At 46.4% G+C, this 141,442-nt stretch overlaps 3 protein-coding genes and 1 non-coding gene across 11 annotated transcripts; 2 read left to right on the forward strand and 2 right to left on the reverse strand.

Moving 5' to 3' along the window:
- Nucleotides 1–16,740: 16,740 nt before the first annotated feature.
- KTN1 (kinectin 1) lies at nucleotides 16,741–73,860 on the reverse strand. 8 transcript variants are annotated; one of them, XM_032690821.1, is made up of 45 exons: nucleotides 73,746–73,860; nucleotides 71,138–71,175; nucleotides 69,805–70,269; nucleotides 67,945–68,082; nucleotides 65,422–65,589; nucleotides 63,015–63,145; nucleotides 60,806–60,922; nucleotides 58,121–58,261; nucleotides 56,097–56,203; nucleotides 54,472–54,604; nucleotides 53,434–53,521; nucleotides 52,964–53,130; nucleotides 52,256–52,324; nucleotides 50,454–50,491; nucleotides 49,775–49,865; nucleotides 49,413–49,481; nucleotides 48,637–48,674; nucleotides 48,429–48,519; nucleotides 46,060–46,128; nucleotides 44,986–45,020; nucleotides 44,766–44,856; nucleotides 43,339–43,407; nucleotides 42,459–42,496; nucleotides 41,741–41,831; nucleotides 41,512–41,580; nucleotides 39,902–39,939; nucleotides 39,176–39,266; nucleotides 38,983–39,060; nucleotides 38,073–38,110; nucleotides 37,152–37,242; nucleotides 36,989–37,057; nucleotides 36,542–36,579; nucleotides 35,522–35,612; nucleotides 33,453–33,539; nucleotides 31,521–31,610; nucleotides 30,384–30,464; nucleotides 29,714–29,803; nucleotides 29,537–29,629; nucleotides 28,000–28,071; nucleotides 27,436–27,519; nucleotides 27,126–27,209; nucleotides 24,733–24,816; nucleotides 23,311–23,403; nucleotides 18,503–18,626; nucleotides 16,741–17,247 (listed from the first exon to the last, which is right to left on the reverse strand). In XM_032690821.1, exons 3-44 carry the CDS (start codon nucleotides 70,226–70,228, stop codon nucleotides 18,522–18,524), a joined length of 3,969 nt encoding a protein of 1,322 aa, XP_032546712.1. In that variant the 5' UTR covers nucleotides 70,229–70,269; nucleotides 71,138–71,175; nucleotides 73,746–73,860; the 3' UTR covers nucleotides 16,741–17,247; nucleotides 18,503–18,521. The 8 variants fall into 8 exon arrangements, with proteins under 8 accessions (XP_032546712.1, XP_032546707.1, XP_032546708.1 ...); XM_032690816.1 differs by having other exon boundaries at nucleotides 69,700–70,269; nucleotides 73,746–73,859; XM_032690817.1 differs by lacking the exon at nucleotides 52,256–52,324 and having other exon boundaries at nucleotides 69,700–70,269.
- Nucleotides 73,861–106,973: 33,113 nt separating this feature from the next.
- Nucleotides 106,974–116,040, forward strand: TBPL2 (TATA-box binding protein like 2). The gene is made up of 7 exons (XM_032690825.1): nucleotides 106,974–107,044; nucleotides 110,496–110,899; nucleotides 111,656–111,743; nucleotides 111,994–112,085; nucleotides 112,999–113,166; nucleotides 114,164–114,258; nucleotides 115,961–116,040. The coding sequence occupies exons 1-7, from the start codon at nucleotides 106,994–106,996 to the stop codon at nucleotides 116,038–116,040; spliced, it is 978 nt and encodes a 325-aa protein (XP_032546716.1). The 5' UTR covers nucleotides 106,974–106,993.
- On the reverse strand, nucleotides 107,117–107,188 carry TRNAG-UCC. Its single transcript has one exon. It is a non-coding gene; the product is annotated as a tRNA-Gly (tRNA).
- A 2,737-nt stretch (nucleotides 116,041–118,777) lies between the features above and the next one.
- Nucleotides 118,778–136,397, forward strand: ATG14 (autophagy related 14). The gene is made up of 10 exons (XM_032691955.1): nucleotides 118,778–118,995; nucleotides 124,019–124,081; nucleotides 124,217–124,259; nucleotides 124,679–124,760; nucleotides 128,869–129,106; nucleotides 129,866–130,095; nucleotides 130,746–130,863; nucleotides 132,003–132,093; nucleotides 132,218–132,303; nucleotides 135,322–136,397. Exons 1-10 carry the CDS (start codon nucleotides 118,778–118,780, stop codon nucleotides 135,626–135,628), a joined length of 1,476 nt encoding a protein of 491 aa, XP_032547846.1. The 3' UTR covers nucleotides 135,629–136,397.
- The last annotated feature ends 5,045 nt before the right edge of the window (nucleotides 136,398–141,442 follow it).

The following is a 141,442-nucleotide window of genomic DNA, read 5'->3' on the forward strand; positions in this document are numbered from 1 at the left end:
CTGACCTCATCCAAGGTGGGTTTCTGCACCAGTGTTGGCCACCAAGGCCATGCTTGACCTGCAAGAAAAGGGTGCTGGCAGGACACAGCTCAGCTTGTCCTGAGATAAAGGTGCAAAATGGGTCAGTGAGCCCATCCAGGATTCATCTCTATCAATGGCATGAGCCAAACATGGAGATTTAAATGCAGGTACCCAGGGGAGCTACTCCTCTGGTGGTTGGTGGCCCCACAAGTCCAGAGGCACCTGCAAGAGTGTCTTGGAGAGAAACTGTTTAGAAGAGCATGTAAATAGGACAGGAGAAGGGGGAAAGGCTTCAAACTGAAAGAGAGTAGGTTTAGATGAGATATCAGGAAAAAATTCTTCCCTGTGAGGGTGGTGAGGCCCTGGTACAGGTTGCCCAGAGAAGCTGTGGCTGCCCCATCCCTGGAAGTGTTCAAGGCCAGGTTGGATGGGGCCAAGGTGTTCCCAGAGCACATGGTGAGCCTGTTCACCAGGAAAAAGGCATATCCCTACAAATCAGACGAGCAACCCTTGCTCTTGCGTGGCAGGAGAGGCAGCCCAAGTGGTTATTTTGTAGGTTCAGGAAAGAGGGGTACCTTTGGAAGTGTGTTATTTTTCCATTTGTTATTTTCCTATTTAACAGGGCTGTCGCAGGGACACAAATATCCACTTCCTTTTTCCTTATCAGCTGCAGGAGGGGGGAAAATAACAGGCTGCTGACCCTGGTTAACTCCTTCCCTCAGCCACCAGCAGCAGGGTGCTTCATGGATGTTAGCTGCATCCCCTCCAGGTCACTGGGTTACAGCTCTTCCCAAGGATATCTGTTTCAACCCTAAAAAAAAACAATCCCACACTGCCACAAAACAACAGCTGAAGGAGAAAAAGGGGGTTTGTTTTCAACTGAGCCTGTTAAAACTATTGGGTGCCATGAAAGTAAGAGATCTGTGTTTTCAGGAGCAGCTTTCTGGCCTTAAGAATTCAAAATTGGCTCAGACTGAGGAGGCTAAAGTCTTCCTACAGGTGGTTTCCCAACCAGCACAGAGAACAGGATGGGCAAGGAAAAGTCTTGTTAGTGCCTTGGAAGAGAAAGCTAAGGAAATGTGATTAATCACCCTGAGTCTTCCCACCAGTTTTATCCTGTTATGCTGCCACAGCCCACCCAAAATCCACTCCCTTCCACTAGACACCTTCAAACACCCTGAAAAGTACAGGGGTTGAGTATCTAAAGAATAGAAGGACTAAGGGTGAAGGAGGGCCAGACACAGACCTTCCTTCACTACAGCACTGGTCCAGGTTGTCCAGAGGGTGGTGGGATTACCGTCACTGGTGGCTTATGGTTTTCAAGGCTCTAAAATACTCCATTCCCATTGAATTCATCTTCTCCCCATGGAATAGCTTCATTCACAGGGTTTGTACCTCCCCAACCAGCCCAGATCCACCAGCCAAGCCGAACGGTGCCACGACCCAAGCAGGTCCCACAAGGAATTTCTTGCAGCCAGGGCTAAACCTCCAGCTTATCCAACAGAAAGATCTGGCTGCAGAACACACACACGTGTGGGTGTAACCCTAGAAAGCCAGAGTTAATTAAGCCTCTCAGTGGCAAAAGCCTTTAATTGCATCGCAGCCGCCTGGCCGGAGGCCGGGCTGCCGGAGGCCTCCCGTGCTCCCGCTGCCGTGGCACGCGAGCACATCCATGCTGGAGAGCACATCCATGGTGGAGAGCAGCACGTCCATGCTGGAGAGCACATCCATGCTGGAGAGCAGCACGTCCATGCTGGAGAGCACATCCATGGTGGAGAGCAGCACGTCCATGCTGGAGAGCACATCCATGCTGGAGAGCCCAAGGCAGAAGAGGAGACACTTTCCACATGGAGACAGACCCAGAGAGAAGGGTTTGGCCCCTCTGCCCTCCAAACCATCTCCACCCCCCCCAGTCCTGGAAGGATTTGCAACCCTGCCTTCTCCCACTGGTCTTGAGCATCCTCCCTCCAGCCCCACACATTGCTCTGGGGAGGTGTAAGAGACCACCTCTGACCCTTCTCACCCCAAAATGCTGCTCTGGGGAGCACTCTTGCAGGGTTGTCATCAAACCCATTGCTGTTCCCTCCTTGGGTATTTAGGACTGGACCCACAGAAAGGTTGAAGTTTACCCAAGATGGAAGAGCTGAGTGAGACAAAAGGTCTGTGTGGATACAGACTCAACCTCTGTTGGTGCAGAAGAACTCAGTCCCAAAGGAGAACTGTGGCAGCAGCTTTCCTGACAGTACCATAAATCGCTGCCCCACACTCTGCTGTGCCCAAAATCCCCATCTGCCCCCACCCCAGAGCCAGGAGCTGCTCTTGCTCCACTCCCCAGCCACCACAATACCCCACGTGCAGGTTTGCACAAGCAAGATGCACTGAATCCTCACACTCTTATGCTACCAGGAAACACACAGTCCCTGTTCCTTTGCCCTCTCATTTGCAAGTTCTGGCTTGAAAATTAAGCCATGTTAACCCCCAGCCTTATCCGTCTGCCATGGCTGCTCCAGCTCATTCCCACCATTTCTTCCTAATTGCCTCATGGTGCCTGGACCTGTTCATCTCAGCCCTCGTGAGGGTTGTAGCTGTGAATACCTCTGGCCCTTTTAAATCCCTGCAAGGCTGCAAGGATGGTCCCTACCCAAGGAGAGGAAAGAGGAGCAGCTCCCAGAGCTGCGTCCGGCAAACACGACCTTTGGGTGGCTTAATGAGGATTATTAAGAAATGAGATTCCGGAGCTCATCAGCTGGGAAGAGGGAAGGGGAAATGTTCCAGCGATGGAGTTGAGGGGGAAGTGAGATGCTACTGGGTGAGGTGAGGCTCTCAGAGACACCAGTCAAGGGCTACAGGCTCAGGTACCAGCTGAACCTGTGCCAAAAACTCCGTCCTGTGGCTGCCCCCGGGACACCAACGCTCCTGAAACCCGGATGACAGAGCAAACTCTGCTTTGCAGAGCCCATGCAGAGGAAGAGGAGGAGTTGGCTCATCTGAGTGCTCTCCTCCCCATGAGGAGGGATGGAAGAGACAGAAGCATGAGGATGCATCTCCAGGAGAGAGTGGGAGCATTGGCTGCACACAGGACCCCTCTCTGGGTACCAGCAGGATCATCCCAGGACCACCCCTTTTTCCCAGCCAGGCAAGGGGCACGGAGACCCCAACCTGTTCATCCAAAAGAAGCCACCAGCATCCCATCCCCACATCTTTTGCCACACTGTTTGGAGTCCCTTCCCCCAGCCCTGAGGTTGAAATTCAGTCCGTGCCTTCCTCCGAGCTCCGGGAAGGTTTCCAAGTGGCTCAGTGTCACGCTGGGAGCCAGCTCCAATGTGCAGCTGCCTCTCCCCGAGATGCTGCTCACTGCCCAGCTCCTCCAGGATAACAGGAACAGCCTCCACCCCCAAAACAAATGCAGTTGCATCCAATGCCTGCTGCCCTCTCCACCCTCTAATAACCCATGGGGACAGGGCTGTTCCCCTCGGGATGTCACCACCTCCCTGCAACACCCAGCGACATCACACGTGGGCCAAAAAGGGGCAACACGAATTTAGCATCAGCTTGTAGTATTGAAACCTTCCCAGGGAAAGACTGGGAGAAGATTACATGTTGAGGAAGATGAGAGGTTGCCCAGAGAAGCTGTGGCTGCCCCATCCCTGGAAGTGTTCCAGGCCAAGCTGGACGGGGCTTGGAGTGACCTGGGATAGTGGAAGGTGTCCCTGCCCATGGCAGGGGGGGTTGGACTAACTGGCCTTTAAAGGTGCCTTCCAACCAAACTGTTTTACAATTCTATGATTATTCAGGGAAATCTTGTGGCAGTTTCAGGCAGGGACAGCTGGACAGAGCAGGATGCCCACCCCTAGTGACACACACCCCAGCACTGCCTCCACACAGCCAGCTGAAAAATCATCAGGGTTTCCCCTCTAAAGGCAAAATAAGCCACAAATATTCCTTAATCAAACAATAACATTAACCAAAAACACTATTGGCATGGGATAATGCCACCCCTGACTCCCCATAAATGAGGGGAGGAGCAAGGTATTTATTTCCAAAGGCAGAAGAAATGAATCCTCCAACACTTCCATCACTGTGACATAATTTACATTATACCCTGGAACCAGTGGAGATGTAATCATGTCACTTGATGGATGGCTGTGCATGAGGGTGCAAATTGCATTATTGACCCGCTGAGCCCAGGCTGCTTCACTTGCCTTGGCCAAGGAGGGATGTGAATGGGGGTGTTTTATCCACCCAAGAATATTTTGAAGGTGTAGAGGCTCTTTCAAGACTGTCTCTTTTTGCCCTGCCGGCCAAGCCCCATCTATATTAAACCCCTGGTAAAACTTGCCACTGAAAGGACATGTGGCAGGCACGGAAATTGCAAATGAGGCCGTTGCCACCTGCTCCTGCACGATGCAAATCGTATTAATTCGGGACAAGGGGGCATCTCCATCCCAGCCGGCTGCTTCCCGCCTGCCGGCAGAGCCCGGCGGCCGAGCCAGAGCCACGCTGGTGCTCCCACCAGGACACCAGGGCCGGGGGAAGAGCGCTGCGCCCAGGAACACTGGGTCCTGCTGGGAGCATCCCGCAGGTGGGTCCTGCCGTGGGATGTAACATGACTCCTCTCCTCTCCTGGATGAAAAAACTCATTAGCGAAAAAAACCCAAAAACAAAAAGAAAACAACCAACTAACCAACCAATCAAACCAAACCAAACCAACAACAACAAAAAAACCCCCACAAAACAAAAACGCATCCGGAAAAAAAAACAAAAACAAAAACAAAAACACAAAAAAATAAAATAAAATAAAATAAAATAAATAAATTAAAAAAACCCAAACCCAAACAAAAGAAAGTTATTTCGTTTTCTTATATAATAAATTTATATAACAAATTTATATTTCTCTTATTGATCTCATTGCTCTTCCAGGCATTAAGTAGCACAGTCAGCACCCGGCTGTCCTCCACCAAGCCCTACAATCAGGTAAAATATCAGGATCTACTTTAAAACCCTCGTTCGTGGCTCCCGCGCGGTCGAGGAAACGTGGCCGGGGGGGTTGGGTGTTTCCCGGGAATGAAAAAGTACCACACATTCGAGCAGGGCTCAGCCTCTTCCCCTGCAAACCATCCATCCCTCGGCGCGTGGGGCCGCTGCCCAAATTTTTCGGGGCGGCCAAAATCCGTCACCCACTTCCCTCACCCGCCTCCACCGAGAGGAGAAGGAGCCGCGTCCCGGGATCGCGCCGGTCACGTGCGGGGGCAGAAAAATGCAAAGCACAGTAATTATCTGTTGCAGAGCCCTGTTAATGATTAAGTTTGGGAGACGCCAACAATCAAGCCTATTGAAAAGACTACAAGGGTTTCAAAGTGTTTCCTCCGAACCATGTGACGGCAAATTGTTCCGAGTAGACGGCTCTTAATTCAAATGCTCGTTGTCATGGGGACGGGATAACACCCCTCCCCTATTCAGGGATGCCACACAAGAAGCCTACTATTTGCCACAATAGGCTTTTTAGTTCGAGCTACGCTTCATAAATAGTCCCCCCCCCCCAAAAAAATAATAATCTAGAGATTAATATCGGCACAGTAGAGCCAAAAGGCCAGAGGGTACTGGGGCTGGAGGAAGAGCTGCAAGCACATGGATGGATGGATGGATGGATGGATGGATGGACAGATGGATGGGTGGATGCAGGAAGATCACTGTGGCCCATGCACATGTGGATGGGCGGGAGTTTCTCTTTAATCCCAAACCTCTGGCAAGGTCACATCTTCCTGGAGCTAAAAAGCAGCCTGGATGCTGCCAAGGCATTGGCAGACACTGGCTCCTGTAGGCCTTGAGCCATTGCTGGCACTGGCCAGGAAACCCAGTCGTCATTGAGGACCCTGGATTTGGAGCAACTTTCCAGGAGGGTGTTGGTACCAGCACAGCCCATTCCACACATGGAAGTGGGATTGGTCCTGCTGATAAAACATCTGCTCTCACCAGTGTCCTGCATGGGAGCAGGGGCCTGAAGGTGGGAGAAGGCAGCTCCACATTGCAGGAGGACAAGGAAGAGAAGGAAGGAGAGGAGGAGGAAGACTGGATGTGCCCAGCATCACCCACTTTGATGCACAAAAGCAGACCTCCGCTCTAGACATTGCTCCAGCCCCTCTGGGCACACCACACAGCAGCAGGACCAAGCCCCCCATGCCCAACATAATCCCCTGGCCCCACAAAACTGCCACAGACTCATCAGGTCCTGCCCATCCCAAGCAGAGCCCCAGGAGGCCTCAGCAGCATCTGCAGGACCCCTCTGAAAACAAGGTGGGGAAGGCAAAGTGGGAGGCACCAGCTTGTGTCTTGAATTCTGGGGCTAAACTGAAGGAGAGAGGCCATCACTTGGGGTAGAAATATTATATTCCCATGGAGCTGGGGTCACACCAAAGAAGTTCCTGAAAAAATCAAAGGAAAACAAAAGCCAAGAATACCTCTCACAGTACCCTGAGCGAGAAGGCACTGGGCATCGCCGGAATTGAGCAGGGCTCAAGTTTCCATCAAGCCACCTTGTAGCCTCAGTCCCACCACAGAGACCACCACACCCCTCCTGTCTCACACAGGGCACATCTGCCATGGGTCACAGCCAGGCACCAAGCACAACGTGCTACCAAATTCCAGGATGGGGACAAGGAAAACCACTGCCGGTCAGCATTTGAAGGAAAGACCCCCTTACTCCCCTTCCCTGAGTCCAAACCAGACAATTGCACCACCTGACACTGCCACAAGCCTCCCCTTCTAGCCCTTGCCCTCTCCCACACTCCTCCAAAATCAGAGACACTTCTTTAACCAAAACCTTGTGGGAAAACCACCTGTCCTAAAGATGTGGGGGAACATGAAGAAACAGGCTCAGCTTCTCCCAAAGCCAAGCATCACTGGACCAGCTGTGGCATCACCCATCCCATTGCATCTCTTCCCACACGTGGACCTTTGGAAGGCTCTCAATAGCTTATGAAAAGCATCCAAAGCTGCTTCACCCAGCACCTGTAATCACTGGGACACCTCACTGGAGCAGCACACGTGAGCCCTGAGGAGATGCCAAGGATGATTTCTTGGTGTCTGCAAAAGACAACCTGCTTCCAACTCCCAGGACACATTCCGGTGCCTGAACCCAAGGAAAAATCAAACCCTGCTGCTGGGAGGGATGGTGCAGCTGAAACCTTTGGGCAGGCTCTGCTCATTGGCTTAGAGCTGCCAAATTTGGGGCTAAAATCAGCTGTGACACCAACAGCTGCTGCACGAGCCACTCGCTCGCCTTCTGCTCACAGGGGCCGGGGAAACATTTGTGCAAAATACGAAATCAGTTCCCAGGAGCTGCGGAAACACGCCAGGAATTCCTGGAACAAATCTTGCAGGCTTTAAGGGCTTTGCTCACGTTTGGGGGTTGCAAACACAGGGCCAGCAGGATTTAAAGATGGATCCCTGCGTGTGTGTGTGTGTGTTAAATCAGTGGATCTCTTTGCCTCGGGACACGCCACAGTTAAGTGAGCTCCAGGGGGGACTGGATAAGCCCATGGATGGTTATGAAATACGTGGAAAGCACATGTGGCTCAGGACATCCTGTGCTGCAGATCTCCAGCAGCTGGGAGAGCATCACTACAGCCTGCCCAGCCCCTGGGCTGCTGGAGAGGGGCAAGGGGGTTGCAGGGCACTGTTTCTCACCTTGCCCACAAAACCCTCTTATTTTCCCTCAGGTGAAGCACAAAAGCACAAACCCCCCAGGGCTGGGAGGTGTGTGATGGCACTGAAAGGCCACAGTGCCCCCAGCGAAGGGTTCCAACCTGAAGGCTTCTCTGAAAACAAACAGGGTTTCCTGCTGCCAGAGGGAACAGGCCACGACAGCCTTATTGTTTCCCCTGACGAGGGAGGGAGGAGGAGAACCACCACCTTCCCGCGTGGGAGCAGCGCTGAAGGGGAGAAGGGACCTGCTAGACAGATGAGTCATTTCCATTGCCACCTCCTCCTCCAGTGCTAAGCGTCCCCAGAAAAGAACAGGAGGCAATCCTTCCCCTGCAGGCTCCCTCCTTGACTGTGAGAGGAATGAAAAAAACACCCTAGAGAGCAGCCAAAATCCCACCCCTGCAGCCACAAAGGATTTGTGCTGCCCCCCCAGATGCAGCAGCGATGGAGTGAGAGCTCTCAGAGCATCACCAACACCCAGCAGCATCCCCTTTGGGTGCACACACAGACCACATCAGCAGCCACCCCCAAACATGGTTTTCCAGCCCAAGGTTTCCCCCACAACAGCATCCCAAGCTGAGAGGATGAGGGGGACCACCCTACTCGTGAGTGGCAGCATGTCCCAGCCCCCCAAAATAAGCTCTGTGGAGGCAGGTGCTGTAGCATCCCCTGGGTACAGTGTATCTCCAGCTGATGATGAGGAAAATCTCTACCCTCATCATTAAAACAACTGGAAAAGGCATCACCCACCTCTGGAGAGTGGTGAGGGACAACTCACATCTCCCCAGATTCCCTTCCAGGCTGCTGCAGATCACCAGGCTGATGTTTGTCTCACCTTGCAGCTCCAAGCCACCGAGAGCAGACCTGACCCTGCAGGCAGAAAACTCCTGCAAAGCCACGGCTGCCTTCACCACTTGCTCCCACATCTGGCAGCCAAGGAGCTTAAAGCCAGGTAGGAAGAGATTGGAAGCATCCAAACCCGCATAGAACTGGTGGCACACACACCCCAGACCCTATACCATTGCTCTGTGCAATGTGTAAATATTTCAGGATATTAATTAAGATGCTCTTGGTTAAGTGTCCACGTTCTGGCTCAGGGGAGACAGAGGTAAGAAATTGTGCAGTCGTGGTGCTGATGTGGGATTCATCCAGAGCCACCACAGAAAGGAAAACCACATGCACAGAGTCAGGAATGTTTTATTCCACCGACTACCAACCCGATTTAAAAGTCTTCCTACCTCCAGGATGCCTCGTTCTCCCAAGTCAGCAGTAACAAGAAAAGACTCGGAGGTTTCACATAAAAGTGGGTTTTTTTCACGGGAGAAAAACGATGAAAGCAGGAAAAACATTTAAGTGAGTGGAAAACATGGAGTAAAATCAGGATGCAGTGGTTCAAAGCCTGTGTGGTTGCTGGTCTGTGTAAGCTTAGCTGGTTTAATCTCAGCCTTTCCTGAGATGCCCCTGGCTCGCAGTGTACACAGAGCCGTTGTTATGCGGCCGCTGAGCAAATGGTAACGGAATATTTTAGTCGGATTTTAACAAAACTAAAGTCCATGCGACCCAGGTGGGAGAGAGCAAGGTAAACAGGGTTTAATGTGCCTTTCCATCCCACTAATTCCAGGTTTGCTCCAGTTTAGGATGTGGCCCCATGTCCTCCCTGCTGCACCTGCCCCGACACAGAGCGATGCCCTCGCTGGAAGGGTTTCTGCCAAGGACAAGTCTTTGCTGCCATCACCCCTCTCCCACTGCTGCAGCTTGCCCCCAACACTTAATCCCCATTTCTCTCCCTGTTATTGCACCCTAACGAAAGATGGACAGGGATAAATACCAGTGGAGCCTCCCCTTTCCAGAGGGACTGATTAACAGAAGGTTTTTCTATTATCGGGTTATCGCTCCCCGTTTTCCTTAATTGAGGCGCTGCACCTCCATCCTCTAAACTTCAAGGATGACAATAATTAGCACAGCGAGACTTTATTACCCTCATCATCTCTCCCCTTCAGGAAGTACAAGATCTAACGCAGCAGAGATGAATATGAAACCCAGCTTTGCCAGGCCGGCCTCGCGAGCCGCCCTGCGATCTTGTAATGAGAGGATTAGCCCAGAATACATGTGGCCCTTTAAAGGAGAGTGTTTATTAAAAATACATCAATATCTCACTGCTGGGGCACACAGGCAGCTTATTAACAAGAGACCCCCCTCCTGAGCGAGCTTTTGTCAGCAGCAAACAGGGCTGGGAAGATAAACAGCAGCTCCTGTAATTAAGAGTAGCCCTTGTGCTAATGCTGGTCGCTGTTACAGCACAGTATTGCTGGCTACAGGGCCTGGAGAACCAAGAGAACAGCAAAGGTTAATGCTGAAATGTGGATTTAGTTAATAAAAGATGAGCCTGTAACATGGATTTTGAGCAAAAGGTGAGGGGAAAAAAAAATTGTGCTTGGATTTTGGCATCACCGGGCAAAATTAACTGCAAATTAGGAACTAGCACTCATAGGATCATGGAATGGTTTGGGTTGGAAGGGACCTTAAAGATCATCCAGTTCCAAACCCCTGCCATGGACAGGGACACCTTCTACTAGACCAGGCTGCCCTTCCAACCCAATCCATGTTGTAATTCTATGATATTTAAAAGTTTCTGTTCTCCAAGAGTCCCATTTTCAGGCTTTTTCCCTGCAAACACTTACTAAAGAAAGGAGATGAGTTCCCTCCCCCCAAACCAACAACGGGTTGCTCTTACTGGTTTTCCTCATCAAGTTTCTAAAGCACTTTGAAAGGAGAGAGGGATCAGTTTCTCCTTATTTCAGCTGGGTAAACATGATGCTGAAGGCAAGGAAATGCCTCGCTGGACAGATCCCACTGCTGTCAGTGCAGCCAGCAGGTCGCAGAGCCTCCTTAATCCAAGACTGTCACCCCATCACAGAAGCCCAGAAGCTGGATATTTAGCACAGACATCCTAGAAAGGACAACTGACTGTTTGGGAATCAAACTCCTGCTGTACACAGCTTTATAAAAGCAGGGACTGAGGACACAGAATGAGACATTTGCAAAAACAGCTATTTTTTGCCGTATTTAACACCTGGGTGAAGCCTGGGCACCTCATTTGGACTTGCTGAGGATCCAGCAAAACATCTCAGCAACGTGGGGGCGGGGGGAAGCAGCACTTAAAATTTGGGCTGTTGTGCTTCCTCAGCCAATTCACAACTGCATCCATTGAATTAATAATGACCAGCCAGGACCAGCATTGCTGATACAGACCCACTCCCTCTGTTCCTGAAATATTTATTGATTTTAAAGAATTATATCCCAAGCCTGATGCAGCTCAGGTTGTTTTCAATAGGGTTGGATTAGGACAAGCCTATTTGCTTAAGCAAGAGATCAGGTCTTCAAGGAATGGCCCCAGGCAGCATTAATGTGCTGCAGAAACAGGTTGGCTCTGAATATGAGCTCTGAAATGGGCTCAGGGTCTTTCTTCTCTGTGCTTTGAGGCTGGTTGAGGTGGTGATGGGTGTTTTTACCCAAAGAGGTCCTGTGAGAACACCACAAGGGTAAAAGCCCACGAATTTTCCTGGGCATCCATCCACCTCATGGCTTTCAGTCCCACAGCAGCACAAACAGGACCCGTGGCCACATCTGACAGCGGTTTTGTTAATATGAAGAATTGCTGACGGCCAGGCTGGAGATCCAAAGCCCACTGGGACCCCACTTGGCACATCTGAGTTGGATATTAACCTTAAATCTCTAGAAAGGAATAGGATGAAATTTATTTAGCCCAAGCTGTTTGCCCAGCTCCATCCCTTGTTCATCCAGGGGGGTGTGGCAAGGGGGCCTTGTGATGGTCACAGTGGGGCTGAGGCTGAATTTTGGGGTTTGGGGGGGGCACAGCTGCACAAAAACAGGCATTAATGCCCAAGTTCCTGAGATGTCAGCCTGCCCTTCCCTCAAAGTAAGGGTAAATGTCCAGTCCTTGCCCACAGGGTGTAAGAAGAACGTGGATCACTGAAAAAAGAAAGAGAAAAAAACCCTAAAAACCATTTTCAGCGACACAGAACAAGCCCTGCTCGAGGGCCTGCGTTTCCCCCACTTTAATTAGCTCCTCAGTGATGCAGAGCCAGCTTTCCCAGGAGCCTGAAGATGTATTTTTAGGTGCAACCGCTCCAAAAATAGAAGCGTCCCCGCAGGAAGCTGCGAACAGCCACCAAGGAGCCACGTGCAGGTTGTGCTGGGGATGCACGGGCCGAAAGCACAACCTGCCCCCATCCCAAACACAGGGGAGATCAAAGCAGGGTCACTTCCAGCAGCAGCAACCTCAGCAACCCTCCCAGACACATGCTTGGAGAAACAGAAACCTGGAAATTTAAAACGTAGAAATCGAACCGGTCTTTCGTACAGACCTGTGTCACACCACACTCGATGCACCCTGGGAGGACCATGGTTTCTCCTGGACACCTCCTGAAGCAGAGGTGAAGTGTCCCAGTGCTGCACACCAGCGTGGACACACAGCAGCAGATCATTCCTCCTCTCCATGAAGGATGGAGATGGGCTTAGAAAAGAAAATGTTCATGGCTGCTGAGGAGACAGAGGGGTTTGGGGGAAGGAAAAGAAAAAAAAAAAAAGCAAAACAAACCACTCCATCAGGCTGGCATGATTCTTTTCCCAGCTGCCAAGACCAGGGATGCCTGTGGTACCAAGCCCTCACCAAAGTTTTGTCACTGGTTTGGTGACAGGCACTTGGTTCAGGGAATGAATGAGGAGAAGTGGGTTTTGGAAGAGGCCACACCACAGGCAACCTCCCCCACTGATCACCCAAGCAAGTCTTGGCATGCCCATGGGTTGTCCCTGTACTCTTCTGGCCTCTCACATAAACTTGGGAAACTCCACAAGGCTTTTACTGACTTGTTTGCTTTGAGTCTCACAGAGGACAACATCCAGATGAAGGTCTGACCAGCTAAGTCCTCCTCTCTGACTCTGATCCTGCCCCTGTGACAGGCAAAGCTCTCAGCAAAAACCAGCATCATTTGTGCCTTCAGGAACTAGTCCAGCCTTACTTTCAGCAAGTTTGGGAGAGAAAGTATGCCCCATAAAGACATTTGGTTAAACCTCTTCCCAAGGAGCAACCCTTGCCCATCACTCCCCCACAGCCACTTCCCAGGCAGGGCTGACAGGAGATCCACAGGGATTTGTCAGAGCAAGTTATGTCTCCCAAAAGGAGGTGAAAGAAAATTTGAATGCTGGAAAAGCAGTAGTTTTCTCCATTTTCTTTTAAAACTTTTGAAGACTTCTCATCCCGTAGCATCACCAGAGACTTTCTTCCCAAGACCTTTGCTCTCCAGCCAGGGCACAGGCACAGACTGGCCCCACAGAGTTTGCTTGAAGATGATGTTTAACCTTGAGGTCTGCCAGAAACATGGTGTCTCTCACCTTCAGGATGTTCCATAAGGAACTTCCAGCAGCTGTTCCCATTCTCAGCTTCCACCAAGATCTGCACAAGAGCCCCCCAAGTCCGAGGCAAAAGGCAGAGCCTTGCCAAAATCAGCCTGACAAGATCCTCAGTGACCACCAAGTGATTCAAGGAAACCCACAGCTGACTGCAAACATCGCTGAGAGAGCAAAAAGCCAAGGTCACATGGAACAAAGGGGACATGGGGGGACACGGGGCCCCCCAAGAGCCCTGGGGAGAACACACAGCTCTGTCCTTGCAAAGGGGATTTTTTGGCAAAATCCCTTGAATTAAAGTTGCACGAGCTTTCTTTTTTTAATCACAATAATAAATAGCTGGGTGAGTCACTGCCTGAGAAAACCCAACGGCAGCCACTGGATAAACAACCTGCTGCTCCCGTCTGCTGGATACAGCCGGGAAAGGGTGGGAGGGTTGTGCTGGGGGACGCAGAAGAGGCAGCACAACTTCAGTGAGAGCAGCCAGACAGCTCAGAGCCTTCCCCTGCACTTCTCATTTCCATTTTGAAGGGGTTGGTAACGAACAGAAAGCCAGAGGAGCCAGTTTTGTACAGGAAAAAGGCTCGATCGGTGCCCGGCACCGCATCGCTCGGGTTACGGCGCAGATTCTCCTGGTGCAAGTCACCTCTAAAAAAAATAAATAATAATAATAAAAATCCGTTGCCAGCAGCTGAACATCCCACTTTGGGCTTTTTCCAAGAAAAGCATCCCTGTATCCATTAGCTATTGTCTCCCTCTAGCGCGGGCAGAGACCAACCTGCCTCCTGCCACGGCTCCCGGCCTGGCTGGGAACCAAGGGCTGGAGCTCTGCAGAGAACGGGGAGCTCACGGCGCTGGGAACACACCAAGCACCAGCTCTACCTTTGCACTGATGAATCAGCTCCACACACGTTTTCACTTTTTTTTTTTTCCATTCCATTTTCTCTCAGCAGATGCTGAGAGTAGGAGGGATTTCTTAGTGACCAAACTGGCACGGCAAAGCCTTCCAAATCTGAGAGGCAACTGCCAGCAGCCGCCTTTTATCAAGGGTTGGAGAGGACACAGAGGTGAAACAGCATCCATCCCTCTTCCTGCTGCTCCTGGGGAACCAGCCTAACCCTTCCTCACTCTTCTGAGAGGGGATTGGGGTTTGCTCAGCTGGGCTTTTCAGGGGATCTTTTCACAGCTGCCTTTAACACCTTTGTACATCTCCCAAAGCAAAATAAAACCCCACACTCTAGATTTCAAAACGAAAGGTCTCCCGTCCTCTCCAGGGAGAATTCCTGCCAAGAGAGAAAGGGAATGGCACTGCAAATCTCTCCCCTTTTTAAAGTGAGCACTGCAGCAGCACCTTCAATCCCTGCTCTGCAGCTTAATCCACAGAAAATCAAGAGCCTGGAGATACAGCCAGGTTTCCATCTCCACACTCACACTGTCTTTGCTCCCCCAAAGGCTGCACCCAGAGCACCTCCAGGCACTGCTGTCCCTTCCAGGAGCATTTCTTCCTTGAGCAAAGAATCACCAGCATTTAAACCCCCACCTTTTCAAGGAAAAAAGGACATTGCTTTACAGGCAGATCCCAATTCTCACTGGGACATTACCCATGCCAAGCTCCTGGAGAGGGAGGCACAGGAATAACGCAGCAGCTCCTTAACCTGCTCTGCCTTCACAGCACCACATGGAGGACAGACACAGGTGAATCACAGAATGATTTGGGTTGGAAGGGATCTCATTCCAACCCCCTGTCATGGGCAGGGACACCTTCCACTAGACCAGGTTGCTCCAAGCCCTGTCCAACCTGGCCTTGGACACTTCCAGGGATAGGGCATCCACAATCAACCTGCTCTGTTTGGTACCTGGACAATCTGTGTCTTACCACCAGCTTTCCCAGGGCCTTGGAGAGCAACTGCACACAGGGAAAGAGGGCTCACAATGAAGGGGATTCCCTGGTGCCCATTTCTGCACATTCTCCAACTGGCAATGCCCAAGTCAGGAAGGCTCTGAGCACCCCTAGTTATCCAAATACACTGGGATAATTGTTAACTGGTGAGCCCCAAGGAGGATGGGAAACAGCTCCTTGTGAAGATTCTCAGTGCTCTTATCCATAAGGGGAAGGGAGAGGAGCAAAAAGACACAGCTGAGACCCAGACACACAGAGGTGCCAGAGGAGAGTGTCTGATCCAGGGGAAGGCTGAGCTTCCACCCAAGCACACACCAGGACACAGACACAGGAGCACAGACTCAGGTCTGCTTCCCACAGCCAGACCCTGCCTCCATGGCTGTGCATTTTATCAAGTGACAGCTTCAGAGGAGCTCCCCAGCTGGGACTCTCCAGAGGGGCAGGAATGCAACCAGAGCAACACTACAACACCCCTCACACCCAAACCACCATCACTGAAGCTCCTGGGTTACATTCCTAGACTGTTTTAAAACAGTCAGACCTGCAGGAATCCATTAAACTGCTAATTACCCCCCAAAAATAGGTGTCTGGACACCTGCCAAAGGACCAGACTCTGACCACAACCTGGGCAAGTGCAGAAACTCTCCAGGGTTCAGGTTTTCCTTTGGATCTAGTTGCAGAGGGTGTCCTTGGCACTAGAAATGCTTTCTGCATCAAGCCACCTGTAAAAGTTAGACTAATAGCATTTAATTCCATGAAATAACATCTCCATGACAGCTTAATGGCCACAGCTGGAACCCAAGGGTAGCTGCTTTTGTGAAGAAATCAGGGGTTTCAGTTTTCTCTCCCTTTTCTGAGCTACTTCACAGCTCTCAGCAGGACTTGCATCATCCAGGAAACCACTGGGTCCATGTAAGGAAGAGATTTCTTCATCTCCTGTCTGGTCAAAGGGGGTGGGTGACAAAGGGCCAAAACAGTAACCAAAAAAAAAAACAAAGGGCACAGAGTGTGAACAGGTCAGGGTGAGCAGTTTGAATTGTTTTACCTCTACAATTAACTCATTTTGACCCCTGTTTTATTGCCTTCCCACAGACAATCATGTCCTCAAGTGCTCTCAAGAACCAAGCAACCACCTCTCACCTTGCCCATTGAAGTAAAAATCCCAAAGCAGGAGGGTCCCTGATCTCCCCACACTCCCAGGAGAATCCCTGTCCTATCAAACTCTCTCCCCAGATTTGTTCCCAACAAACAACAAGGTAACAAAGCACCCAATCCCCCCTCCCAAAACTACTTCCACCACAGACTCCCATCCAGGAGGCAGATTCAGGGAAATGGAGATACGCTGCACATGGATTTGCCACAAAATCCAGTGTTTCTGACTATTTCTCTCCTTTGTACTCCCTGATTTTTCCCAAAGATAACACAACAGAACCACACTTTGCATGATGGCTTACTGGGGATTTCTTGCATTTTTTAAAACCTCAGTACCTTCTCTTTAAAGCAAAAACTTGCTCTGCAGTTGGCAAGCTCCCCAGTTTGCCTCTTCTCAAGCTGGTGCCTCCTCCTCTGCCCAAAAACAAAGTACATTGGGTGCAGCCTGATGCTCATTTCGGGGAGGGGAGAGGTGGAAACCTCACCTGAGTCATCCACATTCACTTAAAAGAAGAGAGCAGGAACACCTTGAATAATAGCATCCCTTTATTTGCTGACACCATTACAAAAACTGATTACATTAGCAACCAAAAAAAAAAAAAAAAAAAAAAAGGAGTGTTTACTTGAGGTTGAAGTCAGAGGCAGCTAATCCCAAAAATGTAATTAAGTAAAACAGTGTACAACATCAGTATTAAAATGTCATATCCCACTGGTGACTTTACCACGTTGGAGTTTTCTGAACAAGTTTTATTGAGCAAAATAAGACAAAAGATTATGTGTTTACTGTCTCTCCAGGAATGTAAAGGTCTAATTATCCAAACAGGTTTGTTTTTATTATAAAACTAAACTCTGGAGGTGTCTACAGAGTTGGGTTTTTTTCTTTAAATCAGTAGTCTAACAAGGATTAGAAAAGACAAAACTCTGTTCAGTGTTTCTGACGAAGTAGAAAGGGTGAAAACATAAATAAGGCTTTAATTTGGCAAAATATAATACAATGCCTTCTGCTATCCTCAAATTAACGATTCCCCTGTGACTTCACTCTGCAAGAGAAACAAAAACACCACATCAGAGGAGCAGTTTCCAAACAAATCCACACCTTGACAGCATTTTGTTGGCGTTGGCCAACACCAATCTCAGAGGAACAAGCCAGGATGGTGGAGGCTGAGCAAGAACAGCCTCCCAGAGCAGAGTCAAGGTGCAGGAAGCCCCTTCCTCCCACCTGCACCAAGCCCATCCTACAAGGAGTCCTGTAAGACTGGGCTCATCCCACCCTGAACCCCATCACCCTCAAGACCAGCTCTGCTGTCAGTGCTGTGTCACAGCAGCAGGAGCATAAAAAACACCTAAATCAGGGATAAAACAAGTCCCCATCCTCAGCAGATGAGAGGGAGCTCTGACACTCCTTGTAGCAGCTCATTCAGCACCAAGGCCTTGCTCCCTCTCAACCCAAACACTTCACGTTAAGACCTGGACCACAACCTGCACGAGCTGCCTGAGGAAGCTTAGGGTCGAGTTTATCCAGACTTGACATTTAAGAAGTTTACCAGCATGATGCAGCCAACCACAAAGGCCCACGTTTCCAAACTGGCTGTATTTGAAAATAAAAGCCTTGTCCATGTGCCTGTAATTGGATGAAGAGTTCATGCCAGACTGATGCTTCAGGATACTCATATCCCCCTGACCACTGCGAGCCAGTGCTGGTAGCTCAGTGAAAGCCCAGTGGGTTACTTTAATATCCTCCATCCCAAAGCAATCAGAGCATGGAAGTGTAGACAGTTTGCTGGGATGAAGGAAACAAGGCACAGACTCTGGGAGCACAAAACTTCAGGTGACTTGCTGCAGGAAGCAGCAGGTGGCAAAAGGGAGGGGGATACAAGATTAGTCCCAGCTAACTGATGTGTGGATCCATGGAGGAACAAATCCAGGGCCTACCAGAAGCTTTTCATGATTTGCACATAGAAGAGGAAAAAATTTTTCACTGAAAGTATTGTCAGGGTCAGGCTTTGGAACAGCAGGGCAGTGCTGGAATCACCATTCCTGGAGGGATTTAAAAGATGTGTGGATGTGGCACTTGGTATGATATGGTTTAGTGGTGGCCTTGGCAGTGCTGGTTTAGAGGTTGGACTCGATGGTCTTACAGGGCTTTTCCAACCTCAACAATTCAACGATTCCGTGATATTATTCCGAAAAGCCTCATATTTTGACACCAGACTTGTTAAATTTGAACAAGGTCCCACCACCACAGACCAGTGGCCTTCCCAACAGCCACCCACCAGTTCAGCTGGCTGCACCCACCTGCCCTCTGGTAGTGTTCTCATCCCTTTGACAGCATTTGGCTTATTGACACAAGCAGCTTCTTGAGATGACCTACATCCTGGTTAAGATTCACCGCCACATTTAGTCTTTTATCAGTCAATTCCTGGAAGAAGGGGAAAAAAAAGAAATCATTAAAAACTCATTTACAATCTAATTACCACGAAAGCCTAGAATTAGATCCTCTGTATAAAATTACAAACTCGTTGTGCAGATGGGAACAATTCTTGTAAGTCAGAGGGTTATGGCCACGTTTAATGACAACATGGTTCAAAGTCAAGAAGCCCTTTCCTGTTCCAGGGAATTACCTGCATGCAGAGAATGTCAGTGAGAGCATTGCTGACCTCCAGCTCCCACCCTGCCTGTCCAGGACTTCATTTACTGCTTCCAGGAATTGTGCTTGCATCCACAGCTGACCCAGCCTCGGAGGTTATTACCCCACATCCCCACAAGCCTGGCTGAACCCCCCACAGATGGGAGCACGTGGTTTGTAACACAGGCTGGGGTGCACCCAGGGGGAGGAATGACTTCTGACCCCACAGCTGGAACAACAAGGCTCCTGGACCACCAAGGAGGGGGTCTGATTGAGGATCTGTGGGATGGTGTCCTCAGCAGTATGTAATACCCAAGCACAAGGCAGCTCCAGCTGTGGAACACCATGTGGAGCAGCTGGAGACACACACCCTTCCCCACCCACACAGCTCCTGCTCGGGCTCAGGACACGGGCTGCTGCCCACCAGCTATCCCATGGATTCACCCCCTGCTCTGAGCCCCTGGGAAATGCCCACTTGCCAGTGACCTGGATGAAGGCTTAACAAAGCAGTCTAAGCACCAGTCAAAACAGAAAAGGAAAAAGGAAAGCTACCACGAGCCGAAAAGCTGGTTTCCTGTGCTGAAATGAAAGTGCTGAGCTTGTGTTTTTAAACAAAAATAAATCCCTTTTTTATTTTTCCAGGAGTTCAACACTTTATTAATCAGGAAGTGTCACAACTCAAGATGGACTCTTCCCCTCCTGCCTCCCTGCCTGTCAGCCTTGCTGGAGCCAACAGTGCTGTGTAATCCCTGGTTTATTGCCTTTATTGATTAACTCCTCCAGAGACGCACCGAGCACTCCACATCCAAAACACACCTTGCTTGCTCCTCACTCAGCTCAGAACACAGACATGCAGATAACCTGCAGGAGAGCTTTTTCTGGAAATTTAACAGCTCAAAATAAGCAGCTCTGCCTTGGTGTCAGCAATGCAGAGGGTACCCAGTTCCCAACAGGAGCACAGAGGCGTTTCCAGGCGCCGGCATCGGCCAACCCTGCTCTGACTGAACCAGTGCTACCACCAGAATGAGACTGATGCATTATGTGGTTGCAAATCTCTCCCCAGAGTTCCAAGGAAATTAGAGGGAGTTCAGAGAGAGCCATTTTCCCTGCTCCCATTTGGCTGGAAACGCAGAGTGAACAGTAAATCAAACTCAAGCACCTGCACCGTTACAGAAATGACTCCGGGCTCAGACACAGGAACAAAACAATCCACAGCAAAGCTCTCACTGAGTACAACTGGTGAACATCTCCTACTGTAAAAAATCATTGGGATCTGTGTTAGGGTAGCCTTAGCCTGTTTTACCCTTGTTGAAGATCAGGCCTGCCGAGGCTGAGACTTGGCTTAGTGATCTCATCCAGACTGAGGGGAGCAGAAAGGTAAAGGTAATTAGCAGCCCAGCAGACAAATGAATCCAGCACTGACCAACATTGCCAGGGATGAGGGTGCCTGTGCATTAGCACTGGAACCATGGCTAACAAAGGAGCCTCTCAGTCCACTCTTAGCCCCATCTCTGGGAAGAGCTTTTCCCTCCCTTACTCCCTCTCACTTCTTTTGTGATCTCACTAATCTCAGGCAGTGTTTACTCATATAGACACATCCCCAACCCTCCTGGGGCCAATCCTGAGTAGCTCCCAGTGGATTTGGGCTCACTACAGTCACACTGAAGCTCCTGCTAACACAAGAGTGCATGGCTGCCTTATGCAGCCATTGCTATGCCCCAGGCCTCTGCTTGTCATGACTCAAGGGAAACAGGAGAAATTTAGGTTAAATATATGGAAGAAATCATTCCCTGTGAGGGTAGCGAGACACTGGCACAGGTTGCCCAGAGAAGCATGGATGTTCCTTCCCTGGAAGTGTTCAAAGCCAGTTTGGATGGGGCTTGGAGCAACCTTGGATCGTGGAAGGTGTCCCTGCCCGTGACGGGGTTTGGAACTAGATGAGCTTTATGGTCCCTTCCAACCCAAACCATTCTGGGATTCTATGATTCCATCTTTTTGGGATATGGGGATGAAGAGAGAAAAAGGACAGCAGTGGGGAAGGCCCTGTGATCACAGACTCAGTAGCCAAGACAAGTGCTGAACCGTCTGGACAGATTCCCCTCCACTGTTCCACACATATGGCATTTCCAGTTTCCAATGATGGAATGTTTTACACTGAGATTTGGGGGGTAAAAGCATGTTAGAATCCATATAAGCATCAAAATAAGCTCAGTGCCTAAGCAAGCTGCTGAATTTAAATGACTTCCTTAAAGCACACTAAAAGGCCCCCTTTAGTCATCAGCTGGTCCCATAAGTGACAAAGCAGCTGATTAGAAAACCCAAATGGTCTATTTTTAAATTGAAAGAAAAGGAGTCTAAAGAAAACACTCTGAGTGTGTTTGAGGGTTTATGCAAGTATCATTTCTCAATTTTGTGGGCTGGTTCCAGTACCCAGAAGGAACAAATATGCTCATTTTCGAGCATGTGTTTTCAGGTCCTTCGTAAAAAAAGAGGCACTGTTGCTAGGTGGAAGTGGCTGGAAGACTTTCTTTTTTGATCTCAGAGCTATTTTCAGCTGGGTTTTTAGGCTTCTGGGGAGACAGTTTCCTTTTCCCCCCCCTCAAAAAAAAAAATCAAACCCAAAAAGGCAGCAAAAAAGGCTTGGAGAAAAGATAATGTTCTAATTCCAGCCTCTGCCAATGGCTACCTGTCAAGAGCGCTGCTTAGACAATTAATGTATTTTTACTAATGAAGGCTTAATTATAGGTTTGTTAGGACTGTTTTTCCACACTCCTTTTCAGAATAAAGCCATGGATATTCTGGCAGAAAACCTGGGTTCCACAACGTGCCCACAAGAGCTGAAGAGAAGGAAGAGAAGCAATGCGAGAGCCAGAGGGGTTACCTGAGTTAAGGCTAAAGCAGTGAAGTCAAACGAGCACATCTGGGGCACCACAGGGCACATCTAATGACACCTGGCTCAGGAGGGCTCACCAGAGTCACCAGCCACATGTGCCATGGCTGATGGCATCACTGTTCCCATGTACCACACGGATCAGCCATAAAGTCACTGCAGAGCTGGGACTGGTTTGAGGAGGGATTCTCTCCAGCCTGCTGGACACAGAGCACCTGATTGTCACCAAAATCCCCTCATCTTCTGCTGAAGGGCTCAGCAGACCTATCATCCTCCTGGGAACCAGCTCACAGGGTTGGGACATCCAAGGCCTCACAGGCCCAGCTGCAACCCTGGCTTGAACACGGTGAGGCGACACAAAAGTCCATCAGCATCAACTGATTACTCTGGAAAAGCCATTTCATTCCTGCTAATGACTACAAAGGCTTTCCCACAGTACTCCTCAGAGGACCCAGAGCTTCCTCCTGCAGCTGATGAAGCCACTTACTTTCAGCAGCTAAAAGGAGTCGATATAAATTATTTGTCCTATCAGCAAACGCTCCTCTCCCCCTCAGACGACAGCGTTTCCTTCCACTCTATCCATCAGAAGGAAACGGGTAATGAGTTCCACTGACACCACTTAGCTGTGTAAAACGTGCTGGGAGAGCATCTGCTTTAGCCTTCCCCTTCCCAAGTGCCTCCTGGAAAGCTGCTCCGAAGCTATTTTGAAGCTGGTGTGAAAGCTCTTGTTTCCAAAGACGGAGAACGCCAGTGAAAAAGCCACAGCTCCATCACCTCTACAGGTGGTGCCTTTTTAGGATCAATATACTAATCATCCACACTAACAGCAACCCATAAGCTCAGATGAATTACCTGCAAGCATGAAAACAGGCCACCTCAGAGAGAATCCACCAAATTCCACACCCTAAAACTGCACTGCCTCTGCTGGAGAATATAGGAGCACCAGCAGTCTGGAGAGTCACCCACCCACAGCACGAGGCAGAACTCAGGTCTGTTCCTTCCTGAAGCTCAGGAAAGCAAGACTTTGCTGCTGGACCACATCAAGGCCAACACAAATTCCCAGGAGCCAGGACCAGCTAAAGTTGAATTCTGGCCAGAAGGGACCATGTTCTAGCAAGAGACAACCTCTGTCTTGGTGTTAAGGGTCATGCAGAACTGCCTCTCTCTGGTGTTACAGATGTCAGCAAGGGCCAACCCAGCAGTGAGTATTTTAAGCCATCAGCAGATTTATTTTTAGCTTCTCCTTTCCCTTCTTGGAGGGACAAGTCTGGGGATCTTCCCACTGTTGCCCACACCAAATCAAGAACCCATCAAAAGTCCAGACTTTATGTAGAGTCTCTCCTCTTCCTCCTCGCAGATTTGAGCCACCGGAAAGGGGTCACAATCCAAATGACAGCAGAACTCCCAGTGCATCCCTTGGGATACAGCTCTAGGACACCACCCTGGCAAGGACTGGAAGCTTCATCAAGCCCTAATTTCCCCACCAGCAGCACGCAACCTGTTCCCTCGCTGGACCTCACTTCCCAAAGTTCCCACTTTGCATGGGATTTGTGCTGCCCCTGAGCAGAGGCTCAAAGAAACACTCACCGACTCTGTGCAAACGTCGCTGTTTTCAATAACATTGGCATCCCCGAAAACTTTTCCAATTTCTCTCTCAAGAGCTGCCAAAGACTCCTGGGCCTGCAAAGGAAAAAAAAAAAAAAAAAGTTAAAAAAGAAAAGAAAAAACGGGAAAAAACCAGGGAAGGCACAACAATTAGCAAAGCCTGAAAAGCAACCCCCCCCATCTCCCTGAGAGCACCAGAGACACAGGAAATCACTGTTCAGGAGGAAATCTGTTTTATGCCAGATTTGCTCAAGGGACCAACACATTTGCCAAGACTGACATGTCTCCTTACAATCAGCATGTTGCATGTCAGCCTGCCTGCATCTGAGAGCAATTCTACAGGGAAGCTTTAAGAGTCTCATGTCAAGTTATTAGGTAAAAATTGTGCAGCAAAATTTTTTTTGCAAGAGTAGGAGTGCAGGCAGGTCTCAAAAATCCTAATCATAGATGTGTATTTATGTAGAATATACCATGAACAGCAGCACAGCTCACTTCACATGTCAACACCCAACGTAATTTGTCCCGAGCAAAATTTTAAATTCCTTATTTAAAAAATTTAGGTTTCCTGTAGCTTCTCACCTCCTGGCAATGCTTTTGTGATCACCTATCCCTGCCCCAGGACAAGGCATGCCCCACCAACAGCATTCCCCACTCCAGTCTTGCAAGAACTCATCCCAATTTCCATACTACATGAAGGAAACAAGGTATTCCAGAGTCTGGAGCCAGAGCCCAGTCACTCCACAGGCTGTTCTCGTCTCCATTTATCAACTTTCCATGAGAGCTTTGTTTCTGGGGTGACAGACAGCACTGAGACCTCTCATGCTTAAAGGTTGTCCACTCCAATCCATCTCCTAAGAGCAGTCATTGAGGAAGAGCAGAGGAAACCCACCTGCTCCTCTGATCACACTTGCACACAACTAACTTCTAAGATTTGGAGTCTTCTGGGTTATAGTTGATGTGTAACCACACGTCAATGGGCTGATGGCTTGTAAACCAACTTGTAACCCTCTGCCACTTGAAACTGGATTTAAAAGCCTCAGGCTGTGCTGTGGGTGGAGGGCTGTGGGATGAGCTTTTTGTTAGGCTGGGTTTCTTTTAAATAAAGAATTATTTGTCAGCCTCAAATCACCACTTGTTCCCACTGGCATAAAATTATCATGAACAAGGGAGTCTTTCAGGAAGGATAATTAAAACAGAGCTGTTGGTTGCAGTTTTATCATTTCTACAGACATGCAGGTATCTTGCATGAGCTCTTACACCCACAGTCACAGTGGAGCAAGACACCCCACCAGGCAGGCAGTTCCCTCAAGCTGCTCAAATCACCTTTTCCAGCAAGGGAAAACTACAGGTCTTGAGAGTTTTTGATAAAATTTGTATCTGCAACTATTAAGGGTCTCTGCTTACCTTGGGCAAGTCACCAGCCACCTTCTGTCTCTCGTTTTGATCAACTTTGAGTTTCGATAGTGTTTCGTTTAGCTGCGTTTTCAGCTGCAAAACAGTAACAAAGAAACTCAGTTTCCCCTCGCACACACACACATTTCATCTGTCTGTCCCACGGATTAACCCAGGGCACATGGACTGCAAAGGGAGTAAGATTACTGACAATTACTGCACACACTGGATTAGTGGACATGTATGATGAGGTTTACAAGGACAGTCAAGGAAGAGACTCCATCTGTGAAGGTAAACGGAAAGAACGGAAACTACAGAAGAAAAGACACGGTCGGCATCGGCTTCGTTAGGAGTGGTTTCAACTTTTAAACTACATTGCCAGGAGGAGCATTAGCAACCCTGACAGGGCATAAGCCTCTCTAGCACCCTTATCACAGAAGTCAGCCCAGACTCCAACTTAATTCACAGCAAACATGCAAAAAATGTAGATTGCCATCTTCCTAGTTCAGGCTAAACAGTCTCTTTACTGCTGAATAAACTAAAAAGCTCTACTTGTCATCTTAATAAAGCACCACTTACTACAACTATGTTGACTTAACCAATCTGTTAACGTCACATCAAGGCATGAATCACTGACAGGGGGGATATTAAGTTGTCGATTGTGTTTAGATTCAATCCAAAAAAGTGAAACTATTTCAGTCAAGAAGGATGAATGCTCCGAACTGGCTGCCCTTAAACTGCAGCCTTCCAAAGGATAAACATTTTTTAAAAGGATATTTTGAGTGCACTACAACACAACACACAGAACCAGCCACAGCACTTGAGGCTTGAGCCTCGAACAGGAGTGTTAACAAGGAGCTCGAGTGCCAATTTTGTTGGATTTGTGCCTCTGAAGTGAGCTGTGCTAATGTTCACTATTCCTGCTGTCAATCTTCTTGGGAGCCAGCAGGAGATTAAAGAAGGGAACAAAAGGCTACTCAGAGCCCTGAATTCTCACTAATTCCAAACCTGCACATTATATTTGTCTCACCCTTGGAAGGGTTCCCCCTTTGGAGCACCCCGGACTGGTGAATGCTGGCTTTCTACATTTTGGAGAAGCACTGTTGAGCTCCTCTGCAGTTTGAGCTTATCTCCTTGCTCACCCTATAAGCAGAGGGAAACTGTTCTGAAATCCCATCATTTCTATTCCTCAGCCTCCTGCAAAAACCACTCACACCCACTGGACAGCATTCCTGAGCCATTTGCATGCAGGTAGTTGTTCACCACCTCCTCACAGCCCCATCAGATTGCACTCAAGCTGCCCTAGCAGGGAGCTCAGCTTTTTAAGCTTTTGTTGTGTACAGACATAATAAATTGTTGCCTCTTATATTCAAGAGGTTGGCGTTTACTGATTAACTCCAAGATATGCATTCAATTCCCATTTCCCTTGCTTTCAAAAGGAGAGGCTCTGGTTGCTGAGGCAAGAAGACTGTTCACTTAAGCAGATTGTTGCTGTGGTGGTGGTTTTTTCCTAAATAAACCCTGTTTTAACCCAGTCACATCAATGGCAGCACCCTGGTGGGATCAGCTCCACCTGTGGTGACAGGTTCTCCCAGCACCCACTCTAAAACCCACAGAACATGGCGACAGCGACAACCTTCCCCAATTCTGGCTCAAAAAGCAAGAAAAAACTGTTCAAACACAAGCAGAGGAAGGATCTGACTGCTCCTGCAGCCTTAAAAACCACATCAGTGAAACAAGGGAGAAGGGGAAGGGGCTCAGACTGGAAAACCATGCATCCTTGGGTCTATCCTCGGTTAATCCAAGTCCTTCTTGAGAAAGCTGGTATAGGAGCATTATTGGCTGGAAGCATTTCTAGCCAAACACGCTGTTTCACATGCAAGCACCAAGCCAGCACAGCTATTCAGCCACAGCAGGATGTCAGCAGCTGAATGGCTGGGTACTCTGAATTAATCTAACATTGGTTTTGGCCAATTTCTGTACACACAGAGCAGGATGGAAAAGGCTCTGTGCAGTCAGAACACAGATACCACAGTTGCATCCTCAAAAGCTTGGGGAAAAAAAAAAAATCAGAGAATAATCCTCAAGTTAAGAGAGCACCACTTTTGCTGCTCCAAGGCCATTACATTTGCTGTTGCATATGCCTACACTGTAAATCTTCTCAAGAAGTTTCAGGAACGAAAGTCTTACAGACTTTGGGGAAAAAAGTCTTAAGAACCAGACATGCTATTGTTAGGAGCAGAGAAGAGAGACAAATTGTAAAAAGTCAGACTACATAAATGATTTCAATGGACAAAAATACCAAGCTGAAGAGGTTAGCAGAACAGACAGGATTTGAAATAAGTCTCCGCTTCATACGTATGCTGGGAGCCTGGTTTGTGCCCAACGGAGAACAAGCTTCTTACCAAATTTAACTCTTCATTCTGTCTTACTGCTTCAGAATATGAATCATCAAGTTTTTTCTGCAATTCAGTCAAGAGATCTTTGAGCTGAAATGAAGTTTAGAGTTTTAGGATTTGTCTCCTTAGGATGCCCCCTTCTCTTCTGCTCAGTTGTTAGTGTGCCGCTCTACCCTAAGGTCACAAGCGTACAAACTCCTCAGCCACAGGGGCTAAGCACTGGGTTAGTTTGCCAGCCAACTGGGAACCAAAAGAAATTAAAAAAAAAAAAACAAACAAAACAAAACAAAAGAACAGCTTGGACAATTAAGTTTACCTCTCTGACTTCTGAAACATAAGTAGATCGTTCTATTTCTGCCTTTTCTAGTTCACTTTCCAAATGTTCTCTCTCTTTTTTAAGCTGGAAACAGAAAAACAGAGTTAAAACAGATGTTTCCAATGCTTTCTCGCAGTGTCATTTGCTTGATTTGTAATTAGCTGTAAATTTCTATCAAATATTCCATGACATTTAGAGAGCATTTCAAATGCAGTGATTGCACAGCGCAGATTTAAACTGTTACACTTTGGATAAAAAAAAGATAAAAAGAAAAAGAATCAAGCCCAAGATTGTCAACAAGCAGTAAACTGCTAAGCCTCACAAGAAAGGGCTCCAGTGGGTGAGTACAGAAGTAAAAAACAGCACAATTTCCAGTACCCAGCTTCTCTGGTTTTTAAAAACACTGCCCAAAAGACTCAGATTAAACTGCAGCACGGGCTGTGCTGCTTGCAGGAGAGAAGCCCAGAAAGTTCAGATTTACAGCACAAGCCTAAATCGTGTTTAAATAACATAAATCTTCAAAGACAAGGAAAGAAAACCAAAAAAACAAACACCTGCACGTACAGTTTCAACTTCTTTGATTTCTTCCTTTAACCTCTCCACCTCGTGCTCCAAAGAAGTGACTGAAGTTTTCATCTGCAGTTTTCAGGAAAAATAAAGATAGTTAGTAGGGCTGGTCTAAGACAAACTCTCCCTATACACACGAGATTGCTCCTACTTTCTAAAATACTCAGGATTAAATCAGTGGCTGAATAAAATAAGATGGTCAAATAATACAATATAGCTATGTTGGAACACCTCTTCTACCTTCTCTCAACCTAAGAAGTTCTTTGACATATTTAGAGCCTAAATGACTGAAATATTTGGAATATAAAGACTAATCCAGTTGGCCATTAGCCACAGTAAAGGAAATATCCTTCCTAGGCAGGGAATAGAGTCCATCATATACCCAAACCCAGCATTTTCAGCCTAATTAGGGGCTGTGTAAGTGCAGCAGATGGTAGCACATCTCTAGTTGAAGATCTGACAGCCTCTGTGAGCCCCTCAAACAAGATGTTTATAACTCATCTGTTTGCTCCAGGCTCACACTCTGGTACTCAAATTTACTAAGCAGAAATACTTTAGAAATTATTTTTCAAAAAAAAAAGCAGTTTGACCTACTTTAATTGTAAACTGGGAAAGAGACATAAAAAAGCTTTCTTCTTCCCACTTTTGCTAACAGGAAAGCTTTGCAGGCAATTTCAAGAGTAATTAGTTGACCATTATGGATTGAGCAGTATTTTAACAGCTTCCAAAAAACTGTTATGATCCTATGGTACTTCAATTTTAGCTCAAAGAGTCCATATCTATTCACAAATAGACTTGGAAAAAAATCCAGGTGCTCAATGGAAGTTGTCTGTCCAAGTTATTAGGATCAGAAAAACATATTCCTGGGCACACTAACAGGACACATGCACATTTCTCAACCTTTGGCTTCCCATCTCATCAGTATTAATTTTACTACTTGCCATTTGGCTGCCTCCTGCATCACCTGCAAATGACTCCCCATCCCTGGAAGTGTTCAAGGCCAGGCTGGATGGGGTTTGGAGCAACCTGGTCTAGTGGAAGGTGTCTCTGCCCATAGAAGGGAGTTGGAACAAGGTCTTTAAGGTCCCTTCCAACCCAAACCATTCTGTGATGACAGGACTGTGACACAGACTTGTCATAATGGCCACAGACCTTACACCTGTGCTGTTTATTTGTTCTTGCTTCTCTAAAGATGGCAACAGAAATAGCCACAAATCTGAAGATATCGACATATCCCCCATTTTGCAGGTCCATTTAATGGAAATACATTCCTTTAAAAACTAAAAATCAGTCTTAGCTTCATGTAAAGTATCAGAGCACCAAAATACTACTGATGTGAGGAATCACTCCTATTATACTTGTTGCAGGCTTCACCTTTTTCATTCCCTGGTCACAAGCACATCAGACCAGGCAGCCAGGGCTGTTCTACACCTGCCTTCACAGAGCTCAAACACCCTCTGTGACTTCAAGCAGAACCTGCCTGGCTGCTGTTAAAAAAAAAAAAAAAAAAAGGGAAAAAAATCTTCAGAAATACCTGTTTAAGTTCCTTCTGTGATTCTTCAACTTTTATCTTCCATTTGCTTTCTTCCTCTTCCACACTCCTCTGTAGCCTTTGTAAAATCCCCTCCTAAGAAGAGAGAGGGATTTGAAAGCTCAGAGCAGAAGAAAGGCAGCTTGAAACACCACACAGGTGACCAGGCATCCAACTCACCGTCTCTGCCAGAACAGATTTGTATTTCTCACACTCCAGCTGCAGCAGGATGTGCATTTCCTCAGCCTCCTTCAACTTCTGCTCCATAGCCTGGGCAAAGGAAAAAAAGGGACCACAGGAGTCACATCTCAGTGGATGGATTTCAGTTCTATTCATCTTATTTCCACAAGCTGGTGTCATTCATGGGCAGGTCTGTCTTCCCAACCCATGCAAAGACAAGAGCAAGTGCACTGTTCACCTACAACTCTCAACACTCAAAGCACAAACTTCAGGTGAGTTACCAAAAAAATGCCCATCACTTGAAAAAGTGAAGAGGAATTTTGAATTTCATGAACTCCCAACTCCACGAGGCACTTTTCAAAGGTGCAAATACATTTCTGATTTACAACTTGCAAACACCTACAGGTTGCCCAGGGAAGCTGTGGCTGCCCCATCCCTGGAAGTGTTCAAGGACAGGTTAGATGGGACTCGGAGCAACCTGGTCTGGTGAGTGACATCCCTGTCCAAAGCAGGGGGGATGATCTTTAAGGTTCCTTCCAACCCAAATGATTCTAGGATTCTATAAAGCAATTTTCTCGTGACTTGTTTGAGAATTTGAGCTTGACAATGTGTAAGATTTACACTGGAAAAATACATTATGCCACACACGAGTTGTCCACCTTGTGCCTACCTTGACATCCTCAGATCCTGAAGCCTCTCTCAAGTATTCTTTAGCCATCTTTTCAAACCCACATATCCATTCGCTGTGGCTCTGCTGGGAAATCATTCAGTTAAAGCTGAGAACAATCTCAATAAAAACTATCTTCAGGACATTTTGCCTCCCAACTGCAGGCTCAGGGAGCAGTGTTTCAGTCCTCTGAGTCCCCAGAGCCAACACACAGTTGTTGTTCAGCCAGTGTCACACACAGCAGAAAGGGGCTGGTGGGCAGCAATCCAGGAGAACGAGGTTATGACACACACACACACACACACAGAGTTCACAGGGGCTTGGACATGCTGAAATACAGCTGGGTGACAGAGGACTCCCTGCAAGTGTCAGGGCTCCACAAGAAGTATTTGAAGATTGAAGGGAATCTTTTCCAAAATCCCCGAGCAATTAAAGCAGACACTTGCTGCGTAATTCTAGGAAGGCTGTTTTATAACCTTACAGAAACAGTCTTTTTAAAGACTGGCTCATCAGGAGACTAAGTTTAGCACATTTGGGAACAATTTTAAATATGAATATTCAAAACCTCTAGACGTTATAAATGGAATGCAAACCCCATTTTCCCAGCCTCACTTCACATTACTCACCCCATCTGAACCACACAAACCCAGTGCACCTTCCCTGCAAACAACTGACAGCCACCAAGGATATAAAACTGGAAATCAGTGCTTGGGAACAAAATAAACCCTCCTAAACTGTGTTAGCTGTCACTGAGGCAGCACATCTCCTCCAGAAAGTGGAGGGGGAAGATGGATCCCTGTTGTGCCAGACAGTGAGCAAACACACAGCAGACCTTATTCACCCCTCAAAATTTACTGTCTCAGTTGTAAGATGACACAGACAGGTAAATTGGCTATTGAGTCAATAAGAAAACACAGGATAATGACAATTTCTTTTTGAACACTTGTCTTGAAATAACAATCTGCAGCTTTGCCTCTCTGCTGGTGGGAAGCACAAGGCATCACCAGCAAGACACTCTTGTCCCACTGCAGAAACCTTGGGACAGAGGGGACTGTGAGGAAACACTCCAGACTGCCCAGCACAACAGGACCAGAGCTTCCTGGTTCCCAGTAGAAGGTTAAGAGGAGCCACTTCTCTTACCACATTAGAAGGCAGAGAGACTTTAGGGAACAGCTTCTGGAGGAGTTCACGTGTCTCCATCTCGGCAGCTTCCAAATGCTGCTGCTTCTCCTAAACCAAGAGAAGGGCTCACATGAAATGGGGAAAAAAAACACTCCACAGACCTGGCAATAGCCTCTTCTATGCCTACAGTAACTTACTTAACCCAGAAAGTCCTTTTGTAAGTGAGAAAGGCACTATAGTCTCTAAAATTGCCAGTAAATTGGTTCAAAAATGGACACTAAATTGCTTCAGAATTTGGCCTTCACATTTGTTCTCGCTTAAGCTTTTATTTTCTTATGTTCTCCTCCAATCTAGCCTGGCTGTACAGAAATCACACCATCAGTCACTTGTTCACAACACAAGCTACACTGTGCTGAGTAACTGCATCCATAGATCACACCAACCCTGCCACTCAACCTGAGCAAGCTCAAAAACAAGCATTTTGGTCAATCAACTATTTTTTTTTTTTTTAAAGCCATGCTTTTTAAACAATTTTAGGTGGGGAAAAAAAAAAGAAATCACCTTAAGTTAACGTCATCACATCAAAACCAGAGAATTAAAATCTAAAGGAAACTTTGTGTTAATGCACATTTGAACCAGGCCAAGAAAGTAAGAGTTCTAAACATTAAGTACTCAAGAGGAAGACCCTTACATCCTCCTTTCCCAACCCTGGATGCAATGGGAAATAATTATTAGAGCTGTGTGACAATCTCCAGGTTTTCTTTGTTATTGCTCTGCCAATATAAATACCCAGAGCCAAGGGCAACACAGATCCATCCTTCCATGTATTTAACATTTAAAGCAGAGCAGCCACAGGACATATGCTTGCTGTGCTTGTGGCAGATTGGGTTAATTTAGCCCCATGACGCTCAGGCTCCCATTTAAATTTAAATGTAGAAAGCCTGAAACCCTTCACAGAATGCAGCTTTCAGCCAAAATCCTTCACTGATACTTGTTTTTTTTTTTTTTTCCTTTGACATCACTGCCTTGCTGCTCTGAGTTCCCCTGCTGCAAGAGGTCGGTGGTGTGAGATTCAGAGACAGAAACGAGACATTAGGTTGTGAAGTTGTGCTAAGTGTGTTAGTTGGCAGCAATTTAGGAACCACCAAGAAGTGGCAAGTGGTTGTTTGGTGAGGTCTTCCAACTGCAAGAGAAAGCAGGCAAGCATTAGCACACAGCAAAAGCAGGTACAAACCTCCCTGACCGCGGGGCCAGCGAAGAGCGGAGACGCCTCCGAAACACAGACACACAACCCCAAATCAGAGCTCCTCTGCTTCTAGCTACCTGACTTGTGTTCCTAAAGTTAGTTTGATGCCTTTTTTTTTTTTCTTTTTTTAATTCTGCACAGTGGCAATTAACACTGAATCAGGCTCACAGCAAACACAAGTTCCTTTCAGAGTGAATCACACCCTGTATCGTTTTGAGCATCGGTCCCATGGTCCCTGTCGAGCCTCACATGCCTTCAAGGAGCAAATTCACAGCTGTGGTCACACCGTTTTCCTGAGAAGCTCCCAGGTTTTTAAATAATAATAACAATAATTTAGTCCTGGTTCTTCACAGGTCCAATAGATTTGTTCAAGCACAGCCAAAGCCCAGTAGAAGAAAGCAGGTTGCTCACCAGCACAGCTTTTATTCTGGAGCTCCCCACAAAGCAAAAACAATTCACAACAGCTCTAACAATTATGCAAACGGAAATCAAAAGTCAGCATGCCCACAAACTAACAATTAAAAAAAAAAAAAAATAAACCTAAAGACAACAGGAAGAAGCAGAGGTGAGAGTATATGAATGATCGCTCAGAAGAGATTATACTTAAACTGCAGTAAAAGTTAAATGTCTCCATTTCACTTAAAAAACCAGCTGCAGATCTGCTTCTAGCTTAATGCATCATTTCTAGCAGTCAACATTACAACCTTGGCAGTCTTGTTCACTTTGTCCTGCAGCAATTTTTCAGTTGATGCCAATGCTTCCATTGCTTCCCAGTTTTTCTCCCGAAGGTCCTAATCATTTTTAGAAAGAATGATTTCAGTTCAGCCAATATTCAAACTGTTTTCCTTTTTACTTCAGAGATATATTTCGCATTACATTCCACCATTTGCATTTAAATGCTGGTTACTGCAAGATGATTTTGCTGGGGAATAGGACATACACTAGCAAAAACCAAGTGTGATGTTCAAAGAGTCTGAATGAAAAGGGGGGGTAAAAATGCCAATTTCTGCCCAACCTGCCCCCGTGTCCAAAACTGATCCAAGTGTTACTGCAGAGCTGTATCACTACAGCGACCTCACACTTTGACTGCACTTGTAAGAAGAAAGAGGGAAGTTTTCAAAAGTAGTGAGGAACACAGACACCAAACCACAGATTACACAACAGAGTGTTAGGCATGTTGCAGTGCAGAACCCAGCATGGACCCCAGGAGACATGGAGGTGTGTGCACATTTATGCCCCTCATCCTGCAACCCGACCTCGGGCCTCAGCCCAAACCTACTGCGCCGGGGTCGGTTTTAGAAACGCAAAGCTCAGGGCCTCGTTTGGCAGCGTTTACCCCACGCAGGTCTCTCCACTGCACCCACAGAGAACTGGTTTGCTGCTCACCAGCCCTCCTGGGAGGTTTTTGGGATTTCAGCAGTGGCGAGCACGCCCCAGATCCACATGGAGAGACCACGGTGCCGCGCTCCCGAGTCTTTCTTGGCGAGGTCATCAAACGTGTACTCCACAAGGCGTCAACACGCAAGCTCAGTGAGGAGGCCCAGAGCTCTTCTAAGAGCAGCCTCACAGCTCATATCTAGGAAGGATGGTGGGCCTTGCAGGGAGGATTAAACTTTTTCCAACCCTCAGAGCAATCTCCTTCAGCAAAGGGCTGTTCTGTATTGGTTTTTAATTCACCAAAGTGGCACTCAAACCCCAGCATGTACCTACACCAGCTTCACTTCACCACTTCTATTTGCCTGCTATCCTAAGGGCTGTTCTACAGGATATAAACACAATATTGGATAAAACTGGAGAAAAAACTGGGACCTGCAGGCATGGTCTGCCCTTTAGCAGCAGTCAGATTTCTGCCTGCACCACGAAGGGTACTCAGACCTTGCGATTCCCCAGGAAACACATATGCATATGTTCTACCTTTCCAGCTCATCTGTCTTCAGAGACTACTCAGCCACTTTCCCTCTATTTTATTTCAGCTCTTAGGCAGCAGTCCTTGCTCTACAGCTCAATATTTTCCTTGTGCATCTTCCTTATATTGTCCCTCTATTAAGCAATGAAGTTTATTGCATGGTATCCATCAAGGAGGGATAGGCAAGATAAACCCCCTGCATTTTAACAACTTTCTTCCAAGTAACTCAAAAGATAACACTCTTGCCCTGCACAGGTAATGTATTACAAGGAAGTAACTTCACAGCTCTCTGATGGCAGATACAAGCTTTAATTCCACCCACAAACAACCAGAACTGCACCATCAGCAGCTGCTGTGAAGGAAGGCTCGTGGTCCTTCACCCACTTAGAAAAGTCAGGATTAGTCATTCAGGACTGGGAAGAGCCAGATCTGAGCACCCTGAAGGTAATGCCTCCTCCCATGTCCATGCACAAGGACCATAGCTCAGAGTACAGCACCTTTCATCCTCCCACCCTCCCTCCCCAAACTCCCTCCTCTTCCCTTGGCAAAGGATGTGTTTCTCAACAGGGCTTTTAAGGCTTGAATCCAAATCTAAGAACCTGCTGCGGGATGTGTTCCCTAGCAAGTCTCCTTCCTCTCATCCCATCAGCAAATTGTCAAGGAGGTGACAAACTCTAAACCAGTAAAGTAAGGTATGCCCAGTCACTCCCAAGAGGAAAGGAGTGTCCAGGGGGCACAATACAGCAGATAACTGCCAAACATTCCCTGCAGAATGCCCCAGGCATCAGGGAGTGCTGTGCACACAGGTTTGGTTGTTTTGGGAGTTTGGGAGGGTTTTCTGGGGCGGTGGGGGAAGAACTTCCTTACGTTGTTCTTTTTCCTCTGCTGCTCAAAGGCGTTTCTCTGAGAGGCGAGTTCGTTTTGGAGACTGGCGATTTCCTTCTCTTTGCCTGCAACCCTGAATTGACAAAGAGAACCATGAACAAGTCAGGAGACACTGAAGAAATTTCCAGTGAAGCACTGACACCCTTTCCCATACACTGCCTTGCCTTCCCTTCCAGCAACACACTCTCTTTGAAAAGCTGCTCTCGCTGACTTGGCAGCATCGCTTGCTTCCCACTGCTCTGTGAACCACGGGCTGCCAGAGCAAAGCCCATTGTAAAGCTGTTGTTTGCCTACAAGAGGCATCTGCACACATTTATCAGGGCCACAGAAAGGCAGAGCATTAGCTGAGGATAAGTCAGCCAGCCCACGCTAGTACAGCACCACAGAACAGGCCTGCTGGATAAGAGCATTCCCTCACAAGCACCTAGTCCACAATTTATAAGTCATTTAACTTAAAAGACAAATGATTCTGCCAGCCAAAAATGCATGACAGTGGCAATTTGCTTAGCACAATGTAAGGCAGTATGGCATTAGCTTCCACATGGTTATTTAGTGTGCTTCAGCTTCACGTTAAAACACACTTTTACGCCCAAGATCTTCCCTGGGAAGAGATTTCCACCGGATGACTTTATAATACAAAAACCCCTCTACTGAGCTGAAGTTCCAAGAAAAAAAAAACCTGTCACTTTTGCTTGAAACACCAACATTTAACTTTTCAGCCATACAGCTGAGCTGGCATGCATCCAAAATTAAATCAATCATGGTTCACTTCCGTGGTGGGCACAACACACTGCCAGCACTGTCTGTCTGCAGGAGAGTGCAGGATTGTCACCGTGAGCAGAATCTCCATGTTCAAGTTTTATTAGATAGCAAACTTCTTTGTTTTCTTACTGCCCACTTCTCACACTCTGATATTGTCCATTTGGCATTTATTTCACCTTCTAAATTTCCTGAGCAGTAAGTGAAATGAATCAGTTGCATTCAACTTCTGGCAGTACTCACACTTGGAGAAGCTCCTCGCTCTGGACAGCCAGAGATGCCTACAAAGAGATCAGAAACGTGTTAGGAGCAGACCAGCAGCAGAGACCATGATCTGCCTTGTTAATCAGGCACTGCTGCAACACCACACAGCTGCACTCTGGGCCTTTCAGAGAATCCTATCCAGTTTCCCTTGGCCAGGAGCCTGGCTGGGATACAGCATGGAAAGACCGGGTGGAAAGGTAGATTAGAATGCAGGAGTAAGAAAGAACACAAGGCTGCAAATCCACATGATAAAGGGAAACAGGAACAGATATGCAACAGCCAGAAAAACTGGCTTAAGTGCAACCCAGCCCTGAAGCTGTCCCTGGCTTTCCATGGTCAACACAACCACTGGTTTTTCCATACCATTCTACAAGATAACCATCACTCCCTTCTACTTCATTCAAACAGTGCAATTGGAAGCTGTACCTGTTTGCAGTTCTCCTGCTTTAATTCTTGTATTTGAGCTTTAAAAGATTCATTTTCTTTTTGCACCTCCTGTTGAAAGAAAAAGGGTAATATATACTCATGCATAAATACAGATACAAAGTCACAATACATACATTCCTCAAAGATGTTATAAAAACTTTACCTGCAACTGTTTTTCTTGATTTGCAATTTCTCTCTCTTTTTCTTCCACCACAGCTTTCAACTTCTTCATTTGTTCTTCTTCCCCTTTCAACCTGCAGAGATGGTTTAAAAAGTAAGAAAAAAAAAAAAGATTAAAGTAAGGAAAAAAAAATTATGCTAAAAAGGACAGACGCTAACTGGGACAGTTTTTGCAGCAGAAGATAAATAAATTTTGTATGCTACATATAATAATCAGCCAAAAGGAGAGCACACACACATGGAGAAGAAACCATTGCACTACAGCTCCAACCCAAAGAACTGATCATCTGAGCAATCCCTGCAAGCCAGGTGGCTCTGAAGGTGCCAGGGACAGTCTCCTAAAGGTGAGGCTGCCTCAGGTACCACGTCCTGGCTCTACCAGAGCTCTGCTGGGAGGGCAGCACAAGAGCTGCATTAAAGACAGAGCCCTTTTTGGCACATTCTCACACGACCTTCCTCTGACTTGGAGCAGCCAGACAAAGCAGAGTCAAAACAGAAAGCCTGGCAGCCTTTCTCCATAAAACAGGAGCTGGAGAATTGGCTATTGCATCTCAGCCTGGAAATGGCAGACTGGATCTGTTCACTGCTTCCACCAGCTGAGCCACAGGCACTTCAGTCCACACTCTTAAAAATGCTAAACAGAAGGAGAAATTATCACTAGACACAAGAAGTTTCACTGGTTAATAGAGCCCTGAATGAACATTCCCAGAGAGTGTGAGCAGCACTGCTCAGGCAGGATGGGCAGGGACACCAGACACTGAACAGCCATCAGCACTAAGAGCTTATTTTAGCAAAGCCCATGAAATTCCTGAGACCAATTCATACATTCCAATTTAAGATAAATGCCAGCACCAAATGTATATTCTCAGCAGACACTTGAGGAACTGCTACTATGCATACTCACATGCTCTGCAGGTCCTGGATTTGGGATGCAGCTGGTACCTGTAAAAAGTAATTCCCAATCTCATTTTGATGGCACAGTTTTCAAATTAACAGCAACTCTTTGCATAAGCAGAAGCAACACACAACTTGCAAGACACTTGCCAAAGAAATACCAGGAGTTTTGGATCAGACACTGATCCAAGAATAGCTAAACACATAATGGATTTCAGAAGCAGAGCTTACACCAAGCATCCCAAACTTCACACCAGCCAATTGCTCTGCATTCCATATTTCCCCTGGGATAAAGGCCTGTCTAGACTTCCACCCAAAATAAAAGTGCAACTCGGTTTCTCCCCTTTTACCATCAACAAAAATCCAAACTGAGTTAGAATACCACCTTACTGGGAAAATTCTTCCATCAAGGATGTCCAGTTGCCTGTTCTCAAGTCCAGTGCAGGAAATCAAAAGCCAAGATATTCCAGTCCCAGATAAAGGCAGGAAGGGATCACAGCAAAGCCTGACCACTTTAAGAAGAGCTGCTACATTCAGTCACAGCAACAGAACAGCAGTTCTTCCATGACTAGAGGCCTCCAGACCTGCTTCAGTCTTGCAAGGAGGTGCCCAGGACACAGCTCTGATTCTGTCTGGGAGCTTCAAAGCTTTCAGACCACCAAAGCTCCTCATTATGTGCAGTATCAGCCCAGCTAAAGAAAAGCTCTCAGAACTTGTTATCCATGTAAAACCTGTTTTGGATGAACACAGCTGAACTAGTGGGATCTCTGCACAGCAGACTACCAGCTTAGTCAAGCAGGATTTAAAACAGCTCCGTAGGTTGAAGGCAATGCAAACCCTTTTTGAGAGGTAGAGGAGAGAAACGTTCTCCTGTTCAACCAAGGAGCATTCCCAAACCACATCCACTCTGCAGGCTGTACCTGTTGGAGCTGTTGCAGGTTCTGCTGTTCTAACTCCTGAACTTTAACAGTTAATTGTGCAATTGTATCCTTCTGACCCTTTGGACAAAAAAAAAAAAAAAAAAGCAAGTTTAGAAACATAAATTTATCTTTTTCACAGCCAGAAATGCTGCAATAGAACTTATTTCCCTCCGGAATACCAAAGAAGGCTTACCTGCAGACATTCTCCTTTCTTAACAATCTCTTTCTCCTTCTCTTCCAATAAGGCCTCCATGGTTTTCACCTGCTTTTCCTTCCCCTTCAGCCTGTACCATTAAAAACAGAGACACACAGCATAAACCTTTGCTCTTTTATCCACCTGAAAATAAATCATCCTATGCTTTGCAGCACACAAAGAAAAGCAGCATCTCTGATCAAAGGCACAAACACAATTCAGCTGCTAAAAATCAATGTGTGAACACCTCCACTTCAGAGCCTGGGTTAGCAGGAGATGCCCTTGATCAGTGGTACTGCTCATTTAAGTGAGAGCTGACACATATTTGCAGGGATATCACACACGTGTGCTCTCCTCATCTAAAAATACTTCCTTCCCCTTCCCCAGCTGGGGACACAAGGGACTGACTGATCCCTTACCCACCCAGCTACAGCACAGATATTACCAAAGAAAGTTTTCCACTATGCCTTGCCTACATCCCTCCATCCTGACTTGAATTTAATCCCTTGCAGCTAAACTGGGGCTCACAAAGTCAGGCAGCACTTCCTGTTTGCTGTCTCAGGCAGGACCAGGTATTTCTAATAAGGACACACATCTAAGACCAGTGTTAACAGCCTGGATCACTCCACATGGAGTACAGACAGCAGGAAAGAACATTTTAACTTAAAATAGACCAGAGAAGTCAGGGGTGCACAGGGCAGATCAGACATTAACAACTGTACTTACAGAGTCTGAAGTTCTTTGACTTGTGATGTAATGGACACCTAAAGAAAATAATCAGTACTTCAGTTCAAGGCAGGTGGAAAAGACAAAATAAATGCTAAAAACTGCTCTAGGGAGAAACATGGGGGAAAAAAACAGACATTCATAAAATAGGCACTATTTGTTGCAGTTATATAAGCATAAACACTCCCTCGTTTGTCTTTTTTTTTTTTTAATTATGAGAAGCCAAGTGTCTTCACTATTTACATTCTCCACATCTAAAATGTGGCTTCCAGAGCAGCAAAGGAAACAGTGCAAATGGGAACACAAGCAGGCCCATGTTTCCACCATGGGACACACAGGAAGAAGCAGACACTGATGATGACAACCATCTCGCTGGCAACTGCAGCTCAAACCAGAGGGACCATCCCTGATCACTGAGATCTTTGCACAAGGAATTGATTTTTGGATGCCCTCTGCAATGTCAGCACTCCTTTAAATTCCCATTTAAGGCTGAACATGGGTTGAAGACACAAGATTTAGTGGGAATGTTTCTTTTGAACTCTGTATGAAAGACTGACAGTAGTTATCTGTGTAGATGCTGTTATCTGTGGTAAGATCCTCTACCACAACATGGCAGGAGTTTCAGACATTCCCAAAAATCTCTATTCTGCTTGCAGGAGGTGCACAAATGTATCACCTTTGCAGCTTCCCAGGGACTACAAACTGCCCTTTTTTTCTGAGCTCTGTGCCAGTTCCAGGGAAGGAAACACACAAAAATAACTCCCTCAGTTCCTGGACATTTGCTTTGGAGGAAAAGCCCAAGACGGAAACACATTCTGTGAAGCTTTGCCTAAAAAGGACAAAACTTTAACACTAAGGGAAGAAGAAAAGGGGGGTGACATGTTGGAATGTAGCTAGAAAGACTGAGGGGGAAAAAAAAAAGTGCAGACCAAAAACACAACCCACACAAACAAGCAAACTTCCTGACAGCACGATGGATTAAGCTGCCTGCAGAATGGGCTCCCTAAGGAAACGTGGGCTTCCTTTTTTCTGGATGCTAGACAGCAATCATGCCAAAAAAGCCAAGACCCCTCCATTCCTGCATTCCTGATAGCTGGAGTAAAACTTACTGTGCCAAGACCAACTCTCTCGGGGCACTGGGAAGAAAACATTCTTGGGTTTACCTGGAAACCAGATACTATTTTGGGCCTGTAGTTTTTGTTCCAGCAATACAGAAAGGCCAACAACAGGAGATGCAACTTCAGTACTTAAAATTTCCAAGTTGTCAGCCCCTAGAAATGTCCCAGGTTTTCATGTTTACTACAGGGATATTATGCACTGTGCCCAGCCAGAGCAAATGTTGCAGTGCCTGAAGCTATAGCAATTCTTGCCGAATTCCACACTAACAGTCCAAAAAGCTCAGGCATCCAGAGGTATGTGGTTTCTGAAGGACAGCACTAGTTACACTACACATTTATGGCTTTATATCCAAGAATAGTGTAGCTCTACCACTAAAACATTCCCCTACCCAGTGACATTGAGCAGTGAAACAAAACACACTAGAACAGAAATGAGTGAGCAGCGCATCCAAGGCAAGGCTGGTTCACACTGCTGCCACTAAGGTGTTTTACCTGTTTCTCCATCTCAAGCTGGGAATTTCCTACTTCTTCTTTCAGAGCCTCTATTTCCTGTGTCAAAGCCTTTTCAATGACAAAACAGACAGGGTTGGACAATGGAAACACAAAAAGGCCACAAGAATGGATGCTACAAGTTCATCGCTCTACAGTGCCATGCAGTAACAAAGGAATGGTAGTCAGTGGCATCCACACAGGAACCAAGGCAGGGATTGCAGAGAGATACCTGAACAGTCTTCTCCTTGCTTGCTACTTTTAGGACCTCGGCTTGGAGGAGTTCTTCCACTGATTTTATCTTTCCATCCTTCTCATGGATCCTTAAAGAGAGTAGAGGGACAACATTAGCTGAAAAAAAAAAAGTGCTACTCCAGCAAACACGCAAGCTTTGGTTGTTATCCCATCACATCATCAGCCTCTGGGATCCACAGTGGGACCAGGCAGGAAGAACAAATAGGAAGAATAAGACTGGGAATAATCAGAACAAGCTGGCTTTATATAACCAGTAATTCATATGCTAAATAAATACTATTACAGTCTAAAAATGCAAGTTAAGGTATCAACAGTCCCTGGAACGACATACACTTAAAATCAGCCTTCACTGGACTTTCCAGCAAAGTATTTATCAACTTACAGCACACACAGAGCAAACAAGTTTACTCCTTTTAAAATGCCTACTGAACAAAAATGAGTATCTGACAAATCAGTGCAATTCCTCACCAAGTCCAAGCCAGGCTTATGAAATTAATTGCTTAGCAGAGAAGCAACTGGATTTGCAGAAGGTATTGATCTGACATGATGTGCCTCTAAAGCAAAAATGCTTCCTGCCACACACACACACTTCACCCAGTTAAAAGCAAATAATTTCGGGGAAGTGATTTACTTGTAGTCATGGAATAAAGACAGAGAGAAGTAACAATCAGAAATTAAATCTGTGCAGCACTTACACTTTCTGGAGTTCCTCCACCAGTGACTGGAAGGAAACCTGTTCAAAACAGAGCTTCAACTCAGAAAAACCAGAAGATAGCAAAACAATCTGCAAATGTTGAGGGGTGAGGAGTAGAGAGCTGGAGCACCCTGGCACTGAGTAAACTATGTAGCAGCCTAATGATTTTATATATCTCCTAAGAAAATTAGCTGTCAGTCTCCAGTTTCTGGCAAACCAGTAACACCAAGTCTGCTGCAAGTTCCAGGAAAACAAAAGCAAACCCACCCCATCTTTACCAGGAGAGGGTGAGGTTCAAGACCAGCATTTGATCAGTTAACCTTTAATATTGGCACTACTGTACATCTCTTCATGGTCACTGTGCTTCCCCTTTTCCATAAGTGATTTTTCTAGAAACTAAGTGCCCTCCTGAGCTGTCCAAGCAGAGTTGGATGTCAAGGAAAGGCACCTTCTGATCAGAACACCAAAAATGACAATGCTGTGACAGTGTCACTGATCAGAGACCTAAAGAGAAGGGGGTAAGTCACACCTGCAGAGTGGGGATTAACGTTGGAAAGCTCCAACACACACCAGGAAGCTGGGGCAGCACAAGCTGCCTCCCAGCCACACCTGCTGCTCTGGGCTTCTGGAAAAACCAATCCACAGACACTTCAGTGCGTGGCCAACTCTGGATCCTTTACATCAGCCCCGTTTTTTACACTTCTGCACAGGAAATATCTGACAGAAGCGTGAGCTTCCAGACCAGCGCTGGAAGAAAACAGGATGCTTTGCCAACAGGCTTCAAAGGCATCTCCACCTTTTTCCCTTGACTTTTGCAACCACAGCAAGATTCTTTCAGATTTAGTTTAGGTGTAATAAAAGTTTTAGATGAAAAGTACTACCTGCTCCGATTGCTGAATTTGCAGACTTTGAAGTTCTTTTCTCAAGGATGAATTTTCCGTTCTCAGTGCCTTTGAAAGCAGACACATAGATAATGAAAGACTCATTTGGTGGGGAAAAAGTGTTAAGCTTGACAGAAAAGTAATTTCTTTTAGAATAAGTGAAAGACTTTGAAATTCTGAAAGAGACACCCCCACCCCCCCTCAGCAGCTGCTGGAGCCAAAGTATTCAATGGACTAATTATTCATCATGGATAACCTGGAGTGGTTTTCAATGTATAGGAAACTAGAGCCCAGGTACAGTAAATGTAAGACATCATGTTATAGGCCATTGCCATTCCTCACATCTTTGGGACAGCCTATTACTTTCAATGTATTTATATGATATCAGGATTCAAATAATGAAAACTATAAGATCATAGGCTTTAACAGTCTAGATCCTACTCTGGAGTCACTAATAATGTCCAAAATACACAAGGAGTCAAAGATGCCCCTGTACAGAAACACACTACAAGCTTAAAAATTCACATACTCCTAACATTGCCATTAGCATTGTTAAAAAAAATTATAGAATATTATTTCAAACAAATAATTAAGACATCTTAGATGCATTTGTAAAATACCATTATTCCTGGAGGGACTTAAAAGCCATGGGGATGTGGCACTTGGGGATGTGGTTTAGTGGTGGGCTTGGCAGTGCTGGGGGAATGGCTGGACTTGATCTTAAAAGGTCTTTTCCAACTCAAACTATCCTGTGACGTGCTCACATCTTTGACTGTTCAGTAACCTGACAGTTTTGCAAACCCTCCCCAGCACAGGGGTGTCAGCAATGCACCTGGAATTTAGGGACATTAAGAAAGGGAACATTGCCTTGGCTTTGTCCAGGTAGGCAGGACACAACTTTCCAGCAAAAGCCAGGTGAAAACACACAGAGATTTTTGTTCTGGCTTTCCAGGTTTCTCATCACTACCTTCTTCATAAACAAACAGGAAGGAAATAACTTTATCCTCACCCAAAAAGTGTCACTACTTAATAATCCATTTAACCCTCCAGATTATCAATTAAGAAAAAAGATGCAAGTACCCCTTAATGCCAAGTTTTTACAAAACACCCTTTCCTAAAGGCAGATTTGTTGGAGATTAAGCCAAATGTACAGCTCTGGAGATGTATTCCCATTATTCCAAAGGACACCGGGATTGTATGTTAGCAAAATCTGCTCTAGATTAAGCAGAGAGAAGCACTTACTTCTAGGCCAGCAATGCTAATGCTTAGTCTATCTTACAAAAAACGTTTTAACCTTGTCTCCAAAAGATGCTTTTCCTATTCAAAAGGAATTATCTCAGGCTGCACTATGAGCACTCCAACACACACTTTGCACAAGAGCACTTAATCTCTACTTCTCCATCAAGAGATAATACAAGAGATTTTACCTTCAGCTCCTCCTCTTTATTAGCCACCTGTATGAGTCCTGCCTCAAGCAGCTCTTCAACTGTCTTGATTTTATCATCCCTCTCTCTCATGCTGAGAAAGCAAGAGCGAGTATTAGGAGAAAGAGTTAACCTTTGAAGGCAGTTTAGCTACCGACAGTAATCTTACTGCCAAACAAAATCTTTATTTTAGCCTCTGATTCAAAAGAAAAAAGTTTCTTACCTTTTTTCCATCTGCTCTATCAAGTCTTTGTTTGTCTAAAAGAAATACAATACAATAGGGTCATCATTAATTGGATAAATTATGGTTTGGTATTTAAAAAAAAAAATAACCAGAAGCTTGGTTACGACACTAATACAGAAAGCAAAATAGAGTAGGGGGAGGATGTCCTCATGGCACATGTGTCTCTAATAATGAGGTTGGAAGTAATCAATATATCAGAGAAGGGACAGATCCAGCCCAAATGCCTGGATGATTTTATGGACTTGCAGCATCTAATCCACAGCAGCCAGCTCAGTACCTGAAAAACCTCCCTTTTTTGAGCTTTCACTGGAATCACAAGCTCTACCTGAGGCTCACTCAGCAGAACATTTATGATTTCTCAACACCACCACATTGTGAGAGACCAGATGGGAAATACAAATCAGCTTCCAGGAAAAAAATCAGCCCCAGTCTTCCAGACAGGACACGAGATCAGCCAGACCCAGGGGAACACGGCTGCAAATCTGGTTCTCCACCAGAAAAAAGGGAGCTGCTCCAGACAGGGAGCTCCTGGCCAGCAGACACCAACCCAGAAAAGGAAATAAGTTTCCTGCCCTGCAAGTCTTCTTCCAGTGTTTCAGGAAGTTTTCTCAATGGTACAAAGTCAGAGGTGTTCACAAGGTGTTCCCAGGCAATGCTCCCAAAGGAGATGGAGCTCAGCAACTCCACAGCTTTGACCTGCAGCATCCTGTGAGCACCAGACTGGCTGCAGCCATGGGCAAAAGACATCACAATGTAAAGAGTTTTCCCATTCCATGGGTCTGTTCTTTGCTATTACTGGTTTGAGAATTCAGTCCAGGATGGAAGAAAACAAGCAGGGTAAAAATCTGGCTCTGGTCTCTTTGGATACCCTTGACTAGGTCTAGAAGACAGTCACAACTGCATTACTTGAACCTTCCATGGAAGAGAAAATGCCTAAAAAGCATCAGTTTTGACACCAACCAGTTCAGCCTACAACCAGGCTAAGAAAAAAATACTGAAGAAATTAAAAGACTGGGAGATATTTCATATAATCTCAGCAAACACTGGCTATACCTGCTCAGACAGGAGAGTCTGCAGCTTCTGAACCTCAGCTTGCAGAGTTGTGTTTTGATCCTTGAGAACCTAGAAGAAAATGCAGACATTTTATCACTTCAGAACTGCAAAGCCTAACTACAGCATTTCCATAATGGCAGTGAGGTAATTAAACAGCACAGAAGTCATTACAGAGAGCTCTTTGGAAGCTACAAGACTACAAAGAGTCCTTTCCTCTTCTCTCTTGCTTTTCTGTATTAAGGACAAAAGTATTGTCCTTATGTTCCCATGAGAAATTCAGCTGTTACCATCTTTATTCCCTGGCAGAGAATCAGACAGTAACAAGTGTGAGAAGCTCAGGGGAAAAAAAATGCATTTTCCTCCTCAAGCAGCATCACCATCATGTCAAGATTTGATAGCTGCCTCTTCCAAAACACTCATCTGCTGAAGCAAATGGTCCAAGATTCCCTCTCTAGTTCCCTTCAGCTGCCTTAAAGCACAGCAAGGAATTGTCAATCCAGCAGCAGATGTTTCCACAGCTCCCACACTTGGGTCCCACTGTGGGCTGGGAAGAGGTGAACACAAACAGCCCTACCACACTTGGCCTCTCCTCCAGCATTCCTGCTCCATGCAACAGGCACAGCAGCCCTTAACAGACAGGCTGTCTGTCTGGATTCCTCACACGTATCTTAAAATCCTCCCCTATTATTGCTTTTTGCTTTACAAAGTCTTTTTTTAAAAAGACTTGCTTGGTGCTTTTACAAAAGAAAAACGCAGGGCACGTGCTCTGTGCTTCAGCCTTACTGAGAAAACATGAGCAGGAAGGGACAGCAACAGTGAGGATTAAAAGCATTGCTCTGGTTTTCCCACTTTCATTTGTATGGGAAACAGAAGCACTTCTTTAGGTGGAAGCATTTAGTACACTACTGGTCTCATTTGTGTTTGGGAAGAAAGACATGAGGAAGAAGAGACCAGCAGTGCACATAATAATCGTGCTGAGAGCACACTGTAGCTTTCTGCACTCTCATGATGATGATCTTCTGCATTCAGTTCTCTATTCACTTCCCCAAGAACTGCTAGAATTGCCTCCAGGTGATTTTTGCCACTACTTAGCACTGAATTGATTTCAGCACATATCCATTCACAACACCTCTAAGGCCTTTTTCCTGGGTAACAGTTACTACAGAAACCACCACACTAAAGGATGCTCATGTTATTCCTGCTCTTATACATTTTCACCACTTCGCTTGCTATTTTATAGTGTTCCACCACGCTGAAAGCCCTGAGAGTGTCACTAACTTGAGACATGCCCACTTACTCCAGCCTGCCATCTCTTCCCACTCCCCTTTCCACACTGTTTATGCACCAGTTACTCAGCACACGCTTCCCTGAAGATTCAACAGCTTTATTCCAAAAATCAACTGAAATTGTACTTTGTTTCCTGTTCAATTAATTGAGCAAACTTCTTCCTTCTTATTCTCTGACAGCTTAGAGAAACTACTGAGCCTTGCAAGGGACTCTCATCAAAACCTCTTTGAAAGTGCCACTTTAATACATGAATCAAGTTTACTACCTGCTTCAAAGAGCTCCAGAGGCTTCTCCTACAAAAGCATCCTGCCTCTGCCACTACCCACCTGCTCTGTTCCTCACTCAAAACACCTTACTAACCTGACCTAGTGAGATTCAGAGTGACTGACCTCACACCAGAAACATCAGAAGAGCAGCAGCACCCACCCTGGGCTTTGAAGGACTTAAAAAGACAGAGTCATCACCCTTCTCAGGAAGCAGGGCTGTTTCTAACAGCCCAAGCTCAGAGGAAAAAGGCCAAGGTGGCAGAGGGCAAGGAGGGGTTAAACTGCTCTCTGCACACACCATCTAGAAACAAGCAGCAGCTTTGCTGTGCAGACCCCAGATGTCAGAACAAAAGCTTCAGCAGTTTAGCTGCAGCCTTGTGAGAAACAATCTGGAAAAAGGCAGAAGGAAAATAAGCAATTTTACACCCACCTTGACAGAAAACAGAGACTTGGCATGGTAATCTTAAGCAACAAAAGCTCACACCAAGGCCTTGAAAGTCATATTAGAAGGTGTAATGCTGGAAAAATCACAATAGCTTTTACTGTACAACCTCCTCCTGCAGATTTCAAAGCCCTCACTCCTCACAACTGCAGACACTGCATTTAACATGTGCTACCTCACCTCTTGGTCTGCTGCACAGTCAGCTGCTACTACTGTGACATCCCACATTGCTCTTCCCTTGTAAACACAATATTGTAATTTACCTTAACACACAAAAGTCAGTTTTATTTCACTGTTCTGCAGTCGCTTCACAACCTCCAAAGTCTGGAAAATTTACTGTAAATAAGCACAACATTAACTAATCTTTACCTTACCTTGAATTCTTCTTTTGTGTTTGAAATCTGGGCAAGTTCTTCTCGAAGCTGATCTTCAAGACTTCTTATTTTGTCATCTTTGATGTGAATGCTGAGACACAGCAGAACAGTTAAATATGTTTCCCAATCCAAGTCTTACAAAAAGCACCATTCAGAAGAACATAAAAAGACTGATAAACATTGTTTATCAAATCCCAGAGCTATTTACCTTTTCTGCATCCTTTCCAGCTCATGTGCAGCAGCAGCCTAGATATAAAGAGGATTAACACAGACTTAGGATACATCACATGATTCAATCAACCTTTCATTCCACAATATTAAAAAGCTAGAACAAGTCATTTGGCCTCTCAGCACATGACTGAAATCAAGAGTGAAAGGGGTAAGCTTGTCTTCATGCACTTTTACAACACCAATCTACGCCAGGCAAGATGTAATTATGCAAAGGCAAGAAGACCTCGAAGAGATTCATTTGACGACTGGGATTATCTCTAATTAAACACTTCATTTCCACCTCTGTAATAAACAGGCCAAGTAGCAATAACAGAGGGACAGCATTTTGTTTGGCTCTAATGAGATCTTTATGGTGAGGCAGGGGGGTTGTGTGCTTTTGGGGTTTTTTTGGGGGGATGTTGATGGCCCTTGTATGCAAATGTCAGGACTGCACATTCACGGACAGTTGTGTTCACTCCTGTGGAGTGTCCTGCACTCTGTGAGCCTAAAAAATCTAAACCAACCAAGCAAATTGCTTCAGTGACTTGGATATCCAAGTAAAAGATTTTGCTGGTGAAGGAGGGGTAAGAATTGGCCCTCCCACCAGTTGTAAGAACTCCAGGGAATCAGGTATTAGCCCGATCCGGAAGCCTCACACCATTAATGTGCTTAAGCACAGCTTGCTTAAAGCCAACAGATCTGCATTTGCATTTATGGCAGAATAGGCAGTGGGAAGGCAGTAGAATTAAATATTTAATGAAAAAACTATTTCACCTGTTCATTTGTCAGAGCCTGTAACTTCTGGACCTCTGATTTCAGGGACAGGTTCATGTTCTGTAAGACCTGAAGGAAGGAGAAGAAGAAATATATTTGCAGTTCATATATAGACAGTATTTCAGGTAAGTTCATTCTCCAGAGCAAAGCATTTCAGGTTGTTTTTTGAAGGAAAATCCTCGAGCTTCCATACCAACAGCTTTCCCAGCATCTAGCACTGGCCTAGAGGAGCCAAATGAGCAGACTTGTAGCTGAAGGGGCTGTTTTTAGAGCCAAAGGCAGCAGCCCTGGGGGCTTCCTTTTGTACAGGCAGCCAACACTCCCCCTGTATCAGCTGGCATTTACACATGCTTTTATTATACCTTGAGCTCTTCCTCCTTGCTGGTCAGGTTGGCATGTTCATTGCCTAATGAGTCCTCCATCTGCTTGATCTGTTTGTCCTTCTCTGCAATCCTGCACAAATGAGAAATGATGACAGATCAGTACAAAAAGATCTGGATGAAAATGGTACAGGAAACATCAGGCTAAACACGAAATACATGCTGGCCCTTAAATCCAGCCCCTGCTCTAAATCCTGCTGACTGTACATTTTGGGTCCAAAAACTTTTCCATTTTAAAATGTTGTCCACTTGCCAAAAAAATTTATGAGACGTTCTCTAGCTCTGAAACACAACAACTACCCCATCTCCCAAAGGCAGAAACCCTCCTGGCACAGCCACTTACAGCCCAAATAATAACAATTCTCGTGGTCACGCACATTCCTGCACCCTGCACTGACCCTGCACACAGGCAGAGAGAAAACAAGAGAGATGCTGCACACAGAGCCACCTACAACAGCCTCCAAACCTGAGGCCAGACACGGAAGGGAAATCCGTAGGAAGTGGTTTTCCCAGCTCCCAAGTCAAACTCGTGGTGAGAAGTTAAAAGCACAAGACAGCAACAATTCCTTCCCCGGTCCCTCCTGCACGTGCGTGGAGGGGAAGGTGGCAGGCACTGAAAGCCAGGAACACCTCCCAAATCCCAGAGGAAATGAATGCTCACACTTTGTGGAGTTCTTCTGCCAGGACTGAAGCTGAAGTCTGTAAGAGGAGGGAAAAAAAAAAAAAAAAAAAGAAATAGCTGAATGTAAAGCAAGTCAAAGAATCCTCATCTACAGTGAGCCAGGAATAGCATTTGTCTAGTTATTTTAAACTGGCACAGGATGCTTCCAGCTATTGCCTGGCTAAGGAACATTGAAGGAATACCAGCCCATACTAATGTCCTTTCTTCCCCTTTGGCCTAAGGCAGCATGAAAGGAGAAAGGACCTGCGTTATTTCCCCTTCACCAGATTCAAACAAGGCACGGGGTTCACCAGCACCTGTCTCCCAGGAATTAAGCACTTTATGGGACATTCTGCTGACAAACCACTCAAATTTAAAAAAAGAAAACCCTGCACAGTGTATCAGGACTTGTGTTAGGAACAGCAACAGCAATATAAAATCAATAAGTGGCATTTTTTCTCCCTGGAAAAAGCCTATTCCCTTGCTGTCACACAACAGGGCAGGAGAGACCCATCACACTGCAGACTGTTTCACATCCAGTTTGGGAGCAGCTGTGGCAGAACTTCCATGGATAACTGTGCTTCAGATACATGGTTCTCCTTTTCCAATCTTTCCCTCCCCCAAAACCCTGGATCTCACAGAGCTTGTGCCCATGGGACCCCATAGCAATCCCTGTACTGCCTTATCCATATCATACCATGGAGAACAGCATCAGAAGAAAAAATATATAAAAGGGAACAAGTCCAGTCCCAGAGGTGTCTTTAATGACCAGAAGAGTTTCATCAACCCTGATATCCAGGGCAGGATCCAGTCTAACTTCACCTTTCCATAGGGCTTTTTTTACACCCACTGTCCATGGTGGAAAAACATCTCTGAATTTTCATGGCCAGTGGGGCTACACGAGGAAAGCATACACCTCCTTCCAACAGCTCTCCTCGTGCAACCCAGAGCTAAAAAGTAAAATTTCCTCAAGGATTTATTTCCAAAGCCTCTAAAGAACTAAGGATGAGAGGAGCAGGTCAGGAAGATGCTGTAAATCCGGAGTAGCTCTTCCTTCACTGCTCTCTCTATACCCAAAGGGTTAAAGCACTTCAAGCAAATCCAGATTTTCAGTCTGTCGTGGAATTTAATCAAATTCCATCAAGCACATCCATGATTAAAAGAAGGCAGCACCCAACTGCAGAGGAACAGTCTCCACTTGTGCCCACAAAGCTTTTCTGAGCTGATTTCTGTGACCTACCCTCTACATGGAAGCAACACCAGTGACCCTGAGGCTTTACACAGTGTTAACAACACAATTTCTCAAATAAACTAGTCAAACCAAAATTTTAAAGATTAAAATAACTGAGAAAGGGCATTGTGCAGGTTTGGGGGGGTTTTGGTGGGATTTTTTTTTTCTTCTGCACAGAAACGAACAAACAACTTTATACAGGAGCTACCACAAGACAATGTTTCTCACAAGGGAAAAAGCACAATCAGATGGTTCACAGCACTGCAAAAAGACCAAAAGAACCACAAGACAGAATTTTACACATGCAAAGCTACAGAAAACGAACATTGAAAAAGGTACTACACCCTTTGGTTATAAATGAAAGCCACTATGGGAGAAAATAAGTGGATTTTCCCCAAAAAAGAAAGAAGCTTAAAGTTTTACACCACTTTGAGAAACATTAGAACAGAGGATGCTAACAAGTCCTTGCTTCAGCATTACATCTCATATCAAGCTACAAAAAAAATAATCTTACTTTTAATGAAAGTTCACAATTCATGACTACAAAAGAAAGTCTGAGAACATGCTGTACCTGGGCTGCCATTTGTGAATGAAACTTCTGAAGCTGAGCATTCAAAGCATCATTCTGCTCTATCAGCTCCTTGTAAGAGAGCACAGAAAGAAAAGCAGGCTGAGATCTGCAGCTGGTCAACTTTTGCCAGGATTAGCTTTTAGCCTTGATTGTGTTAGTAGGAACAGGTCAGCATTTACATGTCAGACACTTTTACAAGACGCTGTTTTTTCCTCCCCGCTAAGATCAACCAGTTTGAGTGGAAGCACAAGGACCTGTTGTGTATCAAGAGAGGAACATTCCCTGCCCCACCATAATCCATTTGGTTTTCCTGAATCCCTCAAGAGTTATGTCCACACTGCCTCTCACCACCTGACACCAGGGAGAAGGGAGATCACCCCAGAAGAGCTCACACCAACATCAAAGGTGCAGGGCTGCTCTCCCAGGGTGTTTCCCCACGCCATGGCACCATGTCACAGCTTGGAAAATTGGGTCAGCACATTTTCCTGACTTGCCCAGAGCACTTCTCAGGTGTGAAATAGCCCCAGATCTCCACACAGCACCACACACGAGGTCACACTTCACAAGTGGACTGGCACAGTTTTCTCATCCTTTATTCAGTGGGAAAGCTTTACTAAAAGCAGCATTTCAAGGATATTTCTGTATTTCCATAGTCACAAAGTGAGAGGAAAAAAACCCCAAACCCTTAAAATATTTGAGCAATACTACCTGCACCTGCATTTGCATGGAGTCCTCCTCAGAAGCTCTCTTTTGCTCAGCCTCCAATAACTGCAACATCCTCTGCTCCAGCTGCTGTTTTGACACCATTGTATCAGTAAGTTTACTGTGCAAGCTCTGGATTTCATTGTCTTTGGCCACAAGCTTATTCTGCACATCTGTAGCAGAAATGTCAGGATTTTAATTCAGAAGTCAATATTTAAACTTTGGGGGAAATCATTTTCACTGTAAACAGGGAGGCTGATTAGAAGCCTTGGTCCAGCAAGCCAAGGTTCAGCTCCCTCATCAGCGCTCTGACTAACTGGGATCACAGCACACTATTTCCCCCCGGGGTGCTGAAGCAGTACCAACTTCACCTGAGCTTTATTTAAGCCATTTACTCAATAATGCCCTCTTTTTTTACAAATAGCAACAGCCAGTTCACTGCAGCAAGCATTATTTAGGAATTTTGTGGTACATGCCTTGTTGCGCTGCTTCGTGTTCTGCTGTTCTTTTCCTGAGATAAGCCTGGATTTCTTCCCATCTTCTCTCTGCTTCCTGCTGCTGGACCTTCATATTAAAAAGAGAATCAATGTAAAGGAGTCTAACCTTTAATTTATTTTTGAAGCGTTCAGAGTGCATCCCCTCAGTGCCATTCCCAAAACATATGGCAATGAAGTGAAATTGTTTCTTGTTTCCATTAGGGCACATCAGAGAGACAGAGTGCTCTGTAATCCTCCTCCTAGACTAGTTTAGCCTATTAATTTGAAAGGCAAATTGTGAACAGGATTTCATTACAGGCTCTCAACAGAATGGCTTCTGTAATATGAAAATGCAGCATCTTTGCCCTGATAGTTCAGAATTAGCACCAGAAGCCAGAGCAGCCATACAAAACATAAGTCTGCATCCAGTAATTAAAACACATCTCAACTTTTCATACCAACTCTGCATCAGCCAGGGCAAAAGGCAGGGACAGCTTCTGGCATGTAAGACTTAATTACAAATATTAAAGAAGTTATGAGCTCTGGATTGGCACTGTCACCTGAACACACTAGTTTCTCTTCTGAAAAAAAAAAAATACAAAAGACCTTTGCTTCCAAAGAAAAGGAAAGAGATGCATCCAGAACTGAGTCCATTTACATTTTAAATCTTTAAGAAGTATATTTATTTAAAAATTGAAACATACTGATGGCTTCAAATAAAATCACACAAGGACAATGCCATCGGGATGAATGAGTCTGAAATATCAAATCTTGCCTGAATTGTACAAAGTTCAACATCTCCACTTTAGCTTTTTAAAGATATTTACCTGGAAGGTAAGTTTCACTTCACAGGGAGGTCTGTAATCACTCATAGCCCATTGTACTGAATAAAAACATTAAATAAACCCACAGGCTGGCTCAGCCCATCTGAAACGGGAACAGCTACAGCAATTCCCACAGGCTTCACATCCCACTGATTCAGAACTTGCTTAGTAGAGCCTTGAGCACAATCTGACAGGCAGAGAAAACCCCAGTCACCTTTAGCTGAGCCACTGCCTGCTCTGCATTCTTCTTCTGGAGCTCCTCTTGCTGCAACTTGCTGCTCTTCTCCCCCAGCTCGTTCATCAGCCTCGCGTAGTCCTGGCGCAGCTTGTTCAGCTCGGCCGACTGCCTGAAAACAAACATTTTCATTTTCACAGGTTTGGTTTTGGGGTTTTTTTTCACAAGAAGCACTGGCCACGACAGCAGCTACTAAGATATCAACACCAAGTCCCGTATTTGCAGCCAAAGGGCTGTATTAGGTGGGTTTGGGGTTTTGTTTTTTTCCCCCCTCCCCGGAACTGTTTCATTCTAGGGAAGGGATGAGGGTCAGGTACTCTTGGCCATTGGCACAGCACAGTAGTTACAGGCCAGAGTCAGAAACAAAAGGTCAGCAATAAGCCAGAAGCATCAGTTCCCTCTGAAAGGTTTGCAAGCTGATTGGCACGATTTGGGCAGGCTGATGTAAACTAAAGAGGCTCAGTGTAAGGAAAGGTCTTGCATAGAAATTCACATGCCTTTCCTCTTCCCATAAAGGATTATTGATCTCAGACTTGCTCAAGACTATTCCTCCTGGACCACTAACTGCACACATTCCTTCACACTATTTGTTGCCTCCCGGCCTTGACCTGACTATTAACTGATGAAGGTGTCTGAGGCACTCACTCATGTAGGGAGAGAAGATGCATTTGTACAGCCCAAGGGAAGGATTTTAAAAGGCTCCCTTTTATGTCTAAGCAAATAAAAAGCATTTTATTTTTATCTTAAGTTTGCTTGATTAAGGTTTTTTCAATATAACTGTCTGAGAGAGAGAGATGCTTCATTTAAATGAAAAGGACACCTAAAATCAGGGTACCACACCCTCCTCTGAGCACTCGTGATATCGACCCGCTCAGAACACACCTCTGCTGAGCTGCTCCAGGCAGTGCAGGAGCTGTTAACAGAAAGGAACTTACTGAAACAGCATCACAGCCAGAAAAGGAAGATATGGAGCCCTTTACAAGTCCTGACAGTGGTTTTGACATTCTAGTCTCCAACAGTAACAAATCAAATATCTGAGAGCATATAATGTGTCGGTTTTATTTTCTGTACACCTTGCCAGGGTGCTCAGCTTTTAGCACAATACACACAATCCTCTCTGCCAGCTCAGGGGCATTTTGAGTCATAACTCACAAAAGGCAAAACCTTGAGATGCCTTTTTGTTTCTCCAAACATTTGCACCACCAGCAGATAAATCCAAGTGCCACCCCAGTGGTATCATTAACTGCAGGTCATCAATACTGATTCAGAAGTTCAGTGCTCCTGTTCTCCCAGAATCAGCACCTCTACTAAAGCCCCAGGGGAAAGGACACACACCCCCTGCCAAAAACACCAACTATGCCTCAGCACTGCTGCACTTCTTTCTGTTAAAGCCACATAAAAGCTCAGGCTTCAAGTTGATAAAATAAACTGTTGTGAAAGCCTTGGCTCAATGCAAACACAGCTAGCCCAGCCCAAAATATGCGTTCCCAGCTTAACCACTAATTCAGAGACAGGAGATGGAAACAAAACAAAAGAAGTAGAAGCCAGAACAACTCTTCAGGGAAGGTTCAAACACACAGAGCTCCGAGTAGCTGCTCACATACTTGCTCTCCATTTGGTTGGTGGAAGTACTGACAGCATCTCTCAGGATCCCGTTTTCCTGCTTCAGGTGGCTTATTTCTGCCTCCATCTGCTCACGCAGTTGCTGGAACTGATGGGGAGAGAAAGATCAATTCCATAAAAGATTAGACTGAGGAGCAATAAAAAAAAACACCCCAGCAGCTTGTAGCAGTAGATACCACAATAGTTTCAGTAAATAAAATTAAGGGGATTTTTTGGGAGAAGGGCAGCTTCGTTGCTTCCTCACGCACCAGCTCTTAAATTAAACTGTGCTACTCAGACCTTCCTGCTTAAATAAAAGCACAGGTTTCCTTTTATATCAGTGTAACAACCTATTTATCAAGCCAACCTTTTTATTGTTTAAAAAGACTACATAAGTGATACTTGGAATAATGACTGCTCAACTGTATAACTTTAGGTATTTATACATAACTTTTCCAAAGGGAAATAAACATGCTGTGAATTATCATTAGAAGCTTAGAAAGCCTTTACACAATGCAGAAAAAGTATAAAATAACTAACAATACATGGGTTATAAAATGCAAATCACAAAAGGTTAGTCCTCATCTAATATCCTTAAGTCAAGATTATGAAATAGATCCTTTATTTAGGCAATAATATACACTGATTGAATTTTCAGAATGGTTCCAAACCGAGGCAGAAAGAAGCCCTGATAACCCAAGGTTCAAAACAGTGCCAAAAAAAATCAAAACATGGGATTCAAGGGGAAAAAATGGACTCTGCACATGCAGAGAACAGCAGAGCTGGGCTCTGAAAACCCTCAAGCACATACAGCTACAACACTTTCTTCCTCTACCGGTGCCAGTTTGTACATGTGGCTGACACCATTCCAAGACCCAGTTTCATCAAATATCTGACTCATCAATGAGGGGTTTAGACATAAAAAAATCCAAATAAAAGTTTGTGCAACAGCCACAGCAGTCCCCTGCAGGGCATCCACCTCCAGCTTTGCACCAACAAATATAACAAGCTGGGCCTTGGATGTTCATTGAGGGGTTCTTTTCCCTCCCTATTTTTTTTTAAAGCCAACAAGATCCCAGCACAATCAGGGGCACAAACCCCATGTAACTGGAAGTTCTGACTATCTCCAGGTTCTCTGCCATGCTGCAGCACATCAGCAGAGGGAGCAGGACCGCAGCACTCTGCTCATCCTTTCTCCAGCTCTGCCTGGGACAGCAGCATCTGCAAAGACCTCCCAGTCATGCCAGGATCTCTCTCCTCCTCCCCAGCCAGCAGCAAGACCTTTTCATTATCCAGTTGTCTGTACAGTTTCCAAGGAAGTCGTCTCTGCTCAGGAGAACACAGTTCTGCTCCAAAACTGCAGAGATGCTACTCCTTAAAGTGCTGAGGCAGAAGATACAGCATTAAAGCTGGAAAGTTCATGTGCTGGGCTTCATGTTGTGACATTCACACATGAAAAAAGTACTAGAATGAAATCTAAGCGGGCAAGTTGGTATAAAAAGGGTCATTCTTCTTTGAAAACTCTAAGTTAAACTTTTTAATCTGATGAAACAAACCCTTCATTATAAGGTCACTCCATTATAATGCAACTACAGTAGACAGTAACAAGGGTCTTTAAAAAATTACAAGTGTCTGCTCTTCAAATATTTTCAGCAAAGCACTCCCCCAGGCATTGGTATATTCATGTATATTATGCCATGTTGTCACTCTATAGTATAATTTTAAAGAGATTTATCCGCTGGTAAATGATCATCAGCATTATTGGTTCTCTTAAGCTGAGTATTTCAATTAGATTTTACACTTTAATTGAATAACATTTCAGCAGAGCACCACGAAGGAAAAGTAACTACATCAGACACTGGCTGCCTGGACAGCATTTCACAGACCACCAAAGTCACCCGTGAGAACACCTCGTCTTTGAGTCAGGAAACTGCCACAAAGTTTTGCATCCTGGCTAAGGGAGCAATTTCTCAGCATTGATCTGCTTGTGCTTGGACAACTCCAACTGCTTTGGTAAAGCATTTACCTTGATCTTCATCTGCTGAGATTCTTGGTAGCTCACGTGTATTTTGCTCTGGAAAGTGTTGTGCTCCTTCTCCAGCGTGTTGATGCGCTCTCGCATTTTCGCCGTGAGCAAACCGTTCCTCTCCTTCTCTGCAACCAGCTCCTTGGGTGGGAAGGGACAGGGAAAAGGGAAAGAAGTCACCTACTGCTCCTTTCTAAAGTCTAATAATCAGTGTTTTAAGACAACTAAAAATATAGCAAGCATGCATCAAGCCAAAGTCAGCATCGCTCTTCACTCAGAGAAATTACAGCATTAAACCCAACCAAATTTTCTGCATCTTTATGAATATTTAGGATCAGCATAATCTCACATTTATTAAGAAGTCTGCCAATTTAAACACTGATCTTCTGTTGTCTCAGAAAAGATAGAGTCCTATTTCCATCATTTTGCCAATCACAGAGGTCTAGCAACTAAATTCATGGATTACACAGAGGGCAGAGCTTAGATTTTCATTCCAAATTTAGCAAAATGGAAGAACACAGGTAAAGCATCATGGCCAAATAGAGCAATTCAGAGCAGAATAATTGCTTTGTAGCAGGTTGCAAAGCCAACAGCTCTGTGAGAGATGGGCTATTAGTGCTCTACAAAAGCCAGAGAAGCCCTGAATCCCACCAGCATGACACCATATTATAGCTTTGAAATGAAAATACACATTGCTATTTAATCATTTATTAGTCAGTAACTTAACCCAGACACCTGAGAAATCCATAGAGCTGCTCCTCTGCAGCATAAATGCACTTGTTTTAGTAAGCAAAAACATTAAGTGCAGCTTTCAGCAGCTCCCACTGCACAACAAGGAATTCGTACCATCTGAGCTTCAGGTGCCTTCAGCCCCACAGCCCAGCTCCTTACACAGCTCCTCACTGTGCCAGGGAGCCTTGACACATAATTTAAGTGCTCTAAATTATTAGCCTGAATACCCTCCATCTCTTCAGAGTAATTACAGCTTTTCCCACATTTTAAATTTAAATAAAGGCAATTCTCTCTCTTAGATCCAACTCGCTAACTGTGCCCCCTGAATGAAATAAGCCACACGAGTTCCTAAGCCCATGTTCATGGAGGCATTTAGGAATTTAAATCATATTTAAAAAGTCTTAAGTCACTTATGACAAATCTTTTTTCCATGTTATCTCTTCCTGTGCTACGATGCAACTAAAAGAAGGGCACCAGGGCACACTGCACCTTCCCCTGTCCCTCCACCAATCCTACCATCCAGTTGCAGCCCTCACTAACCCAGCTACATGTCAGGGCAGCACCAGAGATCCTGGGAAGATTAACTTTCACTTACTTTGTGTTTTGCCAAATACCTCCAAGGTCAGGTACCTCTTGCTCCCATTTATCCTCTCCAGTTATCATCTTTATCAACACCCCTGCAGGAACATCCTTGCACCTTAAAGTCTCCCTTTAGCTTTCAACAGCGTTTTCAGAGAAACACATGAATTTAGAAGATAAGAGCTTTCATCAGTCAAGCTGAGCTTTATCCCTTTTTTATCCTGGTACTTCAGCACTGCAGCAACTTTGCTTTCACCCATTTTCTCCCAGCTTCTTCCTTCCCCAGTCCAGATGGGAAAACCTCCTGATGACCCCTACTTCTCTGCAGTTCCCACCTTACCTTCACAAGCATCACGTTACAGATGGTTTTTTCCCCAACCACATCAGCTTTTCCCACACCCAGGCTCCTTCACCCATTCCCTCTGCTTCTTCAACAGCAGATACCTCTCCCCTTTGATTCTGCAGTCCTGAGCCAGGTGTTTTTTTGCCTCCAAACACATCACAAGCTCTCTCTTCCTATGGTTACACACTGAATATCCCAAACCTCTTGATCCCACCGACAAATCCACCCCCCTCCTTGCCAGGAGCTAACACAATACTCACCCCCTTCTTCCCCTCCCATCTCCCAAAGCTCCCAACTCCCACATCCCGTGGCCACTCTGCTCTCACCTTTAGCCACCCAGTTTTCTGTGCCCAAGTTTTGTCCCATAACACGACTTTCCCAAGCCTAAAACCTGCATGCTTCCAAACCATTCAGAACATCAGAATCCTCATCCCAAAACTCTCCAATTCAGTCCATATCTGCCTAATAATTTGTTCTACTGCAACTGCTTTCCCCTGAAACCTTCATAAAAAGGTTACTTTTCATAAACTGGTCTTGACAGTGATGCATCAGCATCCCTGTAAGTCCAAAGCAATCAGAGCTGCACCTCCAGGGGCTAAAGCAGGCAGTCTACACTTTCTGTACCTTCCTTCTTGAAGAAAACTCGTTATTTTGTGCCTAGGAGCACACAAGCATGTGAATGCTAGAGTATGGCCCAAATTAAAACAGCAGTGCAGGAAAGACATTTAATATTTGCATCCACAAAACAGTCTCATACTCGTGAAGGAAGTGTTTTTAAAGGATCCATTTGAAAAGAAAAATAGGCTCAGCTTAAAAGTCTCAGTAAACGAACTCCCTGGAAAAACTACTGGGAAATAATTCAGCATAAATACATTATAACATCATAAAACCAAACGTAGCATCTTGGCAGCTTTCTCAGCATAAAAATTCCACCTTTCAACTTAGGCTAAGCTCAGTAAGCCAGCATTTGCTGGCTGCTTGTCCTACAAGCCCCTGCTCCTCTCTACACACATGAAACTCGTTATATTTACCTGGGAGAGCTGCTTGCACTGCTCCTTTGCAACAGCTGCCTCCTCCTTCATGGCACTGAGCATCTTCTCTTTGTCCTGGAGCTGATGGAGAGCTGCAGCCGACTCAGCCTTGCTGGCCTGCAGCAGGAGGACATAAAAATGACCACACATGCCACAAGTACTGGCAGCAGAGCAAACTTGAGAGGAGGAAACACACCCTCCTGCTCTCAAATCCTCCATCTGCACAGAGTAGGTGGTACCACCAGTACCCAGTCCTGCCGCTAATGGATCCTGGGATCCTGCAGCACCCACTCCATCAGACAGGGAAATGCATTTTCAAGCACACAGAAACCAATTAAGAGAATAAATGGACTCTTAAGGCCATTGGAAGAGAGCTGCTGTGTGGTAATGGGGAAAACAAAGAACAGCCATTAAGAGAAATAATGGGAAAAGACACAGAGATGCTCAATCATTCAATAACTGAAGTTGGAAGGAACTTCCAAGATCACCTGGTCCAGCCCACACTCAAAGCAGGTATAATCCAACAAGTCTAATCTCTTGAAACATCTCACCACAAAGGAAAAAGGAAACACTGATCTGGTGTCTCCTTCCACTTCCCAGGAGAGGCTCGCGCTAATTACACTTCTGTTGGCACACTGACACAGATACAACAGGGAATGGACTCAGAGGAACAATTCCCAAGGTCCCGCCGCTTGTATAACGGTCCTAAAAACTGAAATAGCTGCAGTGATGGGCACAATTTCTACATGTTTGTGCTCAGACTTCACTCAGTGAAGCCTGATGGTTGCCCAGAGGGGGTTGTGCAGTCTCAGTCCTTGAAGGTTTCAAGCCTGGATAAAGCCCTGAGGAGCCTGGGCTGACCTCAGAGCAGGTCATACTTCAAGGAGGAAGTTGAACTACTCAGACTTCACTCAATGAAGTCTGAGCACTGAAGAAGCAAAGAAGTGTCAGTCCCATAAATGCACTCTGAATTTGGAAGGTCTCCTTTAGTGGTATTGTGTATGTATGTATGCAGTACAGAACACCCTGTCTGTGACTTGCATGAGTTACAGAGAGAAAACTATTTACATTTCCGTCTACAGGGACCCACATTTTTTGGTTGTACACAAACCCAGGAACTCATTTTGATCCTAAAGTTTCAGCTTTAACAGCAAACCTTCCTTTAAGAGAAAAAACACAGCAAACAGATTGGCTGCTAGAACAGGCAACACCATTCCAAGTGTACCTCTATTGGGTTTTGTCCTTGGAGGTTTTTAAGACCCAGCTGGACAAATCCCTGAGCAACCTGCTCCAAATTCAATGTTGGACCTGTTCTGAGCAGACTGCATGACCTCTTGAAGTCCCTCCCAACCTGAATTGCTTTAACTTAATTGACACATATCTAGTTCTGCATTTCTCTTTTGGTACATCTGCAGAAAAATTGAGGATTGCAAGATTTCAAGTGCGACAATCAGGGCGTTACGAGCACAGCGTCATGCTGAGTCATGGGAAGGAGGAGTAGGTATTTGTAAGATACTGGTGGGTCACCATTCTCTTCTGTCTGGAAAACAAGAATTAAAAATAACTACTGAGCTGGCACAGAGGGATTTTGCAGTCTCAGCCTCTGAAGGCTTCAACCAGACTGGATCAAGCCCTGAGCAGGCTGACCTCAGAGCTGGTCCTCCTTGGAGAAGGAGGTCGGGCTACAAACCCCTCAGGTCCCTTCCAAATCTGAATTGCCCTACAACCTTGTGAAAAACATCCAAAGAAGTCACACTACAATGTGTAAACTTGAGATGAAGAGACCTGCAAAACACAGAATCAGCTGATCAGCCACACCAGCTTTCTCCTAATTTCTGCTATAGCTTATCCTACTTACACAGTTGGGAAAGATCAGCTCCTGGAAGCCACTAGATAGCCTTTCCCTGTGTCAGCAGCAGCAACATTCCTGCTGTATTCCTTATTCTCCATGGCCATGTCTGCTCTTTACAAGGATCAGAGCCCTCAGCCTGCTTTGCCAGCCCCTGGGATGGCAGATGGCAGCACACAGGCATCTGACAACTGCTTTCTGCATACAAAGCAAGCACAGACCAGCTGGAAAGAGTCTTCCAAAGGCAGAACGCACAAATCACGACAGAACACGGACAACAGCTAATCTGACAGCACCTCTTCCAATTTCTGTATTTAGTAAAGTTTTGTCTCCCCCCACACCCCACTCCCAGCCATTCACCTTTTGCAAGAAGTCATGGATTGCACCAGATTTTTCCTTCAGCACCTCCACCACACAACGGGCCTCGTCCTCGGTGAAGATCATATTCTTCATGGATGTTACAAAGTCTTTAAATTTTACCTCAGCATTCTCTGCAACACAGAAGGGAGGGTTTATTTACTTTGGACTCCACACAGAATTATTTATTTTGCCTCGAAACAGCATGTGATGGGGTATCATTATGCATTACATTTAATTCCAGCCTGAAATGCCAAGAAGCAGGAGGTCACAAGCATTCAGCAAAAACAACATCTCTCCCATTTAAATCTGATAACAATCTGCCAGCTGATAGTTTTGGGAAAAAAGAAAATCCCACCACTTTGTTTGGACAGTTGGTAACATTTATAGTGTTGCTAGCAAGAAGACAAAGCAAAACACAGATTTTTGGAGGAAAAAAATAGCACGAACGTGAAAAATTGAAGAGTCCCTTCCAGGGTATTTTGACAGTAATTCAAGCTGAGCTCTCAATTTAAAGGACAGCCTGGCTGAACGAGCACACGACAAGTTAATTAATTTAAAAGCTGGCCCTTTTTTTGATTACATTATATGAAAGACAAAAATATTAACTTCCAAACTTAGACTGAGGGAACTGCTGCAGAAGCAATTCAGCAGTAGGAAGATAAATCAGTAAGATCCCTCTTAATGGCTAAGTGTTTAAAAGAGACAAACAAAGAACAATTCAACTGAACTATGCTCTAACAAACAAAAAACACCACTCAAAAAACAGGCTGCACGTAGGTAGGTCATTAGGTGGCCCCCTGACTCCAGGAAACGGAAGCACAAGACCAAGGCATCCCATATCCCTGTGAAATATTCACCAGTGCACAAAAGTATGTGAAAGGATGGGAGGAACAAAAACAACACAAGCTTAGAAATGATGCTTGGCTCAGAAACTGTCCCAAGGATCATGGAGAAGGGTCCAGGTTTCTCACCACAGGTGCTAAACATGCCACTGAAACCGAGCTACACATCGAACCTCAACATCTCTAGAGTCTGAAATATAAATGAAGAACAAAAAAGCACTAGTGATACTAAGAAATCAAGTATAAAACCAAATCACTGAATAACACAGCACAGGGAGGGAAACACTGAGAAATTGTAGTACACTCTCCTCTAGCCCTAAATCCAACTTAGTCTTGGCCATAGACTGCAGCTCCCATCCCTGCTGCATTGACATCAGCAGTGATGCTGTTACCAGGAATATGCCAAGATCCTGAGACCACAGCCCAGCTAGTTGGGAGTCTGCAGTAGCCTGCAGGACCAGCCTGAGCCCTGTGCTCCCTGAAGACAGGAAGACCTTGCCCTTGCATCCAAGGAGCTTACAATTAGAACAGGGGAAGATTTCTATATCGGGATGGCAAATCCCAGCTGACACAGGAGAATTAGGAGTTCACAGAGAAGGTTACAGCCTGCAAAGGAAATGAGAAGGGACGGGTGCACATGAGAGGCTTTGATGCTGCAGGACAGTAACACGCAGACATCGAGGCAGAAGCACAAGAGGAGCCTCAGGCATGCTGGAATCCAACCTAGATATCACAAAGGGTCACCAGGAAGCTTTCAAGGGAGCATTTTGGAAGACAAGTCAAAAAAGAGAGGTTCCAAAGAGTGTGGTGAGTGACCAGACAGGAACATTGGAGAACCAGCCTCCTACGCAAACACGAGCAGGGAATCATCCCTTGGCCACTTGGCTTCTCTCTGGCTGCCCACAAATTTGAGGGTCTCACCTCATGGCTCAGTAAGTTTGGCAGGCTTTGAGCAGGTCAGTGGCCTGTTTAAAGCTTCAGGGTGGGACACAATGCTCATTAATCACTCCAGGCATCTGTGGGAGAATGAGGGAAGTTCCCCTGTCCCAACCAATTCCAACTGCACTGAAGGGAAAATTCTGAGTCTTGTTGGAAACCACCAGACTATCTCCACTGGCAATCTGTTTCACATAACTGTGTTGCATTGGGTCAGTCCCAGATAGGTCTGTGAACATCCCCAGAGAACACAGGCTGCACTGCCAGCCTCACACAGACTCCAACAGCCTGTGCTGAAAGCTCTGGGTTAGAGTCCATCCCCGTTAGCAATGCCTGAACTAACCACTGTAAAACTCTCTCCCGTGCATCTGTGTGGTCTGTGATCACCCATTTGCTCACTGTGGGGACACAAAAGCCCAGTCAGAGCTCAAAGGATTCAGATGGCACGAAGCCCTTTCCACAGTGCCAAAGACAAGGCAGAAACGAGCACACACAAGAAGAGCATCCTGCAGCCACAAAGGTTTTCCTCAAATCCCTTCTTCCCAGCACATAAGACAGGATGCCCCTCCCCACACATTTTCCCTGTTCAGGTTTGCAAGCAGGCTATGCCTGAATTATCAGTTTCTTACCTTTATCTGTTTCATTCTTCAGTTTCTTGCCACTGCTCTTCTGGATCCCCTCATTCACGTTGTGTTTTACTACTTCAACTGCTTCTCGCTTTTCCAAAGTGCCAGAGTCGGAATTATCCATCAAAGGAATATAAGTAGTTGGTTGAATAAGAGGTTCATCCACCAAAACTGTAATCAAAAGTCCACAGGGTGGGTTAAAGCTTTGTAATAATTAACATCAACATTTTTAGAAAAGGTGCATAACATATTAGAATTGGATTAAAGCATCTCTAACCTCAATAGTTATACTCTCCATTTCTGTTATCCTTCACAGCTTAACTCATTAAATCTCTTCAGGTAAGTCCATTAAATAGAGGTCTCTAATGCATAGTAATTTAATAGCTTAATTTCTACTTCCAAAGCTGCCTTTTAGCATTTTAACAAGTAACAGAGAAGAATCTTTACATTTTGACTTTCATTTCACTTTAATGAGAAAGTTGCACAAAGCCTCAATGAGACTGGTTTACTTGTGGCTGTGTATGAAATCATTCAGCATCCCTAAAGTATGAGTAAAGTCTTTTGTTCCTATTCTGTTAAAAGCTGGTACTTCACTGCCAGCATTTTCACATGGATTACATCACCTGTGAACTCAACCACTTAGGCAGGACATAGAGTAGGGACAGCAATCAGGCTTATTTTGCATGCAGACTCAACTGCTCCTAATGAAGAGATCTCAGCTGTCAGAGCAGGCTTCAGGCATCATTAACATGCAGAGAGGTTCCCAGAGGTACTGCCTGACCCTGGGTCTCCATTCACACAGCACTGGATAAGGAGCAGTCTCTGTCCAAAGAACTCAAAAAGGAGAGGAAGAGCGACAGACCAGGGACAACAGACACAGCCAGAGCTGGATCTGCTGTTTGCTCAGTCCTGAGCTACACTGCCTGGAGTATCCAAGAGGTTGTGAACAGAGCCATATCCCAGCAGGAAAGCTCACTGACCCAGCCAGCCCAGGCTGCAGGGCTGATGGGCAACAGATGCCACACAGCAGCGCAGGGAGAGGAGGAAATGGGTGGGATGCAGGGCTTGGGGCATCAGTGCAAAACAAATATGCATTCCTGGCTGCCAGACAGCCAGTTATAAAACACTTCTGAACCCTGGCTGCTGTTAAGGAGCAGAATAGGCCAGATGGACCTTTTTGTGCCACCTGCTAGTCTTTGCACTTAAGCAACCAGCAAACACCTGCAGGTACACTGCAAGCTCAGAAGTGAGGAGAGCTCTCCTCTAGCAGAAATATCCACCATCTAATCAGGTTACTACCCTCACATTTTCCCTTCCTCTCCTTACTAACTTCCCCTCCTTTCAAAACCTCTTTAATGAGACATTTTGCAGGGTCAGTAACACCTGAAATCCCCACAGTACTGCCTTGGCCGATCCTGATGCCCACCACAGCTCAGTTTTGCTCTGTCATTTTGGAGAGGTGGCTTTAAAAGGAAACAGCTTGTGTTCAAATAATGCATGAGCTGTTCCCCTGTAGCACTGACAGCTCAGCTTTCCTGCCTGAGCTGGTACTGACACTTCTTTGCCATGTACAGACAAGTTTGTGGCCCCTCAAACAAAATAGAATGCACCCATTTCCGTCGGGAAAAGCACAAGAACATCCATAAAAGACAGTCACATCCCAGGTTCCCCATCAGTAGGCTTCTTCCAGGAATCTTTTGGAAGTTTTTCAGTTTTACAGGAACCCTACACTGCTTGGTCTGACCAAAACTGATCTGGACCCCTGATGACCTGAGCAAAGTATGAAGGGAACAGGGAACACCAACAGTGTCTACTCCAGGAGCAGCCCACCAGCCTCCAACTTCATAGCTGTCCCAGTAGAGAAGAGTTTTGAAGCTAACAAGGTGGCCTCACAGATCTTCATAGTCACACTCTGTCCAAAAGCCACAGACACAACAGCACTCATTGTAAAAACTTAAAAAAAGAAAAAAAAAAAAAAACACAAACACAAGAGACACACTGAGCCAAGAGGAGACAAGAAACAGCATCTTGGCAGAGAACGAGGGATGACGAACAGTGAAGGCCTTGACAGCAAAGACGAACAGTTTGTGTTGGAGCACCAGCCAGCCAACAAAAGGACAATAAGAGAGGAATGTGGTCAAAGCAACCAGCGAAAAAAACTGCAGTCTTGTTCAGGGCAGATGATTGCAGGAGTTCCAGACATGCCTTGCTTAGAGCAACTTAAGAGCCTGCTCAGCTTGTACTCTAAGTCTCCACATTAGTCCTCATTCAAGCGTGGATGTTTGGATCCAAGAGAGCTCAGAGGGGTTCACAGCATTATCCAATGCTCAGTGATACCAGATGTTGATAAAATTAAATAGTATCTCAGGCTCAGCAACCTTTCCTACCTGGAATTCCTGCTTTTTCAAATTAAAAGAGTTATTATTCTATGAAATTATTTTCCAGAGGAAGAGAAACTAAAGTATGGACGGCAAAAAGGTTTAACAGATAAGTTTATCTGAACTAAATCACAGTCAGAATTCTCACCATTATCAACTTTCTGCTTCTTGGCAGAGACTTTCTTCTTTCCTGATACATTTTCTTGCTTTATCTCCTGGTGGAGTAGCACAGGTTCTTGCTTTTTGGCAGGAGACACAACAGAATCAGCCTTACTATCCTGATCATCTGTAAGAGACAATTAAACCAATACGCTCTTCCGTATATTCTTGGCATTATTTTTAAACCAGTAAATCTGCAATAACCAAAGTCCACCCCCAGGAGAAGAAACTCATATATTTTAAATCAGAACACAAAGTTATCCACATATACACACACAGATTCACACACACAGGCAATTCCCACATCAGGAGAGAACCCCAAAGGCATAGGAAGGTTTAGCAGAGTGAGGAGCCACAGCACCTACTGATTTTTACAGACAGGAATCTCATCTGCAAGCAGAACACACGGCAATGCAAGGAACAGTTTAACAAATCCAATCCAGATTTTACTGTGACAGAGCAGATAGCACGTGTTACCCACATTAGTTTCTCATTTAGAAGTGTACTTTTCCCCTCCATGAACCCACTTGGGCACTTTAAATACACACCCCCAATAGCTACTGGGACTGTGAGAAGCAGAAAATAAAGAGTTTCCCATTAGGGAACTGTTCTTTTGAAAAGCAGTTTCTAGTGAGACATTTTTTTTATCATTTTGGACAGCCTGGGCTATATTAAGATTCTTGTCAGAGCTGACACACACAGTGCAGGGCTCTGGTGTCAGCTCCTGTAATCAAGGATAAGACTTAGTTGTGGCTGCCCTCAGAACTGTGCCTGCAGACCACAATTTAACTGTGCCACAGAGATTTTTGGAGAACACCCACAAACAAGATTCGATACTTCTTCTGCTGGTGGTGGGTGGGACTTTTTCTCTCCATTATTTCAGAAAAAGAATTAAAAAAAAAAAATCTACCACATCAAGCAGCAATGTTGCTCCTTTTCCTCACTCCCTGTGCAAACCTGCTGTGCCTGCACCTCAAAAGGGGATCTGCAAACACCTCGGGTTTCGCTTATTTCTGGAACTGGGTATTTTTATTCTTTTTTCACTTCTATTCATAGTCAGACAACCACGCTGAGACCTGGCAGCTGCTGAGGATATGGTCAAGACAGAAACGATTCTGAGTAGTTTTTGGTCTGTTCTATGTTGGGTATTTCAGTTACAACAGCCAGACCAGTTTTAGCATCAGTTCCATTCAATTATAGAGGTGTAGCAGGTGGGAAGCAGCTATAAGTGCTTCTTTCCATGATTCAGCCACCACATACCTCTCTGTACATTAAGCCTGCACTTAAACAATGATTTATTTTGCAGTCTGCTATGAGGGCTCTCTAGATGCCCTCCCTTATCAGAGCAACCACTCTCAGGACTCCTTTTTTTTTTTTTTCCAGAGCTTGGCCTCAGAATGCACACAGCAAACATCTAGTAGGTTCTTTCAGGTAATCAAAGTTTTGACAGCTTGAGAGCAAAGCAGCCAAACCACAGAGCAAAGCAGAGATACGAGCTACTCTGTTTCACTTCATCTTTAGTAGAGGAAAGCAAGGACGGGAGGAGGAAAACCAGAGCATTGCTGCCAGATGAAAAACGGAGGGGGGGGAAAAAAGCAATAGCTTGTAAAAAAGGAAAAGGTTAGAAGAGGGCTTTGCCCTGGAGAGATCAGGCAGAACAGTTGTGAGAGACACTCTGTGGCCTTGCAAAAAGCAGAACACGGCTTTGGCGTTCTGTGCAAGAAGCATATGCAACATCAGATACCCATTCCATTTTTCTGCTTCTTCTGCCCAGGCTTCTTCTTAGCTGCTGTTGGTTCAGATGGTGGAGTGGGCTGTTTTGTAACAGGGACTGGATCTACTTTCTTGCCTGAAGACTTGGATCCTTCCGAGTCCTTAGTTACGTGATCATCCTGACCGGCCTTGTGCTTCTTCTCCTTCTTCTTCCGTTCCCTGACGCCGGCCGGTGCCTCGGTCGCGCCCGAGGGAACGGGGGTGACAGTGACGTGCTCCTCGTCTGTGCTCAGGGCATCAGAGAGCTTAAAGTCCCGAGGGGCACTCTCAGAGTCAGACTCGTGGATGTTCCCGTTCTGAGCTTCTTTCTTCTTGTTCTTCTTCTTCTCGGTTTTCTTTTTGTCGGCCTTGGTGGGTTGGAACTTCAGGTCCCTCTTCTGTTTCGCCAGGACCTCATCGTACAAAGTCTCTCTCATGAAAAGGTAGAAGAAGAGGAAGATGACTGTAATAACCACACTAGGAATGAGGATGATAAAGTAGGTAGACTCGTAAAACTCCATTGTGCTTTTTCTTAGCTATAATTCCTTAAAAAAAAAAAAAAAACCTAGAGGGGAAAAAAGAAAAAAAAAATTAGGTTTTGAGCAGGTTTTTCCCCCTTGATATCATTTCCTCCAGTGATTATAATAATAAAAGATTTCTCACTGTTATAGAGTAGCCTTAAAGTGACTTTAATAAAATTACCAAACTACATCAACCATGGAACAACTTCTGGAATCATTTACCATTCCCTTCAAAGTTGTTAACCTGGATAGGAAGAACTGCAATTTGCCAGACTGCTGATCTGGGAAGAGAGTAGTTCTCCTCTTCCCTTGCTTTTCCTCACTCTTCCTTCCCTATGTGAACTTCATAAAGCTTTTGATTTCAGAAATACATGAGACAGCACTTTCAGAGGCTGTGAAATAAGGACCAATACATGCACAACACCGTTTTGTTGGGGTTTTTTTTATAAATCAAACATAATGAATTAAGATCTTTATCTTGGCAAGTGGGAGTTAAGTTTCAGCTTCCTTTTGTTCCCAGATTTATGACAGCTTCAGAAGTGGAATGAGGGGAAGAAAGGAGAGAGCCCTGAATTTTAGTCAATCATAAAGAATCGGGTATTTTCAAAAACTGCTTTTTGAAGTCTAAAACCCAACTTCAAACCCATGAAAATTCCACACATTTATAGGAAAACAGGAAGACCTGTTACTTATTTTGAGAATGACAATTCCAGGACACTTACAGACCAAATGACTCCAGGATAACTTGCTCAAAACATTATGTCCCAAACATTATATTTTTTTTAGGTTTTTTTTTAAAGCAGGAACCACAGAGTTAAAATCTGGCTTGTCTTGACCCCACAGTTAGGGGTTTTTAGCTTCATTCTGACTTTCCCCTCCCCCCTTTCAAAACTAATTGCTATGAACAGACCTGGATTTTTGCAGGTAGAATCCAAATCCTCCTCAGACTGTTTGTTCCAAGGAAAAAGAAAAAAGAAAAAAAGCACCAGACATTGAATAAAAAACGAAACAAACGTAATCCAAACTCTAATTAAGCAAATACAATTCCTGATTCACCATCTCAGTTCAAAAACCACCATGGGAAGCACGTGCTTCAACTACATTTTCCTCTACACAAGAAAAGACGACTCTTCAACTCAAGTGTCCCTTGGGAATGAAAGGCAAGGGATTTAACCCAGGTTGCTCAGAGTATTCCCTGTGCTGCCTAGGAAAAGAAAACAGATGTGCCTACCCAGGGCACAGGGACTAAAGTCCATGGAGAAGTTGTGTGGTGCAGGGAGAGGACAGGCTCTCCCTGCTTCTGGGCTGACAGGGGATTAGTCTTTCCTTATTTAAGGCTGTTTTACCTCAATTCCCAACTTTTTTTGGAAGCTGCTACCACAAACTGGCTTTGCCACCCTGACACCCTGGAGAGAGCTCCATGTGGAACCTGGCTCTGGCTCAAGAGGGAATTGCTGATATATATAAGAAATTCTAGACAGAGAGGAGTTACTGTGATAATATATTTGTACAGTGCATTGAGCAGCAGAAAAAGCAAGGATTGGGAACTCTAATTTGGCTATTAGGTTATACAAATAAAAGAATAACGTTTCAATACACTAATTATTCATCAGTTGTCTTAACATTAGGTCTCCTCCCAGTTTTGTATTTATTTTCTGCTCACTGAAAGGACTCGGGTCTAAAATTACATCCAGCACAGAAAGTTTCAGAAGGGCTCACAGGGATGGGAGGAAAAGCTTGTCTTTTGGGGAGAAAAAGCACAGATGCTCAAAACTAAGCTGGGGCTTTCAAAATGATTAATTACAGCTACTTGATAAACCCAGCTCCCTGCACTAAGTGATCTAATATTAGTCATCTCTTGAAGGAAGCAGATCTTGAAAACTTGTCTCAGCCAAAGTCAATATTGAATGCTTACGGGAAAGGCTAATCCCCAAAGTAAATATGTAATTAAGCAGATTTTTCACAAGTGTAATTAAGTTGATCATTACAATACATTACTGCAACAGTTACAATACCCAACCACACCGAGCCCGGCACAGCCCATCTCTGCCTTACTGGGAACACCAGCACACAGCTGGCCATAAACTCCTCCCATGGCTTTGCCAAGCCAGGACCATCTCACCCTGCAGCCGTCAGTCCCTACACTTTTCCCAGCATCTGACAGGAGATGCTCAGGTCAAATCACACGCTCAGCATAACACGTGTTGGGAAGGGGTCCGAGACTCAAGGGTCAGGAGGTATAGTGGTCACAGAGGCAGGACTTTCACAGAAAGTGGTTGTTGCTCTGAGACCAGAGAGGAGAGGACACATTTAAAAGCTTCAGCTGCTTCAAGAGGAGCCATAAATACATAATTACAGCAGCTAGTCTGGGTGGGGAACACATGTCAGACTAGCTGAGGTCTGATCTCAGAGCTGGATGAGCAGCGCGAGCTCTGCTGAGTCTCCGTCCACCACCCTGCTCTCCCTTCCCTGCACTTCCCTCCACTGGAGCAACGGGATCATCTGCTGGATCTGGAGCATGACACTGCAATGCTGAGGTTCAGAGCCTCACCAGTTACTGCTCCTGCCCTCCTCCTGCTCATCAGGGTGAAGCAAAGCATGAGCCACATGGACCTTCCCACCCCAAACACTGATCACAGGCAGGCAGATTCGTCTCTGAAGTCCATACACAAATCCAATTCCTCACATGGAAGCAGGGTCCAAAAAAAAAAAAAAACAACAAAAAACCTGAACCCAAATAAAAGTCTCAGGATGTAATCAGAATTTATTAAGCACACTCAGGAATGGCAAACGAGTTCTCACTATGATGGTCATACATTTATTTGCCATCTCAGCCCAGCAAAGGTATTTAAATGTCACTCTAGGAGGATACCACTGCTGCTGGCTCATATACAGAACAACAAGACAACATCCTTCACCATTCACACCTTGCCAAAATGTCTTTATATAGTGACATCCTTGCCATGGGGTAAATCAGCAGTGGCTGATTTGGCCCACACACAATTTCCAGTTGTCCCTCGACAATCTACAATTACTAAAAACGTTTTGTCATTCCCATTTATACTCCTGTGTTACACTAAAAAGCCATCTAGGAAAAAAACAGAAGCAAACTATAGGGGGAAATAAGTACCCTATGCCATGCAAAAAGAAACAGGATGAAGACGCTCATTCTAATAAACCAGAAAAAGCAAATGCTACAATAACTTTAACATACCTTCACATACCAGCTGAACTGCTCCTCAGAATTTAATTTTACCATCCCTCCCGTTCCTGTGAGGAGACACCCTCATGCAAAAAATGCATTTTTCTCCTTGCAAGTGCTGCAGTGGGACTTTTATCACTCACAGCTCCCTCAGAGAACTCCCCGGGGCGGCTGCTCCAGCTCCCACTCAAACCCACAATCCCAGGCGAGGCACACCCGGCAGGAATTGCACTGCACACCCCCTCACTGCTGCCTACGAGAGGCACAGCCACTTCAGCCACGTTTGAATTTCAAGGCATTTGGTTAAATACTCACCTTTCACTCGCATTTGATTCCTAACCTGCTGCTGGTCACGTTCCTCAGAGCCCAGTGCCCGTGCCAGGCTCCCCCCTTGCAGACACGCTCCCGTCTCATCCATAAATTCAAGAACTCACAACATCTCTTTAGTCATTCTGAAAAAGGGGAACAAGCCTCATCTGTCCCAGGCCGTGCACAGACTCTGCTACTGTTCCCATCCTGCCTTTAACAAAAGAATTGCACTTTTGTTCCCTAAACACAGCCCGTGCCACAGAAAAACAGCTATTTCTGAACTCCAGTGCAGTAACTACAGCTTGCACCTGACCTCCCCAGCCTGTTAATGTTGCCCTGGATTTTCTAACACACCTTTTTGCATTTAAATCTCGAGTTTCACCCCGTGCAGATACCACATTTCACGGGATATTCATTCAGTTTAGGTCCAGGGGATTAGCTTACTTGAGAAGACAGAAATAAATTATAGCTCCATCTGGCTAATGAGTCACTCGTAGCTCAGTCCCAGCACACGAAAAGCACAGCTTCTATAAATGCCTGGGTCCCAAAATGCACATAATCTTCAGAGATTTGTGCCTCTTTGAAAAACTAACATTAAAAGGGGGGAATATAGGTACCAAGGTGATTTTTTTTTTAAATATTAAGCAGTTTAAGAGATATCACATATGATTTAGCTAAGGCAACAGCTCCTTTAATTGGGATATTTTCCCTGGGATTTTCTCAAGCTGGCAAGCAGACTAAAAGCCCTCGCATCCAACAGTCACTAGGAACACAGCAAGAAGTCCCAGAGCAGTATCTGTATTTAATAAATTCCTCAAATAGATAACACTATTTTTGTTCTCCCTAATCTGCACACAGTTGGGAACACGCTCCGTATCAGGCAGCTGCAAAGAGGATCCTCTTGAAAACAGCTTCACTCCCGAGCTCATCCTCCCCCAGAGCTCTTTGGGAGAGGATGCCCAGCAACTTGGGATAGGCAAGGCAACTAAACCCAGCTCTGCCACAGGAAAAATACAAAATTAAGAAAGATGTTTAGCCATTCCACGCCTATTCCTCATCCATACAGCAGGAGCAACCAGCCCTCTGTGACTTGTTCATGAGTATTAAGTAACTAAAGCCCTGCTGGGCTCAAGCTCTAGGAAGAAGGGGGCTGTCAAAAAAACCTAAGGGCACATCATTCATCATCAAGACTGGTATAGTATACAAAAAACTGCAGAGTTAGAGCTCAGGTTACTTTAGGTTGGTTTTTCAAGCAGCACTAATGTTACTGAAAAAACAAGATGGGTTCTTCACACCCCAAGACAAGACACAAAAAACAGCAGAGCTGCTGCAATGTGACACAAAGAGGTAGAATTAAATTGGAGCTGTTGGAGCAGGCAGGGATTTCAGACCATCGAATTTGCTCAGTTTGTTATCACTGGGGTAACTTCAGCAGGTGAGACACCTGGGAATGAAGGAGCCCTTGCAACAACTCAGTGTCCTCAGCCTTCCCAAAAACATGATGCCCAGAGAACACCAGCAAGGAGCTGACTGCACCTGAGCAGTTTTTAATGTAGGAAAATAGGATATCACACATAAAGCTCACCTGACAACTTCATAAGGAAAATACACAACTTCCAGTAAGATCACACACAGTCTTCTCACAGGTCATTTTTAAAATTGCACAGTTTAAAGTCATGCTTGAAGCAACCACCATAAAGCTCAAGGACTAAATGGCCCTGCCAGTTTTGATCCCAATGGCAAAACCAGAGAGAATTATAGAATGGAGTCATGGAAAACCCCGAGTTGGAAAGGACACATAAGGATCAGAGTCCAACTCCTGGCCCTGCACAGGACACCCCAACAATCCTACCATGTGCCTGAGAGCATCATCCAAATACTCCTTGAGCTCTGGCAGCCTTGGGGCCATGCCCACTGCCCTGAGGACCCTGTTCAGTGCCCAACCACCCTCTGGGGGAAAAACCTTTTCCTAATATCCAACCTAAACCGCCCCTGTCACAGCTCCAGCTGTTCCCTCGAGTCCTGTCACTGGTCACCAGACAGCAGGAAGCTGCAGACTGGGATGAGGTCTCCCTCAGTTTTCTCCAGCCCCTCCTCATATGGCTTCCCCTCCAGAACCTTCACCACCACTTCCACGGCCCTTTGGTCACTCTTTAGTATCTTTATAACCTTAGATTATGGCACACAAAAACACACACATTACTCAAGGTAAAATTTAAGCTACCTGTTAGTATTCTTTTTGAATTCTACTTCCATACACAGAGAAATATAGATATAAAAGTCCTCTCAAACCCAAGACTGAAGGGGGGGGGGGAAGCATAACAAACAGCAGTTCAAGCTCAGAGTTTTTCATTTCAATACTTGCCCTGACAGCTTGATTTGCGCAGCCACAGGAGAAAGCTGCAGACACTCAAACACAGGCTGAGCCATTCAGGTATTAAATCTACTCTTCCCGGGAAAGAGACCTGTTCAAGGGAAGCTCAACAGCACCTGACACCCCCTCCAAACTGCTGACAGCGAGAGGAGAGCGAGACTTGTCAATAAATCTTGCTCTTCACTTTGTTCCACTGATACAATTAAGCCATTTGCAGAGCACAAGCTCAGTGCTTCAAATACCCTCTAGGTAAATATTTTCCATTCCAAACATGCCGCTGTTTGTACCATCTGTTGGGCTCTGTCTGCTCTCAGTTGCTTGATGTTAGTTAACACAGACAAGCTATTTATTAAATTCCAGAAAGAGTAGCTTTGCTTCAACAAAAGCCTTTACTTTCAGGGTTTTGTGGTTGTTTGGTTTTTTTTAACACAGCTTTAGAGTCAACACCTGATAAAATAGAGCAGCAGTGCTGAGAGCAAGCCAGGAGTGCAATATGGCTACACCACCCTGCCACCACTAACTGGCAGATGCCCCTGGTCTTGTCCAGGCACCAGCAGTGGTGAGAGCCCAGGTACCTGCTGCTGTTCCCACCACAGCCCAGCTGTTCAGGCAAGTTCATACATGGCAAGGCAGGGCAGGGATTCACCGAGTGGCAGCTGACACCCTGAAACCACCTGGGCCGCAGGATAGAGCCCAGAACTGGAATTAGCATCAGTGAAAGTGGAACGAGCAACCTCTGAGTTTATCCAGCAACTTGGGATAGGCAAGGCAACTAAACCCAGGGATAAAAGCACACACACCTGCTGTTGGCACAGAGCGAGGAGAACCCTGCTCTGCACTCCTGCCCAGCAGCTCAACCAAACACCCTGAAAATGCACAGACCCAGTTTTTCCTCACACCTGCAACCCACAGGGTTCACCAAAGCATAGGCACAAATACACTGATAGCAGCAATAGTGTGAAAGCAGGACCAGGGCAGTGATTGTCCCTCTGTGCCAGGCACTGCTGAGGTACCTCAAAACCTGGGGTCACTTTTGGGTCCCTCACGACAAGAAAGACATTGAGGGGCTGCAGTGAGTCCAGAGAAGGGGAAGGGTCTGGAGCAGCAGGAGCAGCTGAGAAAGCTGGGGGGGCTCAGCCTGGGGAAAAGGAGGCTCAGGGGGGACCTTCTGGCTCTCCACAACTCCCTGACAGGAGGGCGGAGCCAGGTGGGGGTCAGGCTCTGCTCTCAGGGAACAAGGGACAGGATGAGAGGAAACTGTCTCAAGATGCACCAGAGGAGGTTTAGTTTGGATATTAGGAAAAATTTCTTCATTAAAAAGGTGGTCAGGCATTGGAACTGGCTGCCCAGGGCAGTGGTGGAGTTACCATCTCTGAAGGGATTTAAAAGACACACAGATGTGGCATTTGGGGACATGGGTTATGACAGTGCTGGGGGAATGGTTGGACTCGATCATAAAGATCTTTTCCAACCTAAATGATTCTGTGATTGTTCAGCACTGGAAAGTCTTAGGAAACCAAAACATTTCCTGCAGTATTTGTGAAGGGATACTATTTGGGATAAAAGCTGGCACGTGTCAGGGCCAGCAGAAAATGTCCTTGGCTCCACCACACTCCAAAAACTGCAAGTTTTTCCCTTAAAACCACCAGCTTCTAACACACACCCCCCTATTATCTCCGAAGTCAGAAGATAAAAAAATCTTTACTTTCTTCCAAAGTGCCTGGAAAGGATCAAAGGTTTCTTTCTTCCAGCAGGAGAGGGCTGGGGCAGGACTCTCAGCATTACTCAGCAAGTCTGCACCTTCCCATCCCTATTTCCAAGGAGTCCCTGAGGCTTCCCCGGCTCCTTCCTTCACCTGCTCGTGTACAGACGTGCCCTGCCCACACCATCATGAACTATTTGAGAGGCATTTAAACACCAGAGCAGCGAGCTCAGGCTTTTGGGTCATGCATTTCCCCTCTCCTTGCCCTCCACACAAGCAGAGACCAGATCTGACATTTGCTCTTCAACCACCACCCACTTTTGTGCACAGGGAACTGTGTGCACTGATACTTCTCAAAATAGGGAGGTAAAAAAAAAAATCACAGAACCTTCTCAAAATGATACTACAAACAAGAGATAAATCTAGCAGATTTATGGCCAAAAAGCTGAGTTTAGGTTACCAGTCTGAGCAGCAGCTCCACACGTGTAGTTTTCAAGCATCAAGGGGGTCTCCTGCAACATGAAGCCATCCAGCAGCACGAGCCAGGTGCAGATCCAAGCCAGGACTCCTGGGTCAGCCAGGCACAAGCACTGAACACACAGAACCACACCTCAAGTCTGCTTGTGCCCAGCACCTGGATGTGAGGGAGGAACTGGGCCATGCCTGTTTTGTTATCCCAATCAGCTGTCTGGGCAGTTAACAGAGGTTTGTACAAGCCAACTTGCTGTGACACCCCATGGCAGCTCGGGTTTATCACACACAAAGGCCATTTACACAAGTTTAAAGCCACCGTGCACCTTAACAAAGGCCTTGGGACAGCTGCTGTGGTCTATTGTATAAACAGACATTCACAGTTCAACCTTCACTTCAGATCCACAGAAAGCCTCAGAGAGAGCAGGTACCATTCCCTGAAGCCAGGGGCAGGTATGATCAGCTCTGATGCTGAGCCTGGCTGGGTTTGCTCCGGGGTTTGCCATGGCTCTTTCAGCTCACACAGCACCCTTTCCTAGGATCTGGGGATTTTGGCATTACCATCACAAGTGTTTGCACGTCCTCCACTGGGGTCACAAAGGTGCCCCTCACCCACCTCATCCCCTGCTCCATTTGCTGACATAACCACATGCAGCATCATTCCCAAAGTCAGCTGTGCCAAAACAAGGCCAGGTGAAGGGTCTCAGCTGTGAGGGTTTCGGGGTATCTCACTCTAACAGGGCTTAATCCTTTTCTGATGCAGGAGTAAGTTGCATTACCATAAGTATATTCATTCTGAGACTTCTGCACCTACCCCTGCTGTGCTCTATTACTTTAACCCAATTAAAACAAGCCCTACAGCACCCACAGCAGTTATGCATTTGACCACTCTGGTCACAAATGAGGCAGAGCCCCAAATTCTAAGTAAAAAAAAAAAAAAAGAAATATTGAGGATCATCTCTTGAGAAAAATCAGGGCTGTTACAGCCCTTTCATCTCCTAATATCCAACTCCAAGCATGGAAGGAAATCCTTCCCTGTGAGGGTGGGGAAGCCTTGGCACAGGCTGCCCAGAGAAGCTGTGGCTGCCCATCCCTTGAAGTGTTCAAGGCCAGGTTGGATGGGGCTTGGAGCAACCTGGGATAGTGGAAGGTGTCCCTGCCCATGGCAGGGATTGGAAAGAGATGGTCTTTAAGGTCCCTTCCAACCCAAACCATTCTATGATTCTGTGACTGAGGAAAGCAGGTATGAGCAGTAGCTTCTCAGTGCTCAAATTCCTCTCATACTTCCAAAGCAATGTGCAAAGAGAAAACAGCTGGAATGAAACCTTTTCCCTTTCCCAGTGTAGACAGTAAATATAACTACATAAATATACATTCCTGTATTATGCATTTGTGTTTATCTTTTAAAACAATAAATTTAAAATAAGAGGAGACAGAAACAAAAGAAAAGGCCTCTGGTCCAGCCTTTTTTTTTTTTTTTTTTTTTGCCTTAGCAGATTCTGTGAAACTATGAATGGCATCCCAGTACTGGGAGGCTAATGCTCATAACAACCCAGGTTTTTATATGCAAGAGCTGCAAATAGCCAAGGAAAAGACCTGTGTGTATTATTACATGCCTATGCATCCCTGGAGAGGGAAAATCACCTCCCTGTGCCCCTCCCACAGCCCCACCAATGCTGATTTTTCTCAGGCTGCCTGGCAGGAGCAGCAGCACCACTGCCCATCCTCACCTCCCTGGGCAGGCACTAGCTGTCCTGGGCTCTGAATCCAGGGCAAAGCAGATATCCTCGGTGCCAGAAGGACAGGAAAACCACGACAGATTGCTAACGAGGATGGCATGTTGTTTATGGGCTGTGTTTCTGAAGTTTGGACATATCCAAGAAGAAACCCATCTTAATTTATTGCTTGATTCTCCAGATTTCTACTCAACTTTGCCCTCAGCCACACCGGTCAGACAACATTCTAGCCTGTTCACTTGAATTTCTCCAGACACACAAGAAAGTTTTAAACCTACCGCTTTATTCTGTGGGTGTCCAGACTGCCTGGGGCTAAAGCTTTCCTCCAAATCTCTCACCAAAGCAGCAGCAACCAAGAAGCAAAAAACACCCAGCCTTGCAGAGCGAGCAAGTCACTCAGAGAGTCTTAAGCAGGTTTGTAGAGCTGAATTTATTAACCTTTGTACCCCCACACCCCGAGGGTGCAGAGGCTGCCAAAGCTGTCCCACAACTGAGCCATGAACAGCCCAACAGTGTCACACTGGTGCTTTCACCAAGTTTCCACCCACGCTGAACGAGGTCTCACAGGAACTCAGGGAAGGGGGAGCACGTGTGCACGGAGGTGATGGCCCAGGAGGAGGACAAGAGACCTCAAAATAAACGAGTTTGGAAAATTTCCCGCAGCAACGTATCACCAAAGTCTTCCTGCAGGAATATATTAAATTCATGGTAAGAATATTAACCCCAGCTCATATTAGAATTTCTTTCCACTGTAAAAATAAAACAGGCAAAGATATTCTTAGTATGAACGCCATAAAAATTACTTTATCCGGACTTATTTTTAAATGTGTATTTAAGGGATGGGAATGGAATTCTTCTGCCAACAAAGACAGGTATTAACCCAAGAGAATCTATTTAGCTTCAGACTCCTTAACCAGACAAGATTTGACTGAAGTATGTGCCCCTGTCCTTTACCCTGTTGCGAAAGGAACAAAAGAAGAGGAAATGACTAACCACGGCAGCAGCACATTAATATATTTTGGTATGTGGAAAGGGAAAAATTGTAGCTGGTATTTTTAACATTCCCACCAGGAGAACGAACTGCCATACGCACACCAGTCACCACAGAGGCTCAGCAGCTCCTGGGAGGGGAAAATAAAAAGGAAAAAAAAAAAAAAAAAAGGGTGGAATTCTGTCCCGAAGAGGAGTTCTGTGTTTTCCATTTCCCAGCATGAGCTCTGCCTGGAAAGGAGGCATGGCTGGGGCCAACAGCAATATCTGAGTGATAACAGGTGCACTTTGACTGAACTGTAGGGAAAACCCAGCCTGGAGAGGTGTGATGGAGGGAAAAGGTGAGAGTTTCTTGGCACTCTGCCAGCGGCAGAAGACCCTGCAAGTCCCATCCCAGCTCTGCTGGGTGCCCTCATCCACAGACTGATAAGAGACAGGGGAACAGAAGTGTCTGTGTATGGGGTGGCATCCAACAAGGCACAGCTCACCCACCTGCCACAGAGTACAACTCCAACCATCCCACACTGTCCCAAGCTGAATTCCCCCAAACTCCTCAAATTCCCTGCACGTGCAAAGGAGCCCAGTTGCCAACAAACCAGTGCACCTTCACGTCTTTCCCTGCAGATACTTTGCCACTGCACCCTCACAAGCCAACTGGTGTCCCAGTACAACTGGAGCTAACAGCTGGTTTTTAATCCCCATGGGAAGGTCTTCGGGGCAGCCACGGCAACAGGCTTGCTCAGAGCAACAGGGCAGAAGCTTGAAGGACCGGTGTGATAAACCTGAAATTACAGCTTCCAAACCCTTTCCTAAAAGGGATCAAAACCCATCAGTCTGGCACCAGCCTACCAGTCATTTGTGCAGCGGGATGGCACAGCGCAAAAGCACTGCTCGCTCAGGAAGAGGAGCTGGATCACTGCCTGCCTGTCCAGCTCCAATTGTTCCCACACTTCATAATTAAGGGCTACAATTCGCCCTTCTTCCAATGCCAAACCCCAAAAGACACGTAACAAAACCAACTCTAATCACTCAGATCCCCCTCCCGAGCCCCAACACTGTTGCATGCAAAGAGATACAGAGAAACTGATATTTAATGTTCTTGCAGAGGGATTTGTGCTCAGCCACCCCGTAACACAGCCAGAAGCCCGAAGCTTAAAGCAGGTCTTTACCCTGATATCACAAAATGACAACCCTGGTCATTCCACACCAACAAGATTTTCCCATTATTTCTGTTCAGTGTGCTGTTTGACACAGTTATACAAAGAGATTGGACCACTGACAAAAAAAAAAAAAAAAAAAAAAAGCTTCGTTAACCTCTGGGTGACTCGACAATCCTATTGTTAAACAGCAATGGACAAAAGGAGAAGCCGACAGCAGACGGATGCTCTCATCTATCTGAATTCCTAGAGGAAAATGAGATTGACCTGTGCTGGGAACAAGTGAAAGGAGAGTTGTTAACTCATACAGGGAAATCAAAAATCTTCAGTGACTGTGAATCATATCAAATCTAGATGCTTTCTTGTGGTTTCTTCTCACTACCTGGAGTTTTAAGATATTATTTACTGCACACATTACGTCCAAGTAGTTGAGTGATTTTAGTTGTCTCTAAAGGGAAAACGTGCAATTGCTTCATCAAAATTACTGTAGATGTGGCAGAGACGCAGCTAAATGAGAGCATCGGGAAGCAGCAAGTGAAACAAGATTGCTGCACCCCATCACCAGGCTGAGTCTTGGTAATTCTTCAGCTGGAAAGGGAGAGAAATAAGCAGGGGAGATTTTTTCTCCCTTCTCACCACATACAGCATGATAAAAGAATGGGGGTAAAAAAGCATCCACTAGTTAAACAAGTCAAGTTCACAGAGCGATGAAAAATCTTCAAATACACCAAGGGTTTAAAACTCAGGGGTATGCAGTTAGTTCTCAACCCCAAAACTTTACAAGGGCAGGTTCAGCTTAGGCAGGATGACAGGAGGAATGAGGACTCAACATACAGAAGTCAGAGTTCCTGTAAGTTGACAAAGGCATCATAAATAGAGTCAGCATCAACACGCACAGCACAACTACCAAACTAGGATTTAGGGAGTGCTATGAGCCTCCCAGGGTGGAATTGCAGGCTCCTCCTCAGCCTACACAGCTGGGGAAGCACTGCACCAGCACGCCTGTTTTTGCTTTTAATACTCTGTACCACAGTGGTGGGTCAGAAAGACATAAAAACCTTGGAAAATCCAGTCAGGCTTGAGCAGGCATTACTTGCCACCCTCCCTCCCTTCCCCTGTGCACGTACAGCTCCAGTGCTCTGAGCTACACCCAAGGAACAGGGGCCGTGCCCAGCGGAGCTGCTTCCTCTGCTCCCACCTTGCAGGGTGGGGCTGAAGCCAGAGGACAATGCTGGCACGGGAACAAATGGGCAGACACGGGCCATGACTGCATTTTGGCTGCACCTCGGGAAAATGCTCTCAATCCTCGATCCAAGGAGGTGCTCGGTGCTGTAATGGTGAATCTGCAGCCTCCTCACAGAGCAAGGGCACAGTGTTTTATTGCACCTGGCCACGCTCAGCACTGCACTGAGCTGGAGATGAACCAGAGCCCAGAGCTGCAGGGAACACGTTCTAACTGATACAAGAGGCACCTACTGCTCTTTTGCTAGTAGCAATCAATGAGTTTTAATCCATAGTCACATTAGGAATGACACCTCCGAAGAGGGCTGGGTTTTATTTGAGGGCTGGGTTTTATTTCAACTGTGCATTAAATTTAAAATCATTTGCCAGATTAAAGCATTGTTCACGCTCTATTTATAAACCCTTGGAACTCAGGGGATGTTTAGAGGTGTGCTCAGAACTGAATTTGGAGCTTCTGCTGCTGATGGGCTTCCTACAACAGTGATAGTTTGACTTTCTGCTCCAGTACAAATTTGTAGCAGCTGAAGGATGATAATTCTCCCATCACCAAGACTTCCACAGTAGATATGAGATAGGTTTGACTGCTCCATAGCAAAGCTGTCCTTCAACATTTATCCTAAAGCATGTTATCATACAGGTACAAAGACAGCATCTCTGTATCCAAGCCAGATCCCTCATGCTGGAGAACATGGTGCTGTTAATACTCTTAAGAATAAAGTTTCAGAATGGTTCAGGAACCAAAGAGGCTTTAGAAGCAATCCCTACAACACAAGTTACCCCAGTTCATTTCAAAGCATAAATTGCATCATGAGCTGGAACTTTTAACTCAATTTAAAAAGCACAACATGAAGTTTAAGAAATTGCTGCTGAACTGTGCTCCTTTGCCTGCTGAGACAGGTGAAGTGTTAAGGTCTCTCTCCACTCTGCTTTGAGACATTGCACATAGCCCATTTATCAAGGGCAGCACTAAGAGCTCATCTCATCATCCATCCAAAACACCTCCTGCACCAAAACAGGGACCTCACTGGCTACAGCTCCACAGAGATACCATCCCTTCATCCTCCACACCAAGGATATGTGCTCCTGAACAGCAGCACCACGCATTCCTCTCCATAAGTTTTCTTTTCACCTTGTTAACCTCTCTGTGCTTCACTGAACAGTCTGCTGAAGGTACTCACAGCTAAAGAAATGATACACAGTTGGAGTCATCTCAAGGTGTCATCACACAGCTCCTTTAGGATTTGGGCAGGCAGCTTAAGAAGGTCACACATATTCAGGAATTAGTGCAGTATTCTGGCAGACCCCAAGGCAATACTTTCATTTTGTCTTGAACACCCAGAGTAGGAGACCAGGCTCCCCTCCAGCACCAGGGAAAAGGCTCCAGCTCCTCCACAAACTTGCTTAATACTTGAACTACACCTGGGCCATGTGGTGAAGGGTTTTTCTTTTACCACCTTCCTCATGTGGCTGTTGATTTCCCAGGTGAGTGATACTGAGGGTCGTTGCTTCTCTGAGCAGCAGCAGCCCAGAAGACACTGCAACACTCCTTACTGGTCCCAGTTCCACAATCCAATTCAGTCCAGTACAATCCATGCTGTAACCTCAGATACTGCACAATACTGGGAGTTAGATGACATCACACAAGAACCCCCCCAAAAGATGCGTTCAAAGTGCACCTCTAAGGGTTTCCTGGTCCTTGCCAGTTGTGACCATAAGGACCAGGCTCACAGCAGCTTCCTAAAGGGACTGAAAATGCATATTTGAAGAGTTTTGAGTTCAAGTCAATAACCCATCATCCCAGACTTCTCCACCAAAAACAGCCTCCTAACACATGTACACACCCCTGCCCCAACACACTGAGCTTTACAGACCAGCACGGTGCTGATCTGAGCTCGAGAACATGCCAGGTTGTTAAAAGGCCTAAAAATGCTCAGCAACAGAAACTCAAAGTACTTGAGGTCATTTCTCTCACACTTCTCTGGGTTCTCACTCCCTTTGCTTTGCTGTCCCACAATCTGCTACTCTTTGGCATGCAAAGGATTGAACAAACACTTCACTGCAACCACACAGATCTAAACTTTCTTGCCTCCAACTTAAGTTACAACTCAAACTACTACTCCAGCAGCCTGTAATGGGGAGCAGGGATTAAGAAATCCACTTAGAAATAGGTACACCAGACCTGAAGCCAAGAAGTTCTTCTTTTGGTACGTAAACAGCATGGAAAAAAAAGGTAGAAACTTGGGAGATAGAGGGTGGGGGTCTGAAAAGACAGGCTTGTAATGGAAACATCCGACCAAGAATTTTCACAAGCCTTTAAAACTTCTGAAACCCAACCCCTTTGCTGGCACTTCTTACATGCCTCAGACTGCAGACCATGTTATGCAAGCTGTAATTGTGCCTCCACAGCCCTCCCTCCCACCCACGGCGCTCCACACCTCGCCGGATCCGTGTGCTTGAAGCACACCAGGGAGGAGAAGGAGTGTACCTGTTCCTCCCACACCTGGCCTGCTGTACTGCCACCTGTGCAGAGAAAGCCTGGCTTTGTTGTACACCTTGAGCCAGGCTCTAACCCCTTAAAAGCCGCTTAAAAAAAAAATAAATCTGGTTTTACATACACACACTAAGCTGTAAAAAGGTTCACTAAATTTAGCACGCAACCCAATCCTGGTGGTAAGTGTAGCACAGGCTGTAGATATGGAAGTGACCTTAGGTGAAGGTAACAAGGGAGAACTGTCAGTATTCCCATTGAGCTGCCATGGGAAAGCCCAGGGAACCCAATAAAACCCTTTAACACAACCTCCATAAATCCTTCCTGCAGCTTGGTGATTTCCAAGGCTTTGAGGTGCCACCTCTGCCTCTCTTCTGAACAATGCTGCTCATTGTCCATGCTGGGACACACTTGGGAGGAACCTTCTCAGCACACACAGTCCTTCTTAAACTTGGAGAAGTGAAGCTCGATCGACCTCCACCACCACTGCCTTAAATACAAAACCAGAAGCATGAAGAGAAAAAGCAGCACAGTCCTTTATCAGTCCATCACAGCTGGAGCCACACATGCTGCCAACAGGTATTTAACAAGACAAAGGTCAGCAGGTGTGACACGGGATAAAGCATTTACCCACAAACTCCATTTTCTGCCAGTTCCCAGCACCACACCCCTGAGAACCACAGACACTGCCCAGTCCAAGAGGAGGGTGCCCCAAATCTCCCAGGAGAACAGGCTCTGGATTAGCTCAGTTGGGAGCATGGTACTAATAACAGCAACACCGTGGAGTTGATCCCCACACGGGTTTAAGAGCTGGACTCGATGATCCTTGTGGGTCCCTTCCAACTCAGAATATTCCCTGATTCCGTGAAGTTAAAGGAGGCAGAAGAGTTCCCTCCTAGCCCCGAGGGAAAGGCTGCTTCCCTAAACTCTGATCGCTTCCCAGATCTGAAAATGCCCTGTGAAATATTCCAAATATCCGTTGGGTATGAGCTGCTGTAGCCATGGTGATGCTCTCAGGTACACCTGGAGCTGAAGCAGAGACGGGCATAAGAGATGCTGCAACTGGTTTCATGTACCTGTTTGGGGTCCACACACAGCATGGCATTAAGGAAAAGGCAATGCCCACGTGAAAGCCAAGCTGGGATGTCCCCATGGAACATAAGCAATGACTGAGGGGACAAAGCAGCATGAAACATCACAGCAGCCTTTCAAACCAGTTTGGGAGGCAGGAAGTAATATCACCTGCTGGGGCCAGGCTTGGCCTCCAACCCACACTGCAGCAGAGACCCTGAAAGGAAGATGCACATGGGAACAGTGTTGGTTGCCTCGGGAAACTGGTTTCATTTCATATCACAGAATGGTTTGGGTTGGAAGGGACCTTCAAGACCATCCAGTTCCAACACCCTGTCATGGGCAGGGACATCTTCCACTATCCCAGGTTGCTCCAAGCCCTGTCCAACCTGGCCTTGGGTACTTCCAGGGATGGGGCAGCCACAGCTTCTCTGGGCAACCTGTGCCAGGGCCTCACCACCCTCACGGGGAAGAATTTCCTTCTAACATCTAATCTGAATCTCTCCTCTTTCAGTTTAAATCCATTCTCCCTTATCCTATCACTATCACATTGCTCACCCACCCACTGCCAGGGGGAGAGGTCACAGATGGGACCAAGAAAGGGGCACCAGCAGCAGGTCTGCTGGTGACCTCTTGGCATCTTCACCTGCAGGTGCTTGGCTTTCCCTTCTGTGCAATGGGAAGGTAAGTTCCATGCAAGAGCCTGGCAATGGCACAGGGCCTGGTGGAGAAAGATTCCCTGTGAGCCAAATGCAAGTCACCAGCTTTAAACACTCCCCACCCGAGGCGTGGGAGCCATTCACTTCCTCCAATAAACTGGACTTTTTTCTTTGTACTTCTTTGAAAAGTATAGGCTTTTCAACTTAAAACCTCACAGCAAACAGGCTGAGAAGAGAAAAAAAAAAAAAAGTAGTTGTGGCCAGTGGTCGGATCAAACCAGTAACAGTAAAATTAGGAGCTGACTGATGTTACAGGCTCTCTTAGCAGTCAGTCACAGTCCGGTCCAATCCTGGCGAGCTCCCTGAAGAGCTGCACCTTGTGCAATAGCTTAGTCATCATCTTCCTTGACAGCCACACACTTGCAAACAGATTACGAGTCCACTCACATTTTCCCATGAAAATTTTCCCCTCCACCCTGCCACAAGCAAGACTGGAGCAGAGTGGTGCCAGCCCAGAGCAGGGAGCTTGTCCCTTGTAGAGAAGGAGATAATGCTTTTATCTCCCAGACTCAACAACTTCCTTCCTGCGGTAGCAGGCAGACAAAAGACATCTCTTCACACCACAGACAGGAATGAGATGTACTAAAATTTGTCACAACTCTGAAATAAAATACCCTGCTTACTGTTTTCAGCCCCTACGGGAGGGTGTAAAGCAGAGTTAGGCCAGCATTTCTTCTACGAGAAACTCTTGCAGGGTGGGATTTGGAAGCAAAAGAATAAGGAGCCCAAAATAACTCGGTTTGAGTTTATATTGCTCTGGCAGCTAAACAAAAGTTGATAATGCTGGACCAAGGTACTTCCCCCCGGCAGGATGAGAGCTGGATTGGTTTTGGAAGGACTGTGAATCACAGGCACAAATACACCAGGCTTTAAGAGCCTTCAGCACCCACGTAATTCTGAACTCCAGCTTTATTTTCCCCTGGGTCACCCAACACATGCTCGGCAGGCAGGCTGTGAAGGTCAGCTGTTCAATTAATAGGTGCAATCCCAAAACCAGAACTCGTGTTTTGCTGCACAACACCAACACACCTCTTCCCAGAAAGAGCCCTCCCTGATGCTCCATTAGTCATTCGACTACAACTCGAAGGAAACCAGGATTTTTGCTGTATTTCCTCAACTTTACAGCGTAAAAGGGCTTAAAGATGTTTCCTGCAGCAGGGGAGCTGTCAGAGATGCAGTGGCTGCTCTCCAGCAGAGCAGTGATTTGCAGGATTGCCTGGCTGCAGGCAGATCCAGACAGGGAAGCCAGGAGGGAGGGTGTCCAATGGGAAAGAGAAAAAAAAACTGCAAGAAGTGCTGCTTTCTGTGCTTCACCACCACTTAAAACCCTGCACACCTGACAGCGACCACAGCTGTTAACGCCAGAGAGCAACACTATTTATAATAGGGATTATTAGTGCAAGAAAATGAGTAGCTTGCCCACATGACTAATTTACAGACACTTTCTCCAAGTTATAATGCAGTCTAAGTGATGTATAAGCAAAGATGAGCTTGCATTTGAAAAAGAAAAAATGCTATTCCTCTTAATAACTCTTCTTGGGAAGAAAAGGGGAAGGAATTACTTCTCTCCAAGTTACCCCACAAACCTTACAGCTCCTTCCCCTCTCCTCTCCCTCCCACCCCACACACACTGCACAGCAAAACCCAAGGCTTGAAGCACCTAAACTACTTCTTTGCAGGGTATAGTTGTGAGTAGACAATGTTCTTTATCTGTGTTTGAGTCAGAGAAGAAGCTTTCCAGAGTTTTCATGTGCATACGTGCAATAGACACCGTTTCTCTTTTTCCCTGTTTTCTACAGTATCTGAGAGGCTTCAAAAAAAAACCAAACCAACCAACCACCTTTAGTTAAATTGGAAGCATTAGAAAGGATCATGAGATTTGCATTCTTTAGCACCTCAGATTATTATAGTTTCCACTGCTGTGGCTTCCCCTTCCAACTCCCCACCAAGCTTCAATTGAAGAATCCTCATATATGAGTGGACTTGGGCATTTCTTGTACCGAGACACTGGAGCATCCAGGCCAACAAGATGCCAAGGCAGCAGAATTGATGCACTCCCAGGAGATCTCAGTTTAATTTTGCTGTATGGAGAGAGGCTGCACCAAGCCTGCCCTCTGCCCAGGACCTATATTTAGGGACTGAGCTGACCGGACAGTGCCCCCATAAGCTCATTTATCGAGATTCACTTATTCATTCTAATATAATCTAATTAGACTGCAGCAGTCCTGTACACAGGCATGGCAGTGACCACCAGAGGACAAGTTCAAACCCAGGGAACACGGCCCAGGTGCTACTTAGTTCTCACACAGAGGAGGAAAAAAACCCTGCAGAGGAATGACAGGAATTGCAGATGGCTGCGTAATGTCTTCCAGCTTGGAGCAGCACCTGGATCCACTCTGCTTCTCCCCTCCACCAGCTAAAAACCAATTCCTTAACTGGAAGAAGCAGCAGCAGAGTCCAGATCAATGCACTTATCGATGTGAGAGCTGCTGCTCCCGCTCTGAAATCACTGCAAATGGGGGCAAAAAAAAGCCGGAATTTGAGTCTCTCAGGCAGTGCCCACGCCAGCAGGCACAGATGTGTTCCCAAACTACAGACCACAGGCATCAGCCTGGAAAAAGTGCCAACAAGTCCACATTGTAAGAAAATACTTTAAAGGCTCCACTCTGGCAAGAAATAGGAAGTTCTCAGAGCTCCCAAGTGCCCCCTCTCCTGCAACCAGCTGCAGTTCAGGCATGCGAACAGGAAGAAGCTTTTACATTTCTAAAAACACAAATAAATACTATTTTTTTTTAAAAAAAGCCTTCATGTGTTTAATTTGCTTGGACATCTTGTATAACGATGAGAGGAGAAACAGATTCCTAGGAGTCATGGGCTGGTAACTCTCCAATCTATCATCTCCATAGTTTATGCACAGTCATTAACAAGAAGTGATTTGTCTGGGACAGATTTAGTCCAGCAACTCCCTGTCTCGTTAACCTGAAACAATCACCCAAGCAACGTCAAAAAGTTTGAGAGCTTGGTGCAGTGAGCAGCCCCCTCCAAAATATTCATGTTTTTAAAAATAGTCCAATCCTGCTGCTTTGCCAACACAGAGCAGGAAGTCTTAGAGCCAAACACAGATGCATAAAATTCCCTTTATGTTAAAAAGGTTTTGATGGGCAAAGGCAAAAGGTTGTCACTGACAAGGAAATCCTGAGAATATCGATAAGAGAACAACAGGAGGAGACTTAAAGACTTTGACTAGTTTAACCTGTCAAAAGAAGGGGTCAAGAGGGGATCTGATTGCTCCCTCTAATTACACCAGGGAGGGAAAACAATCATTTAAACCAAATGGAAACACTAGAACCAAAAACACATTGCACAAACAGGCCACTGAGAGGATGGAAATTCAGTGAGACTTTGAGGAGGCTCTCTGACTGCTCTCCCGTGGGATGGGGGCAAAGAATAAACCCGTAGTTTCACCTTCGAAATGGTTGTGTTATGAAAGGCACCCACAGCACAGATGGGTGCTGTAAATGGGGAAACTAAACTCGATTAGGGCTCTCTTCTGCTCTCCAGTGCTGCCACAACTTTCAGAGCAGAGGGCAGGAATGAAGAATTACCTCCTCCTGCCACTGCCTCCTGCTTCCTCCCCATCCCTCCGGGACAGCACAGAGGGTATTCACACTATTTACTCCAGCACGTAACTGGGGGATGACCAGGGAACTAAACTTGGGAGCTGAAGCCTCGCAGAGTCAATGGCGAGAGGTGGGTGTCTTGGCAGCAGCAGGGGAAGGGATTAGGAGCAACCAAGTTTGATGCTTAAAATAAAACACATGTCCTCTCCCCCATGTCCTCACGCTCAAGGGTCTCGGGTGTAGATTAAATACAGTTCTGGCCATCACCTCTGAAATTTACAGGGAATTCCCGTTCCCGAGGAGTTTTGTTGTAACTGGGGTTACAGTGCCAACATCAAGCAATGATTTGACATTTTTGAGCCATAACCATCTAATCTCCAAAAGCAAGAGCAGATGATGCAAACAAAAGCTGTTACACAGTTAATCAAGTAACACCACAGTTTTACACCGGCTTGAGAAAGTCTTTTCCTTTCCTTCAAGGGGTTCAAAAACAAAGTAGTCATCAGGTCTCTAACAGGGGTTTTGTGACAGCAGTGGATAAAGGATCAAATCAAAACCTAATTGTGTTCTTCATATCCTACTGCTGCTACTTCTGAGAGCAGAAATCATCTTCCTGAGACCGGCTAAAAAAGGGAAAAGGGGCGGGGGGGGGTAGGAAAAAAAAAGGTATTTGGTAATAACTCTACCAGAGAATGAGTGTTTCTATCCAAACCCCAACCTTTCGCTGCTGCAGTTACACACAAAAGTTATTTTAATCACACTATGCAGAAAGCAGCATCAGCATATGAGGCAAGAGAAAAAATATGTGGTAAAGCGAGTTGCATGGCCTGTTCGCAGGCAGAAATTACAGCGCAGTTACAGGGAAGAGGTCCACGAGGCAGAGAAGCACTTCCAGCCCGAGCCAAACTGCAGGACCACAGCAATCCACTGGGATAACAGCAAGGAAGATATCTGAGGGGAGGTGGAACGTGGAAACTGGGTCCCTTCTTAACTTCTGCAGCAATCAGTTCAGACTTCCCAGAGAGGGATTTTTGCCTTGTCATAGGTAAAGAGGCATCAAACAAAACTTTTCAGTTCTGTCTACTAAATACCAGTCGTGTTACTGGACAGGGGCAGCAATGCAAAGAGTAAAAAAGGGGGAGAAGAAAAAGATAATTTTAAACAGAAGAGAGCCCCAGCAGGACATCAGCTCTGCTCCTCTTGCGCAAAGCAAGAAATGATCTTTGAGGTTTTCGAACAATGACCTCAAAATACACAGCAGAGCCTTTGGTGGGGGTGTGGAAAGAAAGGTTATAAAATGACAAACCTAAGGCACACGGGTGGATGCACATCACTTGGCACTGCCTAATGCAGAAAAGATGCTACATTATTCTTAATAACCATCTACTTAAAACACTTCATCCATTGAAATTAGCCGGGTACAAAAGACGTAGCTTTGCCACCTTAACTTTTCTCCCCTTCTCAAGTAACCTGCACACCGGAGGAAGGCAGTAAGCGGTGAGCAAGGGAGAAGAAGTGAGGAGAGGAATCAACACCTCCAGGGTTAACACAGCCGCACACAACCCATACCGGGGGCCGGACCAAAGGGCACGGGCAACCCTGAAAAAAAAAATAAAGCACCCCTGCCGCCACCACCACCCATGACGATGGGAAGCAGCATTAAAAACCAGCACAGGCACCCAGACCGCTGTGATGAAGCGCAGTGCTCACCACAGCTCGCATGGCCACCGGGGAGCCGCAGCACCCGCCTCTCGCCGAACCTCACCCGGGGGCTCCCACCGCCACGGGAAACGCCTGCAAGTCACATTTGAGAGGCGGGTGGTGGTGCTGCTGTAGATTTTGGCACGGCGGGCACCCGACGCCGCGGACCGAGCGAACACCGAGGATACGGCGCCTTTCCCCCCCTCCCCACCGCTCAACTCGGCTCCGCGGAGATGCGCTCGGGAAGCGCCGGAGCCCCTCCCGCCCCCAAAGCCCCCCGGAGCCCCCCGGCCCCGCGGCAGCGGCTCCTCGCCGGCCCAGCGGCCGCGCCCCGGTTCCCCCCCCGGACCCTCCCGGCCGGGCCGCAGCCCCGGGCCCGCCGCGGCCTGTGCCCGCCGCCCCTCGCCGGAGGCCCCGGGTGGGCCCCCCCGGGCGGGACTCACCGAGCCGGCGGCGGGCAGAGCAGGGCAGGGCAGGGCCGGGCCGCGCCGGGCCGTGTCGGCGGGGACGGAGCGGGCAGGGGATCGGGAGCGGCCGGTGTCGGTGTCTGCGCGGCGCGGGCGGCAGGAAGGGGAGGAGGCGGCCCCGCACGTCCGCCGCGCCCGCGGCCGCCCCCCCGCGCGTTAAAGGCACCGGCACCGCCCGGGGAACCCCCGCGGGGGCACCGCCGGGGCAGCGCGGGGGCCCCCGGCACGGCACAGCCGAGCAGGGGGACCGAGGGGGTGTCCGCCCGTGTGTGGGGGCATCGCCCGGAGCCGGCCCGTGCGCCGCGGGAGAGACCCGCCTGGGGGTCCCGCTCGCAGAGCTTCCCGTGCGGGGGTCCCTCGCGTGTTCCTGAGGTTCACCCCCACCCAGACATCCCCCCTGCGGGGATCCCCAGGGATCTCCCCAGGCGCTGATGGGGAACACCCACCCTGATCTCCCCATCCAGCCCCCCACCCATGGGCAGGGATCACCCACACGGACCTCCCCCGGGCGGGGATCCCACCCACCCCCAGAGCTCCCCATGTGGGGATCCCTCACCTATTCCTGAGGCGTACCCACCCAGATATCCCCCCCCCCAGATCACCCATCCTGACCTCCCACATGCAGGGATCCCCAGGCATCTCCCCATCCCGACCCCACAAGTGAACAGGGATCACCCACACAGACCTCTCCCACACGGGCATCCCCAGGGATTTCCTCACCCAGACCTCACCCTTGGACAGGGATCACCCATCCAGACATCTCATACGCAGGGATGCCCAGGGATCTCTTCACCCATGGACAGGGATCACCCACCCAGACGTCCCCCATGCAGGGATTCCATTCCCCCAGAGCTCCCCACGCAGGGATCCTTCACCTATTCCTGAGGTTCACCCACCTAGACAACTCCCATGTGGAAATCCTCAGGCATCTCCCCACCCAGACCCCCACACACAGACAGGGATCACCCACCCAGACCTCCCCTACATGGGGATCCCCAGGGATTTCCTCATCCAGACACCACCCTGACCAGGAATCACCCACCCTGACCTCCACCAGGCAGGATCCCCTCATCCAGACCACCACTCATGGACAGGGATCATCCACCCAGACCTACCCCACACAGGGATTCCACCACCCCCTCTCTCAGAGCTCCCCACAGGGGGATTCCTCACCTTTTCCAGAGATTCACCTACCCAGACATCCTCCTTGCAGGGATCCCCAGGCATCTCCCCACCCAGCCTCCAGACACAGACAGGGATCACCCGCCCTGACCTCCCACATGCAGGAACTCCCACCCAGACCCCCACTCATGGACAGAGATCCCCACCCACGGACAGAGATCACCCATCCTGACCTCCCCCACACGGAAATCCCTAGGTATCTCCCCACCCACGGACAGGGATCACCTACCCAGACCTCCCACACGCAGGAATCCTTCCACCCAGGCTTCCCACACCTATGGCTACATCCAGCCAAACCCCACCCAAGTGTGGGAATCACCTCCTGCACAAAGGTATCCCCAGGGATCTCCCCACCCATGTGTGGGGACCATCCTTCCCAGACCTACCCCATGCAGGGATCCCACTGCCCAGACCCACCACGTACAGGATCACCCATTCAGACCCCACCCTCCCTAATTAGCCTCCCAGTCCCAGCCAGTTTCCACCACATCCCTTCCCACCCCCTTTCCCAGAGCTGGCAGGGTGGGCAGGCATGAGGACCCCACGGGCCCAGGGCAAGCAGGCACAACATACCCCAAGTTCTCCCCCAGGACATGAAGGACACCAGGACACCTCCTCGCGACCAGAAACAGGGATTGTCCCTCACTTTCCCTTAAATGCCTTAAAACTGTTTAGATCTGCAGCGTGGAGCAGCCCTGCCCACAGCACAGACGGACCAGGGGCGCATTCAGTGACATCCCACCAGCCTGTGGAGTCTGCAGGGGGGGAGATTAACTGGAGTTTTTCAGCTCTGACTTCTTAAAGCCCTGACTTCTTCTTCCCTCTGACGTGGATCCTTCCCAAAGTGCTCACAGAGCAGATTGCTTTCTCCTGCCTGAGCTCAGTGGCTGACCACAGATCTGTGGGAATCCACGGGGATGGAAACTGATGCTCTGTCACACAGTTACTTGGGGACAACAAAACAGCACAAGAAGCCGCCGAGGGCAGCCATCCATCTCCATCACTGGGGCACTGACATTAACCCTCAGCTTCCCAGAGTCCTAAACATTCATGGGAAAAAACAAACTGCTGCACACGAGAAAATTCACCTTTTTTGGCAGCAGGAGTGGGGACAAGGATGGCTGAGGCAGCGGTGGCTGCGGGTCACTGCTGATGCTGGTCAGGACCAGCATCCCAAGCCCGGCTGTGGTATCCACAGTGGCTGGTTGCAGCCGGCAAAAGGGAGTTATCCCAGCGCAGCAGGAAGGCTGACATCACCCCAGGGCTTTGCACACACCCTCCTGTCATTTCTTCAGACCTCTGGCAATGAAGAGCCTGGTTTCACTTCCAGGCCCTGTCGCTCGGAGCAAACCATTCGTTTATTGGTCCCAACGCATCTTTGAGAAACCAACCGCTCCACAGCATTCCGTATCCAACGAGGATTTCCATGGAGCTGCAGGAAGAGCTCACCATTCCCCTCTTCTCCAGCCACGTGTGTCACTCAGCTGCAGGCCACCTCCGCTTTTCCAAACTATCCGGAGCAAACAAAGGCAGCGGGGCGAGGCGGATGCTGGCAGAAGCTGTGCCTTTGCAAGGGAGGCGAAGCGGGCCCGGAGGCGAGGCCTGGCTGGCGGGGTGGCCACAGGAATGTGGAGACAGACACTTGGAATGCGTGACCAGCCATCAGCTGGCGAGGCAGCGTTTTGCTGTTTCATCCCGGAGCTTCCCTGGCTCAGCACATCCTGGCTGGACAGTCCACTCTTGCAGGAGCGCTGCTGAGGGTGGCACATGAGCCAGGCAAAGGCAGCACCCCCACCCTGCACTTCCCAGGGGCAAATTTAAGGCCAAATCTTGCTTATATTGACCATTTTGGTAGTGGTTGTGACAGGACTTGGCAGAAGCAGATTTTGCTGATGTTAAATTGCTTTTGTCCACAGCAGTTTTCCAGATGGCGTCAGAACCAAATCACTGCTTGCCAGGAGTGGGAGCAGATTTGCTGCCCCAGAGAGAGCTCATGAGGGTCCTGCCAATAGAGAGAGAAAAACTGGAGCCAAGAGCCAGTGAAAGGCATAAGAGGGACAGGGCTGCCCCTCCTGCCAGGAGCTGAGCTGCAGTGGTAGAGCAGAGACTGCACATCCAGCTGCTACAGCTGCGGAAGGGGCAGGATCTGATCCCTTCTCCTAGTGATCAGTGACAGGACCCAAGGGAATGACAGGGCGCTGTGTCAGAGGAGGTTTAGGCTGGATATTGGGAAAATGTTCTTCCCCCAGAGGGTGGTTGGGCACTGAACAGGCTCCCCAGGGCAGTGGTCACGGCCCCAAGGCTGCCAGAGCTCAAGGAATGTTTGGACAAAGCTCTGAGGGACAGGGTGGTATTGTTGGGGTGTCTGTACAGGGCCAGGAGTTGGACTCGATGATCCTTGTGGGTGCCTTCCAACTCAGGATATTCTATGACACAGAAGAACTTTCTTCACTTCCCTCTTCCAGGTGTCGGAGTTGATTTCCCTGCTGGATGGTCACTGTTGGCTCTGAGGGGTTTCAGCTGAGAACACACCACTTCCCACCAGCTCAGAAATCTGGTCCTTTGCATCTTACACATTTGCCACAACATCACAGCACAAAGCACAATACAAGGACCTGAAAATGCTTTTAAATCCCACGTCAGGTACCATTACCCAATACTTACTTAAGGCAACAAACTATCTCAATTATGTGGACTGAGAAACCTGCTGGAAAGCCTCACCAGAGAGCCACAGCCGTGCCAACCAGCCAGGCAGGCTAATGGTGCTGAATATCCCGACTGCAGGGAGGGAATAATGCAAACAGCCACTGGAATCCCAGTCACATTAGGCAGCCACTCGTGGGGAAAAAGAAAAGGTTTTAAAATGCTGCAGGAGCCCCATTAGTTCTGTCAGGAATTTTGCTTTCTCAGAGCACAGGGAAAAAGCTTTCAGATCTGTGGATTCAGAGGAAGCTGGAGAGAAAGGCAAGTTCTGCCTGAGTGGGGCTGTAATTCGTGGGGGTTGATTATTGTTAATTTAGCATTTTATATAAGAATGTGAGAGATCCTTATCCATGCCAGAAACAAAACACCCTACAAGTTTCAACACCTCACTGACTGCAGCCAGGAAAAAAAAAAAAAAGGCCAAATGCTGGATTTTTCTCAAAAAAAAACCCAACCAAACCAAATGCTGGATTTTCTCTCTATCTCTTTTTATCTGCATTAATATTTTTTATACTATTTATAAGCACCAATTCCTACAATTGACAGGAAGTGGAAATTAATAGATTGTACGCATATGTGCCAAAAAAACATTTCAAATGCTGCTAAAGAAAGTCACAAAAAACAACTACAATTTTCTTTTTTGGAGTAGTAAACTAGGAGTAACTCCGCTGTGGAAACTTGAGCTACATGGAAAAAGATGTTTGATCCAATTCAAACTGTAAGGGAATAAAAATAAATCTGTCCTAAGCAGCATCTGTCAGCAGAAATGACACTGGAAATTCTTGCAAGGAGAATAAAAGCTCATCATAAAAAAACAACGGTCTAAACCATGACATTGTATGTGAGCAGGATGAAAATCCATCAGGCTGCTGCAAGTCTCCACATAATCCACATGCTATCACGACATAGATACACTTTTAATTAAGTTGAGATGATCATGGTCACATTTTGTGCTGCTGAGAATCCAGCTGATCAAGCGAATTGTTCGAAGCTCACTGAAAAAAAGTGCTTATTTATAAATTACATTCGCTTTCCATTTCTGGATTTTCACCAGCAATTGCTGTCTGATGCTCTAAGTGCTGCATCCCACCCAGCTGTCCCAACTTTACAGCCTCTGGCCATGCCATGGTCACCCTAAATCCCCCATCAGCCCAGGACAGAGCCCTCCCAACTGTCCTGTGTACTTACACATGCCAGCAGAATAAAACAAGCACTTAAATCCCTGCAAGATCAGGGCTTGCCATTTGAATAATCCCTGCTCATTTTCAAGCCACTTATTATTCCTACACCTGTATCACGTGGCTTTAATTATCTTTTCTCCCAAAAAAGTTCAGTTTTGACCGAAAAGCAACAGCTGCAGCTGGAAGCACTCACTGTAAAGGAAAACCCATTTGCTGTGACTCCAGCAGGTCATCAGGTCTGGGCCACAGAGGTGGAATTTAATTCCTAATCTGGAGATCTCAAGCCTTTGGTATCAGATAGAGCTAAAGGGATCACAGGGAAGCTGGACAGAAAAGCAGCTTTCCGAGTAGCACAATAATAACCATGCTTTGAGTTCCCATGAGAGTAACTGTTTCAAAGCAAGTTCCAAATATTCTCCTTCTTTCTTGGTAGTACCCTTAGCAGAAGATGATTTTTTAAGATTGGATGGTTATTGTTAAGTAAAGCAAATGAAAAAATGACACAGAAAACACGGTGCCTCCTGTAAAATACTCCCTGTGTGGTAGCACGGTGACAGTTAAAATCCTTTCTCCCATTCATCATTCACAGTACCTGGTTGTTATTTGTGCTGTTCTACATTAATCTAGGGCAGGTTTTGAATTAATACTCTTCTGCATCAATACCTATGGAATGAAGATATTTTCCTTTGCAAAGGAAAACGTTTTCGACACCAACACAACACCCCTTGTAAGCACAGACCTGTCATTCACCTGAAACGTAGCGGGATGGGCAGCAAATACAAACAAGATGGAGTGAGAGATGGGGGGGAGGGGGGAAGAGAAATGGAAAGTCAGACAGACCTCCTGCTCCAAGGGCTCTTTCAGTCTGAGGATGAGGTATCCCAAGGCTGGCTCAGCCTGTTTTCCTCCCCCAGCTGGGGAAGGACACTGACTGAGCTCTGCGAGGCACCGCGGGAACGGCGCGTGTCAGGCTGTGACAAACTTCTAAGGAAATGTGCAGCAAACACCCTCGTAGCCTGTCTGGATAAATCAAAGAGCACAGGAGCCATCCCAGCTGTTCTTGCCACCGCAGAGTAAGTGAATATTAAAGTATTTTGTCTGCGGCTACACAAGGGATGCGGCCGCCTGCCTGCTGTAATGAGTGTCACACCGGAGGGGAGCCTTGCTCTCTGCTCCCCAGTTTGCCATCACTGGTGGTGACAAGCACCTGTGTCCCAAGGGTGGCTGGAGGCTTGGAAATGTCTGCAAACCCTTGGGTCTGAGGAGACATCTTGACAACATCACTGCTGCCCCAGGAGACCCAACAATTCCCGGTTGCAAACTCACCGTGCAATCCCTCTGCGAGTTTCTCTTTTAGCTGATACTTAAAATGAGCAAATATTCTTCTCTTCGCCTATACATCCAATTTTCTAGACAGGAGAAGCCTCTCCCCAGTGCACCTGCAGCTGCCCATGTAATGTCTAGACTTGTAAGACATCTAAGTGTTTCTATCCTACAGTTTGTAAGGCCTGGAGGATACAAAGGGTTAAGAACCAACTCGGATTCTCTAGGGAAAATAGAGAGGCACCAGGAAAGAAGCCAATTCAACTGATTTTACCCAAAGGCACAAAAGGAGGTTCAGAAGGTCCTCTATAAAATGTCACAGAGAAAAGCATTATTGTCCCACAGGGAAAAACATACCTGTTAACAAATTAGGTGAAAGTCGAGTGAGATGTGAGAGGTCTGAAACAGCCACATTCCTCAACACCTTTAAACCGTCTGTCTTCACACACTTCATTTGTTTTGCACAGCAGCACTGCCCGTGCCAATTTGGGAGTAAAGGGGACTGTAAAAATACCTGGGGATAAATGTATTCTTAATGTTATTAACAAAACTTAATTGATCTGAGTAACATGGGTTTTAGGAAACAACGAACTCAGGATCCTCCCAAACACATGCCCATCTGGGCTCCTCATTTTTCTCAAAGCATTGCTGAGCAACTCTACCTGCGTGGAAAAAGAGCTCAGGGGAGCTACTCTTGTATTTATGATTTGTGTAAATGTCCATTGAAGGGAGGTCAAAGCAACCACAGCATTTAATTATTCCTGACAAGCTGCAGATAAGTGAACCGACAGGAAAAAAAATGACACCTTCATAATGAAGGACACTGTGACAAGTGAGCTTCTTCCACAGCCTGCAGACACCAAAAATATGTAAAAATATTCCATGTAGTATCTTGGATTGTAAGGGGAAAATTAACTCATATTCCACTTGTACAGACTGACCATAAAAGCTACGGTAAAAGATGTCACAGCCTGATGCCATAACCTGTTCAAGGGAAATGGCAAAGACAGCAAGGAGGAAGATCCAAATGGAGGGATGAGGCTTTACCAAAAGGTATCTCAGGCTGGATTCCTGCTTGGCTGGGATGAGCATGGAAATGAGATGAAGTGCAGGAGCACGTGACAGCAGAGCTGGGCACAGACTCCTCAGTCACAGCCAAGCTCACAGTGGTTATTGACAGACCACGGGTGAAGGGCTGGAGTGACAGAAACAGGACGGTGTTAACAGTTAATTATGTGTGTTAAAAGCACAGAACCATCAAGGCGAGGGGATTGGAGCTGCTGCTGACATCTGGCAGCCTTTTGGGGAAGTCTAGTTCCTCCTGAGGTCCTCGTTGACTCAGGAGCACGGATTTGCTGACATTAATTGGAGGAAGAGGTAATGAGAACTGACTAATCGCCGAGCTGTGAGCCCTGGGGACTCATTCCAGTGTCAGTCATTGCATCTTGCTGATCACTCAGACAAAACTCAGTTTTAGGGGGAATTCAGGCACTGCTCAGAAACCTTCCTTGACTCATTGCATTTGCATTTCGTTGTCCTTTCCTGTACCATAAGCTAATAGAAACTGGAGTGGTGGCACAGCTCAGCTGACACAGCAGCGAAGGCATCACAGTAAGTGCTGTAATTCCTGGAGAGCTTGCACTGAAGGTCCTGGACATGCCAATGTCACTGCTCACATCTTCAATGTGACTGCAAACTGAATTAACAGAGCTCTGCTAGCACCTGCTGTATGCACACCTCTCCTTTTCTGTGCAAACACGCAGGAGTGCTATTACTATATTGTTTTTCCAGATAAAGCTTAAAGGATCAGCCTTTAATTGCAGCAGTAAGTTCAGGGTATGAGACACAGTGTTTGCATTTAGAGTGATTTGTCACAAAACTCGGAGGGGAGCAGCAGCAGTCAGATGATCCATGGCACACTCACCTCATTTAAATGCAATTCAATTTAGTTTGGCACAGAAATGGGAGAGATGACTTAACAAAAAGCACGGAAGGATACTTCTGACCCCAGGTGTCAGATGGATTTGTGTGTGACATTCTCGGAGGAGCTGTCCAAGAAAGCCTGCAGCCATTCATTGCTCGGTTGCAATTAAGGTGGGCAGCCAATGTTTAACACCCACCCCACTCTGCTCCCCCCTTTTCTGGCCACATTTTAAATGCAACACAGAATGAAAAATAAAAACAGACTGCTGGGCTCTCCTCCACACTGCAGTACGAGGCTGGGCCAGGACAAGTGGATTTCTATGCAAACAACATACAGAATGCCTGCCTTTAATCAGTTTGTTGCTTTGCACAGATAGGAAAATTAAATGAAGTTAACTGTAGAGATTTTGAGTCACCATTCAGCCTTTCAGTTGAGACAGATGACTTTTACTTACAGTGCTTCCTCTGGCATTCAGTGGAGGATTTGGCAATCCTCTCTGGGTCTGGTTCTCAGCAATTCTCTGACACAGGGGCAGTTAGTGTCTCCATTGCACATAATAGAGCTGTAGAAGCCAGAAAAAATGGCTCTTTCCTAGCCAGTTTACCCCTTTCCCATGTGACAGAAGGGACTTTCTTTCCTGATCCAGAAGCCAGAGCACGCTGGTCTCTGCCAGGGAGCATGGCAGGCTCATGCATTGGCACACAAGTGCTCAGAGTCCACTAATGTCTGCAAAAAGTACCAAATCCCTCCCATTACTGCCCTTTTCAGGGAACAAGAGAGCCCCAGTTTAACCAGGACAAAGAAGAGGCATCCTTACCACTGTGTGACCTGGGCTGCATCATCCAGTACAGGGAGAGACAATACGGGGTAAATGGGAAGTTACAGCCATTCCCACCGCCCAGTAAACCTGGAAAATTAAACTAGATTCTGGCTCAACTTCCTCACTTCTGCAAGAGGGTTACTCCTTCTTTACACAGGGCAAGTTAGAACCAAATATCAAAACTAATAGACCTGATTCTGTTCATGTTTACACCAGCATAATCTAACGATGACATTAATTCACAATTAAAAGTCAAATTACTCACTATTACTCAGTGAGTAGTCATAGTGGCTTCTTTCCTTCCCTGGCAATAAATCCAGTATTTGCTGACACTGACAAGCATTCATCATGTCTAGAATGGAGCATTATGGGACAGATAAGTAGGAGAGAGTGATGGTCACACTTGTCAGACCCACGGACTCCAGCATCCACCTTTGAGTCGCCTTTTGGGCTGCAGACACTTCTCGAGAGCCTTTCCAGCTCCATGCACGTCCTTTGCTCCCACTGACCTTGCTGCAGCTCACCTGCTCCTCTCCCTGACCCCTTCTGAGGTCCTCCTCAGCACCTCAATCTATTTACACCCATGGTAAAATGTTAATCAAGGCACAGGGACCAAAACAGGGCTAAACCACACAGAAGAAACAACCTTCACAACAAGACTTGGATTCTGCTGTCGATGGAGAAGTGCAGGGTCCTGGAATAATTAGAAAGTGCTGAATTTGGAGGCATCTTGTGCATAATTACATTGATTTTTTTCCCTTGGAACACAATCCTGCTCTCAGCTGCTCTTCTACCTGTGCCAAAGGCAGAGCTTTAAACGCTGCAGGCAGCAAGGGCACCAGGAGATCCAAGCTACACCTGAGGCAATTACACTCTTCTGAGACAATTACAGCTATAAAGGTTTAGCATAAAGCTCAGGAGAGCAGAAAGCAGAACATTGTCAGTCACGAGCTTTTAATTCTCGAACTGGCTCCTAAAAAAGATAAGATAAAGCCAAACCAAGATGAGCCAACTTCAAAGCAAGCAGCGAGGCATTCAGGGCGTGCTGGAATAGAAGGCAGCTGTGCAGAGCACTGATGAATAAAACAGGTAGAGCTCCCTTACTGACTTGCTCCTTGTCCCTTCCAGGTTTTTGGAAGTCTCCTGTGATCAGTCCCATCCCATAATTACAGCATCCAGGTGATGCAGCAGTGTCTGCTACAGAAATGTTTAAGGGACTGATACAGGGTGCTGGAGGAGCTCTGTGGAATAGTCTTCTCCAATTAGTTATCCAGGGAAGAACGATACTGAATGACTCTTACAAAGAATACACAAAGCACTTATTGTCGCACTAATCATCAACTTTCTAAGTAAAATTAACCAATTTGCTAATTAAGACTCATGACAATTCATCATTACAGTAACTCTGCACCGCAGTGATTCATCACCCCGTCACTGGCTCCCGGGGACGTGGGGAAGGGGAAGGGCTCCAGCAGCTCCTGCCCTGCCCCGAGCAGTCCTGGCGTGAGTCACTCCAGCCGGGATCTGCATGGCTGCTGCTTTCCAAAGGGAATTAAAAAGTGGGGGGGGGGGAAGACGGGGGGAAAGAAGGGGAGAGGGAAAAAGAGGAGGGGAAAGGGGGGGAAAGGCAGGAGAAAAAAAGGAGGGGAAGAGGAAAAAATGGAGGAAGGGGGGAAAAGAGGGGAGGGAAAAAAGTGAGGAAAAAAGTGGAGACAAAAGGAAGGAGGGGAGAAGCTCAAGCAGTTTGAGATAGAAATAATTTTATTTTTTTTTTTAAAGTTTGAATGGGAAAAATAGTTGCCTTTTATAATGTTATTTCACCTGGATGATCAGAAATCAAGCAGACGAGTCTCATGAGTTCCAAGTGACACATTTTAAATTAACGTCTGTCCAACCCATGACAGGGGTCAGTCCTTCCTGCTGAAGAAGGAAGAACACTTGCAGCAGAGACGTAACAATACTTCTGATGACTAAGAAGGGGAGACCCAGAACTGGGAGACTGAGGGAAGGGGAAGCCCAGGGACTCAGTGCCTCATGCTCTCGAGACCTCCCACTCCCTGGGCCTTCACTCACTGGGGCTCCCCACCACTGGACACCCCACTCGCTGAGCCTCCACGAGCTGGGCACCACAAGGAGATGTCCAGCCTGGAGGAGGAGGCTGTGGGCACAGAGCCCTCCTGAGGCACAGCCCTTCCTTGGGCAGCATCCAGCAGACCCTTCCCCTACATCCAAGCAAGCCTGAGAGCTCGAATCGCCCACACAGTGGTGACTCTTGACTCCTCAGATGATCTCTCAGCTTTCTAAACATCTTCCCTTCTTCCCCGCCTCCAGATGGGTAAACAACCTTACACCCATTTAACCCAAGAGGCACCAAACTCACCCAGAATCTCATCACTTCCTGGTGCCTCTGCATTTGTGGGATGTCCATATTCAAGGCAAGAAGAAACACCATTATTAAGAGTTTTATGATGTAGCCTCACTCACACACCATGATTTGACCTCTCCATCTCAGGTTCACAAAGTGCAGACAAATCAGTCCTCAGGGGCTTCGAGATGAACATATCTCACCTCCAGGGGGTTCTGCAGTGCACAGAAGGATTAAATTGTTGAGGAAACTCATAGCACTTCAGCTGCAATGCTACAGACAGGCCCACACCAGGGAAGCACCATGAGCACCACAGTTTTCCAGCTTCCCAACTGAAGCACAGCAATGGTGTCACATGCTGGGGGAGCACCAGAGGACGGAACAAATTCGGCACAATCCCTGTGTTCAGGTCAATGATTCCTGTGGGCAGTGCAGGCCCTCACTGTCATGAAGCAGCTGTGAGGGCTGGGCTGGTCACTGCTGGTGGGAGCAGAGCCCCCCACCACAGCCCTCAGTACCCTATCCTGTTGTGCCTGCAAAAGCAGCCAAGGCCACGGAGCTGTCTGGCCACCAACCCTAAATGGGACACTTTAGTTTTAACCATCCTGAACTGGTCTGAGCTGGCTCCATCAGCCTCTGTAATTCAAGCTACAACCTCTATGAGAGTCCTCTCCTTGCTTTGCTGCTCAACTTGCCCTCCTGGGTGCTCCGGGATGGGCTGTGTGATGTAAATCAACCTGCTCGAGGCTGGATTTTTCTGGGGCCAGGAGGGTTTGTCTCTTGTAAGTTGGAAGGTAAGTCCCAGAAATACCACAGACCAGACCAGCAGGCTGTGCTGAGGAGGGAAGGATGCTCATCGGCCACGTACGCTCTGCCTCATGGCTAAAGGGTACTAATCTAAGCATTTGCACCTCTGGGGTAGCAAGAAGAGCCTGGCAGTACCTCCCAAAAACCTGCTGCATGCCTGGGCTTTGACATCTCCTCCCAAAGGGTTTCTTCAGCTCAGATTGCTGTTTGCAAGCAAATCTCCCAGCGCAAAGCAAAGTCCTTCTAGCAGAGCAACAGGTGCACTGATCATGACAGCCAGCACATCCCCCAGCCCAGACAGGGACAGGGATGTGTTCCCAGCTGCACCTTCACAGAAATCCATCCATCCTTCACCACGCAGCGACAGGACAGGAGAGAAGGAACAAGTCAGACAGCAGTTGCTGGCACGGAGTCAAGCAGCGCCCAAGCCAAGCTGCATTGGCAGCATGAGACTCCCACAGCATCAGTCAGCCAGGCACAACATGAACTCCCTGCTGGGAACGTGCTGCCTCACACCTGGAATCCCCACACACTGGAAAAAAGAATAGCCTTAAATCGTCCCATAAAAAGGGCAGAAACAGACTCCAGAGGAGAAAATGTCTGCGAGGGGAAGAACAGCAAATGTAAGGACCAACCACTTCCTCCCCCTAAGCGACATTAGCCCAGCTGAGAACAGACCATCTCAGCACAGTGCCTTAAGTTTGAAGTTTATACTTTTGGCCCGGGGCTCCAAGGACCAGATGGGCCTCATTCCAGTTGATGAGGCAGGTGGGAGAAATTAAGGGCACATCACGCTTGCTTGCTAAAAAGCGTTATCTCTACAAGGTCTGAATCACAGCTCCAACTCCCCGTTTCCCTTCAGCCCCGCGGAAGGAGCAGGCTCAGGGGAGCTCGGGAGCAGGTTGTGCTTTTAGGCTCCTGTAAAGCACACGAGAGCACCCCGATTCCTCCAGTCCGGCAGGATGGGGAGAAGGCGCTGGGACAGCCCTGCCAAGGGCAGGCGGGAGCCTCCAGGGCTGTCGGACGGGGGTTAAACTCCCAGCTGTGAAAGGCTGCGCTCCCTGAAGAGCCGCTCCAGGGCTGTCTGATGGGGGTTGAGCTCCCAGCTGTGTTAAACTCCCTGACGAGCCGCACCCGCCCCCGGTGCCGCCCCTGGGGGTTAAAACCGGGACCGGGGCGGGGTGGGGGGGTTTGGGTGGGAGGTTGTGCCTATGGATGACCCGTCGGCGCTGGAGCGGTACCTGGAGAGCTGCAGCGGGCAGGTAAGGGAGGGGAAAGAAAGGGGGAGGAAAACGCAAACCACAAAACAGTCTAGAAAAAAAAAAAAAAACAACTGCGTTGGCCGGGAATCGAACCCGGGTCAACTGCTTGGAAGGCAGCTATGCTCACCACTATACCACCAACGCGGCGCTGTGCTAAGCACCCGGCCCGAGCATCAACTGCGTCATCTCCGCGTTCCGACAAATATAAACCAGGAAGTTTCACAGTCCTCCCTGCCCCGAGCTGGCTCAGACCTCCCGGGAGCATAGGGAGCCTCTCTGGAGGGAAAGTCGCTCTTACCTGCTACAAGAAGGAGCAGGTCCAGAGGAGGGCAACGAGGCTGGTGAAGGGACTCAAGCACGAGTCCTATGAGGAGAGGCTGAGGGAGCTGGGGCTGTTCAGCCTGGAGAAGAGGAGGCTCAGGGGAGACCTCACTCTCTACAACTCCCTGACCCGAGGTTGTAGCCAGGTGGGGGTTGGTCTCTTTTCCCAGGCAACTATCAGCAAGACAAGAGGGCATGGTCTCAAGTTGTGCCAGGGGAGGTTTAGGTTAGATATTAGAAAGAATCTCTTTACAGAGAGGGTGGTCAGACATTGGAATGGGCTGCCCAGGGAAGTAGTGGATTCTCCGTCCCTGGAGATTTTTAAAAAAAGACTGGATGTGGCACTTAGATCCATGGTCTAGTAACCACAGTGGTAGTGGATCAAGGGTTGGACTTGATGATCTCGAAGGTCCCTTCCAACCCAGCTGATTCTATGACTTTAAGAAGGATGATGCTGCTTGCAAGGACCTATTCATGTACTGGGGCGTGTGGCCCCTGAGGAGAGGGCAGGAGGCTTGGATCCCATCATGCTGGTTCATAAATGTCTGCAAAAACTTATTCTTTTGGTATTTGGAATGGTCCTGCTGGTCTCAAGTGGTTGCAAAGCACTGATGAATAAAACAGGTAGAGCTCCCTTACTGACGTGCTCCTTGGGGTGAGGGACTAGAAGAGGGCTGGACTCCACAGCTGAGCGTCATCTTCACTCAGGGAATGAAACTTCTTTATGTGCATCCTGCTTGTAAACTACTTTTCAGCTCAGCAAATAGGCTGTTTAAATCCAGAGACCTCCTCGTGGAAGCTGGTAAAGCCTTCTGAGTGTGGCCTTATATAATAATGTAATGTAGATAATGTGGTGAGGTATAATCAGGGTTTTACAAATGCTACTGGGTTTTTTACATTTCAGACTTGCTGGGATGCTTGATAACAGCAGATGTGTGATATCACTGCAGGGAGGAGGGGGAAAAAAAAAAATCCAAGTCTGTTGCTTAAAGCAGTGGGGTTTGATTTAAGTGTGTGTACGTGAGTTGCAGAGATTTCTGCGGTGGAAGTGAAAATGGTTGTTTCCCCTCAAGCTGCCCCAAAGTGAGTGATCTCAGACAGGATCTGTGTGTGAAATCTCCTTCCCAGAGCTGCTGGGAGGTGTCCAAAGCTATGCAGTTGGTGGGGCCTTCATTGGAGTTAATTAACCCGGAGTCTATAGCAATAACCCTTGGCAGCCAGCCCAAAGCAAACATGGTCTTGTGCCCCCTTTCACAACCTCTGAGCATCTGCCTGACAAGAAGGCAATATTCCCCACACTTAACCCTATAAGGGCTTTTCCTTACACCACTTATGTGGAGACCTGATAAAAACCTTTCTGCTTCTACCTACCCTATGCACTTTGCTTTCTGTTGCTTCTTTTAAACTTGTTTTACAACTGTTTAATACTTCCACACTCATATACCACTCAGCTTCTCCATCAGCTTCTTTTCTTTAAGCTATGCAACAACCTGGAGAATTTTTTTTAATTGTTACATTCATTCTTTGATGCCCCTTTAGTATGATGTGAGTAGTCTCACAGACCCACTCACAGTGATGAGGTCTTTTTGTACCATCTTCTCTGCATTGTGGTTTGTACAAAATTTTCCCTATAAGCTCCCAAATTTTAGTTCACTGGAGTTCTTGCAGAGACTGTGCCTTCCTTCCCCTATTGCGAACTTGAACGTTATCTTTTTAAAATAGATGCATTTTCTGTTATTCCTTAATATATTCTTATTTGTAACTGTCAATACATTTGTATCTGACCTTAATTCTCAGACAGTGCTTTGGATCCTGTGTTCCAGAGGGTGAAGGAGCATCTGCTTATTCAGCAGCACTCTGCCCCACCTGATCTCCAGTGGGTCTCTGCATCTACAAGCCAATTTTAGGAGCAGTTTTGAATGTAGGTGTTTGTAATGCTTTCAGAGCTAGACCTGATTGCATCTGTATTCAAGCTAGTGAGGGTGATCTGGGAGGATCTGTCACTTAGTGGAAGTTTTCCAAGTGTCTACAGGCAAATATACTGCAAAGTAGGAGCAGAGATCTCCCTGTGTGCATGGTTGTGTTGCCAAGTGAGCTGACTAGCAGAGAGCAGCACTAGCTCAGGGCTGGAAAGCATTGATCTGGAAATCCTGCTCCTGCTGGAGTTCAAGCAGTTGCTGCCAATTTGAGGGCCTCAGTCATGCACCATTCCCTGTTCTGGTTTCTGCTTGGACTTTTGAAGCCCTTTTAGCTCTCAAGCCCCAAAATGCCTAAATAAACACAAACCCTGTTGTATGGAGTCCTCGGCCCAAGCTGTCACCTGCTGTGGGTGTTGGCAGAAACCACCTTTTTGGAAGAAGCTTTCCACTGAGCAGAGGCTTATGCTCTAATGGATAGGGAATAAATCCTTTCCTAAACTCTTGCCTCATCAATATGATGATTTTTTTAAAAATAGATTTTAATAATAAGGAGGACATTACTATGCAAGGGCTTGCTTGCAGGTGTGTTGTGAGTTTGACAGAGGGCAGGATGTCGGTGGTGCTGACTGTGTCTCCCTTCAATCAGCCTGGTGACCTCCAGCAGCTGAGGAACAAACTCTGCTGGTTCTGTGAGCTGCTGCCCTCTGTTGCACAAACCCAACGCTGACACTGTCCCCTGCTAGCAGGGAGAGGAAATGGCAAGAATGTACAGAATGGGAGGTAAAGGCAGCCAGAAAATGCCAGCTGTCTTCCTCGGAAAAACCGATGAGCAATTATGTTGGTTGTGTGCATGACTGGAGGTGTGACAGTGGCTGTGAAGGGCGAAGTGCCAGCAGGCAGATTGGACCTGCAGTCACTGCTGAAGGTGTGTAGCATTTCTCAACTTGGGGTATCACAGGGGTACTCCAGACTGCCTTTGAAGTGTGGTGGGAAAATGCACCTCTCCATTGTAAAAGTTATCTGGATTTTTATATGCTGATAGAGAAGCAAAGGATGCACTTTCAAGTCTTAAAACTATTCTTTGCTGTAGTTACATGTTTGGAGGAAAAATTATTGAAATGTCCTTATTGAAGATTAATCTTAATTTACTCTCCCAGTTAAAGTAAATGTTTTAATACAAGACCCTTAATGGCACTTTTTCTCAATTCAAGGATGACTTCTCAACTAGTCCTCACCTCTTCACTCCCATGAGCCCTTACGATGTGGAACTTCCAAGTCAAACAACCAAAGATGTGTTTGGCTCTCAATTTAATCAGCCTGAAGAGCTTCATACAGACTTCTCCTCTGTGGACCTCAGCTTTCTCCCAGATGTCACCCAAGATAGCAAAGAACAAAGTCTATCTGAAGATGGTCATGAAATGCCAAAAGAGCTTGATGTGTCAGTACTGAGAAATGAGGACAGTGGCATCTTCACGGATGAAAGCAGCTTCTCGAATCCAGATGTGGCTCAGCCATCTCCTGATACATCTGGGGTGTGTCCTCATCTGACTCCAATGACTCCTGTGACCCCAGTGTCATGTGCATCAGAAAGCTCTGGCACACTTCCTCAGCTACAGTAAGTTTTTATGTATTATATATGTAGCATATATCGTAGCTGTGGGTTTGCTCGAACTGCAAGGTACTGCTCTGATTTCTCACCTGGAGAACGTGACAAACATGGTTTGGTCTGAAATAAGCCCAACCAAAAAACTGCAGGGGCAGTTACTCCTCTTGGAGGGAGAGGTGGAGCAAATGAACTGACAATGCTGGACAAAACCATAAAGATACTTGAAAAGGAGGATTTCTTCCAGCAAGGAGAACGTGAAGGATGACAGCAGACTCCAGGGGTTTAAAGCTGTCAGTCTTCTTTTTCAAGACGAGAAACAGAACTGAGTGCAGAGGGTTGGGTGTGAGAAACACTCATCTTGTTAAAAGATCCTATCCTGTCTAAGGTAGGGCAACTGTGGAGTAGTTTATACCTGTAGAAAATAACATACCCTTACCTACCTTAAGTGCTGCAGTAACTCTAAACACTCAGTAACGGTTCAGTCCAAATCTGTGAAACACTTCAGTGATGTAGCTTTTGGAAGACACACAGACTTAGAACTCAGGGACTAATAATTTCATACCTTGTTAGATCTCAAAGTGTAATTTTGATATTGAATTACTTGAGTTTTGCCAAAAGTAGCTTAGTGCTGGAGTGGGAAAGAAACAGGAAATCAGTTTGATAGCAAATATTAATTGGAGTGTGACTCCACATTAAGTCCATGTTGGGGTTTGGCTCTGCAGTTGCTGGTTTTTGGAGTAAGAAAGTTCCTCTCTCATTCCTCAGGAATATTGTGTCGACTGTAAACTTGGCTTGTAAACTGGATCTGAAGAACATAGCTCTGCATGCCAGAAATGCAGAGTATAACCCAAAGGCAAGTCTTGAGGACTCAAAGCTTTACCCTCACTTCCTTTTCTCAGTGCTCATGGATTCTAATGGTCCTGTGACTGTAGTCTCAACTCCCCTGGTCCCAGGTGGGTGGAAAATAACTTCAGGGTGGTAAAGAAACACTTGTACAAAGCACATCCATGTTGTAATAGGCTTCAAAAACATCAGTTGTTGAAAGACTGACTAGAAATACATTCCCAGCTAAATTCCTGTGAGGCCTTCCTTTGAATTTTTAGAGGTTTGCTGCTGTGATCATGAGAATCAGGGAACCACGGACAACAGCCCTCATCTTCAGTTCTGGAAAAATGGTCTGCACAGGAGCAAAAAGGTATTTTTCTGGGGTTTTTTAACCTTCTCTCTAAAGGTCTGGGTCTTGCAGCCATGCTTATATTCTGGTGGAAAAATGTCAGGAAATCTCATTTGAAGTACCTAGGAAAAGGCTGTCACAAATGCAAGAAAAAGTGAAGCAGTGGTATTGAAAAATGCCTCACTTTCTCCATGGTGGCAGCTTAGTAATTCCTGAACCATGTGCTTCTGTCCCTGAATTTAGATTGAGCTGAGCAGACATCAGCAGAAAAGCTGCTAAAATGCCCAGGAATTGTTAAGGAGTTATTTGCATTTCTCACTGACTTTTAAAGTGAGTTAGGACATAACTTCTGTCTGTCAAGTCTCTCTTCGGTGTCTGTGTTCACCAGTCAACACATCTGCCTCTAGAGAAAATGGGAATTTGAGAAAAGCAAAGTTGATTTCTGTACTCTGAAGCTCTCTTCCTCCAGTTCAGCAGCTGCCTTGTTTTTTGTGTCCCAAAACTCTCAGTGAGATAATGCATTAACTTACACTTAAGAGACCTCTTCTCCAAACCCTCCCACCACCCCAAGTAGGTAATTGTACTGGTGTCTGTAACTCTTGGATCAGCACTGAGAAGGTGTTTTAAGGAACAGAGGAAGAAACCTTTGAAGAGGGAAACTTCTGGGTGGTGCAACATGATCAAAACAGACCACAGGAAAGTGAATGTCCAAGTGCCTCACTCCTTTTAGCTCCCTGGAGCAGTTTTGGGGATAAGGCACTTGCTATTTTGAGCAGTAGAGTATCTTTTTCTGGAGCACAGGTTAGCACACTGGTGGCTCTAAACTGAATTCCATCTTGAGAGCAGAGGAAAGCACTAATCAAAGTTGATTTTTTTTTTATTATTATTTATTTTTTTTATTTTTTATTTTTCCCCCACTCTGCTCTTCCCTCAGTGAGGAGCAGTCCCGGCTGGCAGCCAGGAAATTCGCACGGGTGGTGCAGAAACTCGGGTTCCCCGCCAAGTTCTTGGACTTCAAGATCCAGAATATGGTTGGGAGCTGTGATGTGAGGTTCCCCATCCGGCTGGAAGGCTTGGTTCTCACTCACCAGCAGTTCACCAGGTACGTGGAAATCACTTACAGGCCCCTGCAACTCGGAGCAGTGTCTGCAGCTCCTTGAGCCTGGTCCATGCCCTCGCTCCACTGTGAGCCTTTAATACTAAGGGAGCCTCTTAACTCCCAGCAAAGCAGATGCCAATCTGCAGGGATAAGGCTTCCAACCTTCAGGCATGAAGCCAAACTGCATTTGCAGAATACAGAAACGAAACCACGCTGTGGTTTCTGGGATGTTGGCTTGGTTCTGTTTGGATGGCCATTAGCCACCAACCTGAAGTAAACCTGTAGCTGAGTTGATGGGCATGCTGTGCCTTCAAGGTGGGCTTGTTCAAAACTGGTTATTGCCATCACTGAGGAAAGGATGAAGATTTTGGCACTGACAAAAATCACAATTTGGTTGTCTTTTATTAGCACTGCATCTAGTAGTTTGCATGTAATTTGGGAGCTAAATATATATTAAAGATTCATGCTTGGCTGTCATCTTAGTTGCATGAGATGCTTCCTAATAAGGGCTCTTTGCAGCCTGGGAAGGATTTACTGTGAGGGTGGTGAGGCCCTGGCACAGGTTGCCCAGAGAAGCTGTGGCTGCCCCATCCCTGGAAGTGTTCAAGGCCAGGTTGGACGGGGCTTGGAGCAACCTGGGATAGTGGAAGGTGTCCCTGCCCATGAGATGATCTTTAAGGTCCCTTCCAACCCAGGCCATTCTGTGATTCTATGATTTGGGGACTGTTTGAAGGCTACAATAAAGATTTCAATGCTATGGAAAATCAGAAGTGGCTCAGAAATCTTTAAAAGTAAGCATGAAGATCTCCCACCAGCTCCAGCTGGGATTAAGTGGTTTCTCTTCAAGATGTCTAAAGCCTGACCTGCCTTTCTCTGAGTAGCTATCTAAAATCTGTGGGGTTAATTACTCTATTGTTAATACACTTAAGGAGCACTTTATTCATACAACACTGAAACAGTATTTGCATTTTACTAATCTTACTTGCCTGCTTTGAAACAGCTATGAACCTGAACTATTCCCTGGCCTCATTTATAGGATGGTCAAACCACGGATAGTGCTGCTTATCTTTGTGTCTGGAAAAGTTGTACTGACTGGTAAGTGGTCTCTCTGAATGTCTGTAGCCTAGTGCTACTTTGTCTTCTGAGAGAGCATTTGAACTGAACATGAGCTAAAAGTTAGTATCTTGCCACAGTAAAGCCTCTTACTGAACTTTTTAATAATGCCTACTGCTGCTTATCTGTGTTTTCTGCAGATAATATCAGTATTGTTGCACTAGAATCTCCTATTGCTTCATGTAGAGTCTCAGATTTCCGTACTACTTGAGTATTTTTATTTTATTCAAAGCAAAATGCCACATGTCAGTGCCAACAGGAGGCTGGCATGCTGTTAACTACTCAGGCACTTAAATAGGAACCTCACAATGAGCGATTTAAAATTGCTTGGGCAGGAAGCAAACTTCTTAAAACACTTCACTGACAACATTTAGTAGGGATTATCAGAGGAAAGGGTGGAGATCTAAGAACTTTTTTTCCAGGCTGCTTGGCAAAACACTTGTGAGGCAGCAGCCTTGCTGAGTAAGTGTGCTCAGATACCTGCACCTCATCCCAGGTCAAAAAAAAAAAAGGTGAATTCCTGAGTTTCTAACATATTCTTTTTGTGAAGCTCATGAAAATGCTTCTAAAAGGTAAATGGTACTTGTTCCCAGAAGTTCTGAATGCTGTATCTATATTCCCAACACAGCTTTGAGACAGAGAAGTGCCAGCCTTAGCCAGGGACTCTCAGAGTCATAGATCAGGAATGAGCTCAGCCAGCTGAAGTCTGGGGCACTCTCAGTATAAAGCTTAAATACTTCCCCCTCCAATGTCCCACCACCTTCTTAGGTACAGCAAAATCATACTGGCCAGTTCCATTCCATTGATCCTATTAGTGTACCCAAAAAAAAAATGCAAGAAACATCCTTGAGTGTGCAGTAGGCCCAGAAGCACTAAAGTAAATCCTTTTCTGTGAGCACTGGCCCCAGCTGCAATGGCAAAACCAAATTTGCTGAGCTGTGAGGGGTTTTTTTCCCCCCTAATCAAGGAAGTAACTTTACTTTTGAAAGTAAAAGTTGTGGTAATGCAGATGAATTAGTCATGTCCAAGTGAGGACATGAGGAAAAGGCTTACACATTCAACTTGAGCAGGGCTTAATCCGACTTTTAGTTCATTTAAATGCAGTTTTCTTGTAATTGATAGAGTAGTGTCAGTGGCAAGGAATGTTCCTGCCTACAGCAATGCAAGACTTGGTAGTAAAGATTTGCTTGCAGTACCATGGAAAAAGCTTTGAAATCACACATGCCCTAACACAGCTTAAAAATAAAAATGTTTCTCAGAGCTGGAGTAGGAGAGTTCTCAAACTGTGGATCAACTTCCAGTATTGCATAAATGCCCTTCACTTCTTGTTTCTACTTTTCCACCTACCTTTTCAACAGGCAGAGCTGTTACTCTGTAAGCAGGTAACACCTTGGTGGTTCTCAGTTGCTTTCTTCTTTCTTCAAAGCCAATGTTTTTCACCTGTCAAGAGCAGAAAATTGCTGTTTTGGTTCCACAGATTAAACAAAACTAATCTTAAAGCAAAGCAAGCTGGAAATTGTTTTTTGAGGTGGCAGAAGTATGATAGAAATTCTTCCTTAAACTAATAGTAATGTACTTTTAAATCTCTGGGTTTCTTCATGGTTTGTGATCTTACCATATTCAGATATTTTCAACATTCTGCTAATTCTTGGTGTGTTTTTTTTTTTAATAAATATCTTTTTAGGAGCAAAAGACCGTTCTGAAATCTATGAGGCGTTTGAGAACATCTACCCCATTCTAAAAGGTTTCAAGAAACCATCATAACATGGCTCATAAAGCAATTCAGAATAATGCCCAGGTTTGTATTACTGTGCATGGAACAGAAGCCAAGGGTATTCCTGGACCCAGTTGTACAGTTGTGGACCATTAAGCAAATGATGGATTTCTGAATGCTGTAAGTGCTGATGCCTTTCTATAGTTTGTGAAATCTTCTTTTCTTTCACTGGTATCTGTCTGTAATTCACTTGAGTTCTGACAGCTGCTGTCAAGCTGAAAGACTTGCCAAATGAATGTACTTTTAATAGAAGGCATATTAAGATGGCACTTAAAAGTATTTTGTAATAGGAACATTTCTCTTCCCCTATTGAAGAGGTGAATCCACACTGCACTTCAAACTGGCTTTATCAAAATTCTCAGCTCTAAGTGTATTGAAACCTTGCTCCTGCAATGTTGTATTTTCATGTTTAAGCTCAAAATATATTATTGTCTATAATATAGGTTACAAAATCCAACACGAGTTCATTTCAGTGTTTAGGGGATGTGTCCTGAATCCCTCTGATCCTACTGGTTGGGGAAATTCTTGTGTGTGATGGGGTAGGATTTCCTTTTCCAGAGAAGACATTCAAGGCCCTCGCTGCTGGAATATACCTAGAAAGGGTGTGGGTGGAGGGGTAACTAATTAAATTATGTAATTTGACATGACACAAATTAGATTTTTTTAACTAAATGGTACCCACTTGTATTACTGAAGTCCCCTCAGATGATGGAAGCTTGCTTGGTGCAGACAAGAACATCTTAAAACTGGATTTGAGGGAAATACAAAAAGTCTTGGATGCTCAAGACTTAATTATCTGTATTATTTAACCAGAGCTCAGGCAATGGCATTACATAAAATTTGGTAGTTTTGCAGGGTTTCTTGTACTTTGTCTTATCTCCAAATGAACTCAAGCCTTTATTTTCAGAGGGTGTCATGCTCAGAGTGGTGATTTGAGTAGGAACAGTGCAAAGACTATCCTGTGGCTGTTCTGGAACCTTCTGTGATTCCTTGGAAGCAAGTCAGAACAGTTTTTCTTGTGTCCTCCCCTCTTTTCCTCCTGAAGATGTGATATCTGTTGGGAAACACCACTAGAGGTTGCTGTTAGATGACTTAAGTGCAACCCAGGCCAAAAGCTACCTCTGTCCTTGATGGAATTACACAATATGGGCTATGGCTCAATACAGAACAGGGTCTTGCTGGGTTTAGTTTCTCTGTCACACATTTATTTCTGATTCGGTGAGGGTGTGATTGCACCTTCTGTGTCTGTTCTTTGTCTCACAAGTGCTTTTATAACTATCTCTTTGCTTCTCCGGAAAAGAGTTTGAAAAACTTTGTGCACTTCCTCATGATAAACTGGTCTTAACTGTTATCAGTTTCTGGGTCACTGTTGAACTGTGGATTTCCACACTCAAATCTCTTTTAAACACAGGCTTACTTTTCTGTTTGCTTTCTAATGCTGGAGACTTTCCACAGCTCTGGGCTGGACTTCTATTTGCACTCTATTGTAACTTGAGTTACAATAATATTTTGTAAGTGAAAACAACCTGGTTTTATTGGAATTCTGGGAAAAAAAGATTCTGGCTTATCTAAGATGAGCCTTCTTCAAGAAATCATACTTAAGAGCTTGCCATGTGATTTCACTGGTAAAATTAGTGCTCTTTAAAAGCATGGATAAAGCCTTTTCACTGAACTACTGATTAACTTAATGTTTGCTATGGTAACTCTTGTCTTCATACCAACAATCTTTGTTCTACTCTCCATAGTGCTGTTCCTGCTGGTGCTTGATAACACTTGGAAAGGGAAACAATACAGGCTTGGTAGGCTGGGAGTTGCTTTCCAAAAAAAAAACAAACCCACCACAAAAAAACCCCCACAAAAATACAGCCAGGGCATGTTTTGTTGTTGGGACTTTTTATTGGAAGGGGGGGATATTGCTTGAAGCTATTCTGGCTATTCTGGCTTGTGTGGACTATGTCACATATATGTTCCTGGTGTTTCCTGCTATATACAGAAGGGAGAATGACTTCAACTGACGGGGGGGTGGTTAGACTAGACTGGATATTAGGAAGAAATTCTTGGCTGTGAGGGTGGTGAGGCCCTGGCACAGGTTGCCCAGAGAAGCTGTGGCTGCCCCATCCCTGGAAGTGTTCAAGACCAGGTTGGATGGGGCTTGGAGCAACCTGGGATAGTGGGACATGTCCCTGCCCATGGTAGCGGGTGGAACGAGATGGTCTTTCAGGCCCCTTCCCACCCAACCTATTCCATGATATAGGGATGCAGAGGAGGAGTGGGCTCTCTGCCCCTACACACGAGCTGATCATCTGTATTTAACTCCTCGTTCTGGCTCCAGCAGTGGAGCTGGGGTGAGGAAACCTGCTCGTCTGTCACTTTTTTTACGAGGCGCATCAGTATTTGCTACTTGTACAGCTGGGTTTTGATATCATTGTAAATAGAGGGACAGGCTTTCATCAGCATCCACGGTCCCCACAGCAGCGTCAGTGACCGGCTCTGGCGCAGATGACTCTGCGAAGCCCCGGCGACCAGAATACAACACACCGCCCGCTCTGGAAGCACGGCAGGGCTGGTTTTTATTCCTTCCGCAGAAGGAAAAGGCCGCAGTTTTATGTCCGAAGTAGCGTTTTCCCCGCGGAGCGCGGCCCGCCGCCCTCCCTCCCCCGCTCCCTCAGCGCCGCTTCCCACAATCCCCTGCCCGACAACAGGGCCCCACGTGACGCGCGGCCCATCATGGCGGCTCCCAGCGGCCGCCGGCCGCAGCCCGCGGGGCCGGGCGGGGGGAGCGGCCCCGGGGCCGGGGCTCTGCGGGGCGCCGACGAGGACGCCGAGGGGCTCTACGTGGCGGTGGAGCGGTGCCCGCTCTGCAACACCACGCGCCGCCGCCTCACCTGCGCCAAGTGCGTCCAGAGCGGCGACTTCGTCTTCTTCGACGGGCGCGACTCCGAGAGGTACCGGCGGCGCTGAGGGCGACGAGACTCCCACCCCCTCTCCATCCCTTGCCCCCGGGTCGGGGGAGGGGGCCGGGTGGCCCTTGGGCTGCACCTCCCCCGCTCCGATGGGGGGCCGGGTTGTCCCCCGGGGCCGGGGGAGGTAAATGGGGTTCGGGGGGGCTCTGGATGTGGGGTGAGGGAGCGGCCCTGGGGCTACCTGGTGGGGTCGGGCGGAGCGAGACCCTCGGCACGTTCCTTTTATTTCTATTAAAATAATAATAACTCTAATAATAGTTAACAATATCGCCCTGACTGTCACTTAGTCAGGTGTGGCTCTCAGCAGGTGTGCCCGTGTCGGTGTAGCCACAGAAGCTCAAAACAATTCAGGGCAAAAAAAGACCCGTGTATTAAGTTATTTTAAATGTGTTTCCTGTTTTCGGCAACTCGCCTTAAGCTGGCGGTTTTCAGCATCGTTAGACAGAATCAGAAAGGTGTGTAAGAAAAAAATAAACATTTTCTTGTCTATATAAATAGTCCTAGTTGTGGCCCTCCTTTTAGGATTATAAAAAAAACCCACTCTGCTTGAGTTAATCATGGGCTGTCCTGCCCCTCCTGGAGCACTGAGGATGAGTGCTATGGCCATAAACAAATTTTCTCATTGTATGACTCAGATGACTCCTCCGTTGTTGTCGTTCACAGCGTGGCCATCCCAGATTCTTGAAAAGTCTCCCAGTGCCACGACTGGAATAGCTCTGAATTCTTGGCTGACACTTGTGTTCTTGGTCTTTCATTGGTAGCTTCATTAGCAGCTGTTGGGAGCGATTCCTGGAGCTATTTTGGGAAGGTGGTGAGCAGTGTGTGCTGTGGTGGTGCCCTCGATCCGAAGGCTTGTTGTGTCCTGAGAAACAAGGGGACAGTGGTGCCTTTCTCCCACTAACATCCATGGGAATGGGTAAAGGATGTCAGCCAGTGTGAGTCAGCTTGGAAACCTGAGACCTTAGTCTGCCACTGGATGGGCTTTCTCTTTTTTTATATATATAGAAACCATGTCATAGAATTACAAACTGTATTTAGTCTTTCCAGAATAGGTGGAAAACTTGTTTCTATGTGAAACTGCTTGGGGTTGTCTGTAGCTTCCATGAAAAAATTGGATTTGGAGTTTGGAACATAAACCAAGGGGGGTTTTTTCCTGCCTCTTTTGTAGCCGTAAGATTCTGGCTAAACATCAGGTTTAATTATAGAAATCCAATTGTAGCCTTTGTTAGAGCTGAACCACTGTTGTTCTGTATCAACCAAGGTTTAAGAAGTCTCTGCCCATCAGACAAATGAAGCCATAAAGAAGCAGCTTTAGCCAAAGTATGAGAAGCAACAGCTTGTTGGGAAAAGAAGACCCTTTTTATCCTCCTCATATCTTCTCACATGACACAGGATCAGCTTTTCTGTCTGACAGTTTTCACTGCATCCTCCTGAGCTGCTTTCACTGCCCCATTTGTCTGTGGCTAGAAAAATCTTCTGTATATTTATACTGTGTTTCCTGGCTGTGGGAATTTAAGTCTCTTTATTTTTTCTGCCTTTATTCCTCCCTTCTGCCTGGACATCACAGTTCCATCCATGGGGGGGGATCACTGCTCTTTTATTATCCCATGGCCTCCCTACGCTCTCGATTTCCCCAGGCTTTGTTTCTCCTCCTGCTCAGAACTTTCCAAGAATGAACTGCAGAAGTGCAATTCACTAAAAATGGCACATTTATTTTGATGAATTAAAGAAAAAACTCACCTATATGAATAACACAGTGTGAACAACCTAAGTGTGCTTGATGGCAGGGGGACTGCCCAGTGTAGGCATGAAGCTCTGTAAACCTTGGGTTTCTTCTTGCATTTGGAAGATAATGGGGTTATTTTTTAAACTGTGCTTGAAATAGTCTGTCTGCTTTCTTTAATTAATATTTTGAATGACTGACGTAGGAGTGAGACACTTCTGAGGCCAGTTTGTCTTGTTTCCCCTCTGAATGTCTTGAATGTCTTGGGATGTGGCCGCTGAAAGAGGGAGAGACATTTTTCATGGTGACCAAAGCCATGCAGGGACAGGTGCAGGGAACTGGCTGGGTCTCGGGTTGTGTTTACTGCCATCGTTATTTATTTGTTTATTTTATGCCTTCTAGTAGTGCCTTGGTTAATTTTAGATCGGCTGGTGCTGGAGGAGGCTGACAGAGTCATGGCAAGGGCTTTGCTGGGTGACCTGGTGTGAGAAATTCAGGAAGTGGAAGTGCATGGGGGCATTTGGGCTTCCTATTTGTCTTTTTTAAGTGTAACAGATTGGGGAAAAATGGATCCTTCTCTTTCTAGTGAAAAGTAAAGAGAGCAAGCATCACTCCTTGTATCCAACTGTCGTTTATTTTTAGAGTTTTCTTGTAGTAAGACAAATTATTTCACGTTCTAATTATTTCAGGTTTCGCTGGACTATTTTGTGTGTTAATTTTTTTTTTTAAAACTCTAGTAAAATTGAAGGTTTTCGTCTGTCTGGCAAAAATCACACCCTGTTATCTGTGAGGGGGGAGAGACTGAGGAGCTGCTGAGATTAATTATTGAAGGAGAGCTACAATTAAGGATGAGTAGTCCAGAAGTCCTCCAGTAAAATAATCACTGACATTCTTCTTTTCATTACTAACATGTTGTCTATTCCAAAAGCCAAGCTGGCATCCTGGTGGTGGTGTCAGCTCAGAGACTCTTCTTCCTCCCAGGAGTGTCCCCCAGCCTGTCATAGGGATAAATTCTCAGAGTGTATTTCACAGACCTACTGAATTGCTTTGCTTTATGTGTCTTCAGATGGCAAAAGCCAGAGACAATATGATTGTCTGAATTCTTTAGGCTGTGGGTTATGATTAGGAGCAGTGACTTTTCACAGCAAGGGAGTTTTATTATAGTGAATATGTGCAGTAATATTGCTGCCCTCAACTCCTTCAGCATTAATCAACTCCTGTACATTAGGGAATCTCTCCTTCTAGTTGCTTCTCCCTAATTATGAACATGTGGAAATAAGCCAGGTAACCCTAGAAAATCTCAGCTTAATGTGATAAGACTTGAGGAAAGAGAAGCATTTAATGGGTAATTTGAGATGTTCTCCCCTCTCAGTTTACATTTTATGGGAGTTCCTATAATAGTTCATCTGAAGTTTTGTTTCTGTGCCAAATGGAAAGGCTAAAGATATATAAAGAAAAGTGGGTTTGCACGATGAGATGCAATTAAAATGGGAGCTATATAAAGAAATGGAAATGTTTCCTTAGGAGAAACCTGCTGAAGAAGTTGGTAGGAGCTGTTTGACGTCACGTGCTGAGCTGCAACTTTTACAGGCTTTCACAAATACTTCTGTCTCCCCTCCACAGCAAGAACTTAATTCACTCCCAGGTTCTTGACAGTTCATTCAGCTTTTTGCTGATGTGGCGGACGTGAGTCGGGTAATTTTTGTTCAGTGCCCATTAATCCAGCTCTGAAAACAAGGATTGCCAAATTACCCCAGCGCTCCCTCGCTGTGGGACTGCTGAGCCCTGGGTTTCTGGGCCAAGGGATTTTTAGTTGCAGCCAAAGGTCGGGGTACAGTAGGTGTGCAGTGCCCTGTGGTAAACAGGAGGCTCTTAGAGTGCCTGTTGTCATTCCCACGATGACTCCTGGGGTGAGGACACACAGGAAGAACTGGGGTGAGCAGCCGGGCTCCAGTTGCACCACATTCCTCTGGCTCACGTGTGGCCTCTGGCTTTTATGCCAAGCACCTACGTTTGGTTTTGGTTTGTTTTGGAAGGAAAACAGATATTTTTGCTTGACTACAGAAGCAGCAGCCAGTGGTTTTGTTGTTGTTCTAATGCTAATGTCATCTGGAAGGGTGATTGCACGCTCTCTGAACCCAAAGGTAGCCACCAAGGTTTCAGATTTCAGCACTTGGAGGAAAAAAAGTGAAGCAATTTAAAGTTTCACCCAAAATCAAACCCACAGATGAGCAGAGAGGGAGGCCCAAGATGCCATCCTGTCAGGGCTTAGTGTGTTATTCTTTCTAAATAAAGATCCCTGGAATAAAGGACTTGTTGGGTTGTAGGTAAAATCATAAAATCATGGAATGGTTTGGGTTGGAAGGGACCTTAAAGACCACCTTGTTCCAACCCCCTGCCATGGGCAGGGACACCTTCCACTAGACCAGGTTGCTCCAATCCCCATCCAACCTGGCCTTGGACACTTCCAGGGATGGGGCAGCCACAAATATTAGACCTCTCTTAGGATGAAATGGTCAATTCTACATAGAAAGAGTTGTTTTTCATACCTGGACTTAACCCAAGGTGCACTTTTGAGGTGCAGGTCAGGACAGTGCTGTAACACAAGCACAAGAAGACAAAGCACACTTGCTATTGCTTATGTTTAAATCTCTTGGCTCCCTATTTTGCTGTTTGCCCTGACCTTCACCTTTGTCACTTCTTGCTTTGTTGCAATTTCTCCATCTGCATTGTTCATATTTTCTTTAGATGTATTTCCCAAGACACTGTGGAACATGGAGGGGGGCAGAATGTGGCTGCTCCATGTTCAAAGGGTGAAAGCACAGGATGATGAATCCTAAAAAGATTCCTTTCTGCTCAGTTCTTTGCAGTTCCCATACCTCAGACATCCAGTGAAACAGAGCTGAAAACAGCCATTTGGGCTATCTGAGATAGTACTCTAAAAACCTTTAGTGACTAGAGAAATTAGTAGTACTGTGTTTTTCTCAGTACACAAAGTATTGACATTTCTAAACTATAAATCTAGATATAGCAGTAACTTGCTTACAAGTTTGTTAATCCAACACTGATGTTTCCTCATCTTAGAGGTTCTGTTGCAATTCCAGTGAGACACATGCTCCAGAATTCTGCAAGAGTTTTATACATTTAGCTATTAGTTCCCAAGATGAAGGCAGATAGTTGAGGTTTGGAGAATCCCACAAGCTTCGGTCTTTTTATCTTTTCAGACAACTTACAAGTGTTGTATTGTGCAAAATATCAATAAAAGCATTTAATCTCTTCCAGGTTTTCAGACAAGAAAGAAAGGCTGATGCATCTTAAAACCAAACAGAGAGAATTCCAAAAACAGTAAGTCGAAGCTATTAAATGAATATAAAGTCTAAGAACTCTCATAAAAGCAAAACAGTCTCTCTAATGCACTGTTGCTGGAGACAGACCCAATCCACATAGTCATAAAACTTTCAATCATGTTTTTTCCTCTAGTGTTTTGAAGGCCATGGAAGGGAAAGAGATAACTGATCAGCTGGTGAGTTGTTCCAAGTGTCCCACGGTTTTTAAATTCTCTGAATTCCTGGATCTCATAGTTTAAAGTTACAATTTACCTTGAGGGCATTGTGTTGCTTTCCCAAAAAGCCTGTTGTAAGCAAAACTGAAATTGGCTCTGCAAGCAGAGTGCTCCAAACTGTCAGGATTTTCATTTCTCCCTGGATATTTGTTCAATAACTAATTTTCCTGATTGACTTCATACTAAGCATTCATTTTGTTTGTGGCATTCTTCTGTGCACAGAACACTATATGAAATATTTAGTTGTTTGATCCGTTTAAGAGCATCCTGCTACTTGTGCACTAAAGCCTTTGTTGTTAATTATTAGTTGGTGTGTTTAAAGTCGTTTGTGCCCCAGAGTTGCTGAATGTTCTTTTTTTTTTTTCCCCCCTCCCCCCCAGAGATGGAAAATAATGTCTTGCAAGATGAGGATTGAGCAGCTGAAACAGACCATTTGCAAAGAAAATGATGAGATGACAAGACGTGAGTAATGCCCCTGCTTTTGTGAAGTGAAAAAACTCCCCGTGCCTTGGAGTGAAAAATCAATTGAGGTGAATTTGAGCATTAGGTTTTTGTTTGGTTTGTTTTTAAAAAAACGGTGAATTTCCAAACCATCACTCCTTAAATCAACTTGAAGGCAAATCGGTGAGTGGATTTTTAGCCTTTTCATGCCTGGGTTTTAATTAGCAAACAGCAGGCATTATTCAGCTGGATGGAGATCCTTTTGCAACAGCTTTAAAAGTAAATGCTTAGCAGCCTGTGACTTTTTGGCTGTGTCCCTGGAGATGGCTTTATTCAGTGTAGTGTTTCTGATCACTCCCTCTTGATAAAGAGGAGCAAACAGCTCTGCAGCTGTTACAGATTTCGTGAAACTGCTGAATTTTAACCCACACCTGTCTGAAAACCCAAAAATCCTACTTGAGCAAGAGTCACTGAAATGCAGTGTAGGCTGGTGAGCTCCATTCAGAAACTCCTTAGATGTTTTACACTAAAGTTGTAGGGTCAGTTTGCACCACTCCTTACAACCTGCATGCAAAAGAAGTAGAGGAAGCATATTCAGAAGAATATTGGTGGAATCAGGGATATTTTTATGACTTGGAATTCAAGAGGAATACAGAGAGTGGAAGCAGAGGCATAACCTGAGAATAGTTATAAAGGTTAGCACAGGCTTGCAGTGATCACAGCAAAAAGGCTGAGATGCAAAATGATCTTCAGTTAATAAGGAGAATGCATACTAACAGTAGGAAATGTATAATAAGTAAAAGGTGAAGGAGTAGACAAGTCTGTTAATTAACAGGAATGAGAGCAAGTAACAGTGCAGAGAAGTCTGGAGCATTTAGAGCTGCCTTTGCTTCATCTTTCCACAAAGAAAATGTGACCAGCTGCTTAGCCAGATTAAATTTTACATCATGAGAGGACTGCAGGCTAAGGAAAGGAAGCAGACAGCTAAATATTATTTTGGTTGTGTCAGCAAGGCCTTATGGAAGTTAAGGAACAGGCTGAAGTAGTCTGGAGCACTTGGAAACACATGAGAGAGGATGTCCCAGGAAACAGAGTGAAAACAGTCCCTGTTTTCAAAGGATGGAGGAAGAAAGAAACGTAAACTGATGACACAGTCATCCTGTTATAAACCTGTGGGCACTTTGCTGTTAACTGGAAGATAAGGTAGGTAAAAATAGGCATCACTTGGTTGTGAATAGGTCTGGGGATCAAGTGGTGTAGTGGAGGATGAGGCAGAAGCTGCAAATAACTTGGATTTGGGCACTACCTGAAACTGTCTCTTGAGCAAACAAAGACATTTGTTCTGTAATCCCTGCAAGCTTGGCACAAAAGGTTAGAAAAGCTGCCTTCAAAGAGTGGTGACACTGGTCAGACTGAGGAGATGAGGCAGGTGGAGCTCAGCAGGAACCAGTTCTGGCCTAGTTCTGCTCAGTATATCCCATAATAGCTCACAGGGTAGAATAGAAGGTGGAGTGGAGGAAGCCAAGGTGGATGATGATATGACTTCTGCAGAGAACAGAATCAGGTTGAAAATTGTGCAGATAAATGAGCAACATCATCTGAAAAGGACAAAGTTGAGTGCATGTTGTTTAGGAAAGAGAAGAACAAACCCAAAGTGGGGGATGCTGGTGAGATTTGGCAGGGAAGGATCTGGGGAATTGCAAATTAAATAAAAATTAATCTCATGCTGCTCCAGAAAGGTTCAGTCCTCATCCTGGGTTAACTAATGCAAGTGTTGTATTTAAGATGGAAGCAGTTCTCCTGCTGTGCCCAGCATTGGAAGTCTGCCTCAGTGGAAGTCTGGTGTCCAACTTGAGCAATTTAAGAAAGATACAGATCAACTGGAGAAAGTCTGGAGGAGAATACTGGGAATAAAACACAAGGAATGGCTAAGAAAATCGGTGTTTGGTTTAGAGAACGGGAAGGTGAAGAAAAACAAGCTTTTCAGTAGGTAGAAGATTATTATTTTGGAAATCCTGACTATTTTTTATCCCGGGAAGAAAGGAAAAGAGGAAATCAATATGACTTTGAGGAACTTAGTCCCCTTTTCTCAAAGTGCAGCTCTGAAGGTGGCAGAACATTTGCAACAACCAGGGAGTGGAGTTCCTCCTTTCTGCTCTTCTATGAAGTGTATTGTCTGCAACTTTTGCAACTTCTCTTGATTCACAGTGAACTTGATTAGACTTAACCTACAAACTGAGCTAACTATTGCCCAACTAACATGTTGTTAACTCAGTTACACCAAAATTGCTCTTGCAGACAGACCTAAAATTAACTCTTGCCACGAGTAGCCAGTAGATCAGGAACCCAACTTGGTTCACTCTTGGGCCATAGTAGAAAGTGTAAAAAAAGTTGGTTTGCTTCTCTTGGATGTGGCATAGTTTAAATTTCCTGAAATAAGAACAATTTCTAGAACATTGGCCTCCTGCTTTTGGGGTCGACTCTCCTGGAGACCTCAATAACTGGCACTTGTTAAAATAATGTTTTAAAATCTGTGTGTGTTTGCCTTTTGTCTGTGGAGAACAGTTCAAGGAGACAGGCTGGCGAGCCCCTGGCAGAGCTCTCTGGGCAGAGATCAGTGTGCCTGGGCTTGCATTTATCAGCCAGAGCAGGCACATGGGACAGAGTGGTGTCCTGAAATACTCCTGGGGACAAGTTTTAATCACCTCATAAACTGGGTCACAAAGCAGAGGTGCTGTGCATAGAAAAGGACAGTTGTTTCTGCACTGGGACTTCCAAGGAGGAAACGTGTGTGCAGTGATCTCCCCTACTCTCAAGTAATTGCTGTTGGACCTGCAGGGAAGGGAGTTCACTCTGTGAAAAAGTAGCCTTTCAAGTACATGAATGTGAAAATTGAACAGATGGATGTTTTCTTCCTCCCCTGTCTCTTATTCTTTATGCAAAGAGAGAGTTTGGGAATATGAATGCGAGCGTTAATTGATTTTCTGTTGGCGTAGAGGAATGCTTAAAGGAATTACTGCTGACACAAAGGGATTGTCAGAGAAAAGTTGGTTTTACTACTGCTTCTCTAACAGGGGTCACTTATTTTATGAACATGAGGAATATTAGTTCTTATCTGCATGAAGAAACTATTATCACCACCTTTAGTTTGGGACTTTGCGTCTCCCACGTATCAGATCTTCCTTCCTACCGGACACATCATGGATTGCAGCAGTCAGATGACTGGAAATAATTTCCTGATGTTCAGAGAAAGCAGCCTCTGTGCCTGCAGGGTCAGGCACCCTTCAAACTCAGGTGAATTGAGAGTTATAGACATCTATTTGGAGAGTGTGTAAGAAATCTTTCCCTATGCTGCTGAAAGGTGGCTGACTCTGTAGCACCGCATGTTTGTGGAAGCATTGCTGCAGTCAGTTATTTTTATAGCAGAATCAACAGATCATAGAATCACTAAGGTTGCAAAAGACCTCTAAGATCATCAAGTCCAACCTTTGGTGCTTCAAGATGCTCTTGAAGGATATTTTTCCAAGCCTGATGCATGGGAGTGAATCCGGGAGGTTGCAGCACTTCAGTACATGAGCACATTTCTCATTTTGGGACCAGAAAGGGAGATAGCCAGTGTTCCCTGTGGAAACAAGGAGTCTGCACCCTTGAGATCCAAGTGCTTTAAGAGCACATCCATGAGTGTGAAGCTCAAATAAGACACTCATAGCAGCAGAGGTGCCAGAAATGGTGAATGAAGATGCTATCTGCACTTGATTTTGGCTGCAAGCAGGGCCTGGCTGTTTGGCCAGCACCGTGCAAACATGTACAGTCAGGCTATTTCTGTCAGGATGATTACCTCAGAGTTTAATTAAACTGGGAAATCTTGGCTTTTCTGCTCCAAATCCAAAAATAGCTGGGTAGAAGATAGGGAAAGAATAATCCCAGTTGCAGTCTCTTTGGAGACCTTCAGAGAAGATTTAAAAAAAAGTTGTGCCACCGAGCAGCTGGAAGATGTTAATAGTTTAGCAGGGTTTTTCTGTTTTAGGCTGCTATAGGTCTTGTTTCCCATAAATGTTAATAAAGCTTTGTCTCAAGCTTTACCACAAGCTCCTCTTCCAAGGATAACATCTGCTGCTGCTCCCAACAGACACGGAGGGGCTGCTGAGGATCAAGGAGGAGAACCAGAAGCATTATCGCCGGGCTCAGCGGCACCAGGAGAAGAAGGAGAAGATCCAGAGGCACAACCGCAGGCTGGGGGACCTGGTGGAGAAGAAAACCTACGACCTGAAAACCCAGTACGAGCACCTGGCAAACCTGCGCAGGACACACATCCTGGAGCTCACCTCGGTCATCTTCCCCATTGAAGAAGTGAAGACAAGCATGAGGTAGGGAAGGCTGATCCTTCTGGGCTCGTTTGGCTTGGCTTTAGACACCCAGAAGTGAGTCGTGTCTGTCTAAGGTAGAGGCTCAGGCTCCCTTAGCATGGGGGGGGAGGAGGAGGTGTGTTCCCCAAAGATAGAGGTCCAGCATAGCAGGATCTGGAGGTACTTCCATCTCCCTACTGAATGATCTGAGCTATGTGTCCAGTGTTAAACTTCCTTAAAATATGGATTCGCATTGCTGGAAGTGTCCAAGGCCAGGTTGGATGGGGCTTGGAGCAACCTGGGCTAGTGGAAGGTGTCCCTGCCCATGGCAGTTGGGGTGGAACAAGATGAGCCTTAAGGTCCCTTCTGACCCAGGCTATTCTGTGATTTTACAAAAATAAGTAGTTAAAAACCTCAAAATGAAGGAAAGTAGTTTTAGTAATAAGGAGTTTTGCAGGACTGCTTCTACAAGCATTTTTCCCTCGATGCTTGGAGCAACCTGGTCCAGTGGAAGGTGTCCCTGCCCGTGGCAGGGCGTTGGAACTGGGTGGTCTTTAAGGTCCCTTCCAACCCGAACCGTTCAGTGACTTAACAAAAACAAGCAATTGAAAACCCCAGAACAAAGCAAAGTAGTTTCAGGAATAAAAAGTTCGGCAGGAGCGTTTTCCAGGCGTTCTGCCCTCGGTGGAATCTGGCTGGGTGCCTGCCAAACGCGTAGTTGATCGTATTTTTTTTTTTAAATTTTTCTTAACCACCCCCTCTCTCCCCGTTGCCCTGCAGAGACCCCGCGGACGTGTCGTCCGAGAGCGACAATGCCATGACCTCAAGCACTGTGAGCAAGCTCGCGGAAGCCCGGAGGACCACGTACCTCTCCGGGAGGTGGGTGTGTGACGACCACAACGGGGACACCAGCATCAGCATCACAGGGCCCTGGATCACCCTCCCCAACAACGGGGACTACTCAGCCTACTACAACTGGGTGGAAGAGAAGAAGACCACGCAAGGACCCGGTAAGGAGCACGGCCTGCTTTTTTAGGCACATGGGATGCTCCAGAAGCTTTGGATGCCAGCGGAAGGCACTGAGGAGCAGTTGGCAGGTCCATTTGTTCTCACCCAAATTCTGAGTCGGACATAAACACCAGTGTGGGGATTATAGTGGGCAGGTTCCCTGCCCAGTTGGAACTGGGTGATGTTTAAGGTCCCTGTGGCTGCCCCATCCCTGGAAGTGTCCAAGGCCAGGTTGGATGCGGCTTGGAGCAACCTGGGATAATGGAAGATGTCCCTGCCCATGGCAGGGGGTGGAACAAGATGAGCTTTAGGGTCCCTCCCAACCCAAACCATTCTGTGATTTTATGACTAGTCTGCTGAAACCCTCTTCTGCAGGAAATGCTCACTGGGACACACAGCACAATGTAATAGAGAAATAAAGTTAATTATTCACAGTTTTGACATGGTTCACATGCCGTCATCTTAACAGGAATTCCAAGAATTACTATTTTCTTCCAACTTGTGACAGATTTCACTGTAAATGATTGCTAGATTCAGGCTGTTCTCCATACTTACAACTGACATTTTCCAGGGTAGAATTCAGTAACACATTAACACACCCACCGAGGCTTCATTTAAAACCAGACTTTCATGTTGGTTTTATTTCTTTTAGATATGGAGCATAATAACCCTGCTCATACCATCAGTGCTGCATTGTGCTATGCAACTCAGCTTGTTAACACTTTGTCTCTCATACTTGATGTAAACCTTCCCAAGAAGCTCTGCAACAGGCAAGTAAACACAGGAGGTGAATCAGTGGCCAGTTTGGGCTGATCCTAAATTAGTTTGGTTTGGGGAACAAAGTCATGAATTGGAACAGATTTTATGGTAACATTGATGGCTTGTGAATTTTTGGGCTTGTTTGAGGAAAGCAATAGTAGGATTTTAGACCACAGTTAACAGTCCTTCCTTTTTTACCTCCTGAGAGGGTAGAGCAGCCATCACAGTTGGAAATAACACCTTTCTCATTGGTGTGTTCAGCATCATCAAATTAGAAATGAAATATGACAAGTCCATGAATAGCACTTTTCATTTTTTTTGGCCCCCCACTGTGCTTCACAAAATCCCAGCCCAATTCAGCAGCTCTTGAATAGCTCTGCTACATTCTGTACTGTAAAGCAAGGCCTTATAATATGCCAGGACTGTAATTCCCTTTGGGATAAAACACCTGTGGGGAACATTCCTGGCTGCCATATCCGGGAGTGCAATGTACAAACCCCGTTTGGGATGAAAAGCACTGTTAAGTTTTTGATGTCTGTGTGGAGCAGATGGATTTGTACAGGAGCACTGAAGGAGCTGTACACCTGATCAGCCTTCCAGGGGTCTCAAATACGCTGCTGAAATGCTTTTTAAGCGTTTCAGATAGTGGGTTTTGAAGTGAGGGCACAAAAATTGTGTAGGGGTTTCAGCTTTTCCTTCCACCCTGTGACAGGGGGTTAGGACTGGATGATTTTGAATGTCCCTTCCAACCCAAACCATTCTGTAGTTCTGTGATTTTATTTGGGTCATCAGCCTTCACAGAAGGGAAAGGTTGGGAACAGGAAATGATGCAAGATTTAAAGGGAGACCTGAAACAGTTTGGCCACAGTGGATCTTTGGGTTTCATACAGTTTACACCACTGTGGAAACCGGTGAGAGCAGGGCAAGCAGTGCTTGTTGATAAAATGCTACCAGTCTTGCCAGGTGAAAAATTAATCTCCTGAGCACTCTAAAACTGGCTGTACACTCTAAACAAGTGCTCACTGCGAGGATGTTTACTCCAGGGTTTGTTAGGAAGCCAGGGCACGGAATGCTGATGTCTCCAGCAAGTGTATTTTCACAGCATTTTGCTTTCTGTGTCTTTGTGTGTGTGTGTGTGGTGTTTTAACAGCGAATTCTGTGGAGAGAATCTCAGCAGACACAGGTTCACACGGGCAGTGAAGAAGCTGAATGCTAATATCCTTCACCTTTGCTTCTCTCAGGTAGGGGGAATGCACATTTGGATTTTTTTAAATAGCTTTTAAAATACCAACTGTGCCTGCTGGTTTCCTCCAGGAACTGATCATGTGTTTTCCTTTTTTTTTTTTCCTTCCTTCCCCTTGGCAGCATGTAAATTTAGATCTGCTGCACCCACTGCACACCCTCAGGAACCTTATGTACCTGGTCAGCCCAGACACCGAGAACTTGGGCAGGTAAGGAAAGCAAAATCTTAAATCTCTTGTGGCTCAATCCTTTCTGAATTTATGCCTTGTTACTTGTGAGGGAAGTTCTCTTCTGCTGTACCTGTAGAGCACAGAATTCAGGGTATTTACAGGAGGAAACAAGAGAGAACAGGGAAAGGGGATCCTGAGTAGGAAATCAGATTCCAGAGACGTGTGTTTGCTGTGTCTCAGCGTATGGCAGGCCCAGCTGGAGGCTTGGTAGCTGATGATGGAATTATTTCCCCCATGCCCAGAAGCAGGAACTCCTTCCCTCCAGGGAACAGCAGCACATATGCCAGGCAGCCTTGCCGTGCTCCAAATATGACCCTGCCCACGCCTTGCCAACATGTGAATACCTGAGAGCACCCAGCAGTATAAACCCTGACAAGCATCCTAGGCAGACCTTTCCCAAAATACTCCCAGTCAGTGAACTCCCTAGACCAAAGTTGACACTTCAAATGATATTAATTTATATGTAAATTAAGATTAAAGACAACTCTTCTGTTAACTCAGTACGTGACGAAAAGAACGTCAGTTCCTGGCCTTGCACACACCAGGTTTAATCATCTTTTTTTTTTTTTGAACTTAAATATAAGGAAGCAAACAACATTGATTTCCCATTGGGATAATCCAGCCACAAGTCACTTGTTCCTGAGACAGTCTGCAAATATTTGTTTGATGTGACTAATGCTTTATTCCCCCCTTAAACGTAGTGTTCTGAAATCTCCTTTTCCACTTTGTTCTCCTGTACGGATCTAGTTTTATTCAAAAACCTGCAGTGCCACTAAGAGGAAGTGCCTCTTCCCACTTACCTTGTGTTCTCTGGATATATCCTTACTGATTCAACTCAAAGATATGGGGAGCCAAATCTTTGTAATACAGCTTGGTTTGAAAAAAAAAAAAATCTGTGCTTGCTGCTGCTTGCCTGAAAACAGGGAGAGTGCAGGAAATACTCAGAGGATGGAGAACTGTGTCCTGGAAAGCAGCTACTGTAAAAGGTCCAGGGGTCACAGTGGGTACCTGTGCAGGTGTTACAGAGCTCCAGGTGGATCTACTGGGTCCAGATAGTAAAAGAAGGGGTCACAGGAGAGTTGGATAAAATGTCTCCCAGACTGCGGAATGGCTTTAGAGACACCATTGGGAGCAAAGGGTATGAGCTGGTTGAAATGAGGCACATGTACTTAAAACACAGATTAATTACCCACAAGAATGAAGGTGGGGATTCTGCTTCCTTCTGTCATCCTCCCAAGGCTGGATGAGTTTCTGGAGTGGATGCTGTCACCAGGCAGGAGTCACTGGGCTGAGGACAGGGAGAACGGGTGGAACATAGTGGCCTTTGTTATAGAGGAGGTCACCTGAGATGATCTAATGGTCCCTTCTGGCCTCAAACTTGATGACTCTCCTCTCATGTTGCCTTGTTAAGCAAAACACTTTTCCAGGAGGCAGCACTCCCATTCCTTCCTGGATTATGAAAGGGGAGTGTTTGCCTTTAATTTCTAAACTGGCTGCAAAGTTTGCAGCAACCAGCTCTCTCTATTTTCCTTTAGATACCTAAGCATTTAGTTGCCTGATAATCTCCTCTGTACACTACTGTTTTCATATACATATAATTCTGCCAAGCTTTAATTGTCTGGATTAAAATTTTCCATGCTAAATCGCTGCTTCGGGCTCCTTCTCCCATTAAGGCTGGAGAAACACTTTTGCCTGTGTTACAACAGTTACTGTATTTTATGGTTGGAGTTGGTGATCTTGGGTGTCTTTTCCAACCTAAATGATTCCATGATTCTGTGAAATTCTCGCTCATGTTTCACTGAGCAGCTCTGGAATGAATTCTGGCAAGGATGCTGCTCGCTGTGGGGAATGTGCCTTTCTCTGCTTCTGTGAAACCCTGACAGTCTCTGACCGTGGGCCACAGGCCTCTGAGAGTGCCTGCTTTGGCTCAGTAAAGGTAATTCAGATTTGGGCTGGAGTACAGGCAGCCCAAAGCAGTGGGATGGGGTGGGATGCAATCACTTCTCCCACCAGGCAGTGGCAGCAGGGAACAGTCACAGTGCAGGTGAGTTTAGCCAGGACTCCTGGAGATCCATCCCATTGCCCCTGCTCAAAGCAGAGCCAGGTTCTCTCATATGAAGAAAGGCTGCAGGAGCTGGGTGTGCTCAGCCCCAAATGATGACTGAGAGTGGACCTCATCCATGTCCATCAGTATCAGAAGGGAGAGAGCCAAGAGGGTGGATGAGGCTCTGCTCTGTGGTGCCAAGCAATAGGACAAGACACAACGAGCAGAAACTGATGGACAGGAAGTTCCACCTGAATATGAGGAAGAATTTTCCTGTGTAGGTGACTGAGCATTGGAACGGATTACCCAGAGAGGGCATGGAGTCTCCCCTGCTGGAGATATTCAAATACCATTTGGACAGAATCCTGTGCCATGTGCTCTGGGATGACCCTTCCTGAGCAGGGAAGTGGGACCAGAGGACCCACTGTGCTCCCTTCCAGCCTGAACCATTCTGTGATTCTGTGTGGTGGTATTAGGAGTGTCTCCGGTGCAGACCCCACAGCCTCTATGGGCAGCTGTTCCAGTGTTTGACCAGTCTCATAGTGAAAAAGGTGTTGAGGTGTTGCTCAGGGTGAGGTGAGAAGTCTCCACTAGTGAGTTGTGCCAGGTCTCCTAAGTTAGAGAGACAGAGCTGAGCCATCTCACCTGACCAGGGCTAGTGTTGGAAAGGAAAGCTGTTCCACATCAAGCTGAGATTCCCACCAGTGGAGCTCTGAGTTATCATCACTAGTGTGTGTTCCACTATCCCTGCCAAAGCAGAATGGCTCCTGCTCCATGGTCTGGAACCCTGTCACTTCCTTGGCCAAGCGTTTTTGTTTCACCACTGTCCGAACACAGCTCTGCAACCAGTGAGTTTCTCCGCCAGCTGATAAAGACCAGGGGCATTTGATCTCTCTGCTGGACCCCTGACAGAGCTGTGGCATTCCTAGGGCTCACTGTGTCCGTGTTCACAGGTCTGGGCCTTTCGAAATCAGCGCTGATCTCGAGGACTCCATGGAGTTCGTGGATCCCAGCGCCGCCGGCGAGACGGACGAGAGCGGCGACGAGCACGTGAGCGACGAGGAGACGGACCTGGGCACAGACTGGGAGAACCTGCCGAGCCCCAGGTTCTGCGACATCCCCTCGCAGCAGGTGGAGATGCTGCAGAGCCAGAGCACCCAGGTGTCCCAGCCCATCGCCAGCAGCAGCGCCGGCGGGATGATCTCGTCGGCCGCCGCCTCGGTGACCTCGTGGTTCAAGGCCTACACCGGGCACCGCTAACCAGGGACAAAGGAGCTAAACAGGAGCTGTGGAAGGAACCCCTCCCCGAAGATGCTGTAGGAAACCTTACATATTCAGTTAAGTAGTGCCTGGAACAAAGAAAAGGTCAAGGACTTTCGTTTTGTAAACCGAAAAAAAAAAAAGACAAACGAGCACCTTTTTATTTACCCAAGGTGACTGTGACGGACCCGTTTTGTAAATTAGCTCCTGACGGATTCTCTGAGGGCACTTCGTGTCTTGGTTCTGCCTGCATTGAATATCGAAGGACCCAGCGACCTCCAGCTCTACTTTCTGAAGAAGACACAGATTTTGGAGCATTTGGATCGGGATGGGCGCAGAGGAGGCTGCTCAGGGCGCGGTCTGGACAGTGGTGCAAATGCAGTTCCCACTTTCTTAACTCCTTACAGGGTTTTCCTTTGTGTGTGTGTTTTAAATCTGTCTTGCATAATGCAGAAATGCGTATTTCTAAATTTTTTTCATTCAGGACATGAAAATTATGCATTTTTAACATGTTTTCTAATCTCTGTTGCCATATTTTTAATACAAAGAATCAGCATGGGCAGGGAATTCACACAGCAAGTTGCTCTTGTTTTAGATTTCGGTTGTGAATCTTTTACCCAGTTTTGCCATAGAAAAACTGGCTTGTTTCATGCTGTTTCCACTGGTAGGTGTTCTAGAAGTTTCGTGTTGTGCTGTCCAAGGCACACAGGCTCTTTACTCTTAATATCATACACCAAAGAAACACTGGACGTTCTCTTCGCTAGACCCACATTCGATGCTGATCCAGGATTGTGTTGTTGCAATAATATCCATCCGTTCTGACACCGTCTTGCCACTTCTCAGCATTAGAAAAACCTCATTTCAAGCCAGTTTGGTGAAGTCACACGCTCTCCACACTACATGTGTTTTTAACCCTGTTCTACTTTATGTTTATGGTGGGGTTGTTTGGGGTTTTTTTGTTTACTGAATGCCAAGAAGTTTGATTTCATTTCCCTGGCGCAGCTGGCTGGTGAAACCACGGGAGGTGGGATATGCCGACAGGTGAGTTGGTGGACAGGTGCTCCTCCCCTTCCTCTGCCTTGTGGGATGGAGCACTCATGGATAGGGCTGCTCAGCGAGACTCCCAATGTGCAGTTTACATTTAGGATTGGGACATTTTCTCCACAGGGTCAACCAAGGTAAGAGCATCCTCCCCTCCCTGCCCGAGGGAGGGTTTCTGCCACTCTGCCCCGTACCCCACATGGGGGGTTCCAGCTGAGTCTCCCCCCCCCTCCCCATCCCTTGTATGGCAGCTCTTTCTCTTTGGCCTTGGGGTTGGACATCTGTTGTCAGTAGTTAATTTTTCTTTTTTTTTTTTTTTTTAACCAAAGACCCTTAACTCCACACTAGCAACACTGACATGTTGTTAGAGGACAACACCCTCGCTCCTGCCACTCTTTTGGTCTAATAGCTGGGTTTGTTTGAAGAGAACAGCCCAGGCTCCCTTGACTACTGGAGCCTGATCAGGGCCCAGGGGGTTTTGGGCACTGTTGGCTCATGGCACTTTATGACTTGCAGCTCTCGGATCCTTTGCAGCTCTGAGCAACCAGCACACACCAGTATGGGATACCGGGCTCATACTGTGCAGCCCCCTCTGGCTCATTTATTTTGCACTGGACCCTGCCATCTAAATACCTTTTTGGTTGTGGGTTTTTGTTTGTTTTTCATAGGCATTTCAGTCCCTCTTTCGTTGCTGCCTCTGTGCTACTTCGAGCCCCGAAAGGTCAGGCCATGACTCAGCTTCGTACACTGAATGAACTTAGGGAAAGAAAATCCAACACAATAACTTTTCTAAGCCATATACTTCCTATCCGTGTTTTCCAGAATAATTTATTCGCAGCCATGTCACGTTCTGAGAGTGCACAAGGGCAGGGTGAGGGTGTTCAAACGTGTTGGGGGTGGGGCTTTCCATGGAACGCTTTTTTGTAACGGAACCCAAAAGTTGTGGCGGTTTTTTTTAAAAGTGTTTTGCACATGTGTAGCTGAGGGAGAACTGTGTGTGTCCAAACCTTGAGTGCAATCACCGTTTTCCAGGTTGTTTGGGGGGGGGGGAGGTGGGCAGGGGAGGGAGGGAGGGCAGGAATATCTGTAATTATAGATATTTGAAGGCAGCCAGCTGAGAGTTTACAAAACACTTCGCGTAGCATGAACGAACACGGGAATTTCAGCTCAGGCCGTGACTTTTGGCCGTGACCAGTGACCTGAGGTGGCCAGTTTGAGCTGCCAAGGAAGGGCCTGATTTTGGGTGCCCAGCCCCAGTCAGGTGCCTTTGAAGGGTCTCAGATGGGACACCCAGGGCTGGCTTTTCACCTGCGAAAACTCGCGGCCTCTCTCCGCAACTTCCGATGTAACTGAACACAAATGGTTTGGTTGTTGGTTTGTTGTTTTTTTGTTTGTTTTTTTTTTTCTAAATTTTATTGTATTATTGCAATAAATCTTTAACAGTAATTTTTCTTTTTTTTTAAAGTTGTATATTAATAACTGTTACTTCTGTGTGGTCTGTTTTTCACCGTGCTGGGCGAAAGTACACAAGAATTTCCAGCCTTCAAACCATCACAGGGACCAGACCTGTTACAGTGCAATCAGTCGTACAGCGGTGGAATTAAGCAATACCCATTCTAAAAAAATACTCTTACATAAAATAACTGCATCTCGAGGGGAGCAGGAGGGGGGTTCCTGCACAACACACACACACACACACATCCCTCTATGTACATGTAAACGGGTAAATCTCTCGTGTGAGCCTTGGCTCGGGGCTGCTCGTGTGCTGGGTGACGTTTGTTTCTGCAGGTGCTGAATTCCTGCTGCGTGCAAAGGGGGATGCTCCTCCTTCCAAGGTCATTTCAGGGTGCAAGATGTGGCTTTTTACGGATGTAAGTGTTAAAGTGAGGCAGCGAGTGTCTGAGCAACAGGGATGGGAAAGGGCTGAGCAGGCTCTGCCCTGGGGACCTGGTGGCCTGGCAGCCCATGGGTTACAGGCTGCTGAATGATGGAGGAAAACCAATCCCTCCCATGCAATTTTTTGTGATGTATCTGAGGGGGAGGACTGATGCCCTGTGATTCCTGGTTGCTGCACTCCCAGGAGTGGGAGCAGCAGTCACCTGGGGTTCCTGCACGCAGAGGGAACCTGGGGGCAGGTTGTTGCCTCAGTGATAGCACAGTCAGTCCTGCCCCTGGGCAAAGCCAAGCCTGGCTTTGAGCTCAGCTCATGCCTATGGGATGTTCAGGTCAGCTCTGCTTAAGCAGGGCCAGCAGCAGGAGGTTTTGTCCTCTGCCCCCACTGGTTTGTGGCAGGAGAGCAGCCTGATAATGCCCCAAGTCCTGTCCCTACTCCAGGGTTGCCTGGACCAGCCAAAGGCAGGCTGGGAAGGGAAACAGCCCAGGGTGAGGCTTCAGCACCATTCCCACTGTGCAAGAAGTGGGACTCGAGACAGAGGTTGGATGTTTCAGTGCAATTTTGTGCAGGTGTGAAATCCCAGAATGGTTTGGGTTGGAACAGACCTTAGAGATCATCTCATTCCAACCCCCTGCCATGGGCAGGGACACCTTCCACTAGACCAGGTTGCTCCAAGCCCTGTCCAGCCTGGCCTGGAACACTTCCAGGGAGGGGGCAGCCACAGCTTCTCTGGGCAACCTGTGACAGGACCTCACCACCCTCACAGCCAAGAATTTCTTCCTAATATCCCATCTAATCCTGTCCTGTCAATTTGAAGCCATTCCCCCTTGTCCTGTCACTCCAGGCCCTTGTCCAAAGTCCCTCTCCAGCTCTCCTGGAGCCCCTTTAGGCACTCAGGGGGCACTCAAGGGGTTCTCAGGTCTCCCTGGAGCCTTCTCTTCTCCAGGCTGAACACCCCCAGCTCTCCCACCCTCTCTCCATAATAGAGGTGCTCCATCCCTTGGAGCATCTCCGTGGCCCTAATGACAGTTCCAGGGGCTGCCACAGGGGCAGAAACTGCAGGAAGTGACCTGAGCTCCACTGCAGCATCTCAGCACCTCATCCCAGGGAGCAGAGACACAGCAAAGGGAAAAGCTGCTGCAGGAACAGCCAGGATGGAGCAAGAGCCCAAACACAAGCCTCAGCCATGGGCAGCTTTTTCCGTGGTATCCATGCCAGGAGAGTCCCAGAGCTTGATGAAAACTGGAAGCTCACAGACAATGGAAATGTTATTACAACTTCTTCACAGGCATATCTGGAAATTCAGTCCAGACACTCCAACTGCTCCCAGGCAGGGAAGTCAAGCACATGGTGCAGTCCTTTGTCCTCAGTTCTAAACACTGAACTTTGTAAATCCAACACTGGATTGTTGTTTTAATTGACTCGTAGGAAACAAAAAAGTTCACTGGACCTTGGGTTCTCCCTGAACCATCCGTTAAGGAAACAGAAATCTGCACTTTACTACTTTTTAGGAAAGAAAAAGCCTGCAGGCAGCTCAGCATGGCAACACTCAGAACCAACTCACATCTGGATGCAAAAGCTTGTTCTGCAAAACAATTTTTAACAGCAATGCTGTGCAACAGGGACAGTTCCAGCAAACAATGTAATAAATGATGTATAAACCAGCCCACGCTCCCCAGCCACCTCAGGGGGAGGGCAGGGATGGGGCAGGGTAGACAACAAGTTGTCCTCCAGATTTACCTGTTCCAAGGAACAAAATAACCTAATGATATTATTTTATCCTTGTTTTTCCCCTTGTTCAACAAAGGTGACCAAAATCTCACACTCTGTTCCAAAAAAAATGACCTCACTGGCCCCTTATCTAATTACAAAATATTTTCCTCTGCCGCTCTGTTCCAGCCTTGCAGGGACTTTCCTCGCTGCTGCTCAGCCTCAAGTTTTCCAGAGTCTTGGGTGGGGGGCAGGAAAGCAGCTTCTTTCCCCTTTCCCTTAATCAAAATCAAGCTGGAGGCCTTTGATGCCGATGGCTTTGGCCAAACAACAGCCTGGCAGTCGCTTTGCTGCTTGTCCGGAGGGAGCAGATGGAAGTTCGAGTGAAGCCTGCGCCCCGTTATGGGATGAAGTCATGGATTAACCAGGGATCCTGCTTTTCCTCTCCCTCTTCCCAGCCGATTACAAGGAGGGCCGCACCCTCCTCTCAGATTCCTGGTCTCATTCCTCGTGGTTGTCATCATGTCTGCAGAGCAGGGAGGCCGAGCAGCCAGGGAGGGGTGTCTGACGCCCGGGGTGGCAGGAACAGGTAAAGGCAAAAAATAAACCCAGCACATCCTTTAAATCTCCCTGAGCTCATCGAACCCACACTTCATCAGGCTGCAAGGGCTCCATTTTCCTTCTCTCACAGTTAAGGGAAAGAACAAAAGCATCTGCCTTCAAACCCTCTCTGTCCTCGCTCCGGAACCAGGTGGGTCGCTCCATGTGATCCCAGTGCAGGTGAAGCGGAGGGAGGTGGGGAGCTCAGCCTGGCCCCCACAGCCAGCAGTTTTCCACACCTTGCTGATCCAGTGCCAACAGGATGACTCAGGGGCAGGGCCACCTCATCCAGAGCTCCTGCCCTTTCCAGGTGCCCCCTGGGGTTTGCAGGGCAGAGGAAGGCCCGGGATGAGCCCTGCAGGAAGGTGGCACTGGCTCTTCTTGCACCAGGTCAGAGATTCTGGCTGCTCCAGCTGGAATGGTGACTGCCAGGAGTCCATCCGTGCCTTGAGAAGGGGCAGAGAAACAGCACCAAGTGTAGGGAGAGAAGGGACTTGGACAGTGCAAAGGCACAGCTGCCACGCTCCATTTGGCTCCCTGGAAAAAGGGCTGCTGCTCCACTGACTCAG

The sequence above is a fragment of the Chiroxiphia lanceolata genome, chromosome 6, assembly GCF_009829145.1.
Source record: "Chiroxiphia lanceolata isolate bChiLan1 chromosome 6, bChiLan1.pri, whole genome shotgun sequence".
NCBI classification, from domain to species: domain Eukaryota; kingdom Metazoa; phylum Chordata; class Aves; order Passeriformes; family Pipridae; genus Chiroxiphia; species Chiroxiphia lanceolata.

Coding starts and splice junctions, on each gene's coding strand:
- KTN1 (XM_032690816.1), bottom strand. CDS start 70,228: ATGGAGTTTTACGAGTCTACCTACTTTATCATCCTCATTCCTAGTGTG. Junction 60,923..63,014: donor TCCATGACTTCTTGCAAAAG/GTGAATGGCTGG, acceptor CTCCTGCTGCAG/GCCAGCAAGGCTGAGTCGGC. Junction 23,404..24,732: donor TGGCTGGTGACTTGCCCAAG/GTAAGCAGAGAC, acceptor TTTCCTTTGCAG/GCCCAGGAGTCTTTGGCAGC.
- TBPL2 (XM_032690825.1), top strand. CDS start 106,994: ATGGATGACCCGTCGGCGCTGGAGCGGTACCTGGAGAGCTGCAGCGGG. Junction 111,744..111,993: donor ATGCAGAGTATAACCCAAAG/GCAAGTCTTGAG, acceptor TTGAATTTTTAG/AGGTTTGCTGCTGTGATCAT. Junction 112,086..112,998: donor GTCTGCACAGGAGCAAAAAG/GTATTTTTCTGG, acceptor CTCTTCCCTCAG/TGAGGAGCAGTCCCGGCTGG.
- ATG14 (XM_032691955.1), top strand. CDS start 118,778: ATGGCGGCTCCCAGCGGCCGCCGGCCGCAGCCCGCGGGGCCGGGCGGG. Junction 124,761..128,868: donor AAATGATGAGATGACAAGAC/GTGAGTAATGCC, acceptor TGCTCCCAACAG/ACACGGAGGGGCTGCTGAGG. Junction 132,304..135,321: donor GACACCGAGAACTTGGGCAG/GTAAGGAAAGCA, acceptor CCGTGTTCACAG/GTCTGGGCCTTTCGAAATCA.